At 43.2% G+C, this 143643-nt stretch overlaps 7 protein-coding genes and 2 non-coding genes across 9 annotated transcripts; 6 read left to right on the top strand and 3 right to left on the bottom strand.

Moving 5' to 3' along the window:
• Positions 1-66860: 66860 nt before the first annotated feature.
• On the bottom strand, positions 66861-70301 carry LOC121624989 (solute carrier family 2, facilitated glucose transporter member 11-like). The gene has a single exon (XM_041962988.1). It carries the CDS (start codon positions 70116-70118, stop codon positions 68523-68525), a length of 1596 nt encoding a protein of 531 aa, XP_041818922.1. The 5' UTR covers positions 70119-70301; the 3' UTR covers positions 66861-68522.
• LOC121624990 (RNA-binding protein with serine-rich domain 1-B-like) lies at positions 69832-75686 on the top strand. The gene is made up of 7 exons (XM_041962989.1): positions 69832-69947; positions 71395-71541; positions 71775-71954; positions 72071-72173; positions 73225-73378; positions 73574-73715; positions 73993-75686. Coding segments are annotated over exons 1-7 (828 nt in total). The 5' UTR covers positions 69832-69945; the 3' UTR covers positions 74093-75686.
• A 244-nt stretch (positions 75687-75930) lies between these two features.
• Positions 75931-77252, top strand: ccl34b.9 (chemokine (C-C motif) ligand 34b, duplicate 9). The gene is made up of 4 exons (XM_041963445.1): positions 75931-76042; positions 76141-76297; positions 76883-76961; positions 77152-77252. Exons 1-4 carry the CDS (start codon positions 75973-75975, stop codon positions 77176-77178), a joined length of 333 nt encoding a protein of 110 aa, XP_041819379.1. The 5' UTR covers positions 75931-75972; the 3' UTR covers positions 77179-77252.
• Positions 77253-80235: 2983 nt separating this feature from the next.
• LOC121625179 (cytochrome c oxidase assembly protein COX19) lies at positions 80236-81381 on the bottom strand. The gene is made up of 3 exons (XM_041963249.1): positions 81266-81381; positions 80797-80908; positions 80236-80662 (listed from the first exon to the last, which is right to left on the bottom strand). Exons 1-3 carry the CDS (start codon positions 81345-81347, stop codon positions 80569-80571), a joined length of 288 nt encoding a protein of 95 aa, XP_041819183.1. The 5' UTR covers positions 81348-81381; the 3' UTR covers positions 80236-80568.
• Positions 81382-82609: 1228 nt separating this feature from the next.
• Positions 82610-108352, top strand: LOC121624921 (arf-GAP with dual PH domain-containing protein 1). Its single transcript, XM_041962898.1, has 11 exons — positions 82610-82826; positions 89980-90107; positions 94513-94604; positions 98272-98354; positions 102191-102303; positions 102417-102563; positions 104254-104337; positions 104494-104556; positions 105020-105091; positions 105198-105426; positions 108247-108352. The coding sequence occupies exons 1-11, from the start codon at positions 82736-82738 to the stop codon at positions 108273-108275; spliced, it is 1131 nt and encodes a 376-aa protein (XP_041818832.1). The 5' UTR covers positions 82610-82735; the 3' UTR covers positions 108276-108352.
• Positions 105958-106030, top strand: trnar-ccu. Its single transcript has one exon. It is a non-coding gene; the product is annotated as a tRNA-Arg (tRNA).
• trnam-cau lies at positions 106037-106108 on the top strand. The gene has a single exon. It is a non-coding gene; the product is annotated as a tRNA-Met (tRNA).
• A 5248-nt stretch (positions 108353-113600) lies between the features above and the next one.
• Positions 113601-115544, bottom strand: sox8a (SRY-box transcription factor 8a). Its single transcript, XM_041962183.1, has 3 exons — positions 115135-115544; positions 114499-114755; positions 113601-114376 (listed from the first exon to the last, which is right to left on the bottom strand). The coding sequence occupies exons 1-3, from the start codon at positions 115542-115544 to the stop codon at positions 113601-113603; spliced, it is 1443 nt and encodes a 480-aa protein (XP_041818117.1).
• Positions 115545-116496: 952 nt separating this feature from the next.
• Positions 116497-143281, top strand: lmf1 (lipase maturation factor 1). Its single transcript, XM_041963047.1, has 11 exons — positions 116497-116707; positions 117973-118282; positions 120041-120051; positions 121420-121568; positions 130680-130745; positions 135291-135458; positions 137802-137982; positions 139729-139882; positions 141008-141191; positions 142101-142213; positions 142764-143281. The coding sequence occupies exons 1-11, from the start codon at positions 116497-116499 to the stop codon at positions 142948-142950; spliced, it is 1734 nt and encodes a 577-aa protein (XP_041818981.1). The 3' UTR covers positions 142951-143281.
• The last annotated feature ends 362 nt before the right edge of the window (positions 143282-143643 follow it).

Genomic DNA, 143643 nt, shown 5'->3' with positions numbered 1-143643 from the left:
AAGTAACAACGTAATCTACTGGGAATGTGCCCTCGCACATTTTTCATTGACCAATGCAGTGCCTTCCAACAGCTGCTGTACTGTTTAGCCCTTAAGCGAAGCACTTTGCCTCCAGCTGCTGCAGTGGAGCTGCCCAGGTGCCAGAGGGAAGGACGGCAGCTTCACCTCACACGTTCCAGCGAGGGATGACAGCAGGACGGTTTGAAGATGAAGAGTGAAGGAAAGGGGGGAGATACTGAGAAAAGCAAAAGCTGTAGACATTCAGTTTGGCAACAATAGCTGATTAAAGACATCTCTGGGTCTATAATGACAGACAAAAACAGCAAACACATCAGCACAAACAGCCATCTCTCAGCTCCGGCCTCTTATTCTCCCAGCGGCAACACAGCACAGCACCGTGGCCCGTTTTCAATGAAAGGATTGTCACCAAAGACAGATTTGCGCTTTATTTGTGGTCAATTTAACCCTCAGGAGCGACAGATCAGAAGAAAACCCCTTTCACGAACGTCATTACCTGTCACACTTTCACTAATGACCGAATTAAAAAGTCTGGAGGAACACTTGAGTTTTGTGTGTGAACAGTTTCACGGGACAGATGGAAAAGGGCTGTCACGGCCTCGTCTCGTGCCCCCGCTGCACATTGAGCAGCTATTCTTGTATTTTGTGGGTAGCTGAGAGCTGTGATATGGATTGAATGTGGGCTCAGCGTGCGACAGTGTTGATGAACTCTGCTGTCTGAGTGGAGCGCTGCTGCCACCATGTGCTGTGAATATGGAAGTTTATGGCAGCGACAGCTGGAGCCAAACAATGTGAGAAAGGCAGATCCTGACTAATATACTGTGCGCTGAACCACTGACTCGTCATGTTTACTGACTACAACCATTATTACATCTGTTAGGATCACTGTTTTTGTAAGGACACACTTACAAGACACCACAAAGGTGTGTATGTTTTAGGCCACTGAGGCTGATGTAGAGCTGTTGTATTGGATTGATCTATATCGCATTCTATTGTCAATACCTAAACTTGCAATAACTGAGTTTTGGCCACTTGGAGGCAGCAGAAACAAGCTGCAAACACAAACACCTAAGAAGATTTTGCTTGCTTAGCATTGATTTAAAGTCACCAGTATTAACCCTTCTCTTAGCTCTGCTTTCTCCTCACCTGTCAGAGGGAAATGACTGTTGAGCTGCTAAATGCTCCATTATGAAAACAGCGATAGCAAAGCAAAACTTTACACTTGTGGGCCAGAAAATGAAAACAATGAGCTGAGCTACAACGCTCAATTGAGCTGAGGGGGCACTGCAAAGTCAGGTAATAACTCTCTGTGGGTTCTTCAGTACAAGTGACCCCTTTCATGCTACACGTAATCATTTGATCCATTAATATTGATTATAGCTGCTTTAAAGTTCTCTTTGTGTATATAGTGTTTGTGTATGCAGGGGAGGGGCATTGTGACAGTAGCAGTGAAATGTCTTTCCTTTTAAATTTGAAATGACAACAATACTAAAATGCCAACCAAAAGATGCTTTTGTGATAACGTTCCATCAGTATTACTTGTGTGGACACGTGAAAGTGACCCAACCGGAATAACAGGAAATGCTATCACAGCACAAAAATGACTGAATGTTGACACGTCACTGGAACAGGGACGGAAACACTGAACTAATCTTACTGTACATGAATGCATATGTGTTGAAAATAACTGAGGTCTTAACAGACATGCTGCCACACTATTGATCTTCAGACCCCATAAAAAGTGATCATTTTATTTTGGCAATAGGTCATTTATCTTATTGGATGCTGATTTGTGTTATAAAGGTTGAGATACTGGGGAGGAATGATTCTGTAAAGTAACTGTGATGAACCAAAACCAATTAAAAATTGTGCACTGGTGCCATCTACTGACTAATTTCTGCATTTCATCTATAGCCATTAGGGAAAACTGAGAACGCAGCGCTGTGCATGTTGCCCCCTCTGTTCCTCTGTGGCTGTGATAGTCATGTTGTAGAGGAACTGCAGAGCCTCAGATGATATACTAGCTATTATTACTGGAAAGCTGTTAATTCTGTGTGTCATGGAAACTGGATCAAACCATGGCTGCATGTGTTCAAGTGTTCTTGTTATAAATGATGGAGCGTCAAGAGCCCCTGCTATCACTGTTTACAGGACAATGAGCTCACCAGTTTCTTCCTGCAACCACCAAACCATGATTAGGCATAAGTGATCTCAGCTTACTTTGAAAAATGGATGCTGAGGAGTCGCACTGAGAAAAAAAAAAGTTTGTGTGTTGAAAAGGTATCAGGCTCATTCTCATAAGACGCAAGCATGATGGATGACGAAAAACAAAGTATTATGTGGGCAAGCTGGGCTGAGTGCCATCCTTAAACGGTTCAGTCTGTTTCTCAGAGACAGCCCACTCCATCCTGAGACCCTTTCTATCTCTGTCTGTTACTATTTCAGCAAGTGGGAAATCTACTATCAGCAGCTGAGGTAAGACTCAATTTCGCTAGAACGCACCCTCTACGTTATGACAACCCATTTTCCGTGTTTGTCAGGAACTTATAGTGCCAGTGGTAATTATGACAGGAGCACAGGAGGAAGGTATGGAGAGCGAGAAAGTCTGTATAAGGAGGAGGGGTGGTGGATGGACGGAGGGCTTTCACCCAGACTTTATGACCATTTTGTCTCCAGGTTTACATTTTCCTCAGTCATTTCGAGCACTTGCTGCGTGCAATCCATCTAGACTGTAACTTAGCTTTCCAAAGGCACCCTCAATAAAAGAATTTGCCATTAAATTATGGTGCTGCTGCGTATAGCAATGCTCAGTATAATAAAATCGCCATAAATAACAACCTCTGACAGAGAAGTACTAGTCCTTGTTTTTCCAGCCACAGCTCTGAGCACTGAAACAACGTGTAGAAAAAAGGAAATGCGAGGCATTCACACCTGAGGCACATTATCCCTTACACCCAGGTAATTCTGTCTTAAGCCATCATTAACGAGAGGCACGGAGCCGAATGCTGACAGGATGATTTCACACACTTCGCACCTGGTAACTGACGATGACCTGGAAAAACACCACATCACAGCTAACTACTAATCAACGCTCTGCAGTGCGCCACATGCTAATCAGCAAGAGGCAACAAATGAGGACGACATAAAGCTGAAACCAAGGACATGTTGTTGTGTCAGAGTGGGTGCTACAATCCCATTAAGCACAACAAGACACGCGTCTGATTCAAAGATAAGGAAGATTAAGGTAGATGGAGAAGTGATAGCTGTAGATTATATATGCAGCCTAGACTCAATTTCTGCACAGACACTGTGCGTATTTATGCAATTAGTGAGTTTAATTACTGCACCAATAATACAGTAAACAGTAGGTAAAAAATCTGACGTCACTCTCACGCATTAAAGTGATTATGTGTGCAGCCACATGCAGACCTCACATGAACACGCTTTCCTTTCATTTGACCTCATTTTATTTTTAAATGACACTCCCTGATCAGTCCATGCACATCAATTTCAACATTTTTGTCTAATTTCATGACTGTAGCTTCCTTATTTAAGAGCAGGGGCTCAACTTGGGCTGGCGGTGCTGTGGCAATTAGCATTCAGCTAGCAGTGGACCAAAGGATGTGGACCAGCATACATGGGGCTGATTCTTGGGTGCCTTTCTGCACGAAACCTGCAATCTGTCCTGCAACCAGGTGAACACTGTGCGTCAGAGAAAAATGACAGCATCAGTCGTTTCCAGCAAATGCCAACGATGTTTAATTCAGAGGACGTGTTGACCAGATGTGCCTTGCTTGGTGCAAGCTATTATGGCTTCCTGTGTGCCTACCACTGCAAACATAAACGGGTTCATTTCCAAATAAAAGACTACATTGCACATTCCATTAATAATCAGAGCCTGTTTAGGCTGCTTCACATTTTGGATGGCCTCAGGTGCCTCTGGTTCTTGAAGTAAAAGTCCCATTCGTGCAAAGTAAAAGTAAAAAGTAAAAAAATTTGATTCCGACACCCAAGGTGTATTTTGGCAAAGAACCAACACATTCTCACTCCCAACCCGTCACACAGGGATGCCTGGTCAGGACCCCTTGGAGTGGACCTCGTTAGTGTCACCTTTCAAAGTGCAGGTAGTCCGATTTTCAGTCCCAACAGGTCAAATAGAGTGTAAAGAGCGAGAAAAGTCCACATGTGGAGGTTGGGGTGGTTGGATGGGTGAAGCACAGGACTTTAGGTTCAGTTTTGCTGCTTAAACCTAACCAAACTGCCATTTTTACAGCGTTAACCACGTGTTTATTATTGTTCTCACTGGAGGTTGCTAACCGGATGGTGCATATTTATCGTTCACAGCAGAGCCCTGCAAGTGCAGATGCTAGAGGGGCACTCAGAGGGTTGTAGTTTGAAGCTTATGGCTAGTAACAAAGCCTCTGCGTGTGACACGTTGGGAGTGAGAACATGTTGCAAAAGACATCCAATCACCGAGCTTCAGATGATCAGACGTTCAGTGGAAGCAGCCCCTCCCACTTCAGAACTATATTATGGGTACTGCTGTGGCCTGTTGACCAGTCCATCTGGTTCTGTGCCTTTCATCCACTGGGATGAGCTGCAGCCCTCCAGTGATCCTGGATGACATGGACAGAGGGATATTTTTTCTCCAGAGGAACATCAGCAATGAGTCTGGGGAGACTGAGAATTTCTGGAAACGTCTTTCACACACATGATCCTTTAATGGAAGAAGTGGCATCACTGGTTTAGCAGAACGCCCTACTTCTTTTTAACAAACTATTGTGTGTCACATGCTTCTGTCCAAAGTACAGTAATGGCTTTAATGATGCAGCAGAGCCCCTCAGGCACGTGCAGGGACAACTGATTAGATTTGGTACCACTTCAGTAAATGTTAAAAAAAAAGTGTTTCTTGAGTCTTGTTGCTCTGCTGTAACTGAGTGATCTTCACTTTCAGCCATTTGATAAAAAAAAAAAAAAAAGATGGCTGACAACTTGGTGGTGTTATTTGCTTTTACAGTGTTTCTCGGAGCTTTGAGGAGGAGTGGGTGGCTTGTTTGGAAACCATCTCCTCATGCTCTTTTATCATTTTCTTTTCTTTTTTTTTTAGCAGTGCTGTGAGTGTAGTGTATTCTAGTAATAGTGCGGATGAAGACGGATGCAAATGGAGCTGTTCAACCGCGCGGAGAGGATCGCTCTCGCTGAGTGTGACTCATCCTCCGGCCTGCAGCCCTGCGCTCTCTCCTGTGTCATCAGATTACTGTCAGTAATGGCAACCCGCTGTCGCTCACGCTTTCAGCCGCCGTGTTCTGAAGGGGTTTCACTTGCACTGATGGACCACGCTCACCTTCCTGTAGCCGGAGTGGAACACATGAATAATATTTGGATATCAGAGACACTTGTAGGTAGAGGCAGTTTATGAGAGAGATGCAGTCAAATCATGTAGAGCTTTTTTAAAGGGCTCTCTAGGCAACAGTAGAGATTGAATGTGGTGTTCTGGGGCTTTTTTATTCTTACTGATCTTCTTCTTTAGTGTTTTTAGTGTATGTACAGTATGTTTCATAAGACCCTTCAACATGGACTAACAAAGAGGCATTCATCTCTGACGCTAGATACTCTGTATCATATAATCAGAGCTTCCTCTTCTCAAGCTCATGAAAGTACTGAGGACGACCTCATGTTTAAGTTCCATTGACTCTGCTAATTGTTCATATGTTAATGTGTCTGTCTCTCTGCCAACATCTCTGTCAATGTTGGGATATGTTGCCAGGGGCTTCCTGCATCACGTCCACGCAGTTCACTGGGATCTGCTCAGTGCAGCCCGAGTCTCGTGTTGCCAGTCGGCAGGTTTAAAACCTCACTGCTCGGGGGCAGCGCAGGTCTAGATGTTGCCCGTCCACATTTTCTGAGCAAACACCCACAAACTGCATCTGCATGCCCACACACACCCACCCACACTCACATTATACATTGTCCTGATCCAAGCTTAGAGATGATGCTTCTTTCAGAGTGGTCGTGCTGTTCTGTTTTCCTTGTCAGCATGCTTTATGATTATATGATATTTCGGGATTGTATGAATGATTTGATCAAATTACGATCTGTGATGTGAAAGTGAACCATCCAACTCCAGTTCTCCTGAGACCGTCTGCTCATATCTGATGCATGTCTCAGCTCATTGTTTTTGTTTTACGAACCACAACCACCAAAAGTTTTTTTTTTTTTTTTTTTTTTATCGCACCAAATTGCAGGATGACAATTTCGCCTGCTGCTGAACATGGAGGCGCATTAACCCAGCTAAGGAATTATCTATATTTTCCTCCGGACTGGAGACCAGAAACAAGGCTAAGATGTGAGCGAATATCGATTGCTGTGCAAACATTGGGTGGCCAGAATCATGACTCCAGATTAATGCTAATGTTGCTTTGGATCTTCTGGATGTCTAATAAGGCTGTTTGCTTACACACTGGCTATACAGGTTATCAGCTTTACAAGGTGATTCTATGTCAAACGTGCTGGAAAATAAATTGCAATCATATTCAGAATAATTTTATTATCTGCAATGTTCCTGGATTTGGACCGATGGCTGCATGATACTAACTTGGCATTTGCAAAATACTTTATCAGCTAAAGTTCAAAGCAAAAGCACCAGATCCATGGCACGTAGCTAAGTTACAGCTAGCGGCTAAGCTTGACTTATCTTTGGTTACAATTAGCACTTGGGAGCACGCAAAAATGTCACATCCTTTGGACATCCTGAGTCTTTTATGTTGAAATCAGTCCATAGACCGAAAGGGAAGGTTTCAGTTTTTAATTTGCTTTACAGTCCACCCACACATTAGCAATACAAAGTCATTAATACAAGTATACTTCACATCCTTACAAATTGTACGGAAATGCACTACAACACATTATTTTTGAGTAGGGTAGAGTTCTGAATTTAAAGTTCTTTTACCGGAAGTAAAAGTGGGACGTTTTTATGAGGAAGGAAAATTGCCATATTCAGAGCATATTTTATCCGCTTGTGTCAGGATGAGCTTAACATTATCCCTTTTTGACAGTATGACAGTAGCTCCCAACTCCTCGCATTACGAGGAGGTCTAATAAGGCAGATAACCAGTTTATCAGGATCCCCTGGCTCCGACACTCCTTGCCCGTATGCTGTTTGTGATGTTTGTGTTTCAGATAATGAACCTTACTCGGCCACTGCTGTGTGAGAGTGTCAGCTAAAAGCCTGAAGAAGAAAATAAGGACAGAAAACCCAGCCAGTTAGTCCAAAGCACAAGCAGCAGCGTCGTGGTGACGGAGGCCTGAGCATCACTTGCTCGCAGTCCGTCTGACCCACGTGTGACCACAGGTGTGTGTGCTGCGGGACGTGCTGCATCTTTGCGAATGCGTGTGTCTGCTGCATACTTAGAAAACCCACATTGTCTGCTTGTCGAAGTCGTGACCATTCGTCTGTTTCAAGTTTAGCGTATTTCGTGACTCATGGTGAGGGTGCGTATGAGCTTATCAGTGTGCGAGTGACGAGAGACAAACAGAGACGGGAGTGTGTGTAATATATGTGTGCTCATCCAAGCCCGCTGATTCTCATTTCCTCGAGTCCACAAGATAACACATAACGAGACAATAAGTAAGCATTTAATTAAATGAAGGCAGCAGAGCCGATCCATAATTGCCTTCCAGCTCCGACATTCAGTGCTGATGATAAGTATGTCGAATTTTCAGCCCGCTCCGTGAAAAGCACCATCCAAATAAGACTGACCTTTTAGACAAAGAGAGAGGTTACACTAGCTTGACAGGGGTCCCTGCATGGCCTGTAGATCCACGCATTTAAAAATGTCATCACTTTAAGCAGGTGTAGCTGATAGAGCCAGTTTTGTTTGCTTCTCTGTCCGATAGAAGATCATGTTGTATCCTATATCTCCAGTCTACGATATAAAAGTGTTTGGCAAGTCATACTTTATGTCAAACCAAATACTCTTTACTATTCACTCAGCTGCTTTCGTCACTTTTCATGCGTACAAACAAAATACCACAGACTACCACACACGCTGTCAAGAAGAGGCTGTGTGAAAGCGTGCACCGCTGTTCACATTTATTCAATTACTGTGTCTTTCCCCTCTCTATGACGGCGGGCGTTTGCGCAGCCTCCGAGTGTAGGGTTGCTCAGAACGGCTATAAATAGTTCGGGCTTCAGACGTGGTCAGATGACACTTTATGAGAACTAGTCTCTTTTAAGCAAACCCCACTTTTCAGCCTGATAACATGGAAGAGTGACAGATTAATTATCATAATTATCGCTTTAATTTGAAGAGATAATCTAATCCTCTTTGCAGTCATGTTATTATAGTATTCCATGTAATATAGCTCACCATATAATTTCATTGTTGTTACAGTTTTGGTGTTATGGTGCTGTTAATTGTAAAGACTATGCAGCCTGTGATGTAAATAGATGTGTCAGATCCTTGTCTTTGTGGGCCGGGTGTGCATCGATCCATAGGTAATCCCTCTGAGCTCCAGTAGGGGGGATCACACTCCTTTCCCTCAATCGATACAGAGGAGAGAAGGCTGCAGCTGTGTGCTATTTTCTTCATCCCTCCCCGCTCACTAATTGTTGCTTGAGGTCATTAAGGCTTGAGCTCGCAACAGATGGACGCATTTTTGCCGGATCTTAGTAAGACTTCATGTTGGACAACAAGTAAAAAGTAAATTTGGATCACTTACTTAATGAGTAGTTAATCTTGAGTCAGTCCCACAGGCACTGTCCTGCTGCTGTAAATGCTCATCAATGTCCTAAATCCACAGCTAAAAATAGTCCCCAACAAACGCACCATGTACTCCTGTTTGATTACTGTTTGCTAAAAGTACACATTCACGACTTGCTCTTGAACGTATACATCTTTAGTTGGAGCACATGGGCTTAGAGCTGAGTCTGAAAGTACAGTATTACCAAAGAGACGAGTGTAATCGCAAGTGGGAACTCGACCAATTTAACTGAGCAGATGCTGGAGTATTGATGTGCTGACCACTGAACTCATCGCGGCGGCGTGGGCGTCTGCCTGCATAGCCAGAAACTTGCACCCAACGGTTATTTATGGAATCAGATGGGTCTCGATGGTAATGAACGCGGACAGAAGGATTAACAAAAGGATTTTGTGGTTTATATAAAAGTGGTCCTCCACACAAAATACTCTCTAATGTACATAAAAATATTTTTCATTGTATATAAATGTAAGAAAAAAATCCACAAGGATACAAAGATGGTTCACAATGGCGAAGTACTCCTGATGTAAGTATTTCTCGTTCTGTTTCCATCGTTATTCCTCAGCAGAACATTTCAGGTCATCCTTCCATCACCCAAGATAGCAAATCAGTATCCTCCTTAAATCCTACATGCTTACACACTAATACAATTCCATCTCGACAACTGCAGGGTGACATCCAATTTGTAAAATTTCCCATTAGGCAACTCTTTAATCAGATCCGATGAATGAAAATCTCTTTTTCCGCTGATTTGCTGGACAGGAAGCATCTTTTTGTCACAGGTGCAGGTGTCGCTGTCAGCAGCTTGTCAGCAGTTGACTCGACCACCTGATTCTGAACATGTTCCACTGACGCGGCTAATGAAACTGCAGCCCTCACTACCGTCACGTATGAACTTATATATAGAATTCAACTAAATGAAACTTTTTTCTCCCCTAGTAACACAACACCTACAAAGGCCCTTGTCACTTTTATCTTTTTCTCTAGTGGCAGAAACACACTGACAACTACGCACACTCTTACCGACAGCGGCCTCCCTGTCATTCTTCGTCTCTGCGCATGTCAAGTCTATTGTAATTTATTTGCTTCTTCATTTTGCCTTTCGTGCGATCATCTCTCTGTGCTGAGTGTTGTAATTTTCTCTCTCTGCCAGCTTCATCTATGTCTAATTATTTGTTTTTTGAAGCGAGCCTCTTTATATGCCTCCGCAGGATTACTCGCCTCCACCTCACAGTTTGGATTTCTTATCACTTTCTCCTTGTTTAGAAATTTGCATCTTCCGAGTAAAGCCGTGCAGTTAGAGGTAGTGATGTGGAGTGTGGAGGTGGAGGGAATCTCATCCTTACAAATTGAAGGACAGCACCTTCAACAAACCATTGCTCCCCTGTGTGCATGGGTGGGCGATACGAAGAGGTGGGTTCAGACAGAGTTTAAAGAGGTACTCCACAGATGTTTTCTTCGTCATCTTTAGTGCCATTGTGTTTCCAGACTTCACACTTAAACAGTGGGGGTGTATTGTGTTGCTCTCTTCTGTTTTATGGTTAAAGTTTGAGTTTCTGTAGGTGGTACTCGCTACATTACAGAGATTTTGAAGAATTATTGTGTATGATTATGTAAATGTGAATTTCTAGTCTAACACGGTCCTCTGCAGTGCCGGTGGTGCAGCAGAGTACTCGGATTTACTTTGGTCTTCTATCGCTGGTAATCTTAACAGAGTTCATCCAAATTACGAAATAAGAACTTGTCTCACTTGCCTTCAGTGGTTTGTAGCCATGGAGTTTTGGTTTTATTCGATATACAGTATGACTTCAACCTCACTTCTATGAAGGTGAATGGGTTTTTGTTGTCTGGTGGAGAAATACTCCTTTATAATAATTATAATTAATCTTTTATATTCGTTTTTTTTTTTTTTTTTTTTTTTTTTTTTTTTGGCCTCCAGGTAGCCAACCTTACATTCCCAAGGAGTCAGTTGACTACTTGTATGTGACAGGTGGCCCTCACAGCGATGAACCTACAGGGCGTTGTCTCTACGGGGCATTTTAATGCAGGGCTTCTCAAAACTCGTCACTCAAAGGCCTGCATCCGAGTTTTATTCAAGGAACAATTGGTGATAACAAAATAATATTAAATCGGCTAATTCATCTCACATCTTTTGTGATTGGGCCACACAAAACTGAGGCAGATGAGGCTCAGACAGTTAGTCTTTTTCTAATTACATTTATTCTGGCCTAATAGCCTATTACTGTTTAATTATTTAAGAGTCTGTGTCAGCAGGTCCATAACGATAACCAGATACAGTCAGTGCTCTGGACAAAACCCACAGTTTAAATACTGAAGAAGAGTCCTGATCTCAACAAACACTCCACTTCTGGGACTTAAAACAATAGTTGGCCAATGAAAATTAACCCAAGTGACACCTCTTGAGCTTGATTGACAAGCTTTGTGATTCTCTGTGAGTATCCGTTTCTGCAGAATGGCTGAACTATGAATTAAGCACTTTTTTCAACGCAATAACCCACAGTTCAACTACTAATGAACGAGGCTCCTCTTCAGCATCCCTGGAAGCAAACAAAAATACTCAGTTTGAGACTCAATACAACAGTCGGCCGACAAAAATAAACCTAGTGAAGCTTTTTGGGTCTAATAGACAAGCTTTGTGGTTCCTCATGACAATCTGTTGCGCAAATGAACTATGAAATCTGGACTTTTTGGCTCATTGCCAGGGGTTGGAAAGCTAATCGACCATCACTCTCAGGACAGGCGGGACCTCTTCCACTGGTGAGCAACATTAGATGTGCACATTTTCTGAAATTCTTTATATTCTGCAGGCTGAATGGGATTGTAGCGGACTGAATGTGACCTGCGGGCCACCAGCTGAGGATATGGGCTGGGTCCCGATTGACTTACCATTTGGTCCAGATGCAGACCGAGGTCCAGACTTTGAGAAGCCTTGTTTTAGTGTCTTCCAGTCGAGTGTTCTCATCAACCCTGTCTCTCCAGTTGGTAAAGGATGCTGCTTTCAGTAAAAATCTCCGATAAACCAACTGTACGCTACCTGTCAAGCACAAAAGGCCAGAAAAACTAGAAAAGCTAGCAACAAACAGGTGAAAACAGGGAACATTTATGAGGGAAGTAGAAACAAACCTTCAAATGAATGCTCATGTTGCTCTGTGTCAGCCTAATGTGTAAATATATAACTGTCTACATCCAATATATCATGATATATGTCTGTATATGTTTAGAGCATGTTCTGCTGCCACAAAATGGCCAACAGAGAAAAAAAAAACTAACTCTGTTAAAAATATCAGTCTACAAAATATCCTTCACATGTAAGCTTTGCTAAAAACTTCCAGAACATGATGTCAGTGTCCTCATGGCCCTGGCCATAGTGACAAAATATCTTAATTAAGGATGTGGGTGGACCGAGCCATTGACATGTTAGGACAAAAAGGTGAACTTCAGTTGTAATCTAACAAAGAAAGCAGTTATCTTTAAACATGACCCGAGCCACAAGGTTGGCGTTATAATATTGAAAAGGAGCAGGAGATGAATACAGGAGCTGAGAGGGACAAGGAGGGGAAAGTGGAGAAGCTACATCCTCATAGTGTTAGTGAGCATGTAGGTGGCTGGTAGCATAAGCGAGGCTGACAGGGCATGATTTGGCACTGGCCACCGCCAGATGGGCTTGACAGCATGAACCTCAAGGCAATGGTCAACCTGCCAAGGCTCATCTCAGCAGCACTGCTATCGCACCAATTTCCTGGTTGTTTGTTTATATAAGACCCCATTAGCGTCTGTAGCAACAACAGTAGCAGCTCTGCCTGGGGTCAACATAATGTACACATTATGTCTGGTCAAAGTTTTTGCTCTTTACTAACAAACATAGACAATCATGGATATTTTATGGTGCAGATGGGGGAAAGGAGTCTAGCTGAGAGATTCATCTTTTGTCTCTGATAGTGAGGACAGTGACACCAAGGGAGAATCAATGCACAATCAGGCAGTTCTGCAGGTTTCAGCTGGCGTCAGCACACAGTAACCACTCATTATTGGTCCTTTTAGAGCTGAATATTGTATTTCCAAAACTAAGAATAATCCATATTTGCCGTTTGTGACAGTACGAACAGCATTTTGTGAAGTGCGGTGTAGACAGAGAGGATATAAGCAAGTCCTTAAAACGCTTAGCTCTGTGACAAGGGTCAAAAATGACGGCTGCAAAAACTTCAAACCTTAAGAAAAAGCAGCATCACAAAGCCTTGGAGGAGACGTTAAACGGTGCAACAGCAATGAGTGAAGCTGTGACACAAAAGTATGAGGAGCTCCACAAAGAAATTCAGGACCTGCAGGGACCCCAAAGTCCAAAATGAACTCAATTTGGAGAAAATGTATGCTGCAATGAAGAATCAAAGAGACTCCATGCAAAAAGGAAATCCTGCAGCTCAGATATGCCAAAGGTTTGGATGAATCCGACAATGAAAGCTGAGAAAAAGGTGATCAGCCATGTAGAATGACGGTTTCTGACATGACATTCAAAAGATCTACAAAGAGCTGCGGAAAGAAAAAAGCTTTGCATAAATCGAATGACAAAATGAAAATGACAAAAGATGCTGTGAGCCACCGACATTACACCCCGCACTCGAGAGCCTCGACATAAAATAGGACAATGTAAAAAAACTGTAGTGTGCTATGTAGGGAAAGAATGAACCGCGTGGACGTTCAGAGGAGAGAAAACAATGATTTGCAACAAAAAATCCAGGTCATCAAAGGACAGGTCCAGAATAGAAACACTATAAAAAGCATGAACGGGAAGAAGTGGTAGCTGGGGCGAAGGCCATTGTAGGGTCCTCATTAAAAACATACTGAGATGCAGCTTCTAAATGGTGAATACTGGAGCCGGAAGTATGGAAGGAATAGACATTTGAAGCACATCACAGAGTAACAGAAGACTTTCAACAAGAACCTCAGAAATGTAATGCTGCTAAGGCAACTAAGGAAACCAAATTAACACTCTGCAAGAAGAAACTGAGGAGAAAAAGCTCTGAAGGGAACAAGCTTCAGAGGACAAGAATGATGTCAGGAAAGCAGAGAACGAAGGAGGTGTGCAGCGATGAAGGTGAACATCAGCAGAAAGCATGATGCCCATCAGGAAGAAATCACAGGGATACAGTGGTATGATTAATGGTAGTGGTAGTATTAATGTAGAGCTCAGTCCACACACTGGAAAAAGCTAAATCTGAGAAATGAAAATGTCAGGACACAGATTTATTGGAGAAATTCAATTCAGATCATGTTGGTTTACAAGAAGCATGAGGCGTCAGCCACGGGTGACAGGTCGGTTGTTGCAGATGATCTTTTAAGTATCTAACATTTGGCATCATTAACACATTTTATTCAATATTTTTTATAACACCTTGTTCTTCACAAAAACAAAAGCAGATCTTTTAATAACTGAAACAGGAAATAGTGATAGTAATTAGTCCTTCAACCTCTCTTTCTGATTTCCTGTTACATGCAGATTTATCTTTGTTCTCATCTTCTCTGGTGGCGTAACCCGATCATTGCGATTTTCCCTGACTTTTTCCAGTGATTAATGCGGCCAAATCCCTTTTCTAGCCGCATTTCAAACACGCTTTGTTGCATCATATATGGCATTGTAACGTCGTGCTTAGCTTAGACGCATGTTGGCCTTCCAACAAGTATCATCCTCCTGGACGGCTGCGAGCCACTCCGCAGGTACAAATGTGTTTATGTCGTGATGGCGGATTTGGTCGTTTGGACAGATGGGATGCTGGCTCGTTCCCAGCGGAGCCGGGGAACAGACAAGAAGAAAGCTGCTGGTCTGGTCGTGACCAAGTGCAAACCAACCACACACACATGCACATACACACAGCGGTGTACGCACATGAACGCAGAGTATGCCTCCCCACCACCATTAATCTTCTTTTAAAGCACTTCGTTATAGACGAGAGAGGCGAGATGTTTCATAAAATCAAAATAATGTCAATCCAATGGGGATGCTGCTGAAGAGTCCCACACCCATTTAAACCTTCCATACAGAACTGCCTCTGGTACCATGGATGAAAGGACTGGTCTGCAATCAAGATGATGTTACATTCAGCCCTCATGTTTCTAACCGCTCGTCCCACATGAAGGCAGTTTATTCTGGTTCACACACGCACAGCAAGAAGGTCACAGGTGAACATGACATGAGCATGCAGGTGAAGAACAAAACTTGTTTTATTGGATGACGGTTTAATGCCTCTACTGTTAAAGCAAACAACAAATAAAATTCCTTCCAGTTTCCTGTTCAACCTTTATTCTCTATAAGCCTGTAAGCTCCCTCAAATCCTTTCAGAAAGAAATTTGAATTCATCTTCTGTGCCTCATGTTAACACCATATTATACAGTATAAACACCTTATTTGAAATAACCCTTTGTATGTGTATTCAGAGTAAACTGAGTCAACTGTACATGTAAACATGCTGAAGAAGTGGCAGCGTCATTCCTACCACAGCGTCATTCTGCTCAGGATGATCAACATGAAAAATCAGCTTTTTTCACAGCTGTTCACACTGAAGCTGATACAATGCATGATGAGTAACCAATCAAATGTGAGTGTAACATTGAGTAAGACTATAGACGAGGGGTGGAGGGGTTGTACTAGAGCTCTAAATACATATCCACATACAATACATATGAGTTATTTTCATGAAAGAAAGTTGATTTAATACAGACAAACTCGTTTAATCCAATGAATCACTTTATTCAAATTGAAGGCTTTGTCCGAGGGCTCTTATTTTTTTGGATGATGATGTCATAAAATGTGACGACAGATATTCAAAGCTTCATTTGAAAGTCTCAATAGGTGCTTTGAATATGCAAAAAAAAAAAAAAGACATTCGGTACATCCCTAATTGCTACTGTCAGCCAATGCATTTCAGTGGCTCATGCATGCACAACCTCCACATTATAACCACAACTGCTCCAACTTCCTGCACTGAGATATTCTCTTTGTTCATTTCACCTCCTGATAGACAATCAGCAGCTCCGGTGACCCACAAAGAATCTGCGTTTACGTGCGTACAATGAGCGGTTTCACTTTCGGTGTGTGTGTTGTGGTTCGTGCCTATCTCCTACACAAAACATGTCATTGTTACCGAGCAGGAACAGGTGATGGCAGCGCAGCAGGCAGTAGCGTGAAAGAGCTTTCGATGGCTCTCATGCATTCCTCCTCCTCCTCCTCCTCCCCCTTCTCTCTCCATGTTTTTTTTCCCACCATGTGTGTTGAAACACTCACACTATCCATAATTGAAAGCCGCTGTTATGAGAATGACCGTCTTCCACAAACGGACACGCGCACAAAACAACCTGCAGCATGCAAATAAGGCTTTATGCTGAGGTGACGGCACAGTATCCCCTCCACCTCTGGCGATTTCACCAAGTGGTCGGGTGGTCAGATTAAGAGGGCTATTTTAGCCTTTGCTTCACTACTTAAAGGCTCCTTTGTGGCTGTGACACAACAATGCATCACACAGCAGCACCAGAGGGCATTCACTAAGGCAGACAGCACAAGGATATAAACAGTTGCTGTCTGGGAAAGGCTGTTTGGGCATTGCACAACATTTACTGTGGTGTCACCCGTGCTGAAATGAACTGAACATGCGTCAGACAAGGCCCATTAAAATTACGGTCAGCATTTTTACTGCAGATTGGCTGCATTTGCTCTCTGCTCCTTCAACACTTGGAGATGCTTTATGGAGGCTGGTTACCCGAGCTTCAGGCAAGATGAGATATCACCAAGACGAGTGACAGCAAAAAGCTTAGACAGACTCAGTAAAGCCTGGTAAAAACTCATTACTGATGTGCAAATGGCAGAGATTACAACAGTGTAATCTGTTAATAAGCATCTTTAACCAGACTTATTCAAGACACCCACTTTTGAAATCAACCTCAACAAGTAGATTATATCCGCATTACAGCATAATGGCTCAAAGGCAGGCAAGATCTCCAGTTAAAGTGCAAACACAATTAAATCAGAGACACAAAGATGAGCAACCCAGACTGCACTAATGACATTAGAGACTGCTCCTGCTTTAATTACCACAACCAGACAGAGGATGCAAAAATAAAATGAGTCACAGCTCTAAAATTCAGCACGGCACTGCGTGTTGTGACGTACCAGGCAACACATGATGAGCAAAAAAGCTGTCTTACCTTCCAATCAGACTTGCTACTGACTTCAGATAAGGTGGCTCACGGGTACCACCATGAGCACACCGGGACTGACTGCGGTAGTCTATGTGCTGAGTGCTTCACTAGCTGCATAGTGCTAATTAAACTGAGACAATGACCCATTAGCTGATTCCTAGTAAAAGCCGAGACTACTTAATTTCATATAAAGCAGGGGGAAACTCTAAAACTGGACTTGTAACTTGTTGCTGTTATGAATCCTCTCTCGCTGTGGACATTTTAAATTAGGATAGCAGGAACAGGTGCAGCCAATAACGCTAATGGTGGTTCCAATCACCGGCAGGTGTAGCAGCAAGCCTCGTCAGCCAGCTAGTAACACCCTTGACTTGGGAACAGCACGCCCAAACAGAATGCAGCCATTATTCTGCATTTTTATCTGCTCACAGAAGCTAACTTTGATAGCCTCTGCTAGCAGTTATGCTAGCTACTGAGCTACCCTCCTGAACCTAGCTAAGCCTATAATGTTAACATTATCATCGGTGTTGGGGAAACTGCTTTGAAACTGTGGCTAGCAACGCTGCAAGCTACTCGTCTTTGCAAGTCGTAATGTTGATAGCAGCAAGTCACTGCTAGCTACTAAAAATAAGTTACTACTTTGAAGGTACTTTACATGGAAACATCTATGGTCAAATGCTAAATAAATGCAATGCAATAAGGAAAACAATCATTATTGAACATTCATGGGCAAAAAAATAAATAAAATAGTCGCACTACCCTATTAGCATCATTATATGTAGCATTATATTTAGCAAAGCTACCCACAAGCACTGTTGAATATTTAAACAAGAGCTAATAATAATGAAACTAGAAAATTCCCCCTGGGAAATTTTGAAAGGGACACGGGGTGTGTTCGAGCCGACAAAATTATCTACGTTTTAAAGTTTGAATGAAGTCTCTAGGAGAAACTATGGCGAAGCAGCGGACAATTGAAAAAGGCTGCAATTTGAGAAAACGGCAGATATCAGAGGTAGTCAGTCCCTGATTAATGAATTGCTCTCAGCTGTGTTTCTGTGGCTTTCTCCTTGTCTGTCTCTGTTGATCACCTCATCTGTCTGTGTCTGCTTCTCTCCTCTGCTTCATGTCTCTGTTAACATGAATTAATGAACTGAATCAATAAACATGAATGGAGCTAATGCTAACGGAGCTAACAGAGCTAACACTAACGGAGCTAACAGCTAACCGCGCTAATAGAGCTAACAGCGCTAACGCTAACAGAGCTAACTGTGCTAACAGAGCTAACGGTGCTAACAGAGCTAACAGAGCTAACGGCGTTAACAAGGGGGCGGGGGGATGGGGTTTTCATTATGCATTTGTCTGTGCATGTGTGTTTATGTATCTGTCATTGTGTGTGACTGCGTATGTGTGTGTCTTCGTCTGTTTGTGTGTGTGTGTCTGCTTGAACTACACAAGCAGCCCAACCAGCTCCTACATGGAGATGTGTCTGGTATATATGTGTCTGAATGTGTGTGTGTGTGTGTGTGTGTGTGTGTGTGTGTGTTTGTGTGCGTGTGTAACTTCTGCCCCACCTGCTGATAATTACCTCTCTACCTCTCCCACTTTTTACCTGTTCCTGTTCAGTTTTGACGTGCTTGTTTTTAATCACTTTTTAGCTGTTGGTTAGCCCTGCTTGTGTGTGTGTTTGTGTGACTACTGTCTCAACCTTTTTGGCAAAGCGCTTGGTGAAGCTGAGTTTAACTGTTTGTTGGATGGAGATTGTTTTCAAACAATGCCCTTGTTTTGACTGAGCTCGTTAAGATAATCATTCTCAGGCTTGTTGTCCTGCAGATGTGTGTGCGTGGGTTATTGACCGGTGTGTGTGTAAATGACAGTTGCACCTGTTAAACTCTTCCCTTGAAAAGCGGCTTTTTCGCTGTCGGTTTCTTCCGAACAACTTGCGATTGTGTCAAAACCGTAGCTGCTATCAAAAAACCGAATACACTGTGAGATGCGGACAAGTCTGGGCCAGATGTACGTGTGTTTTATGTCCAGATATTCTTTAGAAAAATGACAAAATGGTCGACTTAAAAAGACTCTGCGACTCAGAGAACAGGAGTTTGTATTGTATGCAGTGAGATTTGGGTTCGGCGAACCTCCTGAACTAAATCCTCTGGTGAGAGAACCGTACCTCGTATCAGAGTGTACTATAGATCATCGGACTCCCGAGAACTTCCTGAGTCCGGCCATCTCCTCGTTTTATTCCTGACACAACAACTTTTCGTTTTATGGCGATCTAAAGACAGGAGGCATTTCTGCTTTGCTCACAAAACAGCTCTGAATTTTAACATGGGACTTAATGGGAGAACAGGAGGGCGCTGGCTGCACAAAACGTCTCACTATTTAAATTCAGTAAGTCTCTCGGCTTTTTCGAGGACATCACACGAAAGAGGACAAGTTTGTCTACAAAATGAGCCCAAAATTATGCGTGTAGAGTGTAATTTGTGGCCGTAGCGACGAGAAAAAGAGAAGATTTTCAGATCGTTTTTAGACTCTGTGCCACTCTAGCACGCACTCTAGCACGAACATTCCGCGCAATACACACCCATTATAATCTCAAAATTTCCCGCCAAACGATCACTGTCATTGAACAGTGACTGATCAAAAACTATAGGACCAATCAAAATGTGGATGAACACACCAATAGACCAGACTTAGGTCTACATTTTAAAGTTGAAATGAAGTCTCTCGGTGAATGTATGCCTGAGCTACAGATGTTTGAAAAACTCCAATTTCAATCTTGTTTTTTTCGGCCGTCCCATTCATTTCTTATGGGAAATTTATCGCAGTTTTTCGCGTCTTACGACGCGAAAAACTGCGATAAATTTGAGAAAAGTAATAGCACACCGATCCCGAACAATACGCACGTTTTGATATATAATTTGCGAGGGTTTTCTCAAAGCTGTGGGACGAGTTTGAGGACGAAAACTTGGAGGAAGATGAAAAATAACTAGAAAATTCCCTCTGGGAAATTTTGAAAGGGACACGGGGTGTGTTCGAGCCGACAAAATTATCTACGTTTTAAAGTTTGAATGAAGTCTCTAGGACCAAGTATGCCCGAGCAGCGGACAATTGAAAAAGGCTGAAATTTGAGGAAATTTCCCCATTCATTTCTTATGGGAAATTTATCGCAGTTGTTTGCGTCTTACGTCGGCCTTCGATGGTCATAGCTCGAAAACCGTAAGAGATATCAAAATGTGCCGAGGGTCATTTTGAGCCGACAAAATTATCTACGTTTTAAAGTTTGAATGAAGTCTCTAGGAGAAACTATGGCGAAGCAGCGGACAATTGAAAAAGGCTGCAAATTGAGAAAACGGCAGATATCAGAGGTAGTCAGTCCCTGATTAATGAATTGCTCTCAGCTGTGTTTCTGTGGCTTTCTCCTTGTCTGTCTCTGTTGATCACCTCAGCTGTCTGTGTCTGCTTCTCTCCTCTGCTTCATGTCTCTGTTAACATGAATTAATGAACTGAATTAATAAACATGAATGGAGCTAATGCTGACGGAGCTAACAGAGCTAACACTAACTGAGCTAACAGCTAGCGGTGCGAATAGAGCTAACGGCGCTAGCGCTAACAGAGCTAACTGTGCTAACAGAGCTAACAGAGCTAACGGCGTTAACAAGGGGGCGGGGGGATGGGGTTTTCATTATGCATTTGTCTGTGTGTGTGTGTTTATGTATCTGTCGTTGTGTGTGACTGCGTATGTGTGTGTCTTCGTCTGTTTGTGTGTGTGTGTCTGCTTGAACTACACAAGCAGCCCAACCAGCTCCTACATGGAGATGTGTCTGGTATATGTGTGTCTGAATGTGTGTGTGTGTTTGTTTGTGTGCGTGTGTAACTTCTGCCCCACCTGCTGATAATTACCTCTCTACCTCTCCCACTTTTTACCTGTTCCTGTTCAGTTTTGACGTGCTTGTTTTTAATCACTTTTTAGCTGTTGGTTAGCCCTGCTTGTGTGTGTGTTTGTGTGACTACTGTCTCAACCTCTTTGGCAAAGAGCTTTGTGAAGCTGAGTTTAACTGCTTGTTGGATGGAGATTGTTTTCAAACAATGCCCTTGTTTTGACTGAGCTCGTTAAGATAATCATTCTCAGGCTTGTTGTCCTGCAGATGTGTGTGCGTGGGTTATTGACCGGTGTGTGTGTAAATGACAGTTGCACCTGTTAAACTCCTCCCTTGAAAAGCGGCTTTTTCGCTGTCGGTTTCTTCCGAACAACTTGCGATTGTGTCAAAACCGTAGCTGCTATCAAAAAACCGATTACACTGTGAGATGCGGACAAGTCTGGGCCAGATGTACGTGTGTTTTATGTCCAGATATTCTTTAGAAAAATGACAAAATGGTCGACTTAAAAAGACTCTGCGACTCAGAGAACAGGAGTTTGTATTGTATGCAGTGAGATTTGGGTTCGGCGAACCTCCTGAACTAAATCCTCTGGTGAGAGAACCGTACCTCGTATCAGAGTGTACTATAGATCATCGGACTCCCGAGAACTTCCTGAGTCCGGCCATCTCCTCGTTTTATTCCTGACACAACAACTTTTCGTTTTATGGCGATCTAAAGACAAGAGGCATTTCTGCTTTGCTCACAAAACAGCTCTGAATTTTAACATGGGACTTAATGGGAGAACAGGAGGGCGCTGGCTGCACAAAACGTCTCACTATTTAAATTCAGTAAGTCTCTCGGCTTTTTCGAGGACATCACACGAAAGAGGACAAGTTTGTCTACAAACTGATCCCAAAATTATGCGTGTAGAGTGTAATTTGTGGCCGTAGCGACGAGAAAAAGAGAAGATTTTCAGATCGTTTTTAGACTCTGTGCCACTCTAGCACGCACTCTAGCACGAACATTCCGCGCAATACACACCCATTATAATCTCAAAATTTCCCTCCAAACGATCACTGTCATTGAACAGTGACTGATCAAAAACTATAGGACCAATCAAAATGTGGATGAACACACCAATAGACCAGACTTGGGTCTACATTTTAAAGTTGAAATGAAGTCTCTCGGTGAATGTATGCCTGAGCTACAGATGTTTGAAAAACTCCAATTTCAATCTTGTTTTTTTCGCCCGTCCCATTCATTTCTTATGGGAAATTTATCGCAGTTTTTCGCGTCTTACGACGCGAAAAACTGCGATAAATTTGAGAAAAGTAATAGCACACCGATCCCGAACAATACGCACGTTTTGATATATAATTTGCGAGGGTTTTCTCAAAGCTGCGGGGCGAGTTTGAGGACGAAAACTTGGAGGAAGATGAAAAATAATAATAAGAAGAAGAAGAAGAAACGCGCGGGATAGTAATAAGTGACTCGGGGCTACGCCCCGAGTCACTGGCTCCTGCAGCTATGAAATAGCTGTAGGAGCCAGTGACTCGGGACGTTGCCCCGTGTCCCTAACTAGAAAATTCCCCCTGGGAAATTTTGAAAGGGACACGGGGTGCGTTTGAGCCGACAAAATTATCTACGTTTTAAAGTTTGAATGAAGTCTCTAGGAGAAACTATGGCGAAGCAGCGGACAATTGAAAAAGGCTGCAATGTGAGAAAACGGCAGATATCAGAGGTAGTCAGTCCCTGATTAATGAATTGCTCTCAGCTGTGTTTCTGTGGCTTTCTCCTTGTCTGTCTCTGTTGATCACCTCAGCTGTCTGTGTCTGCTTCTCTCCTCTGCTTCATGTCTCTGTTAACATGAATTAATGAACTGAATCAATAAACATGAATGGAGCTAATGCTAACGGAGCTAACAGAGCTAACACTAACGGAGCGAACAGCTAACGGTGCGAAAAGAGCTAACAGCTCTAACGCTAACAGAGCTAACTGTGCTAACAGAGCTAATAGAGCTAACGGCGTTAACAAGGGGGCGGGGGGATGGGGTTTTCATTATGCATTTGTCTGTGTGTGTGTGTTTATGTATCTGTCGTTGTGTGTGACTGCGTATGTGTGTGTCTTCGTCTGTTTCTGTGGCTTTCTCCTTGTCTGTCTCTGTTGATCACCTCAGCTGTCTGTGTCTGCTTCTCTCCTCTGCTTCATGTCTCTGTTAACATGAATTAATGAACTGAATCAATAAGCATGAATGGAGTTAATGCTAACAGAGCTAACAGAGCTAACACTAACAGAGCTAACACTAACGGAGCTAACAGCTAACGGTGCGAATAGAGCTAACGGCGCTAACGCTAACAGAGCTAACTGTGCTAACAGAGCTAACAGAGCTAACGGCGTTAACAAGGGGGCGGGGGGATGGGGTTTTCATTATGCATTTGTCTGTGTGTGTGTGTTTATGTATCTGTCATTGTGTGTGACTGCGTATGTGTGTGTCTTCGTCTGTTTGTGTGTGTGTGTCTGCTTGAACTACACAAGCAGCCCAACCAGCTCCAACATGGAGATGTGTATAGTATATATGTGTCTGAATGTGTGTGTGTGCGTGTGTGCCTGTGTAACTTCTGCCCCACCTGCTGATAATTACCTCTGCACCTCTCCCACTGTTTACCTGTTCCTGTTCAGTTTTGACGTGCTGTTTTTAATCACTTTTTAGCTGTTGGTTAGCCCTTTTTGTGTGTGCATTTGTGTGACTACTGTCTCAACCTCTTTGGCAAAGAGCTTTCTGAAGCTGAGTTTAACTGCTTGTTGGACAGAGATTGTTTTCAAACAATGCCCTTGTTTTGACTGAGCTCGTTAAGATAATCATTCTCAGGCTGGTTGTCCTGCAGATGTGTGTGCGTGGGTTATTGACCGGTGTGTGTGTAAATGACAGTTGCACCTGTTAAACTCCTCCCTTGAAAAGCGGCTTTTTCGCTGTCGGTTTCTTCCGAACAACTTGCGATTGTGTCAAAACCGTAGCTGCTATCAAAAAACCGACTACACTGTGAGATGCGGACAAGTCTGGGCCAGATGTACGTGTGTTTTATGTCCAGATATTTTTTAGAAAAATGACAAAATGGTCGACTTAAAAAGACTCTGCGACTCAGAGAACAGGAGTTTGTATTGTATGCAGTGAGATTTGGGTTCGGCGAACCTCCTGAACTAAATCCTCTGGTGAGAGAACCGTACCTCGTATCAGAGTGTACTATAGATCATCGGACTCCCGAGAACTTCCTGAGTCCGGCCATCTCCTCGTTTTATTCCTGACACAACAACTTTTCGTTTTATGGCGATCTAAAGACAGGAGGCATTTCTGCTTTGCTCACAAAACAGCTCTGAATTTTAACATGGGACTTAATGGGAGAACAGGAGGGCGCTGGCTGCACAAAACGTCTCACTATTTAAATTCAGTAAGTCTCTCGGCTTTTTCGAGGACATCACACGAAAGAGGACAAGTTTGTCTACAAAATGAGCCCAAAATTATGCGTGTAGAGTGTAATTTGTGGCCGTAGCGACGAGAAAAAGAGAAGATTTTCAGATCATTTTTAGACTCTGTGCCACTCTAGCACGCACTCTAGCACGAACATTCCGCGCAATACACACCCATTATAATCTCAAAATTTCCCGCCAAACGATCACTGTCATTGAACAGTGACTGATCAAAAACTATAGGACCAATCAAAATGTGGATGAACACACCAATAGACCAGACTTGGGTCTACATTTTAAAGTTGAAATGAAGTCTCTCGGTGAATGTATGCCTGAGCTACAGATGTTTGAAAAACTCCAATTTCAATCTTGTTTTTTTCGGCCGTCCCATTCATTTCTTATGGGAAATTTATCGCAGTTTTTCGCGTAAGACGCGAAAAACTGCGATAAATTTGAGAAAAGTAATAGCACACCGATCCCGAACAATACGCACATTTTGATATATAATTTGCGAGGGTTTTCTCAAAGCTGCGGGGCGAGTTAAGGGACGAAAACTTGGAGGAAGATGAAAAATAATAAGAAGAAGAAGAAGAAGAAGAAACGCGCGGGATAGTAATAAGTGACTCGGGACGTTGCCCCGTGTCCCTAATAAGAAGAAGAAGAAGAAGAAGAAACGCGCGGGATAGTAATAAGTGACTCGGGGCGTAGCCCCGAGTCACTGGCTCCTGCAGCTATTTCATAGCTGTAGGAGCCAGTGACTCGGGACGTTGCCCCGTGTCCCTAATTATTAGCAGTGACTCAAGTAATCATCACATGATGTATGTGATTAGCACGGGACTCAGTACAACACCTGTTTAAACCCCTGAAGTTGCATCACCTCCTGTAGATCTTGTAGATTGTTAGCTGTACCAGGTAATTCAAGCTTGACTGGCAACAGCAGGCCTTTTTAAACAATCTGACATGTGAAAGCAGGAAAAGCACAGCTATAATTAATTACACATTATTAAGCATTTTGTTTGCCGTGTCAGTTTCTGTGCCCTGTTATTGTTCATGCCAGCTCACTGACACGGCCTACTGGGACATTTCAATGGAACTTAGCCGTCATTATTGCTATTAATCACACCTGTGCTTTTCCTGCCAGGACAAGTCAAAGTGTCAGCTGCAAACTGAGTAAAAAAAGGTGTGAAGTTGAGAAGTCTCCTGCTTACTGAGGACGAGGAAAGGATTCGTGGCATTTTATTTATCTGAGGAACAACAGCACCTGCTCAAGGCCAGTAAACAAATCTTATTTCAAATGAAGTCTTTGTAAACAGTGTGCATTCAACAGTTTTTCAGTCTTAGTCAGCCATAGTTGACTTTTGGTTTCACATAGGACGAATGCCAGTCTCCAGGGTGATCGTCCTGTGTTTGACCCATTCATCCACCACAGCACCCTCCCTACAGTATGTGGGATTTCTACCACATCACCTGACTTTCTGGCCCAGAAGGCAAACCTCTCCCATGTGCGATCAAAGGTGGCTTGGATGAAGAGTTTTGGCTCTTATAAACTCTGCAAGTGTAAAACGATGAGACCGGAATATTGTTTACATGTAGATATACAGAAATGGCATGAACAGGTTTTTCATTATTAAGAAATAGGTGTTGAGTAATACGCGTCTTTGTACGAGGAGCGGACATCCCAGAGTGGCCATTTGATTATGGCATTAAAAAAAGACATATGAATTTTTAATAGTAATAATATTATCAATATTTCCTGGGAAGAGGGTCTGAATGTACCATTATTGACTTGGAAGCAACAACATCACAGTCTGGCCGTCCACCTCATAACCACTTTGCTGTTTTTGCCGTCCAAGTGGAACTATTTTTGTCCAGGGACACAGTGTCACTGTCTGAACAATGTTTGCTAGTGGTTATCATCAATATAAAAAAAAGAAAGAAAGGCAACAAACCACTTCTGCTCTGACTCAAAACTCAGCCATATTCTTAACCTTTGACATTTTCACAGGGCTTCAGTAATAGAAAACTGTGGCTCCACTGCTTGAGGTCTAACTCAACCAATGGGATTGCCCCTGCCTCCAGAGCAGCTGTGCCCATGAGATAGCAGCCAAAATCACACGTAGGATAATTATAGCAGATCTTGTGAAATTTCATCGCCTCAAGAAACAAGAAAAACCAGGAAATGTAGATCAGCGCACATGCACGCACGCACGCGCACGCCATGCGCCGTGTGCTCTGTTAACAGTGATACGAGCCATCCCCAGGGATGTATGCTGCTGGCTCATGTGTCTCACTGTCATTGTCTGAGAGGAGAAAAGGGAGCGTGAAGAACATGGGGGCATATATGGGGAGGATGTGATGAGGACGGCGACCGTGACAAGACTGGCCGCCGTGCCTTTGTGCAGGGTAACACCGATGACGCACATGATGAGGGGCAATTGGAAGACAGGGGAGAACCGTGTTTCAGTCAATGTGGAGTGGATGTTTTCACTTAAATCCTGATTACATATCACTGTAGCTGTGTGAAAACCCCTTTATTCTAATTTGGGTGTTTTTTTTACAAATCACTAACTACATGTCAAGCTGAAATGTAGTATGAATTCCACTGAACAATCTCAAAATGTTATCGACTAAGGACATGCAGGATGTGCTGCACATGCAATCCGTGCATGTCCAGCCAAACCAGGGACGACAGCAAATCACTGCTGATCGCATCTTGTGATAAAAGCTGCAGCAATGTTACTTATACCTAACGTACCGCTTCTATCGATGCCACATTGCATCTTTCCTGCTCCTGCAAAGCCCAGCGTGACTTCCATTCTGCAGCCCGCAGCAGACCCTGAACAAAACACTGCCTAAGGGACATCTCAAATTCCTCGTGAGCCTAAATAATGAATTAATATCACTGAATGAGACCGCTGAACACTTGACCTCACCCCCACCCCTCCTCCCCTGAAATCAGTCTGCCGAGGGAGCCAATCATAGCCTTGCATCTTGTCTGCCACTTCCCATAGGCTCCTCCTCCTCCACTCTGTGATTATATAGTCTGTGGACATCGGCATCACAACACACACACATCGCTGCTGCTGCCGCCGCGAGCAGCTCGGGAGACGAGCCTGCACCGAAAGCATTCACCCATTGATGGACACAGAAAATACAGGGTGAGTGCTTCCTCTTCACAGCTGTGTGTGTGCACGAGTGTGCGAGGCTAAAAATAAAACACACATCTGTCATGTGTTCTTTTCTCTTTCATCTTTTCATTTCTCCCATTTCTTTTCCAGTGTTTGTTACGTCTTCTAGCTCTTGTGTTCTATTTTTTTCTCATCTCCTACTCCTCTTTTTTCAGCTCTTCTCTCTCCGTCTCTCCAATTGCAGGCACATGCTGGCAAGTATTGAGAGCAACAACAACAGCGGCAACCTCACTGGCAGCCCTAGAAGCAGCTTCAGAGATCCCCTGCGTAGCATCATCAGCGCCTGTAGCAATCATCGGCCGCACGCTGAGAGGTCCGCCGACAACGGGCAGCCTTTCTCGCATCGTCACACAAGGACAGCAACTCCGAGATGGGCTGCTCTTCAGGCCGACAGCCCCCGGCCCCGGTCCTTCATCCGGACCTGGACTGCGGCAACAACAGCGAAGCCAATACCTTGCCCCAGGACTCTGAGAACCAGAACCAGGGCTTGAATGGCTGTGGAGAGGGAGGAGAAGGGGAAGGAAGTGTTGGGAGAGACCCAGCCAAACCTCCAGAGTCGCTTCCCACGCTGGAGAGACTTGCCCAGGCAACAGGCGGGACAGAGAAGTCCTGGTACCGCTGCGTGTTCCCGTTCGGCGTAATATCCCTGGTGATTGGCATGGCAGGCACCGGGGTGACCTTCACCTTTAACACGCTGCTCCAGACCAAAGTGGTGTCAGTGGCACTGCTGTGCGCTGGTGTGGTGATGCTTCTCGTGGCAGCCGTTTGCTGGAGGGCCCACAGACTGAGGAGGAGGAAAAAGAAGGAGGGTGGATTCTTCACCGCTGATCAGGGCACTTTGTGATGGAGGAGGGACTTACAGTAAGATCCTTGTTAGTCAGGACGGAGCCTTTTAAGTTGGACTTTTGGGGAAAGACATCTGAATAAGAAGAATGAGATGTAGGGACCATCCATGCTTTTCCTCTATGCACCATGACAGATTGATGAAGAAGAGTTGAACAGTATTGGAAACATTGTGCCAGGGAAACTTTGTGTTGACTCAGACGGATTCAGTATTCAAAAAAGGCCAGTTTAGCATAGACATCATCACCATGCTGAGCAGATGCACAGGGTAAAGTATGTGTCACACTAAATCCCCCCCCCCCCCCCTCTCCTCTCCTGTTCTTTCCTATTATGGATTTAGTTTACCCAGAGCACCCTATAGATCATTGCTCCAAGGCGAGCCTCTCCTGTCAGGGTAATGTATGAGATAGGCACCTCAGGAATAGTTTCTTAACACCTCCTGATCCTCTATCTGCAGCTTGACAGTGCACAGTCTCCCTAAAGAGGTGTGCCTGTGTGGGACAGGACCTGTGAGCGATGAACAGAAATGACTGCCAGGAACATCTGGATCACCTTGTTAGAAGTGATCAGAGCAGCAGTCTTAAAGAAGCTGGAAGACTTTTGAGCTTGTGCATGTTAGTTTAACCGTGCACACAGAGGGTTTTTTCTAGGGAATTGTACGAGTGAAAGGAGCCCAGGACCACAAGTTTGCAGCTGTAAAACCTGGCCTCCTTACAAAGTAGTGGTGAGGTGCCCTTTTGCTCGTACGCCACTTCGTCTACAACTACTCCAGCGCTTTTGCTCATTAGGCGAAAGCACCCAGCCGTGGTGAGAGGTTGTATCTGAAAGGGAAGCAGAGATTCAGACAGAAAAAATGCAAAAGAAGCGAGCATGCTTCGTAAATTTTCCCAGGGTGAAGAACTCCAGACATGCACTCACTCTTTCAAGTTTCTTATGTTTCTGTCCGCAGTGCAATTTTGTGTCATCAGGCACAAAGGTCAACACTTTTCCTTCCTGCCACCGAGCTTTGTGGCTCGATAACCACAATCCAGCTGTGTCGATCAATAAAATCACCACGGCGTAAAGTACTGAGCTCTGCAGGAAACGGGCCGCGTTCTGAGCACACGCAGATGAAATTGCTTTTCCCAGCACTCTTGGATTTGTCGTCGATGATTTGTACATTGTGTGACAAGGAAATAGCAATACAGACACGCTTCAGCGAACACACACCAACAAAGAGCGTAATGGCCTCGCCCCTGCCCACCTGATCCCTCCAATCCTCGCCTCCTGCTGAACCCAGCAAAGGCAACGCCGTCAGACATTTAGGTGCGAGCGTTTAGGGAAAATCTATTTTTTCTTTCCCTGTAACCTCCATTCCCCTAATCACATAGGATGTGTGTCGTTCGTATAGTCGGCTGGATATGAGAAGTTAACTCTCCCCTGGGAACAGGCTCGAAGGTTTAACTTGTCATTCCTCATGGACCAGGTTAGCTTTATGACAGAGGGGTAGCTATTGTGAAAACTTGTCGTCATGCACTTGTCCTGGGTATTGTCCTTTCAGATGACTCAAAAGTCAGCCGTGTTTAACCAACTAGCTGTTGTAAATTGTTCCTTGAAGGAAGAGCAAACTTTTAGTCGTGGAGCCAAAATGTAGCAGCATATAGCCACAATAACTATGATAGTGTATGGGCTTTAGCAGCAGGTGGTGTGGTTCCGAGGAAGACCCAGCAGCTTCTCGTCAGCTGTAGCGATGTTATTGTATTTGATTGATATTTGACTTCTGTCTCTTTTGATAAAATGTTAACTGGGACTTTTTTTTTTTTTTTTTTGCATGGAGTTATGACAACCGTTATCATGTGGAGCAGCAGCTGTAGAAATGTGTGTGTGTGTGTGTGCGTGTGTGTGTGCGCGCACCGTGCTACACTTTAATCTATTTCCCTCGGTTCCCCTGCTTCCTCCTCCGTGTCGCCTATCCAGTTTTATGGGGTGTTTTCGCAGTCTGCTCATAACACCAAGATGATCTAAGATGATCCCTATTGATGTGTTCATTCGTGTGCACACATATTTGTTCTGAAATACTGTGTATTCATCTAAATGACATATCACAAATACTACTGTGTCAGACCAAGAGTGTAGCCACATTTCTGAATGTTCCAACAGTGAGTGTCTTATGAACATCCTTGTACAAACTGTAAAGATTATTTATGTATCATCTATTTTGAGTAGACAGAGCAAATTTAGACATACAGTACAGTATGTGTCTATATCGTTTTTACTTCTGCTTCAAGCAGCTCTCTGGTTGTGATGATTTCAAGCGTGTTGCTGTGTGTGTTAATTGTAACCGTTTCATTCCAAAATGAGACATCTGCCATTTAAAGACGCAGGCACAGACAAAGTGAAAATTCCCATTAAACTGAAGCACATTAAGGGATGTACCGTAATCAAAGTTATTTTTCAGGACAGAAACATGTTTTGGTTTTGTTTTTTTACATTCACAAGGAAATTTCAGATTGTATTTTTTTAAGACAAACCTGATGGATATGGTTTTGGAATGAAACTATTCAGTTGCTTAAGTGGTTTGCTTTGAGTTAAATGGCATGGCCCAGCTTTTCTCTGAGTGCCTTTTACTTGCAACATCAATATTTCTCTGTGAGGTGCAGTTACTGTAAGCTGTGCAGGCCCCGTGGTGCCAGTAATAGAGTAGCCCAAGAGAGGCAGAAATGCTCTTTTTCAGTCTGTGTGAGTGTTACGGTGTGCATGAAAATACCTTAAGTCACACTTTGATACAGTTCCTTCAGTAAATTGCCACAAATACCAAATATATTTATCAAGAAGTTTATTTTTTTGTCACAAGTGTGCGTAAATTGTACATTTTTGTTGTTCACTGTAAGATGCTGAAGCACTGGATTAAATGCAACAGTCTGTTTTGGAAACAAGCTCAATGGCTACCTTTCCTCTTCACCATGTTGGGAATGTGCTGCTGTAGCGTCATTACTGAAGTCATGCATGCAGATGGTTCAGAGAGCAGCCAGCAGCAGTTCTGAGTGATATGACCTCCGTTCCTCCCTCGCTGACCCTTTTTCCCACTCTGTAGTAACCACTACGGTGACCACATGCCACACCTGCTGCCATCATCTTCTAATACAACCATGCTGCTGTTTTCCATCCCACACTGCAGTGCACACATTCCCTAAAGTGACTTTTAGTTGCTTTGCAGATCAGCAGTGTGGACCTAAAGCAATAAAGATCAGATATTTGAAATTACAGTACTGCACATCTACCTTCGCAGGCAAGTCAAGCAGGTGACGGCTACCTTCTTCTATCAAAAATGCCATTTAAATACCGTTCAGATTGGCTTCTCTCCTTTTGAACTTCTATTTCCAGTAATATGTTAAATCTGTGCCCTCACTCATTGCCATGATGATCATGAGGCCTATATGGCATTTGAAATGACATTGACATTAAAATGTCATCCAGGATAGTCTGGGTACTCATCTGACATGCATTTTACTAAGTTCAACTGTAGTCATGTGATGTGTATTCCCGTTATAGTTATAAGGCAATCCCTGTCAAGTCAATTTTATTCAAACAGTATGGCTCTGTTGGCTCAAGGGGCTTTACAGTCTGTATAGCATAGACACCCTTTACCCTTCCGAACAGTGTTAAAGGCAGAGCATCTCAATAAACAGAGTGTTAAGGCTGTACTTTGAGCTAAATGCTAACAACAGCACGCTCACAATGACAATGTCAACATGCTGATGTTTAGCAGGTATAATGTTTACTGTGCTCACCAACATAGTTCCACGTGTTTGCTAATGAGCACTAAACATAAAGTGCAGCTGAGGCTGAGGGCAGAGTCATTAGGTTTTGCATGCTAAGTTCATTTGGATACGTCCTCTTGGTACCATGAATGTGTGCACTGAATTGTGTTTCCATTCATCTGTAGATGTTGAGATATTTCAGTCTGGACCAAAGTGACGGACAAGATGTCGGCTACAGGCTTTACTGAAGGCAAAAACTTATATTAGGCAAAAAGAGATTTGTTCTTAGAGAGCTGTATGGCTGTGGTAATCTCACTCTAAGAGCCATCAACACGGTTGATCAGTACCACCATATAAAATATTCTTCCTGCTGCCACTGCTTTCATTGTCAGGGCTCCATCACATTAACATGTCCCACGCAACTTCTGTACGCTCCACTTATTAGCCAAACCTATCATCCACCCCTCTCAGCAGCGGAGGCCTCCATTGATTTTCATACATGCTCAGCACCTTTGTGAACACAGCTGCTTCTATGAATATTCAAATGAGCACCCATCCTGAATGCGCCCACGCTTTCTCCTCTTCCTCCTCCTCCTCCTCCTCCTCTTTTCATCCACCCATTTATAAGGGATTGTGTCATTTTCTCTCTCGCTCTCCCTCTCCCCCTGGACGGAGCTAAAAATAACCCGGGCTGATGTCGAAAGGAGAGGAAACAGCGAGAGGGGTGGGCCGCTGGTTGAGAGGAGAATGTGTAGGAGCGAGTGTGAGGAGGTAGTTCAATTGTACAATTTTCACAGCAGTTAATTGTCAGAAGATGGACACAGACCATATTTAGACCGAGTGAGGACAACTGATTATTGTTACAGAGCCAACTGTGTTATGAGCACATTTATATTATTAACCTCCTGCGGTTTCTAACCTACACAAATTGTAATTAAAACCTCAATAAATTTGTGTATGCGCTTAAACCAGATTGAATTGTTATTTCTATATTAACAATGTATCACATTGTTACCTGCTGCCCATAGTGGCAAGCCAACAGAGAGTCACCCAGCTCTGCAGTCCATTCTCAGCGTTCTCATCACCATCATGTCCATTCTGGTTTAACAGCTGAAATCGCCATAAATGACAACGTTAGTGACTAGCTGGTTAAAACAGTTCAGCACTAACAAGCCAGATATTTGCCTCAGGAGCTGGTGGAGAATAAACCAGAGCTAAAAGGAGACTAGATATTCAACTTCAACTGGTGAACACAAACACAACTCCAAATAAATGCTGCCGTTGCTCTGTATCTGCTGGACGTGTAACCCTGCAACTAGTTGTTGACCATATCGACTATAACAGGTCAGCTGTGAGTTTAGTTTGCTTTTGTTCCACCCAGGCAGCCAAAAAATCTGTTACTTCAACATTGAAAGTTCAACGGTTTTGGGAAATACGCTGTCCAGTTGAAGGAACCTGGACTTGCTTGGAGAAACTTGTTTCACCACCAAGGGGCCTCTTTACCTGGGGGAGTCCCAGGTGTTCAACCTCTGTGGGCTCCTTTTCACAGGCATTGAAGCCTGTGTGTGAATGACAGCCGTTGGGGTCGTCGCATGAGGCCAACTGTGAGTGGTCACTGAATTTCCTGGAGAGGGATGAAAGGGCTGCATTGTAGAGGGATCATTTCCCTGTTTTTACAGAAATAGCCCCCATCACTCCTCCTTCAAACCATCCGTCTTTCCTGTCTAAAATATATACGTTGCTGTCCTTGAATGAGTGCCCCTTATCTGTCAGGTGGAGGTAAACTGCTGAGTCTTGACCTGAGAGTTGGGCCTCCTGTGCTGAGCTATGCCTTTGTTCGATGGTTGCTTAGTTTCCCCAATATACAAGTCTGTGTATGTCTCACTGCACAGGACTGCATACAATAGATTGCCTTTCTTGTGTTTGGTTGTGCAGGTGGAAGAGTTGCTGTTTCTGAAAAGGTATCCGCAGGCTTCAAGTGCATCCCTCAGACGTTTGGATACACCGAAAGCCTGCGGATACCCTAATTGGACCTTTGTGAAAACAGCCACAGGATCCAGGATGATCACCAACACCGCATGTGGTCGAGAAAAGAACAAATGCAACAACATCGTCATTCCGCACATGTCTGGAGTATCTGAAACACTCAGGGGGGTTTTCAACAAACACAGCGTCCAGCAACACACGAAGACCAACTCCTCAAGTGAAGGGGTAGTTGGCCCTCCTGGGTTTAGCTGGAGTCAGGATGTGTTAAGCCTGTCGAAGTGGACTGGAGGCAGCGGGAAACAAGCCCGGCTTTGTCCAAAGTGAAAAAATCTGCTGACCATGACGCTGAAGCTCATTAACACGTTGTATCTGGTTTGTTTAACCGACAAACAAATGTAAAAAAAACAACAGGCGATGTGGTTTCCAGAAGGGATGCACAGTTAGCGTGCCCACCTGCTGTTCGTAAAGCCCAACAGACCAGCAGCCCGTAAAACCATTGTCATTTTTACATTAATGTTCATGCACATGTTAGCAGCATGACACACTGTGTAAATAAGACAGCTTTACAGCTGTTGATTTATGCTAAGCTAGGCTTGACAGCCACACATGACATTGACAGTGATATTCTCCTACAGGAAAAGCAAATAAACACATTTACCAAAATGTTAAATATCACTTCAACATGATTTGTTGTTGTTCACTCATGAATTGAAAATTAAGCAATAGGAATAAAAGACAGACTGGGGGTTTTAGAAGCATTAATGGTGCAATGAGAGAGAGAGTGAGAGAGAGAAACGTTCCTCTATTTGTTCAGTGTCGTTTACTTAAGTAATTGCACGACTCAAACAGAATTTCCACCTGTGTTTGAGCAGACCACCGGGGGTGAAGCTTCTGTAAATGAGCTCCAACCACCTTTAAATATCACTCTCCGTGTTTCCGTGCTGATTGCTTCGCTCCCCTCCTCCTCCTTCATCTCTAGCTCTCCTCTTATCAGTCTCTCTTCCGTGGTCACAGCCAGTGTCATGGACAAATCGTCTCATTAGCATGTTCTATTAATTAGCCCGCCACGGACTCCTTCTGCTTCGCTGCAACTCGTTTGTGGCGGGTCCGGTGTCAAAGGTTGCTAATTATCACAGAGTGAAGTCGCCTCGCATGTTCTGATCTGACGCCGACGTGTCGCTTCCTCTGCCGTCGAGCCTTCTGCTTCTCCTTCTATTTTCATGTCAGCTGCCCAGTCGCTTTATTTAGAACAGGATGTGGAAAAAGCAGGCGTTAAAGCTGTAAAAGGTGAGCACCGCCGCTCGCTTTCAAAGCAAGCTAATGAGGGCCAAAAGGCAGTACTTGGCGCAGGCTCAACTGTAAGAGCAAGGGCAGAGGTTCGGGCACGGATGAAGGGCTGTCTAATTGTGTACCTGTGAATGCGTCCTCATTTCAGCCTTATTTCGCACGGGCATGGACCATTAAAACCTGGAGCTGTAAAGTGGATAGAATTGGATAGTCTGCCTTTTACAGCTCAAGGAATTTAAAAAAAACGCAATGCAAAACATTGTAAACCAGCCTCCTGGTCAACAAATCCTCTCATTAAATTCCTCATTAGTCTGCCATCATGCCTGCTAAGGACGGTGCCATGTGAAGCTTGGCCAGTGAGACGGATGACATTACTTTGTGTTGTCCTGGTTTCTTCTGCTGCCAGTTTGTCATTTAAATTGGGTTTTATTTTCTTTTTATTAACCTCCTCTCATTTCAGACCTGCCACGGTAGTCACACTCGGTGACCCCATTTATGCCTGCCACTGACATGTATCTGGCTGTCTCTGGTAAGGAAAAAGGTGTATGTGTGTGATGAGAACGCAATGAGAACGGCATCTGGAGGGGGTCTGACTCACACTGTGATTGGATCTCAGCCAGGTGCTTATTATCCATTTACCTCTCTATCACAGGCCTAATATGTGTAAAAAAAAAAAAAAAAAAAATCATTTTTGAGTATCAAAATCTTCCTTTTGTCCCCTGTAAAACGTTTGCGCAGTTACATGAATTTAGCAAATCTAAAAAGACTGTGGTTCATGCCAGGATCAGACTACATGATTTTTTTGTCGTTGACAATGGTCACCGTGTCAGAAATAATGATCAGAGGGCCATAAACTCTTGCCGTGTCCTGGTCTGTGACTGGCAAGACTACACGTAAGACCCCGACCAATCACTGCACCTTTTATTTCACGATCAAGCACGAGTTCAGACGTCATCAGGGAGGCGGGTGAAGCAATTGTCAATCAAACTTACAGAAGCGTTGTGTGTGATGCTGGCGATCTTGTGAACTGAAATGTAAAGACAGAATAAACAGGTGTGGATGGGCTGTAACATTAAAAGCAAATGCAAGAGGCCATTTAAACTTTGGCCAATTTGGTCATTATTTGGGCAGCATCCAGATAACAATGACAACGAGTTTCACAAATTGTCATTGTATTTCCACAGTTATTTATTCTAGAAGGAGCAGGCTTGGCTGTGTTGGTTACCTCAAACAGGTTTCTTTAATGTTACATCTGGAATTAGTAATGATGAACATATTCCCACAGTTCGGACCGGGGATAATGTTATGACAGCACAGTCAGATACTCATCAGGCTGATGAAGTGCTTCCTCTATCTCTCGCCAACATTCTTTTATCACTTTATAACTTTTATCACTCGGTCATGATTCTCCCCCAACAAAGGCAGCTCATGCCTGTCTGCTCTAACTCATTTTACCCAGCGTGTTGCACTTGTACCCATACTTCCCCTCTCCATGACACTCTCATATGAGGTGCTATCTGTGGCGAACACATGACTGCAGCTCGAAGTTGTAAGGTCAGTTACTCCACACGGCTCCATTTTAATGGAGTGTAAGGCGAAGGTCTCCCACTGCCAGATCTCATCCATCTGGAACGCTCACTGTGCTCCGGATGTTTTACTTACTGTTGTTACTTTCTGACGTAGGGCTGTAAATTTCTTTCCCCCGCACCCACTTCCCCCCTCTTCACTTCGAGTGATTTACTACATTTCCCAGAATGTTTTAATGACTCACCTTGGTGAACGGGCCTGGAAACGAAACTCCTAATCAAGACAGGCCGTCATATAGAAGCCGACGCACACAGAATATTGCGCCCCTAGAAGCTCGGAGTGTACGGGTGCTGTCAGTTTGGCTAACATGGCTTCACGCCTCGCCCACTCATGTCTCTTCCTCACAGCACAGCTCCTCCTTGAGAGATGAGAGGATGAGATGCAAGAGGAAGTGTGTTTGTCGGACGGGTCATCCTTGCTCACAGCGTAATTCAGCAGCTGATTCCTGATGACAGCTGCTTCGACCATAGATGTTTCATCATGGAAGGTGATAACATCAACAAAGAGAACAGAGCAGGCAAGAGGGAGCAATAACATCAGCAAAAATGTTCTATATGAAATGTATAATTGCGGAAGGGTTAAAGTACAGTATTAAAATGACTTACAGAGCAATATGACATAATATTTGATATTTTTTATCCATATTTCCAGGATGAGAGCAGATGCATTTATGCATTTATTTAAACAATCAATATGAATAGTGTTAGTTGCAGCCTCTCTCCACTTGTTTCCTAAGCTACAGTATTGGGATCCTAGAATAAGATTAATACCACAGGACTGCTGTTTCCTCACCAGCTCACCTTTTATTGTCCTATCAGATCAGCTGACCAATCAATGAACAGATTTCTTGTCTCCTCCGTGGCCCGTTCAGGGGTTTGTAACATCTTTTACACTGAGCGACCTTGACTGCATTCTGGGTTACAGGCTGGAGGACAGAACAAGGTATAATTAGATGAATAGACGGCACCTTGAGGGTCTTGGTGTAGTGTAATGTGGAAAGCTGTTGAAGGTCAACAGGAAGCAGGGTTAAAATTCACATAATTAGAATTTTGAGCGTCTCAAGTGTTAGATCTGCAAACACCCAAGGGACGCCAATGACAAAGTGTCACCGGTCTCTCTGTAAGTAATGAATAGCAAGACTTCAGCTCACACAGCTGCTGTAGATCATCTTCCTCTACTAAATCATTAATGAGCTCAAGCTTTCTGTTCAGCTTTCTGATATGTTTTTGATTATACCATGACCAAAGAGAATGCCTGTTTACAGTTGCAGTTTAATCACAGTGCAAAATCAGTGCACAAATAGTAATACAGCACATCTGCAGCACATGATATGACCAGTTAACTCACTGAGGAAGTCGAGCTAACCGCCGGTTGAATTGACCACAAACAATCTTTCAAATATGGATGATGATCTGTATGTAGCTGTGATAAAAAGAGCGTGGCAGTGTTTGGACCCCAGGTGCTCTACCTCAGCTATTTTATTGGATAAATGATTTAAAAAAAACATGTGAGGACGAATGCTGAATCATTTAATTATTGGGTGTGGCCACACAATCGAGAATCAGAATCCCAGTGGAAATACCACATCGACGTTGCATGAGAAGTACAGGATTTCAGCCGAACACCTTTACAGCACAAATAAATCAAGAGCAAACATGCAAAATACACACAGATACCTTATCACACAGGAAAAGTTATGAAAAAAAAATAGATATCTTCAAGTGTCTTAGATAAATCTGTTAGTTTCCAGAGCAACAGAGTGCACTCAGAGGTCTTTCTCCACCTCAGAAGCTCCCGAGCACGTTGTCAACAGGCCACGCCAAGTGTCCGAAAGGCCCAGCAACTCACCCAGAGGTCCTTTTTCACAGCAGACCCGACACAAAACGAATACCAGGCCAGGACCCTTAAAACAAAGCAGCTAAATGGAATTCAGCCATGTTCTGCCAATTTAAAATTCATACTATGCTTTTCCTACTGTGACATTTCAAAACGTCCTCTGTGAAAAGGTTCATAAGCAGTACTTCTTGGTTATTCTTAGATTTCTTTCTATCTCTGTTTTTTTATATTAAGAACTTTGTGGCTGCAAATTAAGACATCTCATTTTAAATTAGCAAAAACGTGGCTTCATTGATGATGTCTCTGTCGTGCACTCACATTTTTATTTGATTCAACACCAGCACGCTGTTAGCTGCCGTTTCACCACTTCTTCTAAAAGGATCCAAGCGTGGAGGTAAGTGGTGACAGACAGCGCAGTGTATCTTCTCCATTTCTGTCATTTTCTGTTTTTTTTTTCTTCAGGATTTCCTGCCAGCCCTCTGGTGTTTTTATGCAGGTCTCTTCTCCTTAATCCTCTGCTGAATTTGTCTTTCACGAGCAAGCCAAGAGCGTTCCCTTTTCAGATGAAACAGTGATGACTGACAGGAGAGCAAATGAGATCTTCTATCTGGTTCTTTATCTCGGCCTGTCTCTGTTTATGTGTGTGTGTGTGTGTGTGTGTGTGTGTGTGTGTGTGTGTAGGATAGGTTAATAAAAGGTTGGCCATACCATGAAAGAGCAGTTAAGTCTGACTCACTAATCAATGAACACCCCTGTGGACTTTTATGGCCACTTGAATCGTATACACACTCGCACACACACAAGCGCACACGAGGACATTCAATTATGCTCACGTTCACTGACACACTGAACAGTTCAATTACAGGGCAGCCTCGCCTTATCACTGCGTACAGTTGATGTTATTTCCTCCCTGGCTGGGATGCACACACGGAGAACAAGCAGAAACAGAAACACTATTGCGGTCATGAGCAATGCCCATGAATGTATAGGCTAATTAATACGGCTTATTCACACAGGAGTTTAGTTTCCTGTTTGTACTTCCAGATATCAGCCTAACTTTAGTGATCTTTAAACTTAAATGAATTCCTCAAGTTCCTGGTATCAGCACAGCCAACCATGTACATGCTTAAATGAAATGGATAATGTGCACATTGAAATGTGCACATTATCCATTTTTAGAGTGACTGCGTACGAAGATAATTTTTGAAATATCAAAATTCTCAGACTATTAATCCTTAATTAACTGCTTTTGTGAGGCAGTGCAACAAGCTGTAAACACAGCAAGGACATATAATCTCCTTGAGCGTAGACGGTGGTCTTTTTACACATCCAGCTGAGCAACGGTAGCATTCCTTTGAGTCGTGTTTCTGGTCACATGGAAAATGCAAGTCCAATATTCCCTCTCTTTTGTTGCAAACCTTTCCTGTCATTTGGTTCTGGGCTGGTCGTGTACAGTGGGTGCATCAGAGCTTTTCCATTGAAAGCAGCTGATCTGTGAGAGTGAACCAAAACAGTAATGTTGCTCAAAGCTGAGCTCAAAGACGCTGGAAACCTCCACACAGCTGAGGGGAACTGCAGAGCTGGGTGATAATCCTCCATGGGTTTGTCAGGCAGAATTAATGAAATAAAAAGAAAATCACTGATCATACGAAAGCAAAGCTGAAGAAAAGAATGTTTTTGTTCTCAAAATCACACTCACAAAAGTAACAGCAATTTTTATCCCTTTTTTGTAGCAATAAAATAAACATGTTATCCCATAAACATGGGCGTAACAGAAACATCCATTTCCGCTCTTGCTCAAGAAGAAAGATTGGAAGCACTTCTCCAAAAGTCAGAGGCTCCATCTCCTCCAAACCACAATCACACTTAAAAACTGCGACACGTCCTTCTAGCTGTCTTAAACCTGAATGATCGCACAGCAGTTGCAGGAGAACAACGCACTTTGCTTGCGTCAGACATACATGTTTGTGCTCCAGTGTGTAAGAGAATACACCATTTTTTCTATTGCCAGGAAATGACTGCAAAGAAATGATGGGGGGAGTGAAAATCTAGCACAATCTGCTGCCATTACAGATCTGTCTTCTTTTTAGGGAGAGCAGGCAGTTAACATATCTGTCGTCGTCGGGTAGAATTTGCTTCCTTTGCAAGACAATAGGCTTTTTAGTTTGTTTGGTTTTTTATGTGTGATTTGTCTCTCTTGCTCGAGTAATGTGTGTAATGTTTTTTCATCAGAACAGAGCTGTGTTCACCACAGAGGCCCGCACGCACCAGCATTTAGCATAGCAACAACAAAATCAATTCATTCAAAAGGAAACACTTTTTGTATTGAGTTGAACTTTGTGACCTTTGGCCTACAAATTTTCTCCATTGACCAATAGCAAGCTGTCTTCATAGTGCTGCTCTTGGAGGGGAGTAAAAAAGGAGGAAGCTAAGTTTGTTAGCTGTGTTGTGCCGCCCAGTCTTATTTAACCCTCCTCTGCCAAATTACAAACTGCTCCACAAAAGCACGGGATGGCTTCCAGGCAGCTATTAGACAGGAGTTGATGGCATAAATACTTGAAGCAGTCACTACGAGGTTGCTAACTGACAGTTACTGAATGAAACAATATACAATATAATACAGACTGAAGGCCAGGGAGCTATTGTGACTGTCTGGCACTGGCATGTTCCAGTTGCCTGATGTGTTAGCATTTAGCTCGCCAGGAGTAGCCCTGCAAGGCCAAATGCTGTGCAACAGACATTCAGATTAACTTTGCTGTGCCTTCTCTTATCTTCCTCCATTACAACCTCAAGGGATGTCCAGGGTGCCCCATGGCCGCGCAGCTTTAGCGATCGAGGAAGTGGCTTATTGGTTGCCCTCACAGGTACACTGTCTGATAGCGTGCAATGTGAAGGCAGTACGACTGGCTTTATTTGCTGACTTTTATCCAGGGTAAATGGATCTAAAGCGGCCAGCTTCGCTTGAATTAAACGTCAGAACTTCCATGCAGAATCAATAACAATTTTATTTCATGCCATTCTTTAAATGGCCGCGCTGAAGTCCCCAAATCAGAAAGGGATTAGCCGTTAGCTCAGAAAGGGAGGCTAGTTAGCATTAGCTGCAAACACAGAAAGTGCTCAGCGATGATGAAGCTGTCATCAATGCTACAAGACATTTCCCTTGTATTAGTTTTTGCAAATGATCAGGCTGCTGTGCACATTAACATATATTCCCAACAGCGGAATATACTCTGAACGTCCACCTATAAGACCAGCGAACATCAGTCAGCGATGTCCAACCGACACAGGAGGCGGTGTTGCCAACATATTGCTCTCTTGTTCCTAATTCTTTATTTTCAAGATGAGCATGAGGGCATTACCCTGAGGACGTGGCCGAGACGTCATCGTGCAGAGACTTAAAGAAAAACTGGGACTCAAATAGCAGGTGATGCTATTTTTTTTTCTTTTGGGGGGGGGTTGTAGATTGTTACCCAGCAACTGCTTGAAACTGCAAAGTGCTGCAGACTTTCGATGCTTTGACCTTACGAGGAGTCACTTCAGTCATTGCTCTTGAAAACTATCACTGCATGGAGATTGAATGTTGATAACACCATCATGAATCTGTTTTTGAAATGACAAACTGAGCCTGTGTGACGCTTCCCACGGCTCGTGATGGGAGCTGCCGTTTCCCCCTCCACCAGAGGGGCCTTCAAGTATTACATTTTATATGTTGTATTTACCACACATGGTTTGTTGAAAGTTGAGGGAGAGTGCATTTGCCAAAAAACGGATCACCACCTTTAGTCATAAAACAACATCCTAAACTTGTGGGCTACAAATTGTTATTGATTTGTTCTGTCTGTGCACATCGAACAAGGACAAATTGTTGCTGTTGTCTGTCTGTGAGGAGCCCCAGAGTCACACATCCACCACAGCTAAATCTGATTGCTTTTAATTCCGGCTAAATCATTTTACTGTTTTCATTTGAGGCTTCAGTTTTTTTCTTCAGCTACAATCAGTGCAGCTGCAACTTCTGGATGGATTATTAGTCGAATTTTTGTTGTTGTTGTTCGTCATTAAGATTGATAAGATCTTGTTAAGATCTCACCATCAAGCGCTGTCTGATGGTTTTGCCTGATTTCATATACAAACATGTCATAGATCAGTTGTTTAAACTGCAGTTTTTCTCCTTGTTGGCTTGTTGTGCTGCTCATGTCTTATCATTTAATATTTATGTATTTGTGGATGGTGAAAGTATCCGAGCGTGGATTCCTTTGCTGTGTGCTATTCATAAATCATCCCCAACTGGTGAGGTTAGGAATGTGAGTGAGCATCCTCCTCACCACAAGGATCCCTCATGACGACAGCGATGACATAATTTCACACCGTCTGAAGAAATTTAGAAATATAACTGTGCTTCTGTCAAATATTATTGCTGTGTAGACCATCTGCTGCCTTTCTGTTTTAAGAGCTGTTCAAAAGGCTGAAGTGGGAAGGTTGCCATGGATCCCTCAGTGGCTTAAGATAGTGTCTGTATATCCAGACTTCTCTCCTACTCCCTATTTTTTCTCTCTTTATATCCTCCTCTGATTCACAGTACCTCCCTGGCCAGCTGGGAGGCCTTCCTCTCCTTTTCTGGTCACTTCCTCTTCCCTTTTCTTCCAGTGATTCTAATATCCTCCTCTCCTCTGCTGTGTCCTTCCTCTGACATCCGTTTCCAACTTCTGCTCCGGATATGACAGGTTACCCAGGAGGAGGCCGCCGAGGTCGGCGCCTGGTGGCTGGCATATGGGCTGTGTGAGCTGAGTACAGTCTAATAGGCTGGCCTCCACAGTCTGAGTCTGAGTTGCACTTTGCCTTTAAAGTCAAACTGAAGTTAAAATACATTTTTGCTAAGAAACATGCAAATACGTGCTTGGTGTTCGTTTTGGCTTGTGTACATATTTTGAAAAAAAATCTTGGGTTCCAACTGCCAATGTACTGTGTAATTGTACTAATTTGATGTGTAATTTGATTGGTAAAAACTTGGCAGCTGACCCACTCGGGACTGATGTTGTTAGCCATTTCTTTAGCTGCATCTGTGTCTTTAGCACTCCCAATGCTCCCCCACTACTGCAAGCTACGTATGGCGTGCTGAGGCAACAGGACCACCCACTACAATCGAGCCCTTGAAAGAGAGGCAGCTAATGCTAACTAGCCTCCCTCCTTTGCTGTTTATAATTTGAGACAAACAAATCACTGAGAGTGCAGGAGCTGCTAATGACTCAGCAGGTGCTGAAACAGCATTAATGGAAAGTAATACCTTGTGAGAAATTAGCGCTAATGTGAGCAAGCTATGCAAGCACAATGGTCCTTCCAAATGCCGGACGTCGCAAAACACCGTTTCCACAGTTTTATTTGAAAAATGGACAGCTGCAGCATCAGCGAGATTTCCTTCACAAAAAGTGTGAGAAATCTAATTCCAGTCAGACTTAAAAAGTTGTCACAACTAAACTTCGACGATATGCGCTTCAGCACTGGTGAGACGTCTTTTTAATAAAACCTTCTGTGACGGATGATGCATTCTGTTCGCACGTCAGCCCCTGCAGGCTCGCCAGCATCGCACGTGGGGGCACGACATGTCACTGTTCTTACATTTTGAACGAATTAAAAGACGAGCAGAAGCAGAATACCACTTTAGGAAATCTCCCTTTCGCTGTTAGTCACAGTGGATGGTCGCTGTCATTCTCAAACAGATGCTTTGTTCAAGAAACATATGTGTGTTTACACTTATCATTCATTTTAATGTTCAGAAGGTTTGTACTGTCTGGTTTCATTACTGGCAGTTTTTCAAAATAACCCCGGGTTCCAGACATTAACAGGCATTTTGTATCTTTGAAAATGTCGCTCTTTATTACTTTAATTGCACGCTTTGCTTTGACGTCGATCCCCTCGCGCACTCAAGCTCGTGTGGGTGGGTTAAACGTGCATTCCTGGATTGTCTGGGAAGGTGTCACAGGAGACAGAAAGAGAAATGGAGAGGAGGAAACTGCGCTGGGGTTGACATTGATCTCCCTTTCAGACTGATGCATATTGCATGACTCATTCATTTGCAATGGTGCGCGTGGGTGCGCACACGTCTGCGTGTCCTGAGGTGTGTGGTCTTGTGCGTTTCTTTGTGCGCCCGTTGTGCATGTGAGCATGCAAGCTTTTAACCTGATTTGCAGCACAGTGTGTATCCAATTTGCTTTCATCTGAAGTGTTTCCTGTGAGCCTACAATGTATATGTCCTCCACCTTCTGCAGAAACGGGCTCACCCACATGGCCAGCTGCGTATCTTTTTAACTTTCAGTCTTTTGTGGGAAATGTAAGCTTTGTGGGCCCTCAAAATGAAACTGAAATAAATGGGTGCGTGTGATCTTTTTGTTTGCAAGAATTTTGGCTTTGCAGCTAAATAAACCACAGTTGCTTATTAACACCACAGAGTTTGCGTAGGCTCCATCGTATGTGTATACATGTGCGGAGGAAGGTTCGACGTGAGTTGTTTCAAGAGATCACTTTGAAAAAGAAGAAAAAAACTCAAGTAGACCAGTTCTCCTGCTTTCTTTGTCTGTCATGAAGTACCCTTCTCTGAATTTGCACCTACACTCTCTCTGAATCATATCATGCAGCAGGGGGAACGGCTCCCCCCATGGTCCTACATCGCTCTTAGCTTCTTCAGCGGTCCGCCCACAGCCGCTGAGAGCAAGGTGTGAATTAGCATCAGCAGTCATTACCGCTCTCGCTCTGTTCTGCCTGGCCAGCATATGTGTCAGATGGTGCCTCCATATGTAGAGTGTGAGCAGACTGGGTGGAAAAGTTGCTTGTCAAACATGGTAGTTGTGTGGTTTTGGTGAGAAGCACGGTTTAAAAGTTTGCATTTTTAAGGTCTTTGTTGACCAGTTACCCAAGTTTACAGACTTTGGTAAAAAAGTTGAATTCTACACAAAATTCTAATGGATCATAACAATTCCAGACAATGAATCACAGGGAAATGTGAATACACAACATTTAAAATATTTCCAGCTGGAGTTCTCTTCTAGGATCGGTCATGTCAGCAAAGAGGAGCGAATAAGGTCTCAGCTCTGTTCCCAAATGAAACCACAAGAACGATGTGAATCTCGTGCCTGAAACACCGTCCATACTATGATGAAGGCTGTGTTTTCAAATGTGGAGCTCGGTTTGCCTTTACAGGCAGAATATCTGAATCATAAGGTGATGAGGTGAAGCTAAGATAGAGGAACCAGAGGAAACCAGTGTGGTACAACTGTTGACCAATAAACTGAACCCAATTCTAAGAAGTATTTAAAAGAGAGGAAGTGCCATATGTTTTCATTTCATTTATGTTCATTTATGGATTCATCCCAATAGAAAAATAGCAACGAATTAACAAAAAACTTTTGATAGTGACCTGATAATACTCAATGTCAGGGTCTGCTTGGCTTTGATGGACAGCGGATATGAGTTTGTCCTCATGTGGTTCGTGTTAGCTTGGCTGCAGGGGCCGGAGCGTCTACTAAAAGAGGAGAAATGTGCCTCCTGGTAATTCCAGAGCTGTCATATTCATATGTTGTGTCTGGTTAGCTGGCCTGCTGAAGCGATAAGCCTGCCTCTCGGAGTTTCTGCAGCGCTGCATAAGCCTAAACCTGAACCGAAGCTACCGCTGAGCTACCTGTTGATGCTCACTAAATACCTGCAAAACACAGGCTGGCTGCTTAGTAAAATGTCTCATATTACGTTTCGACACATGTCATGATGTGGAAGCTTTGGAGTCATTTAAAGGTAGTGAGTTGTGTAACCTCATTATTATTATGGCTGTTGAGTATTCATAAAAGTAACATGTTTTTCAAAGAGTAATATGGACATTTTTTAAGTACCTCGCCCAACAAAAGCGTATGTATCATAATACATGCTTGTTTCGATGTGTGTTGGTTTCTTACCTGTATTTATTTAAGGACTGCTGTTCACGTGATCTTTTTCAGTCACTTGACATTAATGCTGTTCAGTTCATTCCTGACAAGTGGCCTCCAGCGACCATCTCTTTGCCATGTACCTGCCTCTTCCTCACCAACTCCCTCTGGTCTTTGTGATACCTCAAGCAGCTCTCACTAACAGCGCAAGACACAATCACTTTTCTAAATGGTAAAGAGGTGTGGGAGGCTACCCACGGGGGGGAATTGAGACATTGAAACCTAATGTTGTATCATGTCGCTTGCTGAGTCCTTTTTACTGTCGCTTCTCGTTCAGCTAGCTCACAATCAGAGGTGCCATCCTGAGCTATTTAGTGGACATGATGTTTGCAAAACAAAGAGTTTGACTTGGGTGGAGGAACTTTATGCCTGTTAGTTAGTGGTCTTCCCCTTTGTTAATGATTTTTTTTGTGATCATCATTAACATAGAGATGTCCCCAGACTGATCGGATGCTTCAGCTCGATGTGCCATTTCAAATTCAGTGCCCATGTGGCTGACATTTGGACTGTCACACCCAGAGGGCACAATTTGCATGAAAATGTGAGATTTTCTGTTTGTATCTGTACTGATATGTCCAGTTCACCATTTGTCAGAAGCATGGGCATGTTCAATGACTGTTCACGACATCAGTGTGTGGATGTGTGCGTGTGAGAGGCAAAATTGAAAAGCACTTGGTCCACAAAGAGAGAAAATCAGTTTATAAATGCAGTCCATTTACTGCTCTATTCACTTCAGCCATAGATCTGTGTATTAATGGTAATTCTAGCAAGCCTTTGCATGGCAGTACTTCCCAAAGTGCATAATGCTCCCTTCTGGGACTGGGTTGCTGCATCATATATTAGCTACTAAGATGCAAATGAGGGTCTAATTTTACTTGGTATATACTTTAGACCTGTTTAGCAGCCAGCCTTCTTTTCTAGGAAGAGTGTTGACAGCACAAAATGGACCCTTACCCAGAAACCAGCAGGGCAGATAGAAAGTATTCATGTAGTATTTATTTAGTTTTATTAATCCCTAATTGGGGCGATTCAATTTAGATGGATGGATGGATGGATGGATAGATGTTCAATCTGTGTCAAACAGCTCACCAGTTCCTGCAGATAAATAAAAAAAATCCAAGCATCAACAAGGATTCTGCTGGGAGACATAACAAAGGCATACATGAACATTAGATCAAGAACACCACAAGCATCAACATATAAGAAGGAGGAGGGACGAGATGAAGGGAGCTGCAGCGGCAAGCGGCGTTGACAGCAGTGCGCTGTCAGTGTGTCAAGTTATGTAGACGCACACCAGCAGCTGAATGGAATGACAGTCAGCTGCTGCATGAGCACAGCCCCTTTTATTAATATTAGCAATGTCAAAATGCACGTACAGTATATGGACGCTGACATCAGGGGGCGTTTGACATCAAGGTTTGGCCTGTTTTAATAATAACATAGAAGAAAATACAAAGCTGCTGAAACCAAATGGTCCTCCTGGCCTTCCAGGAAGAGAAAGCAGCTGACCTTGTTAATCACACATCCTTGTCAAGTAAGATGGATGCATTTGCAGCCCGGCTCAGCATCTCTTCAGGCTGCTTTTCCTCTCTCCTTCATCTCCACCATCTCTCTCTCTCTCCCTGTCTCTGTCTCGCTTGCTCCACCTGCCCTCATGTTTCATCCGTAAGTGGTACGACCCACTTTCAGGTAGACATTCGCACAAATTAGTGTTTTCCCTGCAGACATGGGGTGGCGTCAGCATGCATTTGGAGTCTTGTTTCTGTCCACCTGGTGAATGTAAGTGCAATATTTACTTGCTTTGTAGCTCTGTTTTGGTCACCATCAGCTGTGAGAGAAACATCTGGCTCTTTGTTGACTAAATGCTCAATTGATCACCAGCTAGTTGCTAGCTTTGTCTGCCATTTCATGCTTGGCAGGGCGCAGTGGGTTTATTGGCGCTTTTCTTTGCTAAAAACAATGAGCTGAAAGATGCTATAGCGCTCTGTGGCCCTGCAGAAACGGAAGCCAAGCGCAGGGTTGGAGTCAGGCCGTGCTTAGCCTATCTTAGCATAAACTGGAAGCAGGGAGAAACAGTTGACAGCTAAGGTGCTAAAAACCTGCTAAGGTTAATAAATATGCCATGTTAACAACAAAACTCACTTTGTATCCTGTGTTGCACTGAGCCGGTAGTGTACGGCGGGTTCATCAGAGCTTATAGGATTGGAGAACCAAAACAAGGAGCTGAAAGACACTAAACACAATAAAGACAGTAAGGGGACATACAACATATGTCCTTTAACTCATACCCTCGTTTAAAACTAGTCTTAAGCCTAAACGTTGGTCTTGATGTTGAACTGGACCACCTGAACCAGTCCGGCCTGCAAAATGTCCATACGGTCATGTTTCTGTCCCTGTGAGGACATTCGCTCCATACAAAAAACCAAGAGCGCACGCAAACACACCCACCCACCCCCACACACACACAAACATTAACAAACAGTTGCAGGTGTTTTTTACCTGGTCATCACAGCCACAGCTTCTCACCCTATTCTGTTTTCCCACCTCATTTTGTCTGTGGTCAGAATTGGCTTTGGGAATTGATTTCTCCTGGAAAGAGAGAAAAATACACGATCTCTGTGTGTGCGTGTGTGTGTGTGTGTGTGCGTAGACAGAGAGAGAGAGTGTGTGTGTGTAGAGAGAGAGAGAGACCAAGACAGGAGAGCGATCCCGCAATCGGCACTGTCTGATGACTCATATGTGGGACCAGCTGATGGACAAATGGGCTGCGCATTTTTCTTCTCGTTCACATTTTTGCTGCGCGCTTCCACATGAATAATTCATGCTGATGGTTGTGGCGCGCTTATGCACGAAAGAAAGAGTGAGACAGGCGGGACGAGGGTCGAGAAAGGGAAACAGCTGCATGTATCCCTTCACCTCACCCATCTCAATGTAGTGTATTATGAAAGTGTAAAATCAGCTGCAGGACTGGAGCTCGTTGTGGTGTGTGTGTGTGTGTGTGTGTGTGTGTGTGTGTGCACAGGATGCACTAAGGAACGTCAATCTGCTTTATGCGGGGACATGCTCCCCTCTCTTAAAAGCCTGCAGTCGCAGCTGCAGGCGAGCACTGACAGATTACACCGGCTCTTCATGTCTGTTTTGATCTATACCACTCGAAAAGACTATTTGCAGGCGTCGTAGCAACAGGTCTGAGTAAAGTAACTGCCAGGGAGCATTCACACTGTCCCTAACCTCTCAACAGAGACGTCCACAGACGCACCGAGCCGGTTGTTTGTTCCTGAGAAAGCCTCTTGTTACATTCAATTTTCTGTGGGAAAGATGAACTTTGATTGCAATAAATGGCAAAAGGCTTTCCATGGGAGACACAAAGAGAGTCCTTTGTTGGTGAAAACATAAAAGCAACAGAAACACATTTGCTGAAAAAGGAATGAAACAGCAACCTTTGTAGTCAACTCCAACCACCAGGACTTCCAGGAAATGCCATTTGCGGTGTGGCTCAGATGAAAGCGCTGTCTGTCCACGAGAATGTGCATTATAGTAAAGTGCTTTTGTTTGTTTGTTTGTTTGTTTTTGATCTTTAGAAATGAAATGTGTAGAAAGAGCAACATACACTTCAATACATGACCTTTTTCTAAAAGGGAGCAAAAGAGTTTGAGGGAAATACATGATGTATTCTGTGCGAATAGAAAACCTAACACCACCCCTGTATAAACCATTTCTATATTTAGTTAGTGCAATATACTGCGTTTAATGTGCTACAGCCTGCACATTCAGCTCACTGAAACAAGATTCATTCATTCAAGATGCAAACTCATGAACGAGAGCACAGTGCTTCATTTCAGTATTTTCATTTTAAATTAATTAAAATTAGCTCACGTTGGAATTTTTATTTGTTGCAACATAACAACGTTTTTGTAAACTTTTTTGAAATTGATTTTTAATTGATCATCACGATCAGCCCGCATGTTTATTCACCACCAACAGCCACCTGTGCATTAGCCCTAAGCAAGCAAGCATCAGCAGGCATCGACTGTGTCTAATTGCGTGTGTGTGTGTGTGTATGTGTATGGTCAGTGAGAACTCAGCACTCACTGGAGACTCCAGTTGTCTCTGTTTCCCACTTCTTTCCCCCCTCTCCTCTCTGTACGTTCATGGAGTCAGGTACATGACCCCTACAGTCAGCAGACAACATGGAAAGAGACTAATAACAAACACTTGACGGTGGAGGTTGGCACCTCGGCGGCTCGCTGCTGCGGGCTGGTTGACAGGTTGCTGCAGGCAGGCTGAGAGCCGAGGGGGAAATCCAGTTTTTAATCCCAAAAATTTCAACTGTAATATTGTAAAATAGCAGATGAGATTACTGACTCTTGAGTCTCCAGTCCTAAAGGGCCTTTAAGTTTCACGTCAGTGTTGCTTTCATCATTCTGTGTCGAGTTCTGTTCTGTTTGTCACGTCGAAGGACAACAAATCTGCCCTGAAACGCTGAAGGACCTGTTCTTTCAAAACATACAGTGTTTCAATCAGTCTCCTCAGTGTGTTATTGATCTAGTCGTGCACCAACAGTCCTCCTGTCTCTGTTTTCTCTCGCCTGCTCTTCCTCTCTATTGCAAAGGAAATTTAGCTAATTATACCAGAATTGAATATCATTGTCAACAAAAACAGCTGAGAAAAAATCAGCTATAACAGAACTATAATGGTGATAGCCATAATGTTTTTTAGTTAATGTATTGTTAGCATATTAACCTCTTTGATGGAGTCTCAATAAACACGCACACAAATCATGAGTGGAGACATGATTTGCTGCCTTTGAGAAGTGTTATTTATTGGCTCGTCAGGTCATAACGGGCCTGGCTGGCAACACTGTCATGCTTGATGAGGCAGGTGTCACACTGCGTTCCTATTCTTACTCATATGCATTGAGCATCGCCACTGGACGTAAATTCTGAGGGAAGTATGGATGCGAAGCCAGTGATGTCAGACTGGCTGTTTGGGATCAGCTGCCTCATTCATACTGTGCTCCACTATCAGTGGCTCACTCGCTAGCTGTTCGGCTGCCGGCTAACTAGCAACATCCAGTCATATTCATACAGGTGTGCAACGTGGCCGTCATAGCCTGATCTTTCTAAGTGTGCTCCAGATTCATACCACAGCTCCATCCTCCAGCTCCCATGCCGACCTGCCTGCTGGGTTTTTGGCGTTGTTGATGGAGCTGAGATTTCAGTTCAGGTGTGTCCTCCTTAAGAGGCGATTAGCTCTCTCAGCAGAATCCCTGTTGCCGCTCAGATTCTTTGACAGCTCCCTGACAGAGCAGAGCTTTTTCTGCCAAATGTAACTGCAGAACAATTTGCCCTAATTGGTCAATTGCTTGGCGGAAGTGTCTCTGACTCAACTAAAAGGCTCAGCTAATTGGCAATTCAACCTAATGTGCCACACTTTCATAATATTGTTGACAAATGTAATTAAGTTATTCAGAATTAAAGTCCTTTTCCTCATTGGTGATTAGATTTTCTTTGTCTTCCTGCTCCATTGTTTACTTTGCAGCAGCACATTGCTGTTGTGTGTCTGTGTCCTGTGCTCTACCTGACAGCTCTGCTTTTTCCCCTAATTATTATCAAATTTCTAACTGCCTTCGCAGTGCAGCTAAAGGATAATGGTGGAGATTTAAGATAACGAAGGACTCTCTGGTGAGTCATCTCACGACTCCAGGAGTGTAGCCCCCCCTCCCTAGCTGTCTCATCCTTTCTCTAGTTTCTACACCCCCTGCATCCACTCCTCCTCTCTTCTCCCCAGCCTCCCACTCACCTTCCCTTCCTCGTTTTACCATCTCCTCCCCAAGTCTGGTGGTCTGTCTTACCAAGATAAATGCATTCAAAGGACACAGAATGACTCAGCACATGTTTCTCCTGGAGGTCGCAGTTAATGCACCGGGGGGTGCAGCTGGCCGGTGTCTGGGCAGGGAGGATGAAACAAGGGCAACAGCTTTACATGAAACCTGCAGGCAGCCTTGGTGGATAGAGAATAAAAATACATTTGAACTGAGACCCAAAAACTATTTAATGAACAAAAAGCGTGTGAAACATTGTGAACGTTAATAATTCTTAAAATTCATGAAATGTTTGACGTATTCTAGGTTTGTGATGTCAAATTAAACGTGATATACCTACACAGGACCTTCATTCAGTTCAACCTGCAGCGGTTTCCCAGTGTTAACCACATGCTAGAAAGGCTTTCCGGCAGGAAGGATTTGCACGTCGCACACAGGCTGAAGGGTACCTTGTGTATGAGACACAGAAGAGCGCCACAAAGCAGCATTCAAAGCCTGGGATGCGAACGTGTTAGGACAATTTATCGTTTGTACACTTTGGTCTTATACGGTCCAAACTAACAAGATTAAAAGTGTTAATCTGTGAGTTTGTCAGCAGATTTTTTTTTCCAATCTTCATACTAAGATAACTGGCTGACACTTTGCATTTAATGTTAAGATATGAAGGTGGAGTTTGCGTAATGATATCCAAATGTGATTTGCATAAAAAAATAAACGGTATCTCTGCAGGCAAAAACAGTATCCAGGCGGTTGTGCTGCCTCTACTATGCATGCACGGCTACGTACTGGCCTTGTCCACATCACAGCCAGACGGCCAGACGGCAAACAAAGGTTGAAGCGCCATGCCACTTTTAAAACACACCCAACAACTTATGTGTGTTATTACCTCAGTGGCAATGAAAGTTTGTCAGCCACTGTAACTTTTAACAAGCCGCCCGCCCTCTCCTCTGCATATTTCTAAAAATTAGCTGAGTAGTGAGGCAGCACATTTCGAACGCTGAACGATTTCTGTCTCATTCTCCAGAACGCTCAGTACTAAACAGAAACCAAGTGCCCGATAAAAAAATAAATAAAAATCTGTCACCTTCAATAAGCAGTGATTAGTTCTCCTGCATGCTCCTGTGACTTTCATTTCTTTCTGGTTAGATGTTTTGTATAGTTTTGATTATGTCATAACCTCTCTCTCTCCTATATCTATCTATATATCTATATATACTGTATATAAACTGTATGCAGCAATCACCAATATGTCGTCATAGTGAAACATGGTGATTTAAATGATGTCTGGTCCTTCAGCATAAAAATAAAATAATAAAGTGACACAACAAAATGAATATAACAACATTTGAATATTTCTCATTTGGGATGAGCCTAGACTGCAAGTTTTATTCTTTTTCTTTTTTATGAGAAAGCAGTTTTAGCAGGAAGACACAAAGCTAAAACACGAGGCCAATGAATTATGTCTTGGAGTACAAAATTGCACAATATGCAGTCATAACTGTGTCTCCTCGTGTAAAAACTCCGACTCACACTGGTTGAATAGGTGAAAGATTTTCATTGGTTTTGAAACTTGTGCTCGGCGCTGCTGAGGTCCCGTGTGGAATTATGAATGATAAACCGTCCAATTTATTCCTCATCATGGATCATTTTCCCTTATGGAAATGATGATGGTGAACAATGATTGTGTCTTCTATGATGGTGGTTCAATTTGTGGTGGGACGGCCTCTTACTGCCACTGAAATGCAAATTAAAAACATGACAAAACCTCAATTGAGGCTCGGCACTCAAGACTGCCATTGTAGTGTAGGCCATTCATTTACAGCAGCAGGGCACCAAAAGTGCAACACCATACTCTCTCTCTCTTTGGTCTCTGGTTCCATCTGTCTGGACTCAGTTTTAGGGGTGCAAAGACGCTGCGGTGGTGTGGATGACAGGTGTAAATGTGCAAAAAGCTATGCATTTTAAAACCACAACATATTGGTGTGGACGGAGGAACCAGCAAGCAAAAAGCAGACGTCAGTGGATGGGCGGGTGCACCTTTCACATTATTACCCTTTGTGAGCAACACATCAGGAGGTGTGTTAAGACCAAGAAAGCAGCAGGACTATACACCAAGGCAAAGCCTAAACAGCCCATGCATAACATTAGGAATATAAATATATAGCATATTTGATTTGACCTAGTGTTCCGCAATCAAATCATTTCATTTTCTTACAGGAATCTCTAATCACAATCTAGTACTCATTGCTCACAAACTGAATAAAAACCCTTTAAAATAAGTTAAAAATTAGAACATTTTAGAATGTTTCAAATGAAGGTGTCTAGTAAAAGATGTAAAAAGCATGACCTTCCCTGGCTAACTGAGCAGCCATTAAACCAGGTCTCAATACTGATATACTTCCTGTATATACATCCTTTTGCTATTTCTTTAACGATCACTTTGACTGAAGTGAGTGAACGGGACTTGAATATGAACATCATGAAAATAATATCTCATTTGAAGAGTTCAAAAGCTCCAGACGTCTATACCATTGATACTTGTTTGATAAAATGAAATTCAGTAACCTTATGCACTCCCATTACCAAGCTGCTCTATAAAGGTGTGTGTTCCCTCATTATCTAAAAGCTGAAATAGGCGGCTGGGGCAGGCTAATACCCACGGTCTACATCCAGTGAGTCAGACTAATTGAACACTAACTGCCTCCTTGGCAGAGATCGAACACAATTTTTTAGTTAAGTGTGTAGTTATTATAGATTTCCCATGTCTTTATGAGTCTGTTCACACTGACATAAGCTAGTTATAATAATTTGGTAACAAAGTGAAAATAATTAGACCTAAATAAATGCTTTTTTATATATATATATATTTGAAATTCTGGCCCCCACAGAGTCTATACAAAAAAATTCTGGCCCTTGGACAAATGTAGTTGAGGACCCCTGCCCTCCCTAATCAAGGTCATTTACACCAGGTGCTGCAAGACAAGCCAGAGAGTCATTAAGGATCCCCACCCGAAACATCTTTTTCTTGCTGCTGCAGTTGGGACGATACACCAGGCCTGCACCACTGTATTCTAGTCAGACTCCTTTAATACAGTGTCCTATTCTATTTAAACACATTTTAATGCACAAATACGTGTCACTGTGATTGTACCTTATACGATTGCATGCGACAAATAAACTTGACGATTGATTTATTGGTTCATTGATTCATTGGAATTAAAGCTTGTGCTTCAGAGTTCTGGCTAAGAACATCTGCCACGTGACAAAAAAGTGCAAATGCAAAATATCTCCTCTGCATTTCCAATACTTCAGTATAGAGACAAACATGTTTGGGCCCACCAGCAAACACCTTTCTCCCTTTGTACAAAGGGCCGACTCTCCATTATGTCAAGCTGATGACAGTTACGCCCAAATAGGATGAAAATCAGCTGTCAGAAGGCTTGCCAGGTGCCTCATTATATTCAAAATGACTCTCACTCACTCCTAAATGCATTCTCACCTTGTGAGGGGTGATGAGGGAGACAGATATGAGGCGATTTTTCTCCATCATCCTGTCATGATATCCAGAGGAACCTGCAGGGGGGTCGCCCCAGGAGCTGCATCTCCTGCTCTAACAGCCCTCTGCATGGCTGCGCAGCATCAATCACGTCCCTTGAAGCATCCTGGGCCTCCCCTGGGTGTCAGCCATGCTGTGAGAGTGAGAAAGCGTTGTTTACCTGACGGCCATCCGACGCACTCATCCATAGGTGACATTTAGGATAATGGATTTTCTCGTCATCTTCATTTCTTCTTGGTCTATGTATCTGTTTAAATCTTGCTCTTATCAGAGATCAGTAAAGCCATCAGGACTTCAATGGCCTTATTGAGTTAGTTCAATAAGATAACATTTTTCCTGAGTGATGCCTGCTGACATCACCGCTGTCAGATACGCTGATCAGGGCCATGAGGACAGAAAGCTGTTGATGGAAGTCTCTCGCTCTCTCTATATATATCATTATACATGTTGTCATTGGGTAGGAATGACTCTCTGTAGTGGTCCTTACTACATCGGGAGAAGCCTGAAGAAGCCTCCAACTGAAAACACTCTGCTGTCTGATTCGTGGGTCGTGCAGGGGATGTGAAGTGTGGTCCATTTTGTCGAGCAGTTTGTGCTCTCACCAGGGGAGAAATGTCATTTAAAGGACCAGTGTGTAGGATTCAGTGGCAACAAGCAGTGAGGTTACAGATTGCGACTAACTGAAAACCATTCACTGAAATACCATCGTTATCGTGATATTTAAAAATAATCTGCTTTACTGTCGCTGTGGTAACATGCAGGTAGAGGGAAAGCAACGCACATTCATGTTTCAGTTCTTGGCTGCCAGAACCAACACAAATGTTTTCATCTTCTCCCACCATGCAATGAAGCGAAGACCTGGTGGATTAACTAGATATTCTCCCCACAACAACATGTGTGCGCTAATCATTTTACTGCAGACTGCTTTGAGGGCCAATGCAAAGCAGGACTCGCTTCAAGGATGGCTCGATATTGACCTCGAACTTAGAACCTGTAAGTTTTGCCATTTTTTTGTTGCTTGACTATTTATTTTGCAGATTGTGTGGTCCTGTACCAGCTGGTTTTGTTGATACAGGAAAGCCTCCTCTGTGGTGTCTGTTGCTGCTGTATGTAGATGTACTTGATAGACGTGCCCTGTGGTACACTGACTGTTGCACTTATGTATTTTGGGTTTTCTGCCAGAGTATATTCTGTCAGTATGTGTGTCTGTCGGCACTTGGCATTAGTGACGTTAGTACTTTAATTACATTTCTTTGTAGTGTGGTGGTAGTCACTGTTTTCTGAATCACAAAACTTTTCAGTAGATCAGCTCTTTTATCGATTATGTGGTGTGGGAGTGTCCACATAAACACGCAACTCTGCTGCAGTATGACATTAACTGCAAGGATCAGTAAGTGACAAAACAGCCATACATAGACATGTAATGGCATCTTGAGTTACCAGTTTGTTCTGCAATGGGACCTGCAAGGGTTTCCACATGAGGTCTCGCAGGCTGAACAGACAGGCAGGGCGCAGGCGAGAGCAGGTGACTACAATCACCTGAGCACAAAACACAGGAACAGGTCAGCTACCTCAGCAGGAAACCATGCGAGACAGACTGAGAGACTAGGCAGATGCACACTGATAGGCAGACAAGTCGACAAACGCTGGTTGATTCTCTGGTGCTTATATACTGGCCACGCCCTGGAGTGATGTCACTCACCTAACAGACACCTATTCCTCCTGTCAGACAAGAGACAGGAGGAAGGGAAAACACAGACTGCAGATCCCCACAGTAAATGTACTTAATAGACGTGCCATGTGGTACACTGACTATTGCACTTATTTAATATACTAACTGCTGTTGAGATGCTAAACCCACCACTTTGTCTAAATGTGTGAATGAATCACATTACAATTAATATTCAACCAACATTATGGGGCAGGTTATTCCCTCCAAAGAACGTGTAGGCCTACATCTCATTTTTATCCCTATATGGAGCCAAACACATCCATGTTTTTTTCTTTCCAAAGGAAACCTAAGAAAGTTGCCTTACATTGTCAATAGAGTTCAATGACACCATCATATGCACACGAGCAAAGTAGCCGTCACGAACGTACCTTTCAGCCTGAATCTGCTTGGTCTTGTGGGAGACTCCTGTCATGCTGCATGGGCAGAGCGCCCACGGGTCGGCGGGTAGACGGGCAGGAAGGGCCGACCAATCATTTCATCCCGGCTGAATAAAATGATTGGAGGGGTTTATTACAGGCCTGCAGCAGAAACAGATAACAGATCCATCTGCTTTGATATGAAAATATTGATTCGTGCAGCACATACATGACATTTTAAAAACCATCGTGTATGAGGTGGACAACACTGAACAGATATGATGCCAAAGTGTGTCTCCCTGCCTCCCCCCTCCCCAAGACAAAAGGTCAAAGAGTAATAACGACTCCCTGCTATCTGCTCATATCGGAGGTGCCGCTCAGCCTGCGTCAAGGACAATCGTGATGATGGCGAGGCTCTCTGGCAGGTCCGCTGTGACCCGCTGCCTGCTTCATAATAACATCATCAGGCTGGTTTGTATGAAGGGGCATACAGAGACTACACCTCTTAGACTGCCTTTATTATAGAGACTATTCTTGTCTGTGGCATATGTGTGCACTCAAAAGATGCAGAGACAGTAGTACCTGATATTGTTTTTGTAGGGAGGGCTGTGAAATCCTGTTACAGCTCAATTTCCTCGTCGTATACTCCCTCTACTGCTTGACAACATCTTCTCATATCTTCATAGAAACTAACAGGAAGTGCAGTTAAAGGTAAGGCTCTTAACTCCCTGCGCTCCTCTTGCGGTCGCCAAAGGAAACCTTCAGTCTTCAGTGAGGGAGGAAGGTGAAAACAAAAGCAGCAGGCCTCTCCCTCGCTGTCACTTCCTTTCACCAATCGCCTCCAAGCTCGTCTGGAAACGGCCAGAGACGCTGAAGCATGCTGAAGATCAGATCTCTTTACTTCATGCAGCATGGGGTTGCTAGACTGCAAATGACAGCATTGATCAGTTCCTGGAAGACTTCCTCAATCAACCATAGTTCAGTGTTGATTAAATGGCCCTATTGTTGTTATAGGTTTTATCTGTCAGTTGGCCTCACCCTCACAGTGACCCTCACCAAACAATTTAACAACTGTGGTACAGAGGATCATCAAAGAGTCTGCAAATAATTAATCCCTCACAAGCACCACTTTAGGAAAGGTTTACGGCATAGAAAAATGAATAGGTGCATCTCTTTGAAGGTCAGGGATGCATTAAAAAAGATTTATGTGATTCACCTCTTCATGTAAGATGCATGAACTTCAGATCAAGATGTTTGTTAAGCATAATACAGGAGTGGAGCTTACGATCACTTCCTGGAGCCTGGCTTCCACGTTGGGGTCATGGTCCACAGTTCACAGTGGCTGGCATGTCTCCAATTTGGCGTGGCTGGTTTAGACGCTGCGTCTCTTCACGAGGTGCAGGTTTCCCGGCAGTTGTAAGTGTGGCTGGTTCGTCTCTGACTGCTGATCCAGAGTGATGTTTCGCTTCCAGCCATTTCCTCAACACAGTTTTGCTGTTCCTGAGTGACTGGGGCACAGTCGCTGCAGCTCTCACAGTCCGACCTTCCTGCCGCCTCTGTTCTCTGGCATTTGTAAGCCGGGCTGTGGACCACGGTGGCCTTTTCCAAATTCCCACCTCCACTCCCTGGCATAACTCCTGTTTCATCTCTATGTGTCTCTCTCTATATCTCCACATCTCCACTCTACAGTCATTGCCACCAATGTTGGGTTTTTTTTTTACATTTATTGTTTTTTTTTTTATTAGTTTTGCACCACAACCGGTGAGGCTCCATGTCCCCATCTGCCCTCGCCTCGTGGAGCATCATAAATGCTCCTGGTTTCCGCAGAGTGTTTTTCTTTCTTTTCTTGAAATTGATTGATTTAGTAGATCAGTTCATATGATCCTGCTTATTGTTGTGTTGTGTTAAGCTCCTTTAAATGTGTTGATTGTATATTTGGAAGATTTATTTACTGTACTTTCTCACTCTCATGCGATGTCTCGCAAAAGGCCACACAATTGGGAAGCCCCCTTCCAGGGCCGGGTGGTGTCTGCAGGTGTAGCCCCATCAGTATATTTACCCACCTGTTCACGATCAAATCTCGTTGGACCAAACCTGCACCCCCCAACAAACCGCACCTACTTTCCTCTTTGTCATCCTGCTCCTCCTACATCTCTGTTTGGAACTTAATAACCTCAGTGTAGGCTCGAGTCCAGCGGTCGTCGGGTTCAAACTCATAGGTCAGCGGTCACCAGAGAGGCAAACAACCCCATAAAACAGATCACATGAGAATACTATCACTGATATTCAATGTGGAGCATTGCATGCGCATCATTAAACTGACTTAAATCAACAGCTCAGTGCTGACACATGACAAATTTGTGTGAACGCAGCCTTGCTTTGAACGTAATGTGGGCGTCATCAAATTATCTTGGAGCAATAATAACTAGCTGCAACAAGATAAGACAGGATTTTATTGATGCCCGTGAGGGAAGAGACAAAAGCAGGAAGGAACTTTGAAAGCTATTCGGATACAATATATACCTGCATAAAGTGTACAATATGGCTTGTAACAAATTGGCACCTGGCTATCCAATAAACAACAGACGAAATAGAAGCTGAGAAGTTCAAGGGCTGCTCAAAACATAGGACATTTCAAGAGCTTACCAAACTAGAAATCTGTCCATATTAATGAAAACACTATTACACACCGGTGATAACAGAAGCAGCTATTCGAGATGCTCTGTGTATTATGAAACAACATGCAAGTGCAAAATAGCAGGGTACTTTGCATTGCAATGATTAGCCTAATTAACATGCATTAGCTGATAGTTGTGGCCGGTGAACTGGCAGCGTTTGTGAGCTAGTCGCACCTCACAGTTCCTCCACATCACTAACAAAGCATACCGCACAGTTCCTGGAGCTTCTCCATGCTCAAAACTGGCAGAAATATATCTAAAAATGACCACCAGTTACCAATATCATTTGACATTTGATGAGACACTCCCAGGCCCTTGCTGGTGGTTGTCTGATTGACTGATAAAAACATTCATCATCATTAATGAGAGACTGATTCCATCTGTTGAATTATCAGAACTTCCGTAGACCATTTAAACCCCGTGGTACTGTTTTTCACCTTAAATTCGGTCCTGACTCTAGCTGCTTGTCGCACCAACTGTATATGTGGGCACTTTATATGCCCACATATACAGTTCCAAATGAATCCAGGAGAGCTGTGCCTTCCTTCTCTCCATAAAGACGAGTTAACTCAGTGAATTATGTCAAACTTGGTGACAGCCAAAAATAAAATCCTGGCCTCAGGTATTTTATTTGTGGTGACATGGACGGCATTTAGAGCTCAGCACAATGTTCTTGATGCACAGAAGAACCTGGTTCTCTGTAACTGTTCCTTTACAATTAGTTTAGTAGTTTAAAATTCTTCATGCAAAAAAAAAAATACCCGAATGCTGTCATAAAGTCAAACAAGATAAATGTCTTGCAAGACCTAAGAACTGTCACTGTCAGCTGTCAGCTAACAGATGCAGCTCTGCTCTACAGTATGCTAATATATCGTTCTCCTGCCAGACAGGACAGGGGTGCAGACTGGCTCTGTTCTGCATGCTGCAAGGTTACATTAAAGAGCCATTTGTGAGTTTTCTGAGCCGATAACTTTGTGTTCGCTCCACAGCAGAACACCTTGACATGTCTAATTTGGGCTAAAAGCCAGGTCTCTGTTTGATCTTGGTGCTCGGAGTGACTCCGTACCAAGAATATTGGTCATTCTAGATCCAGTCAGTACTTAGGGACACCTTCCCAGCTTGGTTAAAGTAGCTTAAAAAGAGTGTGTTGACATTCTGTCACAAGTAGGCAACCACAAACGTTGTATGCTCTGTCTTAATGAATGGTGTTGCGATGGGAGTCACAGAGGGAACTTTTCCTCCACTTGTTGATGAAAATTGAAAATGTTGAATTTTTAAAATGGTTTAAAATAGGTCTAAAGAAGCTCTTCCTAAACGGTTGAAGTGAGGCAATGCAGGGAGTCGTCCACCTCAGACCCCCGAGAGGACAATGAAGCCTACATGTATTTTCAGCAGAGGAGTCAATCTTCTGTGCTGAGTCACAAGCACCTAGAAACCTCCCACCAACCAGCAAACATCTCTCTTTTTCCCTTTCTAACAATCTGGCCTGTGCACATATTGCACCAAATGCCATGACTCTGACTGGCAGGTTCACTTTCACCCTAAAAGCATCTTTGCTGTGATCTGCGCATGTGCACAGATGGGCATGAATACATCCAAAACTATCTTGTTGCTACAAGGTCTTACTCATCAAATGTATCAAAATAACATACAAAACGCAGATATGGGAAAAAGTAATTAATTAAAAGCAATTTGTAATTTCACAATACAGAAATACACACTATACAAAATGATATTATCTCATTTTAAGCATTTGATAGTGGTCAACAGTCAAAGATGAAATGTGAAAATCTTCTGTCCTGTGGCATAAATTAATAACTAAATCTATTTCTGCTCTTATACTGTAATGTGTTAACAGTGAATCAGTATAAATTATGGAGTTTTGGAGTGTGAAAAATGTCAATCAATATACTGTAACTGTCCCAAGCAAGTAAAAAAAAACTGGTTAAAATGTACAAAAAATGAAATTTAAATGCAAATTTCCCCTTTGGGCATAAGTGAATAATATTTTTTATGATATTGTTCTAAAAAATATTGCAATAAGTGATTTCACAAAATATGGATCTCATTAAATATCATTCAGAATACCAGAAGTTAAAAGCCATTTTAGACCACGTTACATGCTGGCAGTCATGTGACAGTCTGTTTAGATAAATAAAGCTCTTCTGTATTCCTAGATGTCTTTGTCTGACTACACTATAGTGTAAAACAGTGTAAAAAAGTTCCCTGCAATCATGGTTCACCTACACCTGCTCCCAGCGCCAATCAGCCGCCACAGCTGCAGCCAATCCACGCTCATCAACCACAGGATAAAAACTCAGATCTCCTCACCAGCCTGGGAACATGTCTCAGCCCAGCCGCTCGCCTTCATGCTTTGCTTTAAGCTTCGGAGTTTTGCCCTTTCTGTGTTTCAAGTGACTAAATCTGCTCTCCTGGTGTCTTGAACCTCCCACCAGTTCCATGAAATGGTAACAATAAAAGCACAAATAGGACATTTTTTTAGTTCTATAAATGCATATTTTGCATATTTTGGGTGAACTTCTGCAAGTCTAACTTTGGATATATTACAGTGTGTACATTTTAGTGGAGTAGGGTAATCAAGGACATAAAGACCTGAACACGCTAACAAAGAGGTGACCCAACATCTCACATTACCCACTTTCAGGCCTCACTGTTCCAGCTGTGAGAGTGCGAACAGAGACGCACGGTGGTTTGAACTCAGTTGTGAAGCAAAGGAACTTGAACGGGAGTGACATAAATAGATCTGTACCAAGGAGTGTCTGTGTAAATGACTCACAGTAATATAGTGGAGGGTTTAGTTCGGACGTGGGCGTTTATGTGCTGTTCTGCTCTCATTTCCTCTCACACCTGATGCCTTTTTGGGGTTTAGTGATCAGACCTGTAATAGAGGCATGTATTTGAACCTTCCATAGACGCCTTGTAGACTGCAGCTTTTGAGAAAATTAGCAGTATTCTTGCACTGATGTCCTTTAATTTGAAAACATCTCATCATCTCATACTTATTAACTTTCTTGAAGAGTTAGATAGGTAGATGGATAGCCCTCTCATGTGGGCTTGGGACAGGAGGTGGTTATCTTAGCTTATTTTAGCTTAAGTTAGTGCGAAGACTGAAAGCAGGGGGAAACAGCGAGCCTGGCTCTGTCTAAAGCCCAAAAGCTGTCAACCTGTCTTACATCTGAACGGTATAGTGAAGCTACTATGGTCCTCCATCTCTGTCAGATCCAGTCCCAGGCAAATACTTCTCCCAACAGTCCCCCAAAACCAGCCAACAACCCAGACAACATGCTGGGACGCCTGCAGTCCGACCTCAGCAGACTCAGGGTCCAGACGGTGGCTGAAAGTGTCTGTGGAGCCTGCGAGAAACTCACTGCTGGGCAGATGATCATGTCACTGAAGCATTCACATACAAGTCAGTACACATTTAAACAGAAATTCAGTTGAATTTAAGCTTGCATGACTTAAAGTGACATGCACAGGTGACGAAACTATCATCAAAATCATTTAGAATAGCACAGCGGCTTATAAAGCATCATCATAGCTTTTTCCTTGAACATATTTTGATTGCGCTCCAGATGTGTTGCATGGCTTGTTTAACATATCTGCATAATTGCTTTAGGTCTTAATGTACTGTCCCCCCACACCAGAGGCCACATGCAAACACTTATCCCTCACAATTCCCTATGTATCCTTCCCAGAAGGCAATACATCTAGTCTGGCCTGGTCGAAGCTCAACTTTCTAATAGACGAACATGCACAGACCTGACAAATGCATAAGGGAAAATAATTTGATTATTGAATGTGGGAACATACTGTGCATTAAGCTGAAAGACAGCCCTACTATGTTGATGCTGCTGAATTGTCCATTTTCGCAGCCTGGACGACAAAATTTTGCCTTGAGCCACTTGTGCTCTTGAGGTAGTACTGCACAGAGACAATGCCGTCAACATGAACATGCCAATGTACGACACACACGTACCTCCATACCGAGTTTCAAATCATCTACGGGCCAAAGATGGACTCTATTTGATGAATGCCGACAGAAAGGTTTGCTCAGTTATTGCCGTCACTTGTTTTCAGAGCTTTACAACTTGAGGCTCATCCAGTTTAGTTTGTTTGGAGCTAGAAATGACTCTTTTTCATCACTTTTACTTGGAAAGCATGATGCTCCACACCTACTTGCGTTTTGTTGACAGGCACCATGATGCACTGATCTAATATCAGCAGCTATGCATGTGTTGCGTTCAGGGACCAGGGATTGTGCCTGAAAAAAAACATTTAATTATATCTGCTTTGGGTAAAGACGGGGATCCAGGCTGTTTAAGCCTTGATTAAGATGGTATTCTTTAATGTGCAGTGATTATGTACAACTCCTTGGAGTCTCCATCATTTCCTGGAGCTTCCTCTCCATGATAGTGTGCGGTTTGGCGTCACAGTCTGTGTCAGTCTGCAGCTGCGTCTGTCTCCTGGTGGACTCAGCTGTCTCCACCTCGATGCACTCACTCGCCTCCAGCATTTGGATCTCGGCCTCTGATCCGCCGCATAACAAACAACACAGACACAGATCAATTATCACGGCTCAGCCCAAACCAATACTAATACTGTACGCACACAAACGTGAATTTATCTCATGTCGAAAGCGAGAGTGAGCCTCTCCCCGGTTTCTCCATGATGTTGTGCTTTGTAGCCATCTGTTACATTTCTCTTTGATATGACAGCCTATGCCCTTCTGCTGTAGTGAGGCACCTCTGTCTTTACACTAATCCACCCATCAAACCTAATGGTGACCTATAGAAGACGAGGGAAGAATAGTGGTTGAGGTTAAAATCTGGGACGATTCTTTGTTTGGAGCATTGAAATTTGTGGTTGTGATTTGGTTTAGCCCTTACAGTGTCAAATTATTTAATAAACTAGAATTTAATTAGTTGTAGCAAACTGAGCCTGTAAACTTAATTAGGATTATAGCAAGTGAAGAAATGGTGTAGTAGACTAAGAAATAGAAAATGGAGGTACAGTTTATTTCTGTGGCAGCTAGTAGGAAAAAGATATTGGCATCTGGATGGAGGTCAGGCTTGTTTTGTGCTATCAAATTTGCAAGCTTGTATTATATGTCTGCCTTACTTTAAATGTACTGGAAGGCAGATTGGACCTTTAAGAGAGCCAGGATAAGGGCTTCCCCATTTCTAGCTTTTGCGCTGGGCTCTTTGCGCTCAGTCTCCTGGTGGTCCATATAATCTCATCTAACTCTGCAAGATAGCGAATAACCGTATTTCCCAAAATGCCCAACTATTCTTGGAAGTGAGACCCACCCCACCAGTGGATTCAGAGTTTTCGCACAGTCAGAGAAATGAAAATGCTGTCTGTGAGTCGTTGTGAAATCCTGGGTGTTCTTTCATTATAACCCTAGGCTCTTGTGAACACACAAAATCTCTAAAAATCACTAACCAGCCCTTAAACACACCAGTGTACCTTCAGAATGAAGTTACTAGTGCTGGTGAATTTGTTTGAGCACGTCGTTGTCCGTCTCTTTGGTCTGTTCCTCTGAAGTGGACCGTAAGCCACCTGTCGGATGCCCTCACTTTAACATTAAATTGTACAAATGCCATTTTCCTGTCTCCTAGTTACAGTTCAAACAACCATGGACACAGTGCTCAGTAATGCCGAAATTATGCAACAGAGTCCAGTGGATCGGCGCACTTGGACATTACCCACTGCTTTAGAGTGAGATGTTCTCGAACAGCGATGGTTTCCATAAATAAACAGCATTACGCTGGCAGTTTTAACAGAAGTGGGTAGGATTAAAATGCTGAGGAGCAAAGGGAGCCAAAGTAATGTGATTAAATGTAATTAAGAAAGCAGTTAGCTCCGACAGACGGAATCAGTCAAACTAACCCAATCACAAAGAAGACGATGGCGTAGGTCAGCACTTTTTTTTTTTTTTATTGTTGCAGCATACAGTGGTAGATCTCATTGAATAAATATATTTGAATAAATAATTGCAATGTGCAAAATATATATTCATTAGGTACAAAATAAAACCTGAGAATCATGCAGTGGGATTTTTACAGAATCATTACAATCATTGAGGATTGTCGTATCTTGCTTTGGAAGAACAGCGTCAGACAATAACAATATTTCATCCAGTTAGTGCACAGAATCTGCCACCTGCTACAACAGGGGTTTTACCTGTCATGCAGCAAGGATACAGAGGTGTCAGAGGGCAATTTGGATTATTATGTAAACAATTCATCTTCAGGAGAGGCATCTTCATGTGCTGGCTGTTCATTTTGAAAAGGGGACATACAGAGGCTATGACAGATGGTCCACAGAAGGCTTGCGATGGTTGTGAGCTGACAGCTGTTGAATTTTAAAAGTGGCATCTTCGCCTGGCTGTTACATCTGTAGGTCCCTTTGAGATTATACAGTTTATTATCATACAGCACAGACAGGAGAGCAAGCCAAGACCAAAGACAGTGGCGACACCTACTGGCTGTTCTGCAGAGTTGCAGCCATAAATACGCAATACAATAATGAGGGCGCACAGAAGACATTTCAGAGGGTGGCTGAGTGGGATCATGCTGTTAGCAGCACCAGTAGGAATGATATCTTGTGTGGGAGTCCAACTAACACACATACAGTCTAGTCTTTAAGATGAGTCTACAGGGGCAGTGTTCTCACATGGATCAATGAACAGGAAAATGTACTCAAGCATGGATCACTGGACCAAACAGACGTGTCACTGAAACAGAGATTATAATCAGATTGCACAATACACAAGCACTGTTACATAAATGGTGCAGAGGTGTTGAATTAAAGCAGATAATCCTTGAATACAGGCAATTCAAATGATTAACTACTGTACTGCAAACACCTCCGTCGTTGTCAAGACCCCCAGAGAGCCCCAGCGGGTCTTTTTCAGCATTTCTTGAGTTAACCACTTTGTCAGACTGCTTATTGTCTCCTGAGGAGACCAATAAACCACAGCAGTACAATTAAGTTGTATTTTAGATTCATAAAAGTGCAGCAATTCAAAACATGTATCAAGTCTTTGGCATAAAATCATTTATGAGAAAAAAATAGAACAACAATGAGCAAAACCAGCTGACTGAGGTGAAAAAACAACAGGTGAATTGTTTTGTGAAGGTCTGGGTACATTTCTCTTCAGCCGATAACGGCGCTACCGTAGTCCTCCTCTGTTTCCACTGGAGACAGAGTGGACATTTGTTTGTTACAGTTGGAAAAGGCAAATTTCATATTCAGGTTTCAGTTACGCTTTTGCTACAAGAGAGCTGCCTTGCTTTTCTATGTGACAATGCTGTACATAATAAAAGAGCATCCTGTGTTCCTTTAAACACAAGTTAACGCTCACCTGCTTCAGGCGTAAACTTAAGAACAACACTTCTGCTTCAGCAGGACGTTCCAATACTTTCCACTCCAGGAATGAATTAGCTCATGTAATCAGAAATAAACTGAATTATCAGCCACTACACAGAGCTAATATGGTATAAATAGGACACTTTAGACTTCATATATGTTAGTAATTTTCACCTAAATGCATTAAGAGGCCACAAAGGCACTGCATGTTTTATTTCCCTTTACTGGAGGATGCCAAATGTTAGTCCCCAATCTTATGGTTCGGGTGAGGGTCGGGATCTTGCGTCAGGGTAGTGAAGGAGCAGGCTTTACCCAGCTGGTACTGCTCATTAATGGGCCCATCCAGCTGCACAGCTGGCCTCTCCTTCACCCCGTTCTTTTTATCAAACTCTGCAGTAATCTCAGCCAGCGTCTTGCCCTTAGTCTCTGGTAAGGTGAACCCAAGGAACAAAGCTGACACAAAGCACACGACCAAGAATGGCAGGAAGCAGAAGTTCCCCAGGCCGCTGACAATGAAGGGGATCAGCATTCCAGCCAGGAACAGGCTCATCCACATGAGCGAGCCAGCGACCATGTACGCCGCCGGCCGAGCTGCCTGGTCAAAGATCTCGGCTGGTAAGATCCCCGACACCCCTGCTGGTCCCAAGCCAAAGCTGAGGATGTAGGCGAACACACATGCCATGCTGAGGTAGGCCATCCCGTCCACCCCGTGGCTCTGGAGGGTAAGAGCTATAGTGAAGACTACACTCCAGCAAGACATAAGACAGTACCCTCCCACGAGAAGGGACCTGCGGCCCACACGTTCAATCAGCAGATTACTCAGGATAGAAGCAGTTAGCTCAGACGCCCCCGTGCCAATGGTGACGTACTGGATTTTCTCTGGAGGGATGCCCGCTGCGAGAAAGATGTAGGTAGCATAGAAGTAGATGGAGTCATTGCCGCAGAGCATCATGGCAGTGCTGGCAGCCATAACCGTTCTGAGCTGGGCTCGCAGGTTGCGATTCTTAAACAGGGCCCAGGGCGTTGTGGCAGGGCCCGCGGATCCAGAATTTAAGGCCTGCTGCTGCTGCTCCTGAAGCATCTCCTCCATCTCCGAGGCAGGAGCCTCCCCGCCACGAAGCCTTCCCAGCGCTCGGACACATGCATCCCTGTCTTCACGGTCAATGAGGAGGTACCTGGGGCTTTCAGGGAACCAGGGTAGGGTGAGGAGCTGGAACAACCCCGGCAAAGCGTTGCTCGCTAGTAAGTAGGGCCAAAGAGGCTCTGTGCCCAGCAGTGCGGTGAGTCCCACAATCTGACCCATGAAGATCCCAAATGCAGTGAACACAGCAGAGGAAAAAGCCACAGCACCTCGGAGGTGCTTGGGGGCGCTTTCACCAAAGTACATCGGCTGGACGTTCATACTAACTCCTGAGTTGATCCCCACCAGGAAACGGGCAAAGACAAGCATCTCATATGATTTCGCTACCCTGCATGTCAACACAAACACAGCGCCAACAAACAGGAAGGAATTATTCAGAAGCAGCGAGTTCTTCCTACCAAAGCGGACCGCCAGAGGCCCGGCCAACAGCGCCCCGAGCCAGCCGCCCAGAGGGAAGGCGGACACAACAAGACTCCACATGAGGGTCACCTGAGGTGTCTCCAGACCGACGCCCCAGCGCTCCATGTAGGTGTCGTTGATGAAGACCTGGATGTAGCTGGTTGGAGCGTTGATAATAGAGATGTTGTAGCCATACTGGAAGGTGCCCCCAATGGCAGCGCAGAACACGGTCAGAGCAAGGATCCTGATGGAGGGTTTGCTGGTTTGATTGGGCTCAGTGTCGTCTGTGGAGTTCATCTTAAATCCGGCTGTCCTACATGAAAAGCAAACGTGTGTGCCCTTACCTCCGTGGCCAGCAGCACAAATGCCTTACAAACACTACAGTTAGCTATTTAGGGTTTTAGCATAATAGATAACTTTCTAGCTCAATGTTTGATTTGATTTGGACTTCTATAACTACGTTAACGGTACTGTCGCAGCGAGGTGCGAAAGGAAAGTGACATTGTACCGGTGAGCCGGTTTATGGGTGTTTTTTACCTCAGTACTACCTTGCAGGTGAAACAGCCTGAAAATCGCGTATGAACAGTAGCATTGTAGCAGTGCTTCTGCGTTCAATTTTTCTTCTTCTTATTTTTATTATTATTATTAATAATAATATTATTAGTAGTAGTGGTATTAATCTTCTGAGCTGAGATGACAACGTCTACAGCTAAAAATGAAAGAAGTACCCTGGCAGTCCATACTGAGGGCTTCTCGACTCTATGCATCCTATGTGCGTTGAGTATTTTGATTGGTTAACATCAAACTAAAGCATTATGTCATCTTTCTGCGACTGTTACTGTCAGGAGTAGGTGGAAAGATGTGAGTAAACGCTGGCATATCGATTTGCATTTCTTACTTGAGAAATATTTATGCATGACCTATTACGACACTATAACGTCGGAGTCGTAATAAAAAAGTATTTGAGTTTCAAATACAGACATTTGAATAAACAGAACAACATGGGAAGCCAAAATTAGCTCACTAGCTAATGCTAACGTGGGCAAGTCAGGCCAGCTACCGTAAAATGTAATTTACATATTCAGCTCCGAGTGGAGTGATTTTCAGCATTTGTCCTTCGAGGAGCCACTTGAAAAATAAAGCTGTATTGTCAAAAGAAGCTACAACCCTGGTTTATAGTCAGTGCAAAGTGATCTATTTTCGTTTCATCCCCCCCTTTTGGATTTAACGTGGTAACGTTGTTTGGACTATGGCGCGAGTGAGATTCTGAGCACTAAAATCCGACTCTGCGAGTAGATTATGCTGTAAAAATTATACAGATTACATAGATGTTCATGTGTTTTGCATTATCACCACCGTGCACGCATATTTATGCATTTAAATCTCAGCTGCCAACCTGGAAGTTTACCTACTAGTCAGCAGTCAGGAGTCTTTGATGTTACTGCTTTGCAAACAATAGATACAGTAGATTACCAATGCCTAACACGAAAGTGTCAGATTTCATGGCTGCTAAGTGTTGTCCACTGCCTTAAATCCTAACTTTTGTTTCCTTTCCTTTCCTTTTCTCCAACAGGGCGCCATCCCCAACAAAGAGGAAGGAGGATGACAGAAGTAAACAGAGAGGCAAGGAGAAGTCGGGAGCCACGAAAGAAGGAGCTGATAAGGGCCGGGGCCGAGAGAAGAACCGCGCACGGCGCAGTGCTTCCAGTGGGAGCAGCAGGTCAGATGCTATTCTTATATAATCTTATCTTATATAATTTTATTATCCAATTTGAGTGTTCATTGTTGCATTTTTCATATTGATTCATTTTTCATTGGATGAGAGGTGCTCTGTATTGTATCATTTGCTCTGACGATACCCTTGGGCCTTCTCTTTACTTTGGACAATGCGGGATGAACAGTTTTAAACCGGTTCAGCCACTTCTTCCCATCCTTAAATCTGCTCTTGCTTAGGTCCAGCTCCAGCTCCAGCAGCAGCTCAGGCTCCAGCTCCGGCTCCTCCAGTGGCTCCAGCTCCTCTGCCTCCAGCCACTCGGGCTCCTCCAGCTCTCGCTCCTCCTCCTCCTCCTCCTCGTCCTCTTCACCGAGCCCCAGCCGCCAGCGCCACAACAACAGACGACGCTCACGCTCAAAGTTTGGACTTAGTTCTTTTAATATATAACTGAAAAATGTTGGAATCTCTCCCACTGCAGTCAGTAGTAAACTCATTAATGAGTAAAATATTAACTGATATAAATATTTGACTTTAGGTCAAAATCAGTGAAGAAGGATGACAGAGACCGGCGCCGTAGGAGCCCCACACCCAAACCCACCAAGGTCTACTTGGGCCGGCTGACCAGAAATGTTATCAAGGTGACTGTTTTACCACACTATTGACCTCATCAGGCTGATGCTGTTTTGTGCTGGTTTACAGTACTGTTTACACTGCTTGCCTGACTGAATGTAAACCATCTCAAGTATTTGTGTGATCCTTGTCAGCATTGTGCGTCAGGGCAAAAAGCAGCGCATGTAAAAGGCAGCAAATATATTTCCAGTATTAGGAAACAACACTTTTTCCTCACATTTCTCTTTTTTTCTGTGATTATTATGTTAGGATCTCCATTCTATAACCAGGGATGTCATAATGTGTATTTTCCTAGCAAGGCGAGTAACAGACGAACACGGCATCGAGCTGTTAGTAGATTATTTGAAGTGCAGATGCTGTTTTTTTCTAGAGCATGTGGAAATGAGTGCAAGATTAAGACACAGTGACAGAGTAACCTAGGAACAGTCTAACTTTTATGCCCTCAAATGATCTTCCCAAAATGTTGCTCAGCATATTATATGGTAGTGAAGACCTACAATAAAGCAGCACTCAAAAAGCAGGTAAGTAAGTGTGGAGGTAGTTTGAATAAGAAGCTTTCACGGCGTGCAGTTGCCTCGAATCCACATTAACTTTAAGTGTACAGGAGCTGAGCATTTGAATCAGAGTATGGACGTGAGCCAACAGGAAGCAATCAGTGACACAGTAAAAAGGAAGGAAAACAGAGGACATTAATTGTGTGATGTTTGCAGGCTGCGTTACCTTGTTTATACAGGGGCATCATTTCAACAATAAAAGAAATGAGTGTTTATACACATGAATGATTAAAAAGATTGATTAATAATTCAGCTGTTGCTTGAATTATGTAACAATGCTATTACCTTCTTCTGGTTATAATAAAATTATTCTTAGTGCATCTTGCCTTCACAGCTGAAATCCACCTGAAGCTGTTCTCATGTGGCATGAATTCCTTTTATACAAGGAGCTGACATGGTACTTAGAGTAAAGAGAAGCAGAATAAGGATATAAATATAGAATTACATATAAATGTGTCTAGATGTCGTGGCAAATTTCAAAGTGTTTTGCATTGTGCCTTGGAAGGAGCACATCCAGGAGATCTTCTCCACTTATGGCAAGATCAAGATGATCGACATGCCCATGAACCGCGTCCACCCTCACCTGTCCAAAGGCTACGCCTACGTGGAGTTTGAGACACCTGAGGAGGCGGAGAAGGCCCTGAAACACATGGACGGAGGTAAGAACAGACTGTATAACAGCTGTATTCTGTATGATTGTATAAGTGTAGGTTGAGGCTGACAGACCGCTCAGTGATGAGCTTGTTTCTTTGTGGCACTTTTACTAATGTCTCAAATTAATGGACTATTTTTTATCACGCTGAAATGCCAAACCCACAGTATTCTTAATTTCCTGTCTTTCTTTTCCCTTTCAGGTCAGATCGACGGTCAGGAGATCACAGTCACAGCTGTGCTGACTCCCACAGTGCGCCTACCCCCCCGCAGGCTGTCCCCTCCTCGCAGGATGCCTCCCCCACTACCAATGTGGCGACGCACTCCACCTCGAATGAGGAGAAGGTGAGCAGGATGTGATGAGTACCGGCTTTGGAAATGGTGCAGCAGTGCTTTATTTGAGGAGCAAATAATGCAGATTATCGCACAAGTGCTGCTACTCTAAATTAAAATACAGTCTGTATTTTACTGCTTGTTGCTATGACAATCAGAATGTAGAATGTAGGTAAAATAAGTTAGGTTTTTTTTCAGCTTTTTTTCCATTTATTTCTCATTATTTCCTCTCTGTCTCCGTCGCTCTTTGTCCACCTTTCACCTTAATCTGTCTTTCTACCTCTCCTAGGTCTCGGTCTCCACGGCGACGCTCTCCAGTGCGACGCAGGTCTCGATCGCCCGGCCGCCGCCGGCACCGGTCACGCTCTAGTTCCAACTCCTCCCGCTAGTGATTGGGAAACCCTTCCTCCTCCCCTCTGCTGTGTTCTTTTGATCATCGGTGTGACCAAACAAACATGAAGGAAATACATATTTTAGTGGTTTAACCATCAGAACCTGCGTGATGAGAACATGGACACCAAAATTCCTACTGTATCCCTGATGGAATAATTTGGGCGGATGATTTTTGCTAACATTATAGCAAACGCAGTTTTAAATGATGAGACATAAAACTGAGACAATGAGCTCTCAAGCTAAATGATAAGTAACGTACTACTTATAATGTAACTGTCGCAGTTTTGTGGTGGTCAGTAAAGCAGTTTATTCAAATCCCAGAAATACTGTTGAGTTTTGGAATCAACAAAATGCAAAAAACAATGAACAGACAATTGCACAATTTGTGTATGACACAGTATGCACCATGGAAGTTACAAATATAAGTTAAATGTCTTGCTTTTTTTATAAGTAGCTTCTGCCACTTGAGTAAGATCGCGGATCTTGTGCTGTGAAGTCATTAGGCCTGATTCGGCCTAACATGGGCTCATGTTTAGGATGCATCTGTGTACAGTACATCATAAACCTCACACAGTGAACAAGTTTCAATCCAAATTTCACGCAAAAGTTTGAACGAATTTCCAGTCAGCAAAGAAAACGTAAGCCCATGCATGTTTCCACTCGCCACGTATTATTATCAATTAGCCGTTACTACATCGAGATAAAGAGTTGATGGTGATAATTATCCCGTCATTAAGTCTGGTGCCATTAAAGCAATTGCAGAAGAAAAGCCAAGCGGAAAATCTTTTTTGCGACATTCAGACTTTTTTTTAATTAACAGCATAATCACTGTTTTATTTTTGTTTTTTTTACACACACAAATAGAAAATGCTCATAAAAACAGGTGACTGCACTTAAGTGTGTTACAGTCATCTACCATCATATATTACCGTCATGTAAGCGTGGAGCAAATCATCTTGTGGGATCATATGGTCGATTGTAGTGTCTGTGTTCTCATCACCGAAGCAGCAGGTGAACTAATGACTTTGAGACGGTCTTAAAATCATCCTACTGTACAGTACAGCAGACAGCGTTCATCTGGCAGAGCCCGGATGTTAACTTTCATTGTGGTCCAGTGCAATCAATTACTGTTATTGAATTACAGATGTGACATGGTGCTACTGGTCATAATTGTTGTTTTAAAGCCATCTCTTCTCTAACCCTGGCCTTTGTTAGTGTATGACGCCGCAGCATCACTTCTTCCAGTAAATCACAGTTACAAAGGCAGCTATACAAGTGAGTCATAAGTCAAATATCAGTTAGCAGTGTATGTCTGTTTCAATAGAAGTCTGGAAATGACACGGTGGTTATTACAGTGTCGGTAGAGGTCAGAAGGTTATCGCGTGTCTCGCTGGTGCATCAGGAATTCCTGTTCTTTTTTCCAGCTGATTTTTATGTGTCACACTGTGATCTTCTGATCCAGACGTTTGTGGTTTTAGCTCTGGGATCAACAGTTGTGCTAACTTGTTCTCTTCAGAGGCGGACTGATGCAACATGCTTGACTTGGTGTATGTGTGTGATGGCTTGACAATAAAGTTCATGGTTTGAACTGTTAAAAAACATGTTTGTCTGTCAGTAATTCAGATACATTACACCATTGCTGAACTCAGCATGTGTATTTAAACTTTACTTTCAGGGAGCAACGTTGAGCAACCCAGTCACAAGGTGTCACACAGGGTGTTGCTCTTTCTCTCGAATGAGCAATGAGGGGCGTGTGTCCCCCTCATATTGGCTGCATTCATATCAGAGATTTGTCCTCTGGGAAGTCGGAGCCTCCTCAGTTAGTGTTCAGAATCAGACAGTCACATTCACTTTCGCCAGATCTCAGAAACCCAGGATGCATTTCTCCATCAGCTGCGGACTGTCTTTCATGTGTGCTAACATGCTGCTCTTCCTTCCTGCGCAAGGTGAGTGTGATACTGTGATAACAGACTGAACTCAAAGCAGCGTACACAGCTGATGGGAGCCGCTCATTACAGTTCTGTAACTGTGTTTTGCATTGTAGGGCAACTTCAGCGTGCCACACCTGAGCCCCCGAACCAGCTGCCAGTCGCTCCCCCCTGCTGTATGGAGGTCTCACAGGCCCACATCAGGGAACCTGTGAGCGCCTGCTTTGAACAGATGGAAGGCACGTTCCCCAACTGTAAAATACATGCATACATGTAAGTAAGGTCTTCACACACAAGGTTCGCTCACGGTCACGTTGTGTGCCAGAAAACGGCCCCTGCGAAGTTAATCATAAGCTGAGGAGAAACAATGTGATGGAGAGAGCATCGCCTGCATTGTCCTGTAACTTATTACATCACTTAGCTATATACCCTGTGCATTAATCGGGCGCTGGAGACTAAAAAGAAAGAAGAGCTCAGTTGTTTTTCAACCTGCAAGAACTTTACCTGCTTACTGTTTAACATTTTATGTCTCATTTCTTTAAATGGAGCAGCCAGGTTGAGGTTTTAAGGGGAGTGACAGGCTGTGACAGTTTGTTAATGAACGACACCATAGTGTCGACATCCTAAAGTTGTGTTGTCGCCCTTCTGCTCTTCAAGAAATTGTTACACGTCCTCCGTTACTCTGCCTCCATGCCAACAAAAGAGCGGTGTGTCAGTGTCGTCATCCTGTCCCTCAGCATGAAAGCCTTTCCCCAAAACGTCTCACAGTGCTTCGACTGCATTTTTCATGACTCATGGCACATGGGTACATATGAAAAATCGTTTATTTTTTTCTTATCTGCCCCTTCGCCCCTTTAGTTTCGTCACTGTGAGTCAAGAACTTTGTGTGGATCCTAAGGCCAGCTGGCTGCCAGAAAGACTCCGCAAGTTACAGGAAGTAAGTCCAGAGAACTCCCTCTCACACTGGAATTTACAGCTGAAAGAAACACATCTTGTTCATAGTCTGATAGGAGGTGGAGTTCAAGAGAACATACACAACCCTTTCTAGTTTTATTGCATTAAACCGACAAATCAAATGCAGCTTAAATAGAGGACATTTACAGTTCTGTAACTGTTTTTTTCAACAGAGAGGAATATTTTGCAAAATCCTGTGAAAGGCCTTCAACAAACAAGGTGAAGATGACGCATCATGGCCTTGAATTTGTCAATTAACTTGATTAAATGTTCCATTTTCTCTGTTTTTAAATGCATTAAACAATATTAACAATGCCTTTGTAGGTATCTTAACCATTTGCTAAACTATTAAAGATTACTTTGAAAAATGCTGTCTCTGTGTCATTGGTGTTGGCATATATTAGCCCTGTATAGCAGGAGTTCTCAAACTCATCACTCAAAGTCCTACATCTGACTTTCAGACTCCTAAAGCACATGAAAACTGCATGACGATAACTGGAAACTCAATGAAAAAAAGCTGTCAGACCTCCACCAAGGAGGAACAGTCTTCATCTCAACAAACGACTCCTCTTCTGGATCCCCGGAAGCCAACAAAAACACTCAGTGGAACCTGTGGAACTGTAAAATGATGATTAAACCAAAAGCTGCTGGCTGCAGCATCATATTTGTCCCATAGTCGACCTTTTCATCCAACTCCAGTACATGGAAAAGACAGGAAAGAACACTTTTTTGACACCTGATCTCGCTGCAGTTCCATCAGCTGTTCTGGATGTGGCACCCACAGTTTGACCTGCCTAACACGAGTACCTTCACATTTTTAGTTGAGGTTTTCATATTAATAGCACAGCTTGAAGTATCCGACTAAAAATGTCCTGTAAGGCAGGAATTGAAACCGCATGAGTTCACACAGATGGTTCCACAGTTAAACATTTCATTGTGGTGCGTCCGCTTTGACACGAGCTGTTTGTGGTGCTTAAAAGTGGCTGAACTGAAGCCTTTGGGTCACTACTCGACATTTCTTGGCTCGCACATTTGGTTTTCAAGCTGTGAAATATTTTGTGTCTTCTGTGACATCACACCGTTACTGAAAACTATACGTCTGCCTCCAGATTTCCTTTTTATCCCTGACACTTACGTGACTCCTGGAACAGACAGCTGTGTTCCTCTTTCTGTGGAATCAGGAGGGGTGCATCCCCTCACGCTCGCCTCATTTATACCCACAGCCTTTCTTCATGCAAGTCAGAGCTTCTCTGTTCGCCGACGAGCTTGGACCAGTGAGTAATTTTCTCAGCAATTATTCACTTTAACCAGATATCTGTTGCACGCAGACGCGGTGTCATATTGAGACCCAGGATGCCTTTCTCCATCCGACTGACTCTCGCCTGTTCAATCATGCCGCTTTTCCTCCTTGTGCAAGGTGAGTGTGTGACTACTGATGTCCTGGAGTCTTTAAAGGGTAGCTTCTGGTTAGGAGAACTGATTTGTATCACATTAATACAACATCAGCTGAAAAGACAGATGCATCGGGGAAGGCGAAACCACGTCAACTATTAATGAGAGGATTTAAGCTGCATCACTGCTGCTTCTCTGTTGACGCAGTTAATCTGTTTTTTGACTGATGCACCAGCAATGTTTAGGTCCCGCAATTGCTTTTTTCGTTCTTTGCATTGTAGTGTGTCCTCAGTGTTACCAGCCTCAGCACAGGAGCCATGGAGGAGTCATTCCCACCTGCTGTGTGACGGCCTCGAACGCCACCGTTAGGAAGCCCGTCGACGCTTGCTTTGAACAAAAGGAAAACACACTTCCTGGCTGTAAAATACATGCATACATGTAAGTAAGCCCTTTCACTTTTTGTCAGGCAGCGTACGCTTATACGCCTAACCGTCTTTTCAACCCCACAGCCTTTCCAGTGGGAATAATTTCTGGTGTGTGGACCCAAGAGCCTGGTGGATCCAACAAAGACTCCAGAGGCTGAAGGAAGTAAGTCAAATTTCACAGCATTCTTTTCTCCTTCATTTCTACGGCTTTCATTCAGCTGTTTTAGATTCCAGATACTCTTAATGATCTTTATGTCAGGACGCATTGTACAGTGGGGGGTTTTATTATGGTTTTCCTCAGTAGGTATTTAGGACTTCCATCAAATCAAATGCAGCATAAATGGGGGAGATTTGAATCCCTATAATATCTGACTTTTAACTGAACTTCTTCTCCCACAGAAAAAAATATGTTGCCGAATCCTCTAACGGGCCACAATGAAGATAATCTTGACACTGTTTTGGGGTTTTTTTTGTACTAATTACATCAAATTATCAAATGTTTGTAATTTAGGTATGATAATAATGTCTTTGTATGAATCTTTATTGTCTTTGCTAGTTTTGACCATACTGTATTAATGTATTAACGGTTTATATCGGAGAGCCAGAGCATTGGAAATCTGTAAAAGATGTCAAACAGAAGTCCTGTATAAGAAAGCTTTAGTGTTTAGAGCAAATAATATCTCGATACCTGGCACAGTTTCAACATTAATTTATGATAAATGTAAAATGTTTTGACTGATAAATAAAAAGAGGTCTGATGAACATTTTGTCTTGACAACTATCGGACAGCCATGAACTCTCATCCCCACAGGATGAACTGTGTTTTGTCGTTCTTTAGGGTTTCATCTAGCGCCACCATCAGGTCACGGTTTGAAATGGAATATGAATAAACACTTGCAAAGCTAATGACATTCAGCCTCAGCTGCACTTTGTGTGCAGTGCCAGAAAATGTTAGCACGCTAACACTTTCAACAGAGGTGCTGAACATGGTAAACATTACTACTACTAGATTTATTTTTTTACTATACTGGAGATGAGGTTCATGGACCTTTATCCTCATGAAAGCAGTGAAACAGTTTGATGCCTATTTTCTCATCATGGATTTAATGTTCATTCAAATGCAATGTCACTAACTGGCCAGCAGATGTTGCCATTTTGCTTGTATCAAATGCTTTGAAAAAAAAAAAAACGTGTTTGCAACACAGTTGCCTCGGTGATTCAGTCTTTCAGAAAGCTTCAGTTCCTCCATCACCAGCCAACAGAAACAATTTCAATCCAAGAAACAACCTATTTTAAGTCACTGTTCCTCAAAAGCTACACCTTTACTGCGTCTACACTCTAGGTCCTTCAAAATAAGAGAAACAAGTGCATGTCAAGTGTTGAGCTACCAGCAGCTGAGATGAATAAATCAATATAGAGCTGATCTATAGACCAGTTTAGTTTAAATACAAAATATTTATTGACATGCCAAAACAGCATCTCCATATATTATACATGTTTTTCTTATGTACAAAGAAGAATTGATTACATTAGTTTGTAGTCTGTAACCTCAAATTAAGGCCACAATCCAAACCAGGATGTCCTCTTGCAGGCCCACAATCTCAAAGCCTTTGAAGCCATTCTTCTCAGCTTCACACAGACAGGTGTCTTTGCCTTTAATATGCTTTGCAGACTTGTGTTGTCAGCTATGAACAATAAATTGTTTGATTCATTAAGGGCACAGGAACACCATCCTTACATTATTGGAAACAGCAGCTGTGGTGGTGCAGCAGATCAGGGTTTAGCGTCTCCACCGTCTTGGCTCGGAGGAGGATCCATCAGGTCCCTGAATCCCAGTTTTTCCAGGGGCTCCTTGGTCATCAGCTGACTGAAAAAAAACAAGACAACAAAGGATATAACCAGCTCTGATGATAAAATGACAGTTCTTTCATTCGTTTCACTGCAGTCACCAGATTGAAGGATTATGGGAAGTGTAGGCTGTATTTTAATGAGGTTTCTCACTGGTCCATTCGGCATTCCAGGTAGTCTTTGGACTGCAGCCGGCACTTGGAGCTGTCAAAGCTGTTGTCTCTCAGGCATTTCATAAACACCTCCTTGAAGGTTTTACACTCTCCTGAAATAATAACAAGGTACTTTCACCATGCAGGTTTATACTCAGATATGTCACAGCTTGTCATGTACCTATGTAGACATTATTCCTTAACATGTGTATCAGTTACTACTGTGGGGCTACTTTCATTTCTGGATAGGAATAGGAAACAGTGCAGCTTGACATATGTCTTTACGAGTTATTAAACGTTCCTCTGGGCTTTTCAAACATCGCCCAGCCTGTGCCACTTTCGAGAAACTGATGTTAACTCCCCAATGTGACTACAAAGAGGAGGAAGACTTATTTTGCTAAACACACAGGGGATGCGTCGTCTGCAAGTAATTCAACCGGGTCAAAGCCGACAGCCTGTCTCTTTCTTACCTAAGTGATCCAGTGGGAACGAGCCCTTGTCGGGAGGCCGAGGTTTAAAAGTCTTCGACCCGAAATTCATAGCCGTGGACATCTTTTTCCGATTTTAAAAAGGTTTATATTAAAAAAAAAACAAAAACAAAATTGTGATTCTTCAGGGTAAACGAGATAAACAACAGAAGTCACTGCGTCTGGTCCCTGTCGTCGCCTTTTATGACGTATTATTCCGGGGCCGTCTCAGCAGACAGACATTAGTAGTCGACTAAAACGCACTGATGATCGATCAGATTTTCGATTAAGTCCTCCTCATTATCAGGAAATCTTAACAGATTATAACTCATTGTTGATTTTGTTTTTTGTCAATTAAATATCGTATAAACGCGCAATCTGTCGAGAGAGAAGCACAGAGCCTAGATAAGACATAGCCTTTTCCAAATTAAGGGGAAACCTGATAAAAATGCACAATATGACACAACATGGTCCAATGATTAAACAGTATTATCATATTGACAATACAGGAAATAAAAAAAAAGCTAATTATTAAGTGCACCCCACATAAAAGTAACTTAGTGATAGCATATTAGAAGACAGAGTTATAAATTAATCTTTCTCTGGCTTCATTTTCCTCTTTATAAACTAATCGCTTTATAAATGCATTTACTGGTGGAAATTATGTCAGGAGGGAGAAAACAGACATTAAAAGTAGCCTGCAGAATATATGACACAGTATCGCCTCCCATAATACTCAACATAATATCATACTTTAGGAATACATTATGAAAACCACAAAATAATAATCATACAAAAATATCAACTCACTGAAATGCTTTATTTCATTGCTTTTATTTGTATTGATATCAAATCTAATACCTCATACAGCCTATCCTCTTGTTCATTTGTGTCCAACTGTTTATGTTTGTAGGCTACTGTTTTATTATTAGACGTCCGGTCACATCACAACACCTTTATTAAAGCAAAGGGGCTATGGCCCATAAATGAAGACGGATTTGTTTTTTAAAGAAATACATACTAACTGTGAGTATTGTGTGTGAGTCCGAATTTTCCAAGATTTTTGGGATGGGCTATGAAATGTGTTCTGGTGGTCCACCGCTGGATGTCCCACTTTCATCAGGGTGGATGGAGGCTGAGAAGACAGAGAGGAGGAGGTGGTGGTAACATCTAAGCTTGATTATTATGCAGTGAGTGAGACTCAGTAATAGAGCTATCAGATCAGAGAGAGAGAGAGAGAGAGAGAGAGAGAGAGAGAGAGAGAGAGAGAGAGAGGTTTCCTCCTCCAATCGGCTCAGATCGGTCAGTCTCGTCCGCTTTTTCTTCTCCACTTCAGATCGGAGGTGACAGGTGATCGGGCAGTCCGTCTCTCTCTCCCTGTCTGTCTATCTGTCTGTCTGTCGGACTCCGGCGGCGGATGTTCTTGGGCAGACTCCTTCGCACCGCGGTGAGGCTGGACGGATAAAACTCACCATGGCGCTGGAACCGGAGGGGAACAACCGGCTCCTGCAAGACGTGCTGGCGAGACCGGGCAACGAATCGTGCGCGGACTGCGGCAATCCAGGTAAGCGACCCGGCGGAGCCGCCGCGCGCAGCCGCGGGGGAGCCGGTGCACGGGAGCCGCTGCGCGCGGGGTGGGGGGCAGGAGCCGACTGGCGCCTCAAAACCCAGCAAGTCTGGCTGAATCTGGCCCACATATGATGCCAAAGGCCTGGCAGCACACAGAAAAACCCTCTGCAGGTTTAGTTAGGCCTAACAGACGTGGACTCTGGACTTAACTAAGCCATAAACATATAAAACACTCCTGTGTGTGGCTTGAGGGTGCACAAAGACATGTCAACTATCCCCCCCACAGCTATTACTGTTGGTACTGTGCTGCTGTTGTGGTGGCATCATGTTCTACAGTGTCAGCAGCCTCCATGCAGCCTGCTCAGTAATTACTGGTGTGTGTGCATCTTTGTTGTGGACATGTTTGTTTTTCATTGACAGGACACTCATCTCACCTGTCGTATGTTATCCTCCTTTAAGCAGCTCCATCCTTTTTCTCATCTCTCCATCCTCTACCCATGCATGTCCTCTTTCTCCCCCCCTCCTTTCTTCTCACTGAAATGGCAGTAAACCAGTGAGTGGCCACAGAGGCTCCAGCGCGGGCCGTACGCCCAGTGTCTGGAGCCGAGCCCGTCCAGGATGCCTGTTCCTTGGCCCTGGCTGTGGCTCCTCCGAGGACTGGCTGTAGTGGAGCAGCTTTCAGATAGCTTTGTCTTAGCGGAGGACACTTGAAACGGGGTTTCATTTTGGCCAATGGTGGCTACCTTGTTGAGGAATAAGCAGAGGGATGGCTGGCGTCGTGGTTGGAGCTGTATGTGTGTGTCAGGCTTTAAAGTGTCTGAAATTTTTATGTGGCCTTTCGCTCTACAGTCCACCAGCTTACGTAACGCAGTTCAGCCTATAGCCAGTTCATCAAGGCTTTTACACAAACATGGTTTAAAGCATGCTTCTGTCTGCTGATTTTTAGCAGTTGATACACCAGTCTCTCATTCGGTCAGTTGATCCACCATTTTGGTTCCAGGCTGAAATATCTCAGCAGCTGTTGGACGGATTTCCATGAAATTTGTGAAGCATTCGTGGCTCCCAGAGGATAAATCCTCATGACTGACCAGTGAAATGTCTTGGATTCCTATATGACATGTTCTCAGAATCAGAATTGGCTTTATTGGCCGACTATGTGTGCACATACAAGGAATCTGACAGGATGAATTGTATTAACTTTCACGATCCTTCTGCTCTTCCTCTTTATTAATTCAGAATTTTAACTTGTCTAACTGGTTTATGACCAAATACCTGCAAAAGTAACAACATTCCCATAGGCCTCAGCTGGACTGTTCAGTGCTGATTAGCCACCTCTCTGCCTACAGCCTTACAGAGCCAGCTGCAGATTCTTATGCCTTTTTTGGGAAAACTGGCACAATTACTCTTGCCCTCATAGCCTTTTTTCACCTTTGAGATACATTTTTTGATGCAGTATCCCTAAACTGCCCTGCAGCGATCCCCACTGCCTGGAGGAAACATAGGTTGTTCCCCTGCTGAGATTGTTCATCCGCTTTGCTTGGCAGGTACGCCACTTTCACCTTTGCAATCATTACGTAATCAAACGTAGCCGTGGTGCAGCAAAGGTGGGACAGATGTTCTGTGTTGTGCAGCAGTTGCAGAGTAGTCAGAGGAGCTGGTAATTGCAGGGTGACTGATCACAGTGAAGAGAATCTCAGCTGGTGAAGTGGCTCACACTATATTCTTTCGTAGCTCTCAACAAGTGCTCAGACTGCCTTGAGCAAGGCACTGCAAACACAACTGCTGGTGAGGCTGCTCGGTGGTCAGCAGTATCCTGTGACTCTGGCAGGCCGCTCGCACCTTTGCACCCGAACGCTGGGCTTGCTCCGTGAAATTTCCGGAGAGCGGGCTGCACAGATGAGAAGTGTTAGGGGAGCCATCCATCAGCCCATCCGTTATCTTTCTCCCCCAGCTCCGCTACCAGATCAGGCATTCACAAGGCTCATAATTCATATCTCATAATGGTCAAGATATGAATTATTGATGCTGGTTAGGCGGCTCCTTCCCAGATGGGGACAGGATCTTATCTCAGTGGCTTTTTCAGAAAAAAACATCAGAGTTTCATTACAGCTCAAAATACCACAAATCATCTCAACGCAGCAAAGTAAACTGACAAACACGTACTGACCAGGAGTAGACGGGAGCTATGGTTACTTAGGAGGACTTGAGGACGATAGGACAGCAGGATGTAACAGCTAGTGTTAGCCTATAGATATACACTGTGGACAGAGAGATACTGGAAGACACATCGATAACTCTGTGTCTGATTGATAAATGATGGATGTGAGCATTGTCGTCTCAGTCTGAGATGACTTATTTGTTGATCATCTCTAAATGTTTGTTTGTTCAGTTCCTCCAGTTCCGCTAATTGAGGTTAATGACAGTTACCTTTGCTTGTAATCTGATTACATCACCCTAATTACATGTGATCATTTACTGCCCTGCTTTGTCCGTCATAATTGTTTCTCAGTCATGAAGATCCATTTGTTAAAGTGGCTGCGTGCAAATAATTGCTAAATACATTTGTAACATCCATGGAAAAGGAAAGAAAAGGGAAGAACCTGAAGAAACTGGCTGGGTCGGGGGGCCTTGTGGCAAAGCAAAAGCTAATTTTTCCTTGAGGAAAGCTTCAAGATCGCTGCACTGGTGAACTTATTTTGCACAAGCAGAAAACCGCCAATATGGCCGCTGCATTACATCACATGAAATCCCTCTATTGTGTGTGAATCTGCAGGCTGACAGTAAAGACAGACTGTCACATCATCAGCAGTAACCCGGCCGTCCTCCCTCGGCCCTGCCTTATCGTCCCATCGCCGATACAACACCCACTAAGCAGACCTGCTCTAATTGGTCCGAAAACACACAAACTGGCCACACCGCTTGTGCATTTTTTGTGCTTCGTCATTCTTACTCTGCCCTTCCTTACCTTTGCCCCCCCCCCCCTCAGATGAGAGTGCTGAGAGGCTGAGCTGGGAGCTTATACGGCAGGGTTTCTTCTGTAGCTCAGCAGCACTGCGGCTCTGCCCTTCGCTAAGGACGCGCAAACGAGTTATTCCCTCCAGAGAGAAGCCTCAGCGGTCCTCGGAGGTGTGAGGAAGGTGTTTGTTGAACAGCAGGAACTCTGATGAGATAGGAGGGGGTTCAGGCTCCTGCATGGCTGCCCACTCGTGGCTTTCCGCATGAGTTTTCAGTGTTTTAGAAGGGGGAAGTTGGAGAACAGCGTCTTGATAAAAACCAGTTAATTGTGGGAATAACAGCCTGTAACACCTTCGACGGGACACTGTGATCATACCTCTGCCTTCTACTACTTGGAGATGGGAGGCCGAGAGCAGTGGGCCGTAGCGGCGGTGCCGCACACCTCTGTGAAATGGCAGCCAAGCAGCTGATGAATGAGCCACGGAGGGTGAAGCATGAATGAAGCTGCTGATGCCAATCAGCTAATGCAAGAGTGAGGTCAGCGCTCTGCCCGAACCATTGCAGCGCTCCATGTCTGCATGCTGCATTCTTGGAGACTGCACGATAGCGCTCAAATGACTTAGTATTCAAATCTACTGAATGCGACTTACGCCGAAGTGTCTTTAGGGTCTGGGTCAGGGTGTGGGGTAAAATGCATACACGACACTTAAAGCGCAACAGCCGTGTGAACGGAGTCAGAAGCATGGACACGCGTCACTAGCACACAAAATCCATTGGGAGACATTGTGAGAACCTGCCTCGTAATGATCAGACTATCTACTACCTCTCTCCATATAACCAGGTTTGGGAGGGTTGCTTTAAAAATGTACTCCAATACAATTACCAATTGCTTTACTGACATCACTTGATTACTTTCCATCACTTTTGGAATACCTTAATACCGAATATGCAAATAAAGACAAGAGAGGAGAAATATTCTGTCGTTACATGTAGACTAGTATGATTATTGTTGAGATAAATGGTGGTAATTAATGTGTGAATTAATGTGTTTAAAAATGAAGAAAACCTTGAAGATTTTCTTATGAAGGGCATGTTTAATGTTTTACTGAGCCAGATTCACACAGAGTTAAACCTGAGTGAAGCCAAATGGAAGACTGTGAGAAATAAAATACTTAGCGTGTGCCTAAGGGGTTTTGCCCACAAATGAGAGGGTCACAACCTCAGCTGGCCCTGCTGTGTTGTCATTAACCCCCCACCGTGATGCAGCCGCTGACAGACTGATGTGCATACGCGTCCAGACGTACGAATGAGCTGCTGCAGATGCGGAAAAGTGCCCGCGAATGCTCACGGGCACAGGGGCCGCCCTTGTGTAAATGCCACCTCATTCATTTCTCCTGCATCTGCCCTGCAGTAACGCCACAGGCGCTTCTTTCTTCAACCTCGTCAAAAGCCCCGCTGTCTCTCCGCCAAACGAGCCCCGCAACTCCTGCAGAACTTGGCTCTCCTCTCAACAACTCCTCGGAGACGGAGCCAGGATGCAGCAGCCCTTTGACGAGCACGCCTCGAACGGCGTATGTCACAGAGTCGCACTACATCAGGAGATCTCCGCGTCCCGTCTGCTACGACCGTGCATCTGTTGTTCACAGTAATCCTGTTGAGAGACATCTTCTACCTACATGTAGAGGAGGAAGCCCTGTGCGTGTGCGCCGATGCGTGTGTGTGTGTGTGTGGTTAGTTAGTCATGCGGCCACAGTAATCCACATGAGTGCTGTCTGCCTCTCTGCAAGGCCTGACTCAGACAGCGATGACCTCACCGCTGAATGGCTGGTTGTGTGTTTTTGTGTCAGCAGGGTTGTGTGTAGGAGTGTATTTGTGTGTGCATGTGTATTGCTGGCAAAAAGGACATGTAATAGATTTAAAAAAAAAAAAAAAGAGGTTTGATTCCTTCGCATCAAAGTGCCATCCCTTCTGTTTGATCACGATCCAGAACGACTAAGAGATGAGTTGACATTTATTGAAATGCTGCCGTCTTGTCATGGGTTAAAAGAGATCAATCAGCAGAAGATTATGGTAGATTGCAGTAACACCCTCGGGGGATCTTGTGAGCTCGCATCATCTCTCTCTGCATCATTAAGAACCCAGCTCTTCCCGCTTCCCTTCCTACCGTATCCCTCCTACCTCTCCTCCTCCATCGGCTCCTCAGCTCTGAACCTCGCCTCTCCTCTGCTGCTCCCCCGTCAGCCTCTGTGGCATCTCCGTCCATGCTTTCCCCAGCCTCAAGAGGACGGACAAATGCATGAATAGTATTTCTTTTCTCCCTCTGTTGGCTCTCTTATGATTCCCTTGAGAACTACGCACTCTCAGTGTGCATGTGTGTGTGTGTGTGTGTTCACATGGCTGCGGTGCACCACGCTGAGGGCCTCCTTGTGTGAGAAATGGCAGCTGCAGAGAGGCTGAGATGGAGAGTGAATGTGGTGACTTCAGTGCGTTGCCCGTCAAAAGCATTGCGCTCTCAGTCGCTTGTGGCTGTGCACACACCATGCGTGTTAACATGTGTGCAAAAACACTGGAAAAGAGGCTCCACACACACATCTTCCAGCATGATTAGAGCCTGGCTAACACACTGACGGCTGATATTAAAGGCTGAGTGTAGCTAAAAGGTTTGCTTGAGGTCTCGTTTAAAGCTGAATTCTAAACCATACAAATATAAAAACGCACATCCTTGTCACAACTCCTAAATAAGCATGTTAAAGAGTCTTTAGTGATGCCGGCAGCTCTGTGAGGCCGGAGGCACAGTGGTGCTTTGAGCTAAATGCTAACATGCTCACAACGATAATGCTAATGGGCTAATTTTTAGCAGGTACAGTGTTCACCATCTTATTTTAGCATGTTAAATGCTGGCATATGCTAATTACGGGCATCATTTTGTTTGACCTGATGACAGTGCTAGATGAAAACTGGACGTAACTTGCGTTTAGTTTGTTGTTTGGATTCAACTGACTGATTCTCTGTCTTGGAGCTGAACCAGCAGGGGTCTTTGGGGGACAAAGATGTGTGTTAATGTGTGTGTTTGCGAGAGGGACGGAGAACAAACTGGTTTAGCGTGCTGGGTTTGTGGCTGTAAACTGTTCTGCTCGTCCTCGCGTCCTTAATCAACTAACTGTTTCACACTAGTTCATGATATTTGGACCAGGATTGACGTCATTTTTATTAGCAGTTGACTAACTTGTGCTCTGAATATGCATCCTTGTATGTACCCACTGAGCTTTAATTCCTACCAATCAGGTTATCTCTGCATTCAGTGCAGAGCTCCGATCTGCATTTTCACCTCGCTCTCTTTCTCCGTCTCGTTTTCTGACACCATGTTCTCACGACACTCCGTCACTGCCTTCGACACACTGCGTCTTTGACTTCGACAGCTTGATTTGCATGGACAGAATCAAAGTCTACGTGTGATACAGTGACTCAAATGTACCTTTGCTGAACACCCACGGATGCTGCTGATGCTGCTGCTGAATCACATTGCAGGGAGAGAAAAAACTCTTTTTTTATTTGCACATTCTGTCTGACTGCTGATGAGACTGTTAGTGTTTAGTCACGCGCTCACGTTGGCATTGAACGGCATATGGTCTTTTTAGAGATGATGCACAGGTGTGTGTGTGCACGTATGTGTGTGTGCATGCACGTCAGGGAGTGTCTTTGTACTTTTCTGTTTTTCTTGCCTAAGCATAAAAGCATAAAACATTGCATGGGCTCATAGAGTAGGTGTGTCAAAGTGTATTTTGGAGTCTGGTGATGTAACTAACCTGATAACTACCTCAGCTGACTTCTGATCAGATCTCAGGCGGTCTGTTTCCTGTCAGTAGGCTAAATAGGATTTCCCCAAAATCACATTTTGCTGCCCTGTCTCCTTTACGAGCGGGGACACACTCAACCGGAGTCCCTTGTAATATTTGCTTCATTTACTTTGCTCCTCTTACCTCTTAACAGCGCCAGCATCAGCACTTTCAGTATTTATAGCCTGAACCTTGAGCTGCTGTTCTCTTTGTTGCGGCGCTTTTTACGACCACATTTTCTCACCCCTCCTCCTTTATCTCTCTTCTGTGTCCACCCCTTTCACCTCCCTGCGTCATTCCTCTTTCATTCCCCCGGCTCTCCCTCCCTTTCTTACTCTCTCCCTCTCTGTCCTGCAGAGCCGGACTGGGCGTCGCTGACTTTGGGTGTGTTTGTTTGCCAGGCCTGCTCGCTCCTTCACCGGAGCATCCCCCACATCAGTCGGGTCAAGTCTGTGCAGGACACGTGGGATGCCAGTGAGGTGGAGGTAGGGCAGGAGGTTAACTTGCATTGTACTCACATCACCAAGTCTCCACTTACAGTAAATATATCGAAAACATGCACACATTCAAATAAAACAGCGCTTCCCCCGTCTCTCAGTGAACTGCTGACAGTTGATATTTGACTGGACTCACTTTACCTTATTCCAACAATGGAATAAATATGCCAAAATTTGAGACATTAGGCTTCATGCAGAACATTTTTTCTGTCCTGTTGGTGTCAGTCGTCATATATTATTTAGAAAATATTGACGATACAGCTGCCAATGGTGTCAGAGCAATGCTGCACTGTGGCAGGAATATAGAAAGAATGGCCTGACATGAAGCTAGATGCTAAAAAATAAGCAGTTTATGGAGATGGAGTTGAGAATGTTGCACAGTAGGTGCAACAGAAGATGTTCAGCTGGACATTGATCTGCAGAAAGACACCGCAGCTGCTGAAGGAGTAAGAGAATTTGGCACAAAAAGATCGTCGTCAAAGGTCACTGTGACCTCAAAAAACGTGTTTTTGGCCATCACTCAAGAATTCATACAAAAATTTGCACAAATGTCTGGGATAAGACATCATTTTATATCCAAAAATCAAAGGTTAGCTTCACTGTGATGTCTTAATGTTCGCAAAAACACCTTTCTGTCCATTCTTCAACACCATCATTCAGGAACAGAAGGGGAGATTTCACCTTTGGTCCGATACTGAATTGTGCTGCCGGGTTGAAGATGTGTGTGAAGCATCCAGGTTTTCAATTTGTAGCTTCTTTGCAGCAGCATCCATATTTGAAGCATTGTAGTCCACCACAAGCTCATTGGTTCTGCTGACACTGAGCTTCAGGTGATGTTGTTGCACCATGTGATGAAGCTCTCTGTCAGTCCCCTGTTCTGGATCCTCTGGAACAATAATCCTCAAGTGAAGACAGCAGGTTCCTGACTGAAAATGATTCACTGGAATCATAAATGTCAATATAACGATCCATTTCGCAAAAAAATACACTTTTATTAAACTCCTTCAAAGACTTCACTACATATATTATTTGAGTGTGGATAGACACGGATGTAAACTGCAACTGGACTGGTTGGTTCAACCGGCAGGTGGTAAGTGTAGTCATAAACCACCTGTACATTGTGCTCAAAGGAATAGTTTGACATTTTGGGAAATATGTGCTTTCTTGCAAAAGATGAGGTGAGAGCATACATGCTATGGATGCCTCTGCACGGTAAATATGAAGCTACAGCCAGCGGCCTAAAAGAAGCATAAAGATAAGATAAGAACTAGCCTGGCGCTGTGCAAAGGTAACAGAATGTGCCTACCAGCACCTCTGAAGCTCACTAATTAACACATCTATCTTGTTTGTTTCATATGTACAAAAACCAAAGTGTAAAAGCAACATGGTTTTAAAGGTGTTTATACGCCAGGCTATTTCTTGGGTGAGACCAGTTGCTAGGCAACCAGCAGGGACTCCAGGAAGTTACTGGTACCAATCTTGGAGAGTGGATAAGCATATTTCCCAAAATGTTGACCTATCCCATTAAGAACGAGATTCTTTGCGCGAGCGGCTTTTGCGTGAGGCCAAATATAATTCTTAAGTCTGCATCATAATTGTGTTCAAATCCCAGTACAAGCAACATAATCATGCATATTTAACATGTGAATGGTATGAATGTGTGTACGCTGCAGACAAAAAAAATTAAATACAGAGTGGAAAGCTATTATTTTTTTTGTTGCTATGGCAACAGCCCAGTCAGGGGACATTTTCTTAACAATATGACAGGAAATAATGCAGCACAGAGAAACATGTCATGAAATACAGGTTAAGAAATGCTTTTTTAAACCGAAGCAGCAGTTAAAAAGGATTTGATTCCATTGATCGACACGTCTTTTGTCCTCTGCTCAAGAACATGATCTTCAGCTGACATTGACATCTGACCTCCCTCTGGAAGGAGAGAACTTCCTCCCGGGGATCAATGAAGAATCGCTCCATTAGCGAGACAGTTCACACTTTTCCCCTGTGTGTAAAAAGAAGCTGAGCTGTTGTGTGACTTGCAAACATGCCCCCCGAGCAGAAATGTACGTCAGCAAGAAGTATGAGTTCTGTGCAAAATTGTACTGCTGGTCAAAAATGTGCTTTTGCTACGCTGCGGATGAGTGAAGTTGTCCCTTGAATGGGTCAGTGCTTAACACGACTACTGGGTGATAAAAGGACTTTGGGGGAGGTGATGCTGGTATGACTCATGTGGAAAAACGGGTGGTTGGGAGTGTGAGAGGACAGTAATTGGGATGTAATGAGGATTTGACTTGCAAGAACGCATTAACGGTCCAAGAGTATAAATGATCGGACGGGATTTGATTGCAGTGTAGGAAAAAAGGTGAGGGCTTTGTGTTGTTTGTCTTAAATCTTCCCTTCTGTCATTGCAGCACTGGGAGAGTTAAGAGATAAGACTTTGAGGTGCCAGAGTTTATTGCTGAGATTTCTGGAGCCGTCCCATTCCAATAAAACATCCACAACCAGAGGAGGCACTTTTGTCTAACAGCCACAAGAGGATTCACTTTATTAGCTGCACCTCGCTCGTTCTTGGTAGGAGCGTCGTGTGTTGAACAAGGTGCCAAAAATGTCCCACGGGGGTCTTGCTTCATGTTGACTTGCAATAATAACGTCATTAAATTCCTGCAGATTTTTCCTAATCCTTGTCAACCCAAAGGTCTCTGGGATGTGACAGCTGAAGGAAAGACATAGTTCTTGTTTTTCTTAAAATTAATAAGCATGTTTTTTTTTTTTACCTTTTGAAGTATTTTGTCCCTCCTTCAAACTGTGTGTTGAGCAACTTGTACTGCAACAAAGCAATTTTTCCTGTGGGGATCAATTAAGGTTTTCTGAATCTGAATATGAATTTCCAGCGATTTTCTAGGCAAACAGGATGACAGAAGCTTTAACAGGAGGTGAAGAAGAGCAATGGGAAAATTCTGTTTGGATAAGAAAAAACTATATAAAATGACTTGAAATGTCTGACTGAGAACAAAAAAAATAGAAAAAAGTTTCCATTGATGAAAAGGTGGGACATATTTAAAACATAATGAAACCATATATGAAGCTTAAGGTTTTAGGTCTCACACCTCCACACATATGTACCACACATATCTGATTTATTGAAGGAGGGAACGTCCATCCATTGCCTCGTTGCATGCTGGGAAGCTTTCCCACAGGGATGCTCATAGCCTGTGATGCTTTTCTTGTTTTTATCTTTGTTGCTGCACATCAAGCAACTTTGCATTAAGGCTGCTAAGACAATCAAAGGGATTTGGTTGACCATATTTGGCATTTTGTATGTAAATGAGCCTGCATGTGCACGAGCAGATGGATGTAGAACAAATGAGATTCATAATTCTTATTGCGTGAAGGTGGGTGTATGCACGTTTTGATAAATGAGACCCCAGCTCTTCATTTTATATTTGATACCACGGTAGAGAGGAGAAACCAGACTTCTCCGTCTCATTTGATGTTGCCATGTGAATCATATTATCAAGAAGATTTGTTTTTTTTATTGAACAGTAAGTGAATGACATGCTCTGCAGATGCTTGCTTCTGTCTGGAATAGTAAGCAGTTTGCATAAAGGCAAGGCGTACCTGATAAAGTGGATCCTGAGCAGAGGTTGTGTCACGTCCGAGGTGTCTAATGCGTCACATTTTGGCAGCAGGTGTGTCAAATGTTAATTTCCGTGACTTTCTTTTAGGATTGTATTTTAGTTGAATCTCCTGCTGCTATTTGACCTTCACAATAAAACGCCACAGTGCTGCATCCCTTCCAGAGCCCCTTAGAGGATAAGAGAGGCGCGTTTTGGGATTCAGCCAGCTGGATTGGGCACAGGGATTATCTTTGGATGAAACGCACAATGGAGGGAGTGAGGGCAGAAGGCAGACACGACCCGGTGCAGTGTCGCCACTTCCACAATTAATCCCGTAGCGATGCAGGGGCCTCATTGTCATCTGAAGAAGTTCTGTCATACCTAAGATATCCTATGTTTTAGGCTCTTTTCTTTTTTACTTTTTGTTGTAAATTCAAGTGACAAGAGAAGGAGTCTGCATGATAAAAACTACAATTTCTGTAAAATCAGAAAAAATGAATGATATTTTTATGACTGTTATTATAGCTGCACATTGTAGATCCACTCGAAACGTTCCCAAATTCACCTGCACCACAGAATTTTACCTGATAGAAGCATTTCCAAAATAAAATACCTCTAAAATGTGGCTGGTTGACAACTGGTAAAGATAAAATGTATCTGGCTTTCCATTCGCTCTCAACACATTAAATGCGGCATTGTGGACACTGTATACTCTCCTGAAGTGAGTACTTGACTGTGAACAGTACTGATCACCAGGTTGTGTTGTTGTTTTGCAGTTGATGGCTGCTATGGGAAACAGTGCCGCCAAGGCCAAATATGAGCAGAAGGTTCCTGCTTTCTACTACAGACCAACACACACTGACTGCAAGTAAGTACTCAGTCTTTCAAAACACACAGACTGCAGCCTTGTATCATGTTTAACACGGTCATAATGAGATGTTACAGAAGCAGTGCACTTCTGTGGTTTGAAAGGAGAACAGATGTGTTAATTGATTTAGCCTACTTGCTAGTTAGCTAACAGATAACACTTCACTTAGGCGAACTGAGCTGACTGCCCATACTTCAAGTGTTTTGGAGCACAGGCCAGTGTTAAAGATAGCTGGCCCATAAAACAGTTTAGTGCCGGATCTACCTTATCCTTAATCTACATTATTCACTTCATAGCTATCTCCTTTTTTTGCATACTTATAAAGTAATTTTGTAACATTATCAGTGTTTTGTATCACTGTGTAATATAGCCTATATTGCACAAAATATCAAGGTGACTTACAAGTTCACTTCTATTATGACTACTATTTCTTCTTTTTTAAGTTGTAAAAAGATAGAGAGTTGTGTGTAGTGTGTCCTTTTTGGCTGCCATTGCTAACCGGACGTAGCTGGCTACAGTTGGGTGCTATTGCTAACAGTACCCAGCTGGCTACATTTAGGTGCTATTGCTAACAGTACCCAGCTGGCTACAGGTAGGTGCTATTGCTAACAGGACCTAGCTGGCTACAGCTAGGCTACATGACTGCCTTTTTCATGGAAGACAAATTTGGCATGTATTTAATAGCATGAGAAGCCCAGACGTAAATAATAACATGAATGACGGCTGAACAGAGCCATCGTTAATATTATTGGTAACACCTCTGCTTGGCAACTCAAAATGTCTGCTGTGAAAAAGTCACCTGCAGTATTGCAACAAAAAATGAAAAATCCCCTGCAGCCCAGAAAGGAATTTCTTTTCGCTCTGATTTGGTCTCCATCAACTGTTGTGTTGTGTTGTCTGTGCTCCACTGTGTTCACTTGCTAATCGCTAATTTGATCCTTCTGCTATTTCTTGCTGAACAGGTCGTGTACAGTGGGTTTTTTAGAGGTTTTGAGTTGAAAACAGTAAAGTTGCAGGCCTTAAAACCAAAAGTCTAAGCAAAAGATGATACTTGCAGAGTCGAGTGCTAATTAACTGTGGGTGCATTACATACATGGTACATAACAACCATTTGATTAACTGTTAGCAGAAAGGTTTTGGTTTGTGCAGCTTGAAAGTCTTATTTCTTTATATACCACTGGCCTTTTTTGAGCTCCACATCTCTCTGCCTACACTGCCTGCAACTCAGGGTGAAAAGAAAAAGCTGAATGCGGTTGCTTGCTGTGCGAGTGCCAAAGTGATGCACCATGCTGTGCAGTGGGACATTGTGACTGTGAATTTGTATTTAGTGTACTGTTTCACACCTCGCACTGTCTATGTCACTTAAATATGACTTCCTCTTTCTCTTTGTGTGTATAAAAGGCCTATAAAAAGCCCCTGTGGACTATTTCATGTTAAGACCTTTGAGTCACAGTGGATTAATTAAGCTAAAACCTTTTTGACAACACTAATCATTTGCATTTCATCAATATTCTCTGTACAAGCAAACATACATACAACATACTTGTTTTTTTTCCTCTGTTCTTCCTCTTCCGATATCATGCGCTTTGGTTTTATAAATCAAGGTTGCGACACTTCTGATTTTCTTGTGCATTTTAGGCTTGTCCATCCACCTCTCTCTGTGTCTGCCTCCCTCAAAAACAAGTTGATCAAAATAGAGAAAAACAGAACCAAGAATGGTCGAGCGAGAGAACGCCTAGATGAGAGATAAGTTTCTGTCTTAGTGTGCGTGCCATGGTGTCTGTTCGTGTTCGCTGACTCGACTCCCCTGAGAACCGCAGGGCTTAGTGTGGTTCCTGTGTCACCAGAAGGTGTCATTCAAGGAAGTCTGCGAAGATTAAGACATCTTACTCCTTGATGCTCATAGAGCGGTTGTTCTATTTCTACTCGTGAAAGAAAAGGGCCACATGAAGGGAGAAATGCGTGGAGAAGGAGAGGATGAAAGCACTTTGGAGCCTGGAAGCGGAGACTGAGAGAGGGAAACAGGATGAGAGAGCTATGTTGGCATGGTGATGTGGCGACTGTTGCCATTTGTTTCTCCTCACACTGGAGAGGAACAAGGTCTAAAATTGAGATTGCTTCCTTTTTATGCAGCTTCGGTAGAAACTGTGGAAGCGAAGGCAGTGATGTTTGACACTTTATGTGCAATGTGATGCTTGTCTGTGAGTGTTCAAGGGTTATTCCATTGCTCAGTTTAGTCAGTGTCTTGTCAGGAACCGCAGGGAAAGTGTTCAAAAGAAGCTTAATGCTCTGCTAATCAACATTCAACACATTGCGAAATACACTTTTTCTTACTTGAGATGATTGATACCACTCATATGTGTGTTAAATATGAATCTACAACCAAAGATTGCTATAAACAGTTTTGTTTGTTAAACGCTACCAGCAGACATGCAGATGGTCGTCATCTGTCTTCACTGGTACATTTTCAGATGATGTACTGACAGCTCCAAACACTATGGATTCATATTTGTCGACAAAATACCAGGGTTAGTTTGTCCATTTGAGTATGACGTATTTTATGATAACAGTGAAAAAACACAGATTGTGCAGAGTAGAGCAACCATATACTTGAGTTTGGATCAATGCCCTAAAAGTACACCACTTCTTATAAATGTTTTGGTTTTTTCTTGACTGAAATATGAGCCTTTGTGAGGGAATGAAAGTACTGGCAGAGTCAGCAGGGAGAGCGTTGCGGTCTGTAATAAATAAGATTAAATTGTGTCCTGACCTTGTTTTTTTTTCTTTATTTTTCAAAACTTAGTAAGTCAATGGTTGCCTCAGTTTTATTTGTTAGATGTGAAATAGTTTGGCTTTGTTCAGTTTAGTTGCTAAAGGAAAGGCAGACCAAAAAGACTTTTAACCAGGATAAAGCACACAGTTAGACATGTTTCTGCTCTTAATGATTTGCATTTTATTCTCAGGGTTAATTTGCAGTGTGATATAAATGTAGTCACACAGGATTACTAAAGATACATAAGGAACGATAGGAAGAAGAGATTTGGAATAAGTGAAAGCTCAGAAACTATGTTCAGATTGAAGATCACCGAACCTTATGTAAGATTTAATTTAACGAGAAAGCAGAGAGAAGAACTGACGCCTGAGGTAGGCAGATATAAAGGTATACCTGAAGATCACTTTCTGTGTGTTTTTGTGATCTTGGTGTGGTTGAAGATGAATTAAATTTTCTATTTCACTGCCCAACTATGTTGAGTAGGCTCTCTAATGAGGAGATTTTTGTCAGCAAGATTTATAGAAAATGCATGACAATTAAGACAGAGAACTCTGTAACCAACAGAATGAGACGTTGTCGTCAGGGAAATTTAAGTCTTGAAATGTTCTGTTTTCAAACTTGTGTATTATGATTTGTCATGCTGTCATCCTGGCTGTTGTCACTGTCTAGTGTCGTGTATGCCCATATGGGCTGGACACCACATGGTGCAGGACGCTTAAATAAACAAATCAGTCATTCAAAATACTGATTGATACTGATTTTTTTAATGTCTGTGTATTAAAAAGTAATACTGTGTAGAAATGGTTTCATACTGTGTGTGTGTGTTGAATACGGCATTCAGTGAGTGTGTCACTGAGGTGGAAGCTAAATGTGTGTGGTTTTCTCCGTCTCCAGGCTGCTGAGGGAGCAGTGGATCAGAGCCAAGTACGAGAGGAATGAGTTTGAGTTTATCGAAAAGCAGGAGCCTTACTCTGCAGGTATGTGCATACTAACATGTTTGTATTATTGCACCTGTGAAGACCCTCAACCCGGCTGATTTCCTCATTAGTGCCCCCTCCGAATGAAACAAAACATCGCCACACAACTTGAATATTTAATGTGCATTGGTCTCAGCTATGTAAAAAAATAAATCTCCACTGAAGGAATAAGCTGGCATTTTGAGTAATACACACATATCTTCTCGTCCAGCCCTATTACTAAAACACTGCAACTTCCACCATCATGTAGGCAGCTGGGCAGTGTTTTAATTTCATGATTTTCTATAATTATCTTATAAATATACTTTGATAGCTAATATTCAGAATGATTTTCTGAATGTAAATAGCATCAAGTGGACATGTTATTATGTTATATGGACTGTTACCTTGTTGCTGTCATTGTCATTACTGCTGATGTATTCTAATGATGCAAGCTGCAGTTGGAAAAAACTCAAAAAAAAAAAGAAATTCATTCACAGATTACTTTGTAGCAGGAAATGTGTTGGCTCAGGTATAAGGGCATTGTATAGAAAGAACAAAAACACAGGCACAAGTTCATGCATGCACAAGCACCCTTATGGAGTTTGAGTGAGGGAAAAAAGCTGAAACGGCTGGTGTGTTGTTGTGTCAGTCTTGCATTGTTTACCCTTCGATAAGCAGAACCTTGAAAACTCCTTGCACAAACATTTCCCGGTGGATGCCGGTAGCTGGAATTCAATTATCCTGAAACGTCCATCGCCGACTTTCAAGCATTCATTTTCATCCCTCTTCTTCTAAGTGGTTGTGTATGATTTCAGTTTAAAGTGCAGTTGTTATATTCAAGCAGTGACACTGTAATTGTCAATGCCAGAGAATAGAGCCCTCTGTGTGTTTTTGCTTGTTTGGTTGGTTGGTTGTGTGTGTGTGTGTGTGTGTGTGTATGTTTATGCGTATTACTTACACTGTAGGGACTCAACAAAAGTAAGTACACATAATGTGAATCATAAAATTTTAGGATGAAGACTTGGGTTAAGGTTAGGGTTAGAGCTAGCCAAGTAGTGGTTATGGTTATGGTTTGGGTAAGTCTCAGGGAAATGAATGTGTGTGTCTGTTCGTATATGTAATGTCCCCAGAAGTAATGGAAACATAGTGTGTGTGTGTGTGTGTGTGTGTGTGTGTGTGTGTGTGTGTGTGTGTGCGCGTGTGTGGTGTAGGATGCACGTCTACTTGTATACATTTCTGATTGGCTTGCAGTGACCTCATCTGTTTATTGTTGCAGTTGAGCACCGTGCACACAGACACACACACACACACACATGCAGACAGAGTATAGTAATATGAGTCATTCTGTCATCTCTATTTGTGCATTTATGTTCTATTCATCACTCATCGTGAGATGCATATGCATGTGTGTGTGTGTGTGTGGGTGGGTGGGTGTGGGTGCGTGAGTGGGCAGCTGAAATTGACTACTGGCAGTAACCTGGCCTTCACAGCGGCCAATGTTAATATTGATCCGTATGCAAAGGATAGGGGGAGTGTCAGGGAAGGAGGCGAGGGTGGGGACAAGGAGGGCTATTGATCGATGAGGTAATGCCAGTGTAGGTGAATGTTTCGTCTTAGAAAGTCACAAAGATGCACAAACACACACACACACACACAAATAGATGGAGTGGAGAGAGTGCAGAGGGTGAGATGACAGGTAATCAATGGCAGGAGAATGAAACCGTGTGTAAACAGACATGTGAAGGATTAAATTATGATACAAGGAATATTCCACGTCAACCCACAGGGGTCAGAGGAAATCACTGAGGTTGCTCATAGTGGCAAACTCAGAAAGAATCGCCACATAACACCGCAGCTCCTTTTAGCTCTTCTTTCAGTTTTCCGCAACTTCACTATCCTGAGTCACTCTCACTGATCGCATTAGTGTAGCAGCTAAGGAGCCAGATATTTCCCTCAGGAGTTGACAGAGGCCAAAACAGAGCTTAAAGGAGTCTGAATATTGGACTGACATTCATCAGGTGGCCAGAGACACAGCTTCAAATAAGTGCTGGTGTGGCTCCGTGTCTGCTGGATGTGAAAGTAGGCAACTGTTTGCTGATATGCCAAGTTTATAAGGTTATAACATGTCAGTGTTGTGGTTACAGATTGTTCTACCATTCTTAAGTGGCCCAAACAATAATTAATGAATTCAAATAACAATGCTGTGTTAAGTTCTAATTAAAGGGCTAGTTCACCCAAATTGCAATTACTGCTATTTAGTGTTTTCCAGAAAAAATATTCCTAATTGATGGGTGAATATTCTATAGACCTCACAGTGAATCGTTTTCAATGGAGCCCCATTTTACCAAAGAAATAATGATAATAATATTATTATTAATAATTATAATTATTATCTATACCACTGTTTCTCAAGCCTCGTCCTGGAGTACCAGTGCCCTGCATGTATCCCTGCTCCACCACACCTGATTCAAATGAATGGCTCGTTATCAGGCCTCAGCAGAGCCCAGTAACGAGCTGAGCATTTGAATCAGGTGTGTTGGAGCACACCTTACATGGAGCATGGAGTATTGGCATACGTGGAGCAGCAGAGCAGGGCAGCTGGTGCAAAATCCCTCTTAATTTAAATTTGGTGGGGGGCTAACCCTTTAAAATTGAAATCAGAGGCGAGAAGAGACGTTTGTCTACAAAAGGATCCAAAAATTATGTGTCTCCTATTCACCCTTTGGAGTTTACGGCAATTAAAAAAAAAATTCAGGGGATTTCTCTCTCTCGCACTCTAGCTGTTGACATCACCCACTCTAGGGGCAGAAATTCTGAGCATTTTTTTTAGAAACTTTATGGTCTTCAAATGGTCAGGGATCAAAAACCGTAAGAGATATCAAAAAGTGAGCCGAGGTTCATTTTGAGCAGAAAATTATCTACATTTTAAAGTTTGAATGAATTGCCTCGTGCCACTAATAATAATAATAATAATTATTATTATTATAATTTGTAATAATGAATGAATGAAATGAAAACTATCTACATGTTTGGATACCACTTTAAGCATTGTATTTTGGATAAATCAACCCTTTAAAATGCTTTTACTTATCTCTCCTCTCATCCATCACTTCCTCTTCCATACGCAAATCTACAGCTTTCACAGTTTCATTTCTGTTATTCTGTACTTCTCTGTGTCTTCATGCAGAGTCCTCTCAAATTAACTCCTCTTTCATCCCTTTCTCAGCCATTTTCAGCGCAAGTTTATTCTACAATCAGCACTCATTATAAAACACTCTGGATAACGTCATCCGTCAGATAGCTGAAATGTAAATGAGTCCTTTCTCTGGAGCGCCACATGATTGTGCTTCGAGAGTCTTCTCCCATCAAGCCTCAAAAATAGATCCAGATTAGAAAGAAAACACTTCACAGCATGACCAAAATAGAAGAGACAAGAGAGGAAAGGAGGCAGTGTTGGCAGAGCTTTTTACCAAAATAGACCGAAGAAGAAGAAGAAATTGCTGGCTATAAATAGCATATCGTTAACATGGGAAAGGATGTTCTTTGGTACAGACACAATAAAATCTGTGTGTGTGTGTGTGTTGTTTCAGGCTACATCTCTTGTCTATTTGCCTCTTGGTTTTTATGTTTTCTCTCTCTTCATCTCCTTTCTCTTGCTCCTCTTCTAAATGCGATTTCAAACGATTTTTGATTCTGCTTAACTGAAGGATCATCTTACACCAACCAGTTACAACATCTCACCATTACTGTGATAAATGCCTCCTCCGTTTAATCTCTCATCTGCTCTGATGGGTTTTTGATACCAGCCTCCCAACCGCACACTTTTTTTTCTATCTCCCTCCCTCTCTGCCCAGGGTACCGAGAGGGGTTTCTATGGAAACGAGGAAGAGACAACGGTCAGTTTCTCAGCCGAAAGTTTATCCTGTCGGAGAGGGAGGGGGCGCTGAAATACTTCAACAAGCAGGATGTAAGCGAGATGATTTTAAAGGGTGTTACCGGTTGTAAAATTCCACTGGTAGAAGCTGAGAATATGAGGCTTTGACTGTGTCCTATTTGTTGTTCACGTCCTCCTCCACCAAGGCCAGGGATCCCAAAGCGGTGATGAAAATCGAGACCCTCAATGCCACCTTCCAACCGGCCAAGATTGGCAACCCCTGCGGCCTGCAGATCACCTACCTGAAAGACAACAGCACAAGGAACATCTTTGTTTACCACAGTGATGCTAAGGTACACAGTCACTTATTTGCATGTGTACACACTTGGGAATTGTATCACTGCACATATTTCCCTTTAAAAAAACATCTGGAGTGTTTTTAAGTGTCTTATAAGCTCCATGTCAAGTCAGATTACAGTAATACAGTGCACTAATACAGAGTTAGTGGTATTATATGCATGCTGTCTGCTTTACTAAATACCCTCGGAGGTGGAAATGTCCCTTAACAATTAATTTCCTCTTGACTTTTTTCCAAAACTGTTCATTTGTAGCATGAGTGGCTTCAGGTGCTACGTACAGTGCAGTCACAAAGAATTTGGGTAATGACACATTTTGTGCTCTGAGAGTGAAGTGCTGACATGTAGCTTTACTTCAGAGGTGTCTACATCCACATTCAGTGAAAAGAGTAGGAATTGTCTTTCTGTTCAAACACTGGGGGGCTATGGGACAAAAAGGCTGTGATTGCTACAGTGTGCCACCATTGTGGACATCAAACATCAGCCCCACATCCACCCCAGCATCTATCTGCAGGGTCTGAGCATACCGTCCCCATGCTATCATCAGTCTGCGCTGTGCTGAGCTTCATGCAGAGCTTCGTGCTTCCTTGAGGGGAACAATAAGGTCACAGTCATGGACGCCAAATGTCAATCCTGTACATATTCGACACTCACATATGAATCCATTTCACACGCGTTTGCCTACTGAAATACAAATGAGTGCATCTTTTATTCTTTGTTTCATCCTTGTATCTACAGTAAATCAGTGATCAAAATATTCTTATTATTTCTGTAGGGCAAACAGCAAACCTTTAGGAAATGATTTGTAAATGCTGTAATACTTCATTTCATTGGTCCCATAATTTCTGTAGAAATTCCGAAGAGGTTTTCTCTATCCTCTGCTATATAATTTGGAACTCATGATAGGGAAAAAGGGACAGATGTTCTTAGCCAATACATTAAGTACTTATTTATTTGAGTTTTTAAGAAACAAGGAATAAATATCGTAGTTGCATAGTTGTGTAGTTAGTTATTAATTTCTGGAGAATTTCCTTTAAAAAGTGCTTGGATCCTCTTGAGTGGGAAAACTGACAGAGAGTAACACTTTTTAAAATTGTTCAACAGACTTGCTGCGTTATGACAAGAAGACTGTTTGTAATCCGTAAATATTTCCTTTAAGTTGCACCATATTACATTGTCACAGACCTGCTATGGGTAGAAAAGAAAGGTTAGCCCTCGGTCTCCATTTAAACTCCACCCACTCACCTCTCTCTCTCTCTCTCTGTGTGTGTGTGTGTGTGTGTGTGAGAGAGAGAGAGAGAGTTCATCAAAAATGAGGAGATCAGAGATAAGAAAGAGACAGATATTAATAACCATTCGGGGAGTGAGTGGAGCCTCAGACAGGAATAGCACTGCTCCCTCTGCTGGCCGAGCCGTGTTACTGAAGGCTGTTCCAGAAGGAGTTCATTGGGTTCATTCAGTGTCGCTGTCACTCTTGTTCTGTGGTGGAGTTATCGACAGCACTGCAGCATCCACACAGCACAGATGCCTTTGACTACACCTGACCGTCTAGAAAAGATACCTTCACTGGAATCCGAGAAAAAATGTGCAAACATTATTCACTCAGTATCGATAATGCATGCTATGAATAGAGAGTGGGTTAATTCCAGCAGGACACGCTGTCTCTGAAGGTGTTTGTTTTATGCAGGAAATGGTCGACTGGTTCAATGCTATCAGAGCGGCCAGGTTTCACTACCTACAGGTGGCCTTCCCCGGAGCAAGTGATGAGGAGGTGAGGGCGACGGATGTACTCACACAACACACTATCGTGGAGCTTTTTTTTGTTGTGGAGAAAAACATTGTCAAAGGTGTCTGATAGCGATGCATTCCTAAAATCTGTATATTGCGTGTTTTAATTTTATGTGGTTCTCTGTCTTTTCCTCTCCAGCTGGTGCCCAAACTGACCCGAAACTTCATGAAGGAAGGCTTTATGGAGAAAACTGGTCCAAAGGTGCGTGCTGTGTACTCATTGGATCCTACCATACCTCTAAAGAGAAATCAGAAATCTTCATTGAGAAATTGATGCCTGAAAAGTACAATCTCTTCTTTGACAAGAAAAATTAGCCTGTAAAACATATAATTTTATATTTCAGACCACTTTTTTAATCAATACTGTTCATCATATCATAACTCATCAGATTTATCTTGTGACCACCCCTCAGTTTGGGAAGCACTGTTTGTTAGTGTAGCGGATGCTATAGCGACTACAGTATACATATGTATACTGAATTTTATTTCACTTCAGTGCTCTGTTAGTTGCCGAGATGTTTGTACATTTAATTCTGAGCTCACTGAACAGAAAGGTTCGGCTTCAGTGTGTTGACACTAGCAGACCCCCTGTAGGCCTCGCATGAGAAGTGTTTGCAGTGCACTGACTCCCTTTTGTTCCTGTCCTCTCTCTTGCTCTGCCGCAGCACACAGAGGGCTTCAAGAAGAGGTGGTTTACTATGGATGACAGGAGGCTCATGTACTTCAAAGACCCTCTGGTAAGAAGAGATCTGCACCCTCATGACCTGTATTTTACTTCTGACTGATCACTTTGTTTGTTCACAGGTTTTTCCCCTCCTTCTCTCTGTCTTCTCTGTCTCCCAGGATGCCTACGCCCGTGGTGAGGTGTTCATAGGCAGCAAGGAGCACAGCTACACCGTGCTCTCCGGGTTGCCCCCGTCCACACAGGGCTACCACTGGAACCACGGCATCACCATCGTCACGCCAGACAGGAAGTTCCTGTTTGCCTGCGAGACCGAGGCCGAGCAACGGGATTGGATAGCTGCCTTCCAGAGGGTCATCAATCGTCCAATGAGGCCACAGGAATATGCAGGTGTGGAAAATGTTTTTGTGTTTAAAGGTACCCTGTGAACTTTTTACCGCTAGTAGCACTATGGAGCAGTGGCTATGTTCTTAACTTTTAACATGGTCTAAACCAAGCAACACAGTCACCATCGCCAAATACATTTAGTGTCATAAACTATCCCGCTGTTTGTTAGAAGGTAGGTTAGCCACACAGCATAGATCATGATCCACCCTGGTTAAAAGGGAGCCGCTTTGTGATACAGGAGGGCTTGAGTTAAGCCTAAAGATAGCTGGCGGCTCATCTACTAGGTGCTGATAATTCAAAATATGGAAGTTCAAAAACTGATACAGTCACTCTGCAGTCCTGAAAATGTCACAGGACAATGTTGAACAATGTGTACCAGTGTTCAAGTCATTGTCTCTAATCCTCTATTCTGTCTGTCTCTGTTACACAGTGGCACCAGAGGCCATTGTTGTTTCAAACCACATATTGTGTTCCCCAGATAGTCGCTTTATGGTAGAACTCACTCCGTGCATGCAGAACTGGCTTGCTTGTCAAGCCCCAGTGGCCTAATGGATAAGGCACTGGCCTCCTAAGCCAGGGATTGTGGGTTCGAGTCCCATCTGGGGTGATTGACAGCAGAGTGGCGCAGCGGAAGCGTGCTGGGCCCATAACCCAGAGGTCGATGGATCGAAACCATCCTCTGCTAGTCGCGTTTTACTGGTAACCACCACAGCTTTCTGACCGACACACTTACACAGGTAAAGCCATATTTGCGGGCAGCGAGACATCCAACCATAGCAAATGACCCTCATCATGAACCCTGTATCACTACGCTCAGTCAGGCTCTCTGTGAGATACCTACCTTTAGTAATCCTGGATAAACGCTGTCAAAAAGATGGCTCTATTTCGACCTCACTCAGACCGTCACAGTCTTTGCCATCGAGACCATATGTCAACAGTCATGACTGACCTTAGGAGGTTTGGCTCGCCAACCAGAAAAGCATCCAAGTGAACATGCCTCCTCCTCTTTGCTTCACTCGCCTCATCTGAGACCTGCAGTGGAGAGAGTTTGGGACTCCACTATTTACAGTCAGTGGTGGCGCAGGTGCTTGTGTCCCTGAGGATTGTACGTGGGTTTTCCCTTTCGGTGTTTCACTTGCATATAAATAGCAGAGGGCTTCACTGCCCGTGTTCTCTTCTTTTCATTTCAGGTAGCCTAATTTGTTGCCCCTGGTGCTTAGCAGTTACTGTATTTGTCTTTTTGCCCTGGTGTCATGGACTCCGTGATGGCCACCGTGAATGCCCCTCTTGTTCGGGAATGGCACATTTTTTGAAGAGTATTGAGGACTCATGTGGAGCAGTTTGTTCATACTGAGGCAGTGCTGTTTCCAACCACCTATCTTAGTGAAAGGGTGCACTTTCCCAGGAACCATACCCAGTAGCACAGACACCCCTGACCTGATTGTAGGCAGGGACGCAGGTAAAGAACATGCTCCCCAGCTCTCACACAGCTCCAGGAAACCAAGGTCAATATAATTTTTATTCTGTCAGCGCTTTAATGTGTGGCCACGTGTATTCCGTCCCCTTTGTGTTTCTGCTTTTCTCTTTGTATTATGTGTGAAGCCCCAGTGGCCTAATTGATAAGGCAACTTTTCTTAGTTAACCCTTAATAAGGTTAAGGTTAGTTCACAAAAATGGACCACCACCGGTCAGGAGGAACAGAACTTGACAGTTGCACATTCTGGAGCTCATTAGCTTTAAACTCAATACAGCATATTTTAACATTATCCACAGCAATGGCATTTAGGTCTGACACTGTTCCATAATGAAGGTGTCAGGCTGATACTGAAATGAGGACTCAGGTGCAGAGATAGTAAATCACACAGGTTTATTTTTACTAGACTCAGATCTCTTCGCAGAGTGTAACCAAAAGGGCTACGAAATTAAATGAATACTAGCAAGATATATAATGAGAAAACAACAAAGTAACAAAAAATGCTCCCGAAGGAGGAAGAAAACAAACAGCTATCAAAACAATAGAAACAAAAGATCACTCCTAAAAACACGGAGGAAAATAAACACTACTGTGAGAAATAAACAACACAAAAGGACACTCTTACTGAGGACTGAAATTCAGCTATAAACTATCAAGAAACAAAACTAGACTGTAGAAATAACAATAAAAAACACTCAGGAGGACCGAATGAATCGAAGGCAATAACTCTGTGGCTGTGGCAATGAACAAAAGTAGGCACGGGTGAATCAACCAAAGGACAAAGACACACTGGCACAAGACAAGGGAGACACCGACTGTTTAACACATGGAGGGTAATGAGGAACAGGTGGAGACAACAGGTGATCGGGGCGGACACACAGGTGACACATGAGGAAGGGACCTTCAAAATAAAACAGGAAATGACAAGACAAAAAACCCAAGACGAGACAAACCTCACCACGGTGTGACAGAAGGATTTAAGCCTATTGATTGAATATTATCTGTGATAAATACCAATAGAATAATCAATCTTCTGATCAGCTGCAAAACAGCAGTGTAAAATGGACAGCAAATTACGACAGGGCATAAAAGCAGAATTCAACGCGTCTATAGTTTCTGTGCCTTCATGATTCCTTTAGTGTGTGGATACGCTGTGTAAATTAAATTGTTAATATTACCTGAAGCAAACAGGGGGAAAAAACTCTGAACATAGCGTCCTCTGGAGCAGGTACGATTGTAAACATAACTTTGTTCACAAAAAAAACTTCACAGGGCATCTTTAATTTCGTCAACACCAGGACCGTTTGTTTATTTTACTGTTTAACTTGACCTTCTGTGTGTCTTTGCAGTGGAGGCCCATTTCAAACACAAGCCTTGAACACTGCGGGGGAGCCACGACTCAGCTGGACCGGCCCAGTCTCATTCAGATCAGAGACAATCCCAACGTGTGACCGCAGACTGCGGCGGGAGGCGGTGGGGTGGGGTTGGGGGACAGGAAGGTAGTCTGGGGATGGGCCAGGGTGAGAAAAGATGATGAAGAAAAACAAGAGACAGACGGGCTCAAGTCTGTCTGTGTGTAGAAAACTTGAACTGTAATGGGATAGAAGACCCATCGTGGGTTGAGATGTCGGTGATGAGAGGCCAAAGGGTAGATGATGTCATCACTATACGCCTACCAACCTTGTGCTATACATTATCATCCTTCCTTTCCTCAGCCATGTGGACCCTTTCCCTGCAAACCCCTCTCGCCCCCCGCCCTAGATTTCGTCTTGTGAATGGTTCATTCTACCTGTAATCTAATGTAATTATGTAATCTAGAGTCATTTCACTGGTTGCTTAACAAAGACAATGCATTGTTAATTTATTGAATGTACAGTTTTGATGACAGTGGCTTACCGTGTGTGTGTGTGTGCGTGTGCGCGTGTGTGTGTGGAATCGTGACATTTTCGTTGAGGACACTGTGAGGTTGAACCTCCGGCACTGACACCCTGTTAAACCTGAATCTACAAAGTGCTGTTAACAACAAATATGCATAAAAACACAGAAACTCTCAGTGATCACCGTCGCTGTTAACGTAGCTGGAGGTGGCTGATCTGCATCCAGACAGGGTTCTTTTAAAACCTCAATCTGACAGCTGTTCTCTTATTTATTTGTACTGTTGAGCATACCAAGTCATCGTAGACAGTTATTGCTGCTTTCAAGGATTGTAATGTGACAGGATTGTAATTTATATGACACTTCTACTACTGATTTATTTACATACGGTTTGCATCTTGTTTTAAAGACACGTTGTTGTGTTGACCTTTAAATCACAGTGACAGTTTGTTTCATTATAAAAATCTTAACATCAATACAGATGAACCTGAAATCAAGTGGCTGTGTTTGATTTGTCCTCAGCATTTAAAACATTTCAGTATATCTGTGTGTTCTTTAGGACTAAACAAACCAAGTTTTTCAACTCAAATGTTAAAGGATTATTCTGGTTTATTACATCTTGGGTCTTATTTTTGAATACCTTTGGCCCTCATTCTTATCGGTAATAACTTATTATTTTTATTTAATGTATTTTTTTATTTATAGCCCCAAAACACAAACACTTAAGTTAATTTGAACCAAAACTCCAGGTTAGCTTTATGTTATTAGTCTCATCAGACTTGAATTGAAATAAACTAGAAATTGTCTTTTAAAGACCCTTAAACCTTGCTGCTCTGTTGGGCAGGCTCATAGCACAGGCGGTGCTGTTATGAAGGTGCAGTTACGTCCATTTATCCAGCAGGTGGAACTCTTCTGCTACTTTAAAAAGGAGATCACTTTGCGTCAACCCACAGAGCAGTGGCTGTCAGACCGCCTCTGCAGGGGCGTGTGGATGACCAGGGGAAAATATGTGTGAAACTAAATGAAATTAATATGATTTATGTGGGGAAAATAACAAGATTCTGATGCTATTGTCCTCACTTTTATAACACTAAACTAAACCTTTTTTAGTAGTTACTTGCCCTATCAAACTGAGGTAGGGTGCATGAACTTTTTTCGTCTTATGAAGGGGGGCACGCCAGAAAAAGTTTGAGAACCACGGCAACAGACTAACACGTCATCCTTGAATGAAGAGATCAAATGACTGCATTATGGCGATACAGTCAGGTGACAAATTAAAGGAATGGTTTGATTTTGGGGAACTCTTCACCTTCTTGCACAAGGTTTGATGGGAAGCTGATCCCACTCTCATGTCTGTGCATTAAGAGACTACTACACTGATTAGCATTGCACCTATAACACTGTCAGACTCGTGATGGACAATAAAAACAGTATCGAAATCGATGCAGCAGCATCAGAGACATTGTCTTATTTATTCCACACATTCTTCTTCACTGTCAAAATCTGGTGTCAACATTGCCCACAGTGCAGGGATGCAGGTGTGTGATGCTAGTAGCAGATAATGTAGCCTTGAGCTGATGGCCTCAAGCTGCGATGAGGAGACGGCTATGGATTTTGGGTCTGGCTCACTTCTTTCTAACTCCTCACCCCCAGATGTTTTCAATCTTCAGAACATACCGATGCTGACTTCACTTGAGGCAGTTTATTAGACTTCAGGCACCTGCCTCTGGAGTAAAAATGCCTAATGCAAATTTTTCCTAGGTGTTAAATCACACTTTAAGCATAGCGTTTGAGCCAGGAGCTAATTAGCTTAGCTTTGCATAAAGCTGGGCCTGGGTCTTTACAAAGGTTTGCAACTCCTTACAACCACAATTTCTGTTTGTTCACAGATTTAAGAAGCAGTTATGTGTTCATTACTGAGCCTTATCGGTGTTGGTCGGTGTATTTTAGGTTCATTTATGCTATGCTACAGTAATCGTCTCTAGCTCCATACCTAACACAGATGGGGGTGGGGTTGATCTTATCGTCAGAATCTCAGCAATTAAGCAAATAGGCCTATAACCTAAAATGTCAAACTATTCTTTTAAATTGAAAAAAGCTTCCAGACAGGGCAGAAGGCCTCACTGAACTGTTTAATGGCAGTGAAAACAATGTGAATCATACACATTCAGTCACTAGATCTAAACCCCAACACCTAAGGCAGGCCATGAAGCACCAGGCCTCTCCACCTCCATCATCACAACATGGAGTGAGGGAATATATTTTGGAGGAGTGGTGTTCATCCATCCACTAGAGCCCCAGAGACTTGGAGAATGTATGCCAAGGAACAATAACACATTTGTGATGGCTTTTCCCTCAATTTGTCACAAATCTGTAGAGAAGGTCGCTGCAGAAGGTGGAGTACTCCAGTATTTTCCTATTTGTGGAGGCCTCATTTGAGTCATCACCACGTGCAGAGCTGCACACTCACAGCCGGACGAAGCGTGAACTGGTCTGGCCTGGTGGTGTGAATGTCACCTGATCATCTCGCCACTCTCGCACAAACTTCCACATACAAGCGCTGGCTCCAGGGCCTTACGGAATTATGGGTAAATCAATGTTGCTTCTGTCTGGCTGTCTTGTTGTCGTTGGCTACCAGGCTGTCATGTTAAACTGCTCAGACAGTGAGCCACTGAGCTGCAGCGGGTGGGTCGTACCCACACAGGAAGTGTTTAAAAGCGGGTGGGACCTCTGCTCAGCCGCCACCGTGTTTGTCCTGAGGGTAATATGGTCAGTGAGGTGCTGGCATGTGTAGCAAACATTTATTAATGGTAAAGCTGCTGCGTCAGTGCAGAGTATTTTGGCCTAATTTTATAGGAATAATTTCATTTTTGGTTATTCTTATGTTCTAACTGTTTGAGGATTACATGTTCTTATGTGTTTGCAGCATTCATTGTGTGCAGAACTTGTTCTTTAAACCCCTTAGATAATCCAAAAAGCACATTGACGTTGGACTCGTCAATAAATCAAAGCCTTTTTCTGTGACATAAGTCAATGGAGCATTTCTTGTAGTTATTTACAATGCCTGTAAAACCCAATCCAGCTGTCCTGTCCATCAGACCCTAACCCAGAGCTGAGACTGTGAAATTAGCTAATCTCCTCACAGGAAACCCAGCAAGACCAGCTGCCGGACTGGAAACAAACTGGAAATGCAATGTCTGAGAGCAACAGGTCAGCAAAGTGAGAAAAACGGTCTCAGTGACATCAGATATCACAGCTGCACCTTGTTGGATCCTGAACCCGCTGTCGCCTAAATGTGTGAGAAAGATAAACGTATTGTGAAAGAACTGCGATGGTTCAGGCACACACAGAATCTCAGTATGTGACATGTTGAGAGCCATTCCCCTCCATACACAAGTGATACATTTTGAACACTAAATCACATAATAACTGCAAGATGATGAGCGCTCACGGGGATACACATGAGTTTATACATTTTACCCTCACAGAGGGCTCGGATTTATGCAAATATGTAACTTGGAGTAGTCTGAAATTTTTGAAATACACTTATTTGCATTCTTGCCCAGAGTTAGATGATGAGACTGATGCCACTCTCATATCTGTGCATTAAACATGAAGCTACAGCCAGGAGGCTGCTTTGATAGGCAAGCACAAAGACTGGGGGTAACAACTCTGGTTCGTCCAAAGGTAAATTAATCTGCCTAGCAACATCTCTCAAGCTCGCTGACAAACACACCATATCTTGTTGAATTTGTACAAAAATAACTAAAGTTGTGGTTTCACAGGAGGTATGAAAAGACTCCACAAGGTACCAGATGTCTGAACATGTTAATTAGTGGGCTTAAAGCTGCTTTAATTTATATCTTAATATTAAAAATGTATCAAACCACAATGTGAAAGCTATAAGATTTTTGTACAGAGAATTAACACCACAATCTGAAGCTGCCTAAGGTCATTGGTGAGTCTGCAGACAGTTAGTCACTCGCTAGTGAACACAGTGGATCGTTTCGCAGCTACAGAACCAGATATTTCCCTCAGCAGTTGGTAGAGACCAAAACTAGAGCTAAAAGGAGGCCAGGTGACCAGGTCAGGTGAAAAACAATGATCATTGTGAATGTGCAATAAGCCATTGCTCAACTTAAAAGGTGATATTATGTCCATGTTTTGTTCACAACCTGTTTCCGAAAATCAGTAATTGCAGGTTTAAGACTTGAGGCTTTATTAGGGTGAGTGGGTTTTGTTACTTTTGGACAGAGCCAGGCTCGTCTTTATGCTGGCTGCAGCTTCATGTTTAGCGTGTAGACATGCGAATGGTATCAAACTCTTCATTAAACTCTCATCATAAAAATTCCCAGAGTAGCAGATTATTGCTTTAACAGACGCAACCTTTTTTTTTAATCAGGCTTTTTATCAGCAAAAGAATGAAATACCTTCAGTTTTAATCAAAATGTAACACGCTGACGTGAAGGTGAAGGGAGAGAAACAATTTTACTCAGCCAGATTAAGAGTGGAAACACTGCTATTAAACCTGAAACTCCCCGTCTTAAATAGGTGCTACTCGCATACCAACATTTCATTAGTGTGACATTTTAATGGAATATTTTAGTGTCCAGTGCAGGTTTAAATGTCATTTCTCTGTCCTTTTCACTGAGAAAAGTCAAAACAATGAATCTTTGTTAATCTTCAGACTTTTTTTTTTCCAAGAAAATGAACAAATGTAACAATAAACCGATGCACTACATGAGTCATTTTAAACTTTTAGCCAACACTGTCCTTCAGAAATCCATGCTGGTCAAAGCCTGAGGAGTTTTTTTGGGCTTCCTCCTCTTCAAGGCCTGCTGAGTGTTGTGTAGATAGGCTGCTCCCAGCCAGAGGGAGGACTGTGCGGAGGTGGCGCCAAAGCCAGGCTGTTGATAAGCGGTGTGGCATAAGGCCTGCGAGAGGAGTGAAAGTACGGGTACTGATACAGATGGGCAGAGTACCCAGAGAAGGCGCTGTAGAAACTGGGGCTTTGAAGGTCAGTGTAGTCAGACAGGTTGGTGGAGGATGAGGAGGAAATGGAGGAAGGGCAGATGCCCGACCCGAGGGAGGTGTACTCAGGTTGTGGCGGAGGAGGAGTGGAGGTGCAGGAGCTGCTGTAGTGGCCTGGGCTCATCTGCTCAGTTTTAATTTGAGGTTTCTGGCTGGTGTCCTCTTGGAGCATGTGCACGTCACGACTGGAAGCGGATGTCGGCGTTCCAGTGGACGTCGCACATTTGGCTGTCCAAGGGGGGATGCTGTGGGAGTGAGAGTGGATGCTGGGCAGGACGAAGGATCCGGAAGGGTTGTTATGTCCGTGGCTGGTGTCTGGTGGAGTTAGAACAGTGGAGCCGTGGCTGTTGGGAGGGAGGTACTGGTCGAACTCGTGGACGTCGAACCCGTCAATGGTGCTGATGACGTCAGTGCTGAGCTCTGAGATGTCCACATTACTGAAGTCAATGTTCTGACGGCTGCTGGGAGGAACTGAGCCGGTGCCGCTGTCCAGAGGCTGGAGACTCTCATGTTTGGTTGCAGTGGGGTCTGTTTTAGGGGTAGTGGGAGGTGTTGGAGGTCCATTAGACTGACCTGGAAACCAAAACCAAGGAATTCAATATTTCAGTGCTGAAGCAAATTAAGTGAAATAGGTAAATTGCAATGCACAGTCTTGTGTATTAAATTGAAGTTTTGGATGGTATCAGTCATTTCACCTGTCCTGTCTGCATGATAATGATGGTGCGCCTCCCCTGCACCCGCCAGCCTGGTCACCCCTGATTCTGTATTATACAAGCCCTGCTGATGTTGCTGCTGCTGCTGGACCGGTCCTGGTCTACAGTCCCCCTGTCCTGGTTTGGTGCTCTTGCGTCTCCGAGGCTGGTACTTATAGTCTGGGTAGTCTTTTCTGTGCTGCAGCCTCAGCCTCTCGGCCTCCTCAACGAAGGGACGCTTCTCACTTTCAGAGAGAAGTCTGAGATGGAGAGGAATGAGTTATGGATACACATGTTACCATACAGTCTGTGCTCAGTACTGAAAAAACAGAAGTGTGAGCATTCTCTAAAATACCAGACACGAAGTCACAAATTAGAATCATTCTTATTCCTTCACTGAATGATATATTATTAATGAGACCAAACATACAAAAAGATTTTTGTCATTTTTTTAATTTCATACAGGACTATCTAACACACAGGCTACTGTAACTTCTCACAGACTGACACCTACCAAACCCAAATATTCACTGCGGAGAATTCATATTTGGGCTTGTGGGGGTCTTCAGATTGAGTGGCATGCAGAACTAACTGTGCATCAGTTAAGAGTGGAGACTCCAGTGGAGCTCCAGTACCCACCGCCACAGTTTGCCCAGCGTCTTGCTGAGCTCGGCGTTGTGCAGATGGGGATACTGGTCAGCCAGCTTCTTCCGCGCTGCCTGCGCCCAAACCATGAACGCGTTCATTGGCCGTTTCACGTGAGGTTTGCTCTTCAGCGACCTCTCGCCTTGAGAGGGCATCGGTACCAGCGACCAGTCGTAACCTTTCAGCACTTGCGACACTGCGTCGCGGATGCAGGCGGGGAAGCGCTCATCCTCCACGCTGCTCTCCGGTTTGTGCGCACTCCCGGGCTGGCGCGCTGCGCCCTGCGCGTCGGACCCAGCTGGAGAGGTCGGGGACTCTGAATCAGATCCATGCCGGGACATGGAGCTGTCGCTGCCTGCTGGACTGCGCGGATGGTCTGTCAAGGACTTGTTCTCTTCTGTCATTCTTGAAGGGTAACAAGATGCTAGATCTGCTCTCTTGTCTCCCAGATACGCGTAGTGCGTAAATGCGCACGCCTCTGTAGGAAAACTATTTCACCCCGAAATCAAGTAAAATCCAAAATGTCTTGTCTTGAGCTCGGCACTCCTTTCTGCACCCTCCTTCACAGCCAGCCAAAGTTTGACGAGACTGTATTTTCTTTTCAGCACTTAAACTTTCCTCAGAACGGGCATCTCTCCACCCCTCCTGTCCTATTGGCTTCTGCCAAAGTTTTACAAGCAGGGTTCCTCCTCGTTTGGCATAACGACAGGACGAAGCAGATAATTGCTAATAGTCAATATTTGACCAACATAAAAAAACAAACAAACAAACATATATATAAAAAAGACGAACTGTACGTCAGATGCGTTTATTTATGTTGGCCTTTCAGTGTGTAACCTCCATTGTTACACACTAAACTAGCGATCATGAAAATAAGCACTTTCAATGAACTCCACCTTGAAAAAGTACATTACAATGCTGCTTACAATGTTATAATGATCCAGTAATACGTCATACTGACAAATGTGCCACTTTATTATAATAGAATATTTAATAGCCACGCTATTATTTCAACTATTATTTATTATGTATTGTTTTGTTTATTTTTGTCCGCAGAGTTTTTTATTTCTAAATTTATCATCATCATCATCATCATCATCATCATCATCATCATTACTACCACGACTACAGACCTATATGTCTGGTTATTGTTTTATTCATTGTTCTAAGCAAATATTCAAATTATTGCATTCTGATTGTTTCAGTTATTATTCCAATTTTACTCTAAAAACAAACAACGATGATAATAATAACAATAATAATAATAATTAGAATAATGATGATGATAATAATAATAATAATAAGAAGAATGCACTTCCGCGTCCGTTTCGTCACGTGATCATGAAGTCCGTGAACATGGCGGCCGCCAGCAGCAGTTCAGGCAGCACTGTGAGGAAGCGACGTGTGGACGGCAGCAAGACTGAGACAAAGTGTGTCGACAGCAGCGAGGACAATGGAGCAGACCTCAGCGAAGACGCGGAGGAAGAGGAGAGGCTTCAGTCGTTGCACACCGGGACTTACTGGCTCACTCGTATCGTGCTGCTGCGCTCCGTCGCCTTTATTTACCGTAAGCCTGTAGCCTCTGTTACTGCAGCGGTTTCCACTGTGGTCATACTGCGTCCACGGTTCAGAGGACAGCTCTCGTCTTCATATCGTCTTTGCCGTGTGCTGGTGTTGATAATGTGGCTAATTGAGTGAGTGAGTGAGTGAGTGGGATATATGTCTGATTGTTTTTGTTGCTTTTTGTCTGTAAAAGCAGCAAAACAAAAATGTTCTTCAGTTCTTGAAGCTGATGTAGCTGTCACCAGTGCCCATGCCCTGCAATGACACAGGGCATCATATAATATGCAGAAACTGTCTTTCCTGTGTGTATTTTCATTAGCTGTCGCAGTTGTCTTTGCAGCATTGACATCTTTTATTGGGGTAAAGAACTACCAGTCTCACAGTCTTGGATATAGTTGGGTAGTTTTAGCTTTAAATGAGTAAAAAGTCAATTAGATAGTTAATTATCTATCAGATAATGATACATAGATACATAGATATAGATTTACAGTTTTTGTAATACATCACATAGCACAAAAAGTAAGGAAATCTGTGTTTGGTAGATTATTTCATTGTTGTAGCAATGCTTCATGGCAATAAATCTCATACAGTTGGAAAGCCTGTTTATTTCCTTTTTAAATGGCGTCACATTTGTAAAGGTCATGTGTTTGTGGGGTGAGCAGCAGAGCTGAGTATGTGGGTTTTGCCCATGAAAAATTTGCCAAATCTTCTCTAACAATGGCAAACACCTTATTCTATTGACTCTTGTTTGGTGATGTTTAGTGGATTGGATATACCGGTAGTTGAGTAGTCTTAGCTATAAATGAATAAAAAGTCAATTCGATTTAAAGACAGTGTTTTCATCTAGTAGAGAATTGTGGTAGAGTAGATTGTCCAGAGAAGCCAGGAGGACACAATCAGACCAATTTCTCCAAACTGGACTCTCGATTTCATACCTCGGCTTTGCCTTCATAGCTTGATCATAAATACATATGCACCCTTGTGGGAGTCCTCTGGCCTCACTGACCCTGTTGACCTAGTGTAGAAAACACACCTATTACTTTGTTCAAATGAATAAATGAGGATATATTTGAGAAGACTTACTGGTAGTATTGTTAATTCAAATCCCCTTCACTTGCTGATTAAGAAGACCTTTGAAAGTTAGAGGAAATTATATAATATGCACCTTTGTGGCTCTTTCAGTGTAATATGAAATGTGCGTTGAGAGAATGAGCATTGAGTCATGTTTGTGTGCGCGCCTTTACCCCCTTTGTCTCCTCTCTGTTGCAGTTGTGGCGTTCAGCGTCGCTTACAACCAGAACAAGCAGCTGATAGGCGAGCACGGCCTAATGCCCTGCAAGAACTACCTCAACAGCGTCAAGCGCTATGTGGGGGGGAAGATAGGCATGGCCGCCTTCGCGTACACGCCCTCCATCCTCTGGTTGTTAGACTGGAGCGACATGGATGCCAACCTGGACGCCATTGCCCTGGGGGGGATGGCGCTGTCTGCATTCGTCCTGGCGACGGGAATGGCCAACATGGTGATCATGGTTACGCTGTGGGTGCTTTATCACTCCCTGGTCAACGTGGGACAGCTGTGGTGAGTCTGCGATATACACATACATGAATACTTACATACAAGTGGGATTACATGGAAATGACCAACTCTTATTACAGGAAGCATATATATATAGATAGATTGATAGACATAGATTTACAGTTTTTTTTAATAAACATAGCACAAAAAGTAAGGAAATCTGTATGAATCTGTGTCATTATTTCATTGTTGTAACAATGCTTCAAGGCAATAAATCTCATACCGTTGAAAAGCCTGTTTATTTCCCTTTTAAATGCCATTGACTCTTGTTTGGTGATGTTTGGTGGATTGGATGATTGAAGTTTGAAGAAACAAGGCATATTGGCAACAGCCTGGCACCTCCTCCTCATGCTGCTCACCAGCCTGGTCGCACGCTGCTGTTGGATGGCATCCCATTCTTCAACCAGCATTTGTCCCGAGTCAACCAACGTGGTTGTGTCGGTCACTCTGGCGCGAACAGCCCGCCCAAGCTGATCCCACAAGCGTTCAGTGGGGTTGAGGTCAGGATCCATCCTCTCCACTCCCAAACTCTGGAGGTAGCCTATGATAAACCCTGCTGATAAACTGCCGCTGGGTGCAGAAACTCATCTCCATATCTCTCTGCATTGAGACTGCCTCCAATGATGACAAGCCTTGTTTTGCTAGTGAGGAAAGGTCTCCATCTGGGGGTACCAGAAGCTCAAAACAAGAGTCAATAGCAACAGCCAAATAAGCTGTTTGCCGTTGATAAGGAAGATTTGCCGAATATGTCATGGGTGCGAGCCACATACTCAGCTCTGCTGCTCGTCCCACAAATTCATGCTCCTTACAAATGTGGCACCATTTAAAAGGGAAATAAACAGGCTTTCCAACGGTATACAAATTTCCTTACTTTTTGTGCTATGTTAACAGCCCCTTAATTTTGTGCTGTTAATCCCTGTTTTTGTTGAAGCTGCACATATAGAACATAGAATATTTTCTACAATAACAAACCTGAAAGGGATTTCTTGTAGATATGAACTGACAGAACATCATAACCCAGCTTTGCGGTTTCAGCTCTTTAGAGCCTTTTAAGTCTATTTTGGATAATTGTTTTGGTTTCCTGTAGGCTAACCGAACAGCAGACAAAGTTAGCAGCTCAGCTGGTGAACATAGCAGCGAATTCAGTAGTGAAATAGCCAGACATGTTTCTCAGGAGTTGGTGAGACCAAAAACAGAGCTAAAAGAGAATAAATACATATTGGATTTACAATCCCCTGGTGGACAGAAACACGGCTAATTTAGTCTCTGTGCCTGCTGGATGTGTGAACAGGCATTTTAAGCTTGTTGTGCATCCGAGCTATTTTATTCTAGTCCCTTAGCTTAGTGCATCAAGGAGTTCATCAAAATGGTTATTTATACCAGACACTCTTAAGAGCTTTGTTTTGAAATCCTGACCATAAATACAAAAGGTGACCATGCACTTCCTTGTCAGGGTCTTCTGTCCTCATTGAAAGTGCTTGAAATGTGAACGCACAACATATTTAATGTGGTATAAGTAGCTTTAATTTCAGGAAACAAATGAGAATATTTTTAAGAGGACTTGTTTGCCATAACTACTCTGTAACAACTTTATTAGGTTAGAACATCTCATTGTTGGATTTCCAGCTTGTACTGTACCTTTAAATTATTCAGATTTGGTCATTCTGGCTGTTTCCTTTTAGTCCCTTAGTTTAAATGTTAAAGAATGCATCTGATGCATCTCATATTTGTATATTTCTTTTCTTTTTTCTCTCTTTCTAGGTACTCCTTTGGTAAGTGAACGTTGCCGTCCCCACAGAGGGCCTCACAATTTTCAGCCCTAAGGCAAAATCCAGGACTGCCTCCTTTGTTTTCTTCTCATCAAATAGAAGCAGTGGATTTGACACAAAGCATTTATGTGATGCATTCAGGTTTGAATGTCAGTTCATCATGAGTCATGAATCATAACCAGAGTACAGTACAATCACTGCACGTAAACCCGCTTTAATGCTTGTGCTTCGGAGTCTCACTACCAGCTTTCTCATGATTGTTTCACAGATTGTTTACAACCAGTTATTGGGTTAAGACACAGTCACCGACAGAGCTGAGGTTGACTGATGTGCAGCATATTGCCTCCTCACTTGGTGAACCCAGTAAACTGTCATGAGCGTAATAGTGAAGCGGGATGACAGAGAGGAAAGAATTAAGAAAGTATAAATAGGAGGTTGCATGTAGGGCTCCGGCCCAGATAAGTGGCGGGGTCAGTGGCAGCTCTGTGATTGGTTAATGACACTTTGTAGTCAGAGACGCCAGGCCAGTGTCTGTGGTTGGGACTTGTGGTTTGTGTTTCTCTTTTTTAAAAACATTTCTTTTTCTTTTTCTCTCACTCTCACTGTCTCTCCCTCACTCCATGTTTTCTTTTGGACCTATGATCACCCTATAGCTGACAGTGCAGCTTCAAGTCTGCAGACTAAGCTCCTCCAATTGTTCCCAAGTCTCGACTGAAAACCAGAGGCCACGGGCTGTTGCTGGAAGGAGCATTAGTCTCTGGAGTAGCACGCCTGGCAGACAGTGCTCCGTCCATTTTTTAAACTTTAAAACCCCAAAGTTACACTTAGAAAGATAAATCTTATGATACAATGTTTAATCAAATCATGTTCTCTTTTGATGAACAATCTCCACCCAAGGTCCTTACTCTGTTATTCTGGAGCTCTTGACCTTATAACATGGTCTTCATCAGCAGATGAAGTTTGCACATTTGTCATTGAACTGCATTTTCTAATTCTTCTCGTCACTTTAGTGTGATTTTTGGGGAGGTTTTATGTTGGTTAGACCGTCTCAACAACTGTTAGTTGATTGCCATGACATACTGTGCAGACAGTCATGCTCCCCAGAGGATAAAAGCTACTGACTTTTGTTCCTTCTTGACTTTTCCTCTAGCACCACCATAAGGTTGATATTTCAGCATGAAGTTTTCTAGCGCCATCTAGTGCTTATTAGCAGAGTTAATTTTGTGTCCTCTAAAGCCTCACTGACTGTCTGTGGTTTAGCCAGAGTGTGCTGTGTGCATCTTACAGCGTTAAGAATTGTTTGCTCTTCTGTGGCACAGTATCCTTTAGTTTAACACTTTTTTACAAACGATATTCTGATGGTTTGTCCAGGTTGGGAGAGTCAGCTGTTGGAGACGGGGTTTCTGGCCATTTTCCTGTGTCCTGTGTGGACTCTGTCTCAGGTCCCCCGCTGCTGTCCCCCCTCCCTCATCTGCATCTGGACCTTCAGATGGCTCATTGTTCGCATCATGCTGGGAGCTGTGAGTAAAACACGTTCACAGATATATTCAAGGGCATCTGTCTCGCCATCAAAACGAGAGAGCACAGCTGCTCTGACAGAAAACACCCATAAATAGCGAGGAGGATTTTTGCATGAAACTGCGCATAGCGGCCATTTAACGTGTCAAACACAATCAAAACTAATTGATTAGTTTACTTTTATTCTCATTCCTGAAACCTGCCACCAGAACCGAGACTAATACAGTTCCTGTCGGGACATCCCGCACAGACACCAATACTGCTCCTGTTGTGGAGGAAGCAGTTGTTGTAAATTCAAACCTAAAGGTATGTGCTACACACACACCTGAATACATCCAGCAAGCCAGCATGGAGAAATAAAACCATTTTGCAACAGCGTAATTCCTCGGGATATCCCAGTGTTTGTCCTCCTGATTTTAGATCGCTACTTTTGGAGCAGTGTCTCTGCTATAAAACACTGCCAGTATTTGGAAATCCAACCCAAATAGATGGTCGGTTAAACAACATGTCTGGTTGTTTGACAGTTTCCATGGTGAATTTTAGACCACCGGCTCGGTTTTATCTGCCACTCACTGCAGTTAGCACAAATCCAGCGGGCTTTTTTCTATTAGGACCGTGAAGAGAGCTGAAACTCAAGGAGAACCACCTCAGCCCTGTTTGACAGTGAAGACTCACAACTGTAAAGGCCTCATTTCATTCAGCAACATGCAAAGTTGCTAAAATGTTGAGACTTTTGTTGTTTTACCATTAAATTACTCTGAAGGGTAGAAGGAAACAAGGATTTTTGAATAATATGATCTCCCACTTTATATTAGGGTGAATAATGTATATTTATTTAGATATTTTCATGTGACTTAGTTGTGCCGTTATGGTTGTTGAAAATTACGCACTGCCGCTACTTTCTGCGAAAAAGAGCTACATCTTGTCTGCTTCACCCAAAAGTTGATGAAAGATGAAGGGACCTTGCCAACGTGGCAACAGCCGTATCAAACACAGTGCAGAGGAAGCAGTGTGAATACAGGTGAGACTGTGCTGACATCACAGAGCTGCTCCGCGGCCAATCACAGCTCAGACTGAGCAGGAGAAGCCTCTTTAACAAACTGCTCAGCCTCCTCCTCCTGTGTGTGTGTGTGTGTGTGTGTCAACTGATTTCATCCTGCAACTCTTGGAAGAAACCAGTCCCGCAGGGAATGGGGGTGTGTGACTGTTTGAGGTATGATCTATGACATAATTAGAAGAATACATTTGACTCATAAGATAAAATGATCATAACTACATGCTCCAAAAATAATAGTAAGAGGTTAAAAGAAAAAAAGAGAGAAAGAAAAGAAGAAAAAAAAGAAAAATCCAGTCCAGAACTTCAATCCAAAAGCTTGTGATAACGTGTCTCCCCAGCTTGAATGGGCATGAAGCCTCTGACTTCTGTCTTTGTTGAATTTGTATTTCTGGATGTTTGCATGGGATAACCTCCTCCGGTGACACGAGCAGAAGGCGTTGCTGTTGCCCTGTCGGACTGTGTGCAAAGTATTTCTAGGTGTTCGACCATAAAATGTCCAAAAATCTGTTGAGCTGCACTTTCAGCCCAATTGGATCAGCTGATTAGATTTTGGTGATAATCCCGATGTGGGAATTTCACAATGACATTCTCAATTTTTTTTTGGTAATCTTTAACAATGCTGCATTCGAGAGCTGATAAGAATGTCGGACATCCAGAATTTAGCATTCACATGCTATTTTGTCAGGAAATCAAATCCAGCCGTCCAACAATAAACAAAGGAAACAAGCTGTCGCAGAGGCGTTCTCTTAACGACTCGACTGCATGTCTTTTTCTCGTCTTCAGTCAGTGTGTGAGGTGTTTTGCAAAAACTTGCATTCAAATGTGTGATGAGATATTTTCACATCCTTTACAGAGACTGATTATGGTGGGAGAGCTCAAATTGTTTGATACCAGGAGGTCGTAGCGGCTCCTCGTCAGAGACTACGTCACAGTGACTTGTTTATGTAGCAGCTCAGCAGTGTTAAGTGCAGTACAGCCTCTGCCACAGTCCCTCAGGGTTTGATCCACCCTGGTGACAGTCATTTATCTGTCTGACAGCCTGTGGTTCACCACTGCTATAGAGTTTCAGCCTGCGAGGACAGCGTGGCTTCGCACACGCTTCAAAGAACCCCTCAGTCGTAGGAAATGAGTGGGAGAGAGGGTGTAGGAGCCCACCCATCATGCTTCTTGAGTGTATTTCTGCAGCATGACTAAGAAGCGTCCCAAACTGTCACCACGCCGTTTACACTGTTTGCATATAATCTCTGATTTCTGTCCCGACATTATGGTGCATGCATTAAGATATGTAGCTCATATTAGTACACATGATGGGCTGATGCACTTTTATAGACCATTACTGATGTTGCATTTTCCCCTTATTATCCTTCACCAGCTGTTGCATTGAATTCGTACAAATACTCTTTGGCTTTTTAGACATATTTTTCTTTAAAAAGCAACATTAATGTGAGAGCTGTATGGAATTTTCCATTATTATGGAGGAAATCAAATATGTTCTTGTTTTCTTGGTTACCTTTGAGAAAAACAACACACTCTGCAAAGCTAGATAAAACACCACCTCGCATTGGAGGTAATTGGCTCGTTAGCACTACAGAACTTCCAAAACACACACGCACACACACACACAGCAATGTCACAGTAGGATGCCCAAACCCAATCAGTCCCAACATATGGCTGCAGAAATAAAAGAAATGTCATGTAGCCGTATGTTCTGCTAAACAAAAGTGTTGACACACAGGTATTTGCTAATTAATGGATGAATTACAATTAATAGTAATTGTTACCATAGCTGGGTGCATTTAAATTAGCTTGGAGTTGTGCAGGGATGTTAAGCAGATAGTGTGCCTCTTGATTTATGCTGCAATGCCTTGTTTCCCTCAGCAGCCTGTGCAGGTAATCTGGTGATAAGCTATAAAACATGTCGGACATATTCTGCCATATTTACATTTGAGCAGAGCAGAAAGAGCCGTTCTTTTTAGTGCTGATTGATATGCAGCTTTACAGCTCACCTTTTCTCCTTCCTTTTCCTTACAAATATATTAGACTGAGGCTTCAGTGGACCTGAAATTAGTCATAGCCCTGTAAGAGCTGGTTAATCTGTTTGATTACTGTGTCAGGGTGATCGATTTCTCCCTCATCATTTTAAAGGCTGTAAGCCTCAGTACGAACTGCTGAAACTCTTAGTCAGATTATTTTGAATAACAACAAAACACAGCCTACATAACGTAACATCACCGCCTCACTTGTCGGCTTTATGGCGTGAGGTAGATACGGCGGGCCCATGTCATTGGACAACAGCAACATACATATTACCCAGAAATCATAATGGCATATCTGTACGTGGCAAAACACTCATTTATTTAATTGTATGTAGTTTATTTATAGTTTTTACACATGACTACTTTACGAAAACCAAAAAACAACCGTGATGGAGATGGGTTTACTTTTTTGAGAGCATATATAGCAAAAAGGGAGTTCTTTACAATATTGTTGGAGGGCAAGCTCTCTCTCTGCACCCCCCCACCCCCATCCCTGAGCCCCACTGCCGCTGTACTGCCTGCACTGTCTATATTTAAGCCCCTGAATATACTGTAAAAAAAAAAAAAATGTTTTGTTAAGCTACCTCAGTTTCTTTGTGGTGAGCCTTAATGTCTCTCCTCAGGTTTGAGGCTTTCTTATGGCCACGTTACTTCCCTTCTGGTAAAACAATGAATTCTTTTTTCCTCAGCCGCTTTGTAGCAGAAAATGGGCCCAAATAATCACCTAATTTCTTCCTCCCAAACCCTGATGTCGTTATTGTTTACTTAGCTGTCTGTAAAATAGTTGATGGAAGTTGCTCGTTGTGTGCTGCTGGTGTAGTCCTGAGATGACACGTGCAGCACAGGAAACGAAATGAAAACCCCCAAACAGTCTATAATATTTCAATTCAAATAAAGAGAGATTTTTATAGTACTACTGTCTGAATCATGTTGTTTAGCAAATTGATAAATAAATGATAAAGCCGGTGGGCCTCTTGATATTTGATGTTTTGTCACAGAATGACTTCCTGTTTAAAGTGCTGGCATGGTGATCGTGAACTGGATCACACGTCTGGCAGGATTTTGGGATATAGTGCTGCTGACATGCTGACTCGTGGTTCGTGGTTCTATGATCTTGCTTTGCTGCTGTTGCACAGTGACCTCTAACCTATGTAGAAAAATGTATTGTTGCCTCTTAAGAAAGTTTTCCTGAGAGGTTGCAAGGAACGGTCTGCCAAATAACTGGCTTGTAAAGATTCTAGTTTTGTTTTTTAGCGCTCTAATTCTATTAATGTTCAAGGAAGAATTACGTGTAATACTAAAACGGAATTAAACAGGATAAAAGCTTGGAGAAAAGGCTAATAGGGAGACAGGACTGTACTGTTTGGTTTGAGCTATATGTCACATCTTGAGACTTGCTGTGTGGCTGGAAAACAAATTCTTTCCTGCTGAAACAGCGAGGTAAGCTAGGTTAAAATTGTTCTTCCCCCCATTGCTCTTCCTCTCTGTTCTGAAAAAAACCTTGTCTTGGCTTTCTAAACATGGAGCCACCTTAATATAATAATTTAAACTGATTACATTAAAGCACGTCTTAACAGCATTTAAAAAGCTGCCTGCTTTCATAATGCAGATAGAGCCATGAGACAGAGCCGGAACAGTAAAGTTAGGGGGTCACAAAACCAAAAAAAGGGAGCTGAAAGATGCTAAAACCCTCGGTAGAGCTGAGGAGAACTAAAGGAAGAAGATGATTGTTTGTTATCACATACAATCATGCTCAGTACAGCGTAGGGAAATCAGTTCTCCGCCCATCCCTGAGGAGCAACTCTCGTTCTAAGCCAGTGCTTTGGTCAAGGGATCTAACAGGAGAGTTGACCCCAGATACATGCTTTCATGGTGGAGGAAACCCACACAAGCACGGGGAGATCAACTGCAAAGTCAGATGGGAATCCTCTGTAGCTTTGTCAGCCAACATTCACGTACATATAGTGACGTTGTCAATATAAAGAAGAAGCAGAACATTTTCTGCTGCGTTTGTTGAGCTAACACAGGTTGTTCTTAAAGGAAGCAAATTATGACTAGAAGATATATATTTAAAGGTGAGAGGAACTGGATATTATAATGTGTTATATGCTGGAGAAACGCCATAACCGTGTCCGTCAAAGCGCTGAATCCAAGAGCGCTGCAGTATGACCGAGGCCCCGCTGCGGTGCTGCCGCTACGGTTCCTGTTGCTTTCTTTTTCAAACCCTGTTTTCATTGTAGGGATCCAGGGTAAACCGTTGCTTTGCCAGCCTCTCACATTGAAATGCCGCGGTTCACCTCACGCCATACACATATTTGTCAGTCTCGGTGCACATGGAAGACAGAGCTTGTGGTCTGTCCCTCGGTTGTTTTGGAGGGGGCAAAGTTCCTGTGTTTTGCAGGACAAATCGCCTCTCGCTGTGACTTATTGGTGGAGACTGTTGACAAAATTTTCCGTCGTCTGTCTTCGGGATGAATTTGATGGCGAATTCACCAGTTTCCTCTTCAAAGAGTAGGAAATTGTCCATAAATTACATGTTTCTAGCAAACCTTTGAAGTTTCAGTAGATGTTTATGAGCAGCAGAATCGTGCAGAAAAGTTTTTGTTAAAGTTTCTTAATGAAATCTAAGTGGTGCTCCTCCATCAAATGTGTTGAATTCACATCCTTTCCCCGGTGCTCCACACAGTCTGGCCACACTGCTCTGTTTATGTTGATGACATTTCACGATCTCATGACTGAATTGGATTATCAGCGCCCCATCTTCAGCCGCATCACCTCAACGGCCAGCAGCTGCGTCCAGCAGCCGGGCTCATAGTCAGAGAGAAATGTCCTGGTTTTTCTAAATCTGGTTAGAGAGGCTAGCTGCCGATTTATTCCACATTCCGTACAAACCACATGGCGGGCTGATGTGTCAATATTGACAGTCTCGTGTCCTGGATAGCACACTATTTGCTTCAGTTATTCAGTTCATTTGGTTAAAACAGGCTGATCCGAGGACACGTTTCTCTCGCTGTTTCTGGTCGAGTTTATTTCCTATTTCTGATTGGAAAATCCCCTCTCAGACACTTTTAGTCTTTTTTAATATAATTTATCTGTGAGCTACTTTGAGAATAGTATCTTTCTTATTGCTACCTCATCCACCTCAGTTCATGATTTCCTTCATTTCACTGCTCAGACCTGAACACCCTGCACAGCTACATTTATCATTGTTTGTTGCCAGTCTGCGTGTGTTGCTCTCATTTAGTGGGAAACAGAGCCACACATCTATTTGTTCTCTTTGCTTTGCTCTTCAAGGCTCTTCACCTCGTGATGCACAGGTGACTGACATGGATTTGAGTGTTTAGAGCTGCAGCAGCAATATGAATTGAAGAGGAGTGGTGCATACCTTTCAAAAAGTCACACCTCTGTATCCTGCAACCACTGTTTCTATAGTAACAACATCCTCTGCTATTGGTGGAAACTTAATTACAGCTGATGTAGCATTTCGTTCTCTTGCCAGAGAAAAGTTTCTGTGGACACACCAGCAGCTGAGGCTGCACCTACAGAGTGATATTTGGTAATTAGCACTGAGCTGTGTACAGAGTCCGACTGTGGCTGATGGAAATGCCATTAGCTGTGCAGGTATTTGGTCATACACCAGAGTCCTGGACAAATCTGACCTGATGTTGATGCTAGAGGAAGGTTAAGGCATCACCAAAGTCCATCTGGTGGGGAGCATGAATGTCTACCAGATTTCACAGTAGCCCATGTTGATTGTGATTCTTCGCTCAAAACCATCAATTCTCACCTCATGGTGGCGCTAGAGGAAATCAAAGAGGATTATCAAAGTCAGCAGCACACATCGTGCAGGAACCGTGAATTTCTATGCAAAATTTAGTGGCAATCCATCCAATAATCAAGATTTTTTATTCTCGAAAAAGTATATTCCCATGACAGTCCATATGAATGACCCATTACTGGAGTACTCCTAAGCTTGCAGGTTGTTATTTTCTACTTAGTCAGTTCTCAGGTGTCATTCAAATTAATTTTGGAGACACGTTCAAAAGTAATTTGAAACTGTCAGTAAGTACACAAATGAACAGACGTGTGATCAAGATAGGGCTGCAAACCGATTTTCACACTGAATTTGAAAACCATAGAGCTTCAACAGAGAGCGCCACTGAACTCTGCTAGCTTTTTCGGGCAGGTACTCTTCTCTACCTTGTTCTCAAATCCCTCAAAGGAGCTATGCTACTCTTGTTATGGAGGATTTTGAAGGGATTGTGCTCTTGATACATCTCCAGTTCGTCAGTTTGTCAGTTCACCACAGCGTGGTTTTGTGGACGGCCTTTTTTTCAAATCTGGGTCGAGCTAATAAAAAAGAAATGCCAGTTGCTGTTGACCTTAGCTTGGGGATTTAAAAATGCTGGGTTTGTGCTAGTTGGCCCATCTGCAGACACACAGTAGCACAGGACATGCATACTACATGACGTGCCTTCAAAACGGTCACTGTTTGGTTTGGTTTAAGGTTGAGCTTGTTTTTGTTTGGAATTTGGCTGCGTCCAAAATCACTCCCTCCTGTAATCCTGTAATCAGAATTATTATTAATTATTATTTGTCCTTGAGTCATTTTGTGTGATAAATTAAAAAAAAAAAAAAAATCATAGACATGCGATTACCTGTTAGTAAAATCTGTCTCTCAGCAACCAATCAGTGCACAGAGGTCCTGAATACTGAAAAACCATCTAATTTCTGCAAAAGCTGCAAATTGAGAATGTGAATCTTTCAAGCCATTACATTTGAATTTACCTTCCAAACATATCAAAATTCAACAGAAAACCACATACTTTTGTATTTCATCATGATATGATGGTGAGTTTAAGTGACTGAGAGTTAACAGCACAGTCACACCACACTGAAGCACACTTCCTCCTTCACTTCTCCTCTTACTTTATGTCCTGTTAAGTGATTGAATCCCTCGGGTTTGATGTGGTTGTCTGTATGGATTGCGGATTCTTATCGGGCCTCTTCTGCCTTCTCTGTCTTGGCTAACAGTGCAGTAGCATAATTGGGAATTGCCTCATTTATTAGCAGAGGTTAATGGTGTTATAGCCGCTGGTGTGAAGCTGCAGGCTGACTTTGAGTCCTTCCTATAAGTTTTTCTTCTGAAGCTTTTCACATCAAGCTTTTCCTGTAACTGTTATCTTATGCGTAGTGTTGTCTGTGATTATAATTGTATTCTGTAATTCATAATTAGGGATCCTAAATATCTGAAAAACATTTTACCTCACTAAAAATAAAACTTAAAAAAGCATAAACTTTTCAACTACTGACAAAATGCAAGCATGCATGTGCTTTTTTTTTGAATATTTTATTGTGAAATTTTGACAAGATGTGCAAAATCCACACATAAACTGACATAAAAATGGCTCCAAATCCCCTCCCTGTCCCGGCCTCATGCAAACTGAGAAAGGACCTGACTCAAAAGGAGCAGGTCGCAAACATTTATACGACAAACTTCATTGAGGCAATGACAACGTGTCCGCGTACGTTACATCCTGTTGCCAAATCTCCATTTCTGGGAGTATATGTGGTCTTTTCAAGTAGACTGCAGCTTTTCATTTCCAAAACCCATCTAGCTATTAGGAGATGGGGATCAGACTTCCGTGTCATTGCTGTTCACCTCCTGGCAACGCATGAAGCGGCTTTTCTAAACGTTTCTCCAACGCTCCCTCTTGGTTTCAAGATCCAGTGGGAGGGAAAATCCTGCACGTTTCGTCATCATATCACAGAAGTCGTGCCAGAGGGTGCCCATGTGCTTTTCACAAAATGTGTTCCAGCGAGGACAAATCCTAATCAGGTTTTATCCCTTTTGGACCGTTTCAGCTAAATATGGGATTTGAATGGCTGCAGTGTGTAATCTGATTTTGTAACTGACTGTTGATGGTTTCTTATTTGACCTGATTTACAGCAGCACTACTTGTTGAATGTAGTGCATCATGAACTGTGACATGTTTGTGTGTATTTTCTGTCTTTTTCAGGGGCTCATTAAAATCAGAGGCGACAAATGCTGGAGAGACCTCACCTGCATGGACTACCACTACGAGGTGTGCACAGAATGTATTTAATGCACTGTGTGTGTGTGTGCATGTGTGTGTGTGTGTGTGTGTGTGTTTGCCTGCAGTGACTGTCATGCTGTTATAGCGCAAAAAAACAGATGATGTTTGTCGATGTCTTCCTCTCCATAAGACCTGCTAATCTTTTCATCAGCTGCTGAGCTTTGCTTTCCTTCTTCCTTGACATTTGGAGTTTCTCAGCTTTCTTCCCACAGCTTTTGGGAAAGATTTCATATGAAAGCCTGATGCAACAAGGAAAGTTATTAAGCAGTCCATTACTTACTACTACTTTTCTGCAGCTTCTGAGTGTTTTCATGGATTACTTTCTCGATTAACTCTTTTTTCTATAGAAGAAAACAGTTTCTTAGAGACAAACTCTTATCACACTATTATGAAAGCAATCAAATTACCAGTTAAGGTGACACTTGCTGCATTGCAGCATTATTCTGATGGCCAGCACAACTTGAGAAAAAGCCCAAATCATTCTCTGAACGCTGGTTTCTAAATCTCCTAAGGCCTGGGCTTCTTTGACAAACTCAACTTCTAAGACTGATCCACATATACAAAAACACGGTGCCTCGGTTTTGTCTCCTGAATGATGGCCACGAATTCACATCAGGCTAACCACACCAGGGCAACACATTACTGTAACCGCTGTCGTGGGCTTCAATAAATCAGCCTCTTACACACACCGAGAGGTTGTGCAAATCCTGTGTTTGTTTTTCCCCTGTGGGACACTCAGCCACTCTGACCCGCACGGCTCTGAGTTGGCAACCCACACAGGGAGGAGGGCCTTCTTCTGTAATTAACATATACAGGAATACACTGGCTCCTCTGGGACTCGTTGACTGGAGATGACACTCGCACGCGTTTTAAGAATACAATATTGATACTCATGCAGTTTGAAATACACTGGGGATGGAGGATGGACTGTAATACACTGGCTCCTGTGGGACTGGACAACTGGGGCAGTTGGCGATTATGAACCCGTGGGTGACTAAAGGAAGTGAATGAGGAATTATATACCTCATAAATGAACTGTAATAGTTAGGTTTTCTGCCTTTTCATTAAGTTTGGGGGAAAAATCATTTGGTTTTCTGGTACACTGCATTGTAAATCTACTATAATTTATCCCCAAATTTTTAGTTCCCAGGGTCAGGACAGTTTTAGCATTGCTAATGTCATGAAAATCACTAAGCCAGTGGTTGTTAGCTCGTGAGAGGATATTTTATCCACTGCTGTCATTTATTATCTCTATTTCTTGAAAAATATGAGAGTCTCTGTCCTCTTCTGATAATTGATCAAATAAAATGCAACAGAGGAAATCTTTCTTCTGTCGAAACACTCTGTATCTGATGATGGCGCTAGAGGAAAGTCAGGTGATCATCAGAGTCAGTGGGATCCTTTCTGAGAGGCACATGAATTTGTCCGGACTTTCATTTTCAACGGAAAGCTAGAGGAAAAGTTTGGGGATTGCTAATTAGAAATACGTGTGAAGGTTTTTTACCATGTTCATATAAAACTTTCCAGAATGTCCTTCCTCTGAAGGAACTGCAGAAAAATGTCAAACAGCAGAGAAACCAGGCCGAATGACTGTAATTCTTTATGGCAGAGCGACCCTTTGTAATTATGCAGTGGTAAAGAAAACTCTGCGGTACATTGAGCCTTTCAGTGACAGTTTACACAAAAACAAAATCTCATTGAGCAGTTCACTGATGCACTGATCCCAAATTCCAAATGTCTAAAAGGAACCGAAGATCTAATTATGTTGTCTCTGCCGTTCATGTTTTAAATGGCACACAGGAGCAGCAGTTCGAAGGAAACACAGAAACGACCTTCTGCAGTCGCAGCATTGATGCACTTTAACAAGGAGAATCGTCTGTAATATCAAAATGCCAGCTGGATATTTTTACATGTGAAACAACATGGCGTGGCTTCCAATTTACCGCTCTGTAGGTTCACATATGTCTGCTCTCGTGACGGCCTTGCTTATGCTTTTATATGTGCCCTTTACAGTTTGAGTCAGTCCTTGGTGTGGTTCTGTATTGTGTCCATGTGCATTTCTGTTTTATTTTTAATTCAGCTATATATATATATGTAGATGTCTAGAGGGTTTGGGTGGACAGGCTAGCAAACATTTGCCCAATTACACATTCAGCACATGCAGCGACATCAGCGTTCACTTGGAGCTGTTTGTCTGTTCGACTGACAAATGTCAAATTTGTTGAAGTCAAATATTCATCCTCTAGCTTTGTTTTGCTGTTCTTACTAAATGCTCCACTATGTCCACTCAAACTGTGTGCTGTTCAGTGCTGGGCAGGTGGTGCACAGTGGTCTGGTGCCTGCCTGCTGCAGCTGTAACAAGGCTGATGGGAGACTAAGCAGTCACTTTGCAGGTTGTAAAGGCAGAAGAATAAGTTGAAAGATGCTAAGATGCCCCTTCGAGCTAACAGGAGCTGCACAGTTGGGTGATAGCTGCCAGTGGGTTTATCACTTTAATATTGCACATATTAATTTGATTCATTGTTATTCTGGAAATATTGTTTAGCACAGCAATTTTAAAACGTTTTATTTTTGCTCAAGGCACACTAAAATCTCACAGCTGTGTTCATATCCATGCAAAACAGGCTCTATAAAACGTGACCATGTACACACAGTATTTACTAATGCCAAATACAATTTAATATTAGTATAGTGTGTGTGTGTGTGTGTGTGTGCGCGTGTGTGCATGTGCACACATGAGAGAGAGAGAGGGAAAAAAATCAGTTCAATCCACTTGGTAAGGACTTTGTTTTGTTTTCCCCACAACACCAAAACATTTAGTTCCAGTCCAGCTCAGCACTACAAAAACAAAGAGAAAAGACCACTCCAGGTCCAAGCTCCGCCAAGACCAGCACCCCCCCCCCATAATAATGTATGGTTGTCGCAACATCACAGCACACCTGGACTTGCCTCGTGGCTTCTGCACACTGTTTGGAAACCACAGAATTAGAGCATTTCAAAAGAATATAGCAGCTTCTTATGATGGATGCTTTAGCAAACGATTGCCCACTTTTACATCCAGCTGACGTGAGCATGAGCATCCTATTCAAGCTATCTTCCTCGCACCCATTGGACTAATAACCAACTAACATCTGGATGTTTCTTTAGCTTTGGCACATTTTTGGATTGCGGCTCACAACCGAAAAGTTCAATTCACAGCCACTGAAACACACTCAGTGCTCAGTTCAGAACTTTTATCAGCTGCGGGCTCGCTGATGTGGTCTGGTGTGACGTGAAGCGGCTGGCTGGTGTTAGCCGACTTTAGATAGATATTGTGTAGCTGACGTTGTGCGTTAGTTCACTGACTCATATCGTATCAGCAGCCGTTGTCCTTGAATTGCTGTGTGTGGCCACAGTGGCTAACAAAAGCTACATCATCTCGCCTTAAAGTAAACTCTGAAATGGGAGAAATAAATGCTTGCAAAGGAGGTTACCTGCTGACAGGTAGTTTGGGTGGATTAAAATGTAATTAAATGGAGTGCATTAGAAAACGTGACAGTTCATATTACAATATGGACCTTATTCCATGGTGGCTCAGTTTCTCTTACCCGCTTTAACCTTCACTGTCAACGGCCTTAGGGGTAATGTAGATTTACATACGCACACACATACAGAGCACCGGAAGGCACTGGCGCCAGGTAAAGCCTTATTAACCCCCTCTCACACTGCTCCCTTTCAAACCCGCGGAGCTGCAGATCCCCTCCTGTCCTGACTCTCGGGGGGCGGCGTAGGTGTGTTTCGGCATAGCTGGTGTTTAGTTTGCTCTGGTTTGTTCCTTGTAATGCGGCGAGTTTGCAGGCCAGGTGGGGTTGTTTGGTTGTCTGAGGTTGCAGGCTCCTTGCCCTTGGATTTCCAGGGCTGTTTTGGTAAGCTAGAGGTTAAATGACCCCATTTTTATTCCATTCCATAAAAATAATAAGAGTATGGAATAGTGTGGCAGTGTCTTGTTTTCTTTTCGCCCCCCTAACTATTTCTGTGTTGTATTTATTTTTCACCACCTCACCTGACGCTGTTTGCATGTTCAGCTATTACACGGTTTGCATGCGACCACCTCGCACACACACACTTAATCACGCGTACACTAACACTGCACAGCTCTGTATGAACAGTGTTTTTTTGTGTGTGTGGGTGGGGTTGCCTTCATTTAAATAAAGTTCCATCTTTATTTAGACATGGAAATGTTCCCCAAGGTGTGGCACCATATGCACCAATTACTGTCCATCCCGGGCTCAGACAACATTTTCGTGCCAAACTAAAGCAGAGAAAACATGCATTTTAAGCAGAAGAAGAAGTCTGTGTTTACAAATGGAGGAAACCTTTTTTATGCACAAACCCACAAAACAAAAATCCAGCAATTAAAGATCATGATTATCTTGACAAACCCCGTCTTTCTGACACATTTGCTGCCTCGCAGCACTTTCTCTGCCCTGATCAAAGACTTAAAGGTAGTCTGGGTTTCACGTTTTCGCTCTCTGCCCCTCCATCTCTTCCCAGACCCAGCCTGTTCCTAACCCCATGTCCTACTACATGCATCGCTCCCCGTGGTGGTTTCACCGCTTCGAGACGTTGTCCAACCACCTCATCGAGCTCATCTTCCCGTTCTTCACCTTCCTGGGCAGGCGGATGTGCATGGTTAACGGAGCGATCCAGATCCTGTTCCAGGTAACTGACACTGTTCACCGGCTCACAGGGCCTGATGATAACAGACGCTGGAGCTGTGAGTGAAAGCATCTCTGTGAGGAAAACCTGTATTTTTACAGATCCAGACTTGAATTTTGACATTTACAGATGACTTATTGGACTCGTGATTGGACTGATCGTAGAAAGACTGCCATAAAGTATATCAAAATATATGACGATAGTTAATAAGCCTCAAAGGGGCGCTGAAATTATATGGCATTAAACCATTAATCTACACAAAAGATGAAGTAGAGTGATTGTACCCAACTTCAGATTCCCATTCAGAGAGAGAGAGAGACAGAGAGAGAGAGACAAAGGGAGAGACAAAGGGAGAGACAGAGGCCCTGGCTGACCACAGACCTGACAGAACAGGCAGGTCTTCAGCTTGCTTTTAAAGATGACACAGATGTGGTACATCTTACGCCATCAGGCACTTTGTTCCAGAGAGTGGGCCCATAGTAATTGAATGCACCTTCACCACATTTACTTCTGATATTGGAGACAGTTAGGAGACCAGTGTTTGATGATCTGAGGGTTGTGGAGGGTTTCTAAGCAGTGAGCAGATCAGAGGTGTATTGAGGAGCTAGGTCATTAAGTGATTTTTAGACAGTGAGCAATATTTTGAAATCAGTTCCGTATTTTATCAGAAGCCAGTGAAGTGATCTAAGGATAGGAATAATGTGAGTACTGTAGCATGTTGAATGAGCTGGAGCCATCCCACAGTCTTTTTGGGAGTCCTGCAAGACAGGCATTACAGTAATCTAGCCTACAGTAGATGAGTTTCTCAGCGTCTGACTGAGAGAAGATGGATTTAACTCTGGAACTATTTTTAGGTGATAAAAATGTGGCTTATGAAGGTGAGTTCCAAATCCAAGATAACACCTAGATTTCTAACCTGCTCACCGGGTTTCAGAGACCGCAAGATCAGTTTGGAGAGGATCTCCAGTCTCTGATCTCCACCACCTGCCATAAGGATCTCATCCAGTGTCTACTGTCAGTGATACAGTTGAAAAGGTCATTTATAGGGCTGGGGTCATTGTGTGAAAGTCAAATATACCATTGCACATCATCGGCATCTCAATGGTAAGATGTGCTGTGCTTCTGTATGATGCAGCCAAGTGGCAGCATATGTAGACTGAAGAGTAGGGGGCCTAAAACTGAGCCTTGTGGCACCCCACACTGAATTTTTCTGCCAGAGCTTAAGTTGTCAAGAGACACAGAGGACGTCCCACCTGTTGGGTAGGAAGAGAGCCAGTTAATGATTTAAGCCGGAGAGACCAACTGAAGAGTAATTTCAACATAGGACGGACTTATTTTTCTATTATTTCTATTACTTCTATTTTTCTATTTTTTTCTATTTTCCTGTCTGCATGTGTGTCATAGTGTCGTAGTTTAAACAGTAGAATGAAAATATTCTGAAAAAGAAATTGATAAAGTTTGATTTTGAGTGATGAAACACATCTGCCAAACGGAAGCCAACATGGAAGACACGCTGTATGGTTGAGGAGAATAATTCAAGTCTTACTTTGTCAGACTCAGGGGATAAAAAAAAGGGATCTGCCTTTTCTGCTTATAGCAGGAATTTACATGAATGTTAGACGCCATTGTGAGACCAATCACAAATGCTACGACAAGTTCACAGGCTTTCCTGTGTGGCCTTCAGTCATATGCTGGCTCCCTAAATGTTGATCCACTCCTCTACAGTGTCTGTGTGAAGCTGCCGGACTCAAGACTGTGAAAACCTTGTATCTCCAAAACATCACTTTTTACATCAAGTAAAAAAAAAACTGTTTTCAGTTTTGTTACATTGCTTATCTTTCACATAATCCATTTCTTGTTAAATTATGTCTTTTGCTGAAAATGTGTTTCTCAAACCATAAAACATCTCTTAATGCTGCAATGTATTTAAAAAATTTAAGATCAAATTTGGAGATAAATGGTTTTCCCTGGACACCAATACTGTTACTGAAACTCAGTAAAGACTTTTGCTACTGCTTTTACTCTGTTTAGCAGAGACCAGTCAGGACGTTATTATTGCATTAAACATGTTTAATGGCTGATTTAAAGGGATGTTTTATTACATTTATCCGTGTTTTATTGGATTATCTGTCACCGTCCACTTAAATTTAATTTGTGAATCATGTGGATGTCAGTGCGCATGTTTCTGTATGTCAGTTTACCCAGGCTCAAAATAAGTCGGCTCTCCCCACCCTCGTGCTGGTTGAACTCCTTAATGTGATGGAAAACAGTCCGTCCAGCTGTTGTTGAATAGAGATTCCTAACACACATGTTGTTTCTCTCTCTGCCTTGTCTCTTGTGCTATAGGTGGTTCTGATAGTGAGTGGGAACCTCAGTTTCCTTAACTGGCTGACCATTGTACCCAGTCTGGCCTGTTTTGACGATGCATCGCTGGGCTTCTTGTTTCACTCTAGAGGGGGGGCCAAGAAGGCAGTGCTTGAGATACAGAATGAGGAGGCGGCTGGACGCAACCCCAAACCCACCAAAGGTATTCATGGGTTGTATTCACAGAACATCCGAAGGCTAAAAGTAGCTGCTAACCGGCTGAGTTAGGAGAATCTCCTGAAAATACATGCAATCTTAAAACTCCTAGTCTGAGAATAATTCACAAAGCCTTTTACAGTTATTGCACTAAAAATAGCATCTGAGAGAGACGACTTGAGTCATTAAGACCAAGTCATAGTCAGTTATTATGCTGACGGTAATGCCTCTCACATTCGGGTTCTGAAAATAGAATGATAATGAACATTTAACCATATTTTGATGGCAGCTAGTTAAGGATTCAGTCGTCGATCAAAATTATCCACCCAACCTAAAACGTGCTCTTCAGGCACCACATTGTTCAACAAGTGCAATAAATGCATAGATAGAGGTGATTTCATGGCCATGCTTGGATTATCCAGTCTCTGTCTGTCTGTCTGTCCATCTGTCTGTCCGTTCCGTTCCTTCCTAAAAATGTCTCTCAGCAGCTTTGTGAATAAGTCTTTGGAGGAAACTTTTAGAGCCATTTCGGAGAACTCCTAGTGGTAAGATAAGAGCAGAAAACCGTGTGAGTCATCATGAGTCATGGCCATATGCACTTTCTATGGTATTATAGAATAATGTATATTTTCACTTTTTGTTTTTGTTTTCCAAATGGTCGGGATCTCATTTTGGACTTGGCCTCTTATGCACACAGCGTGTCCATAGACTGTGTGGTTTAAAACATTAGCATCACTAACAGTCAAGGGTAATGGGTACAACTGGCCTAAGTGAGTCGTGGGTCAGGTCATGTTGGAGAGGGAATTATGGGAAGAAAAGGGATTAGCACTTGGACAGCTGAGTAGCTGGGAAAAGTATGACATATGGTTTATTGGAATTTAATGTGATGTCGCTTACATTTTTACAATGCAGACTGGTTCAAATGTGGTAAAAGCAAGAGTGAACCCGCTCTAATTGGTCTCGTCGGACCCATTAGTGTCTTTGCTTTATTGTAGGATGTTGAGTATAAAATAGACTTCTATCTGGGAGTGTGAGCACGTTTTAATCATTTGAACAGACCCAGAAAGTCTGTGTTAGTGTGAAAAGGTTTAGTGGGATTATTTTGATGTCTTTAACATGCGTGGGATAAGCAGGCAGACGCAGGAAGGAAGGAACTGAGGTGGACTCGGCCAACATTTGTCAATACCAGCCGTCCCATGACCTAACAGCTCAAGCCTTTTCCACTGAGGAAGTGTAAAAGTCATCGCACACACATACACACTTACAAGCTTAATAGCGCTAACTGTGGACACAAACATGAACCAGTGAGCATGGCGTCCCTTGCACATGATGACTCCCCTTTTAGGCTAGACACTGACAAGTATGTCATCTTGATTTGAGCTGTAATTGCAGTTTTCCCCCTGGGCCACTCAGTTTCCTTTTGACACTGTGTAACGGAGCCATGACATGCATAATTACTGTAAAGGTCAAGAAAATTTAACAAGGGAACAAACACTCCAGCACCTTCAGGAACAATGACATGCACTGCTCACCGCAATTTCACCAAAATTTGGCGACGAGCGGCGTCTAGGTGGAGCGCGGAATAGATGGAGAGACAGCTGATGCAGTTTGTTGTCATTTAAAAAAAAAAAACTGATGTGGCAGTTTTCTATTGCTGTGCTGTTTTTCATGCAATTCCACAATATGTGTGTGTGTGTGTGTGTGTGTGTGTGTGTGTGTGTGCGCGCGCATGTGCATACTGTTTGCACTACAGGTATGTTGATACGTCGGGTGGTGAACGTTTCTTTGGCCGTTCTGATTGGCTACCTGAGCATACCCGTGGTGATGAACCTGTTCAGCTCCAGGCAGGTGATGAACACCTCCTTTGACCCACTGCGCATCGTCAACACCTACGGGGCCTTTGGCAGGTATGGTACAGTCAGCGCTCAGTCAGGGCTAAAGGACAGGTTCACATTTTGTGTCAGCGATGGGGGGGACAAGGTCCACAGTCCCCGAAGAGAGTCAAAGTGCATTCCAAAATGTTGCAAAGTTAGTCTTTTTATTACAAAATTCCCTCTTGCTGAGCTGCAGTCGAAGAACAGTAACAGAGAAAATGTCACATTAAGAAGAGAGAAAATTTGGGAAATACCCAAGAGGCGACCCATAACTGTTGACTTTCATACAAGCTTCAAGATAGACTCGAAAAATCTGAATCTATACTTTAAGATATTTTGCACAAGACCTCTAAATTTAGCTTTTTAATGAAGTTTTTTTGTGCTGCAGGTCTCTTTGTATGGTATTAAGTTAATTATCCTTTATTGATTGAGGGAAATTCGTTCTCAGCATTTAACCCATCAAGTATTATTAGCAGTGGGCAGCCACTGAGGGGCGCCCAGGGACCAACTCCAGTTCAAAGCCAGTGCTTTGGTCAAGGCATGGACAGCTGTGCGAAACAGTTCGAGGTGTAGCCTGCGTCCTTACTAGTTCATTCCTGTTTACCCTGAATCTCCTGTTGGCTGCAGCATTACCAGAGCAATAAAGGTCAAAGAACTTTTGTTTTTGGTGTCCTTTCAGAAAAAAATGTCCCAGCTGCTAAAGATAATCTACATACTTCACTGTTACTATCAACTAAAAGTTCATGTTTGTTTTTTGTGATTTGGGTGAACAGAAACTTTAAATGTGGCTATGTGCAACTGGAACATATAGAAGAGTGTCGTCTGTGTAGCAGACAATAAAATGCCAAATATATATATATATATATTTATGTATAAATAAAAAGAAAATACAGGAAAGGGAAATATGTGATCATATACAGCATGTTACACTGATTATAATTTGTTTTGATGCTGCATTAGTCTCTATTTAACTGCCACATTTCTGCTGTCATCACATACATTTTTTCCACATGTATGATTTGAAAATCTGTTCTTGTATAAACATCTGCATATGCGAAAGAGTGCAGTCTTGCATTTGTCTACGTATCACATGCACCCTTCCACAGTCTTTCCCTCAGCTCATGAAGCATTTGGTCTTGTTTAAATCCTTCTGTCCAGCATTACCAAAGAGCGTACTGAGGTGATTTTCCAGGGCACTTTAAGCCAGGACCCTAAGGACCCTGAGGCGGTTTGGGAGGAGTACCAGTTCCTGTGTAAGCCAGGGGACGTTTACCGACGGCCGTGCCTCATATCACCGTACCACTACCGGCTGGACTGGCTCATGTGGTTTGCTGCCTTCCAGGTGAGATGCTGACCACCGGCAGGACGTGATGAATGGAATGACGTACGCTGATAGTCTAGAAACATATGAACTTCACGATGAAGGTATCTTTGTGTGGGCCGATAAAGGATGTGGCTGATATCGTAGCCAAAACTGACTTTTGTGTCGTTAATCAGCATCATAAGATTTTAATTTCCAAAAACAAAAGTCTCCTGTCACAGATATGAAGTTAATGAACCTACAACACAACTGTTTTCTCCCTTTAACTTATTGTGACTTATTGTTCAGTATTTTTATTTTTATTTTTTGTCTTTTTTTGTCCTTGTTGAGCTGTGTGTCCTTTTTTCCCATGCAAGCACATTGAGTGCAGTGTTTAAACCAGAGTCAAATTCCTTGGATGTTCACACATACTTGGCAAATAAAGCCGATTCTGATTCTGAAATCACTTCATTTTAAGGGCTTGTGTGCCTAAAATGAGTTGTCAGCCTCAGCTTGTTAAGCAGCATGAAGTCTTCACCTACAGTGTGTAGCCTCTAGGTGGAAGTAAGTTCATGCACAGACGTAAATTAAATGAGATGACTTTTGGGTCCATCTCTGTGGGTTACTGTCAGCCTTTTTGTCTCTGTACTTGTGTTTCTCTGTCACTTGGCTTCAGTCAGTCTGTATCTTCCTCCTTGTCTCTTTTAGTTTTTTTTTTTCATGTCTGCATACCTGCCACTTCATATACCACACACACACTCCTGTCGTGTCTGTTTCAGTTAATCAGTCTTACTTTATCTCAGAGCCTCTTACTGCTTTTCACATTTCACACTCTGTCTCTCCCGTCTCTTTAATTTCCCCTCATTTACATCTCTGTCACACCCTGTGTTATCTTTTCTATCTCGTATTTTCTCTGTCTTTCTGACAGCCTGTCTCCATGTTTTCACACAGACTTACGAGCAGAGTGAGTGGGTGATCCACATAGCGGGATGCCTGCTGTCCAACGACAGCACGGTCCTCTCCCTGCTCGACCGCAACCCCTTCCGAGGCCGAGAAACTCCCAGGTGAGCGCACAGTCGCATCAGAGCCCCGAGCAGCGCCTCCTGCTAATACTGCAGGGTAAACTTTGATGAGCGTAAAACAGTTGTCATGCCAACACCGACCTCACCAAAACACTCCTATCTTTCCCACCTTTGGCTTTCAGCTGTCATTTGCTGAAATGGCACATATACAGAAATATGTCATCAAATATGTGTTGGCAGGGATCAATCCAGTGACAATCCCACACCCCCATGAGGATTATTCTCTGTGCTATAGCCCCCTCTGGTGAAGCAGAGAGTAGATGATGTCTTTCTTTTGCTATAATACAAACACTGAAATATGCAGGAGGTTGTGCAGTGACTCACAGTGCATGTGTTAGGAGAGTATATACCTCGAGTGAAAAATAAGTATAATGGCACAATAATTAGGTGAATTTTAGTTTATAGGCACATGAGTCATACCAGTGCTGAGCTGCAGGCTGGATTTTTGGAGTTTTTGAGACAAGAAGCTGAGATTTAAAATGTCCTTGTTCCATGTGACTGCACTCCTTTCTGTGTCTCCCCTCTTTCTCAGGTGGGTTCGAGGGGAACATTTCAGGTACAAGTTCAGCCAGCCGGGCAGTACCAGCGCAGCGCAGGGGAAGTGGTGGCTGCGAAAACGCATCGGAGCCTACTTCCCTCCCGTGGACCTGGAAGCACTCAGGGGCTACTTCCAGTCCAGGAGCTGGCCCCACCCACACATACCACCAAACAGGAGCTAAAGCCGCGAGCTCAGACGACAGCACCGAGAGGAGATCAGACTGAGGTTGGAAAGAGGTCATTTTAAGGGCGGTTTCAGTGCCATGCTGCTGGAGGTGAGCACAGGTTACAGAGTCCAAGGATGCCGCCAGGTTTTTTTCAGACTGCAAGGTTTCATGAAGGACTGCTTGAAATCAAACACGCTGACATTTCCAATGTGACGCTTGTCAAGGTGTCGTTTAGGGATGCGTCATGGTATCACAAGTAATTACTGCCATGTGTATCTCATAAAACAGCCTCAGTCAAAGCCCAGTACCAAATGTGACTTTTGACTAAAGTTTTAATATTAAAACTGTTTTATTACAGTTTTGTCTTTTTGTCACTTTTTTGACCAACAGAATATTTTGGTCACGGTGAACATCTTTGGACTGTTGATGTGTCCCTTAGCATTTCATTAGCTTAGCTGTGGTTTAGAACAGGCTCGGCTGCTGTGGACTAAAATATCCCCCTCTGTTCCCGCTAGCACCGCTCTTCAAACTGACCTACTCTTCAGATCGAGCTACTCTGTCGGTTTTTAGGATGTAAGCCTTTCGTGGCTCCAGAGGGAGGTGTGCGAAATCACTTGAGTCTGCATTGTTCGGGTCCGAAGACTGCAAGTCAGAAAGTATAGCATAACACACAGGAACTGCTTGTGGTCGAGTTGCATTGTGGGGAAT

This window comes from Chelmon rostratus, chromosome 21, assembly GCF_017976325.1.
Source record: "Chelmon rostratus isolate fCheRos1 chromosome 21, fCheRos1.pri, whole genome shotgun sequence".
NCBI classification, from domain to species: Eukaryota; Metazoa; Chordata; class Actinopteri; order Chaetodontiformes; family Chaetodontidae; genus Chelmon; species Chelmon rostratus.
The sequence above is the reverse complement of the archived record's forward strand: the minus strand, read 5'-3'. Positions and strand labels throughout refer to the sequence as shown.

Excerpts from the sequence above, each read along its gene's own strand:
- LOC121624990 (XM_041962989.1), top strand. Across the intron at positions 71,542-71,774 it reads GCTTCCAGTGGGAGCAGCAG|GTCCAGCTCCAGCTCCAGCA; the intron begins GTCAGATGCTAT and ends GCTCTTGCTTAG. Across the intron at positions 73,379-73,573 it reads CCTGAAACACATGGACGGAG|GTCAGATCGACGGTCAGGAG; the intron begins GTAAGAACAGAC and ends TTTCCCTTTCAG.
- LOC121624989 (XM_041962988.1), bottom strand. The coding sequence starts at position 70,118 with ATGAACTCCACAGACGACACTGAGCCCAATCAAACCAGCAAACCCTCC.
- ccl34b.9 (XM_041963445.1), top strand. The coding sequence starts at position 75,973 with ATGCATTTCTCCATCAGCTGCGGACTGTCTTTCATGTGTGCTAACATG. Across the intron at positions 76,298-76,882 it reads TGTAAAATACATGCATACAT|TTTCGTCACTGTGAGTCAAG; the intron begins GTAAGTAAGGTC and ends TCGCCCCTTTAG. Across the intron at positions 76,962-77,151 it reads GACTCCGCAAGTTACAGGAA|AGAGGAATATTTTGCAAAAT; the intron begins GTAAGTCCAGAG and ends TTTTTTCAACAG.
- LOC121625179 (XM_041963249.1), bottom strand. The coding sequence starts at position 81,347 with ATGTCCACGGCTATGAATTTCGGGTCGAAGACTTTTAAACCTCGGCCT. Across the intron at positions 80,909-81,265 it reads GTTCCCACTGGATCACTTAG|GAGAGTGTAAAACCTTCAAG; the intron begins GTAAGAAAGAGA and ends TTATTATTTCAG. Across the intron at positions 80,663-80,796 it reads CTGGAATGCCGAATGGACCA|TCAGCTGATGACCAAGGAGC; the intron begins GTGAGAAACCTC and ends GTTTTTTTTCAG.
- LOC121624921 (XM_041962898.1), top strand. The coding sequence starts at position 82,736 with ATGGCGCTGGAACCGGAGGGGAACAACCGGCTCCTGCAAGACGTGCTG. Across the intron at positions 104,338-104,493 it reads CCGGAGCAAGTGATGAGGAG|CTGGTGCCCAAACTGACCCG; the intron begins GTGAGGGCGACG and ends TTTCCTCTCCAG. Across the intron at positions 105,427-108,246 it reads GAGGCCACAGGAATATGCAG|TGGAGGCCCATTTCAAACAC; the intron begins GTGTGGAAAATG and ends GTGTCTTTGCAG.
- sox8a (XM_041962183.1), bottom strand. The coding sequence starts at position 115,544 with ATGACAGAAGAGAACAAGTCCTTGACAGACCATCCGCGCAGTCCAGCA. Across the intron at positions 114,756-115,134 it reads ACGCTGGGCAAACTGTGGCG|ACTTCTCTCTGAAAGTGAGA; the intron begins GTGGGTACTGGA and ends TCTCCATCTCAG. Across the intron at positions 114,377-114,498 it reads TTATCATGCAGACAGGACAG|GTCAGTCTAATGGACCTCCA; the intron begins GTGAAATGACTG and ends TTTGGTTTCCAG.
- lmf1 (XM_041963047.1), top strand. The coding sequence starts at position 116,497 with ATGGCGGCCGCCAGCAGCAGTTCAGGCAGCACTGTGAGGAAGCGACGT. Across the intron at positions 116,708-117,972 it reads CTCCGTCGCCTTTATTTACC|TTGTGGCGTTCAGCGTCGCT; the intron begins GTAAGCCTGTAG and ends TCTCTGTTGCAG. Across the intron at positions 142,214-142,763 it reads CGAGGCCGAGAAACTCCCAG|GTGGGTTCGAGGGGAACATT; the intron begins GTGAGCGCACAG and ends CCTCTTTCTCAG.